The sequence below is a fragment of the Berghia stephanieae genome, chromosome 1, assembly GCF_034508935.2.
Source record: "Berghia stephanieae isolate SIO BIC M18660-M18661 chromosome 1, UCSD_Bste_1.3, whole genome shotgun sequence".
In the NCBI taxonomy this organism is placed as follows: domain Eukaryota; kingdom Metazoa; phylum Mollusca; class Gastropoda; order Nudibranchia; family Aeolidiidae; genus Berghia; species Berghia stephanieae.
This window is the reverse complement of record NC_088360.1, coordinates 101,198,750-101,321,009: the sequence shown is the minus strand read 5'-3', so window position 1 is coordinate 101,321,009 and position 122,260 is coordinate 101,198,750. Positions and strand designations below refer to the sequence as shown.

The 122,260-nt window shown below is 34.8% G+C and overlaps 5 protein-coding genes across 10 annotated transcripts; 3 read left to right on the top strand and 2 right to left on the bottom strand.

Annotated features, from left to right (window-relative positions):
• Nucleotides 1–927: 927 nt before the first annotated feature.
• Nucleotides 928–37,746, top strand: LOC144962554 (mitogen-activated protein kinase kinase kinase kinase 3-like). 3 transcript variants are annotated; one of them, XM_078895585.1, is made up of 33 exons: nucleotides 958–1,153; nucleotides 2,885–2,942; nucleotides 3,365–3,455; nucleotides 5,075–5,139; nucleotides 5,937–6,040; nucleotides 6,951–6,993; nucleotides 7,183–7,255; nucleotides 8,090–8,221; nucleotides 12,876–12,938; nucleotides 13,335–13,416; nucleotides 13,709–13,819; nucleotides 14,620–14,701; nucleotides 15,147–15,163; nucleotides 16,381–16,431; nucleotides 16,722–16,774; nucleotides 17,625–17,663; nucleotides 19,794–19,859; nucleotides 22,703–22,757; nucleotides 24,166–24,355; nucleotides 24,799–25,016; nucleotides 27,190–27,249; nucleotides 27,852–27,936; nucleotides 29,401–29,480; nucleotides 29,821–29,881; nucleotides 30,405–30,510; nucleotides 31,523–31,685; nucleotides 31,828–31,928; nucleotides 32,518–32,600; nucleotides 33,858–33,923; nucleotides 35,180–35,272; nucleotides 35,719–35,789; nucleotides 36,497–36,552; nucleotides 37,325–37,746. In XM_078895585.1, the coding sequence occupies exons 1-33, from the start codon at nucleotides 1,064–1,066 to the stop codon at nucleotides 37,410–37,412; spliced, it is 2,796 nt and encodes a 931-aa protein (XP_078751711.1). In that variant the 5' UTR covers nucleotides 958–1,063; the 3' UTR covers nucleotides 37,413–37,746. The 3 variants fall into 3 exon arrangements, with proteins under 3 accessions (XP_078751712.1, XP_078751714.1, XP_078751711.1); XM_078895586.1 differs by lacking the exon at nucleotides 19,794–19,859 and having other exon boundaries at nucleotides 928–1,153; XM_078895588.1 differs by lacking the exons at nucleotides 17,625–17,663; nucleotides 19,794–19,859 and having other exon boundaries at nucleotides 928–1,153.
• An 11,956-nt stretch (nucleotides 37,747–49,702) lies between these two features.
• LOC144962553 (non-structural maintenance of chromosomes element 1 homolog) lies at nucleotides 49,703–64,111 on the bottom strand. 2 transcript variants are annotated; one of them, XM_078895583.1, is made up of 7 exons: nucleotides 64,004–64,111; nucleotides 61,196–61,322; nucleotides 59,000–59,133; nucleotides 55,818–55,895; nucleotides 55,205–55,348; nucleotides 54,823–54,942; nucleotides 49,703–50,006 (listed from the first exon to the last, which is right to left on the bottom strand). In XM_078895583.1, exons 2-7 carry the CDS (start codon nucleotides 61,317–61,319, stop codon nucleotides 49,860–49,862), a joined length of 747 nt encoding a protein of 248 aa, XP_078751709.1. In that variant the 5' UTR covers nucleotides 61,320–61,322; nucleotides 64,004–64,111; the 3' UTR covers nucleotides 49,703–49,859. The 2 variants fall into 2 exon arrangements, with proteins under 2 accessions (XP_078751709.1, XP_078751710.1); XM_078895584.1 differs by having other exon boundaries at nucleotides 63,822–64,083.
• Nucleotides 64,112–65,886: 1,775 nt separating this feature from the next.
• Nucleotides 65,887–71,613, top strand: LOC144962551 (uncharacterized). Its single transcript, XM_078895582.1, has 2 exons — nucleotides 65,887–66,010; nucleotides 67,687–71,613. The coding sequence occupies exons 1-2, from the start codon at nucleotides 65,959–65,961 to the stop codon at nucleotides 70,773–70,775; spliced, it is 3,141 nt and encodes a 1,046-aa protein (XP_078751708.1). The 5' UTR covers nucleotides 65,887–65,958; the 3' UTR covers nucleotides 70,776–71,613.
• Nucleotides 71,614–84,394: 12,781 nt separating this feature from the next.
• LOC144962550 (palmitoyltransferase ZDHHC21-like) lies at nucleotides 84,395–102,808 on the bottom strand. The gene is made up of 8 exons (XM_078895581.1): nucleotides 102,723–102,808; nucleotides 99,186–99,465; nucleotides 97,859–97,948; nucleotides 95,991–96,099; nucleotides 95,041–95,179; nucleotides 93,235–93,351; nucleotides 92,056–92,099; nucleotides 84,395–89,930 (listed from the first exon to the last, which is right to left on the bottom strand). Exons 2-8 carry the CDS (start codon nucleotides 99,433–99,435, stop codon nucleotides 89,804–89,806), a joined length of 876 nt encoding a protein of 291 aa, XP_078751707.1. The 5' UTR covers nucleotides 99,436–99,465; nucleotides 102,723–102,808; the 3' UTR covers nucleotides 84,395–89,803.
• Nucleotides 102,809–106,696: 3,888 nt separating this feature from the next.
• LOC144962549 (uncharacterized) lies at nucleotides 106,697–118,497 on the top strand. Of its 3 annotated transcripts, none has more exons than XM_078895578.1 (2): nucleotides 106,697–107,167; nucleotides 117,393–118,497. In XM_078895578.1, the coding sequence occupies exons 1-2, from the start codon at nucleotides 107,108–107,110 to the stop codon at nucleotides 118,404–118,406; spliced, it is 1,074 nt and encodes a 357-aa protein (XP_078751704.1). In that variant the 5' UTR covers nucleotides 106,697–107,107; the 3' UTR covers nucleotides 118,407–118,497. The 3 variants fall into 3 exon arrangements, with proteins under 3 accessions (XP_078751704.1, XP_078751705.1, XP_078751706.1); XM_078895579.1 differs by lacking the exon at nucleotides 106,697–107,167 and adding an exon at nucleotides 116,532–116,583; XM_078895580.1 differs by lacking the exon at nucleotides 106,697–107,167 and adding an exon at nucleotides 116,598–116,789.
• Nucleotides 118,498–122,260: the final 3,763 nt, after the last annotated feature.

Here is a 122,260-nt window from a genome sequence, read left to right as displayed (position 1 = left end):
TCTATCTATCTATCTATCTATCTATCTATCTATCTATCTATCTATCTATCTATCTATCTATCTATCTATCTATCTATAATATATATATATATATATATATATATATATATTTTATATATATATATATATATATATATATATATATATATATATAGAATGCAAATTGTCACTCACATTTTTTGTGGCCGAGACGATTCGTTTCTGTGTCTTACACGTCTTCAGTCGGCGTAATCCTTAGTAATGTAGTATATATATATATATATATATATATATATATATATATATATATATATATATATATATATATATATATATATATATGTGTGTGTGTGTGTGTGTGTGTGTGTGTGTCTTAGTAAACATTTAAGAAATTAATATAAAAACATCGTTTTTTTACCATCAAATAACAAACACAAAAAGAAAAATCCCAACTGCAAAGATAATGATAATTTAAAAAAAACGACACAAATGGAAATAAAGACCCGCTTTAGTCTTAAGTCTATATGAGGCTTCATGGACTTGTGGTATGTCACCCATCTCCGGTTCGGTAGGTCCCTGGTTTAAGTCCTGTTCTTGGCGGTGTAAAGTTGAGTTATTGTTGCAAAAAGGCTCTTTACTCACATCTTACTCGGGTGCAAAACAGATTGTGTGTCGAAAAAAATACTACTACTGTAAACAGTAATAGCGCCTTATGAGTGTCATGGTTCCCCCTCCCTGTTAAGAGTTTGTTTTGATTGGGATTTAAAGTGCTTTGAGCACATTAAGTGGATATTGCGCAATATAAAAGTCTCAAGACAAGCCCAAGTTATATAAACAACTGTTTATATGTAGAAGGATGTCAAGTTAAATTGAATCTCAAGAGTTTAAAAAAAAAAATAAAAATTATAGAATAGTAAAAGTTGAAATAATATATTCACGAAGAAATTCAGGACTGAAGATTAAGTTGCTATTGCGCATGTACGGAACTAAAATATCTTAGGAAGAAACAGAAAATGTCAGACTCTGTGTATCTTATATTTTCTTAGTTTCGTCCTTTGAGGGCGATTCATGAAATTGGGTAACCATGTCTGCTGATATTCTCAGACGGAATCCACAGGATGATTTTGAACTTATTCAAAGAATTGGCAGTGGTACATATGGGGATGTTTACAAAGTGAGAATTCCACAGAATAAACTCATGATCTTTCGTCTTCATTCTCCATCGTTTGTCGACTTACCATTTGCCATAGCACTGACAAAAATTGGCTTAATTCTAATTCATTCTTTCACTATACAACACAAGTAGTTTTTATTACAAGTTCAGTATTTTGCATCTCATATTCGCTTTCTTTTTCTCTCCAATCGACCACTTGTTTTTAATTATAGTCTTAGACTTAGATTATAGAGTAGAGGTTGGGGCTGGGGGCTTGGCCTTGGGCGGGCCTGGTTGATGTTCGAGGTGGAACTCCTTTCCAATTCCAAGGATTCTTGAAATATAAACTAAATTTATTATTCGTAGAACAAAAGCAAAAATTAATTGAAAACTAAAAATTATAGACTGAAGTCTTGTACTTATACTTGTGTAGTGTAGTGACTGTCAATTTATTCTATACTCTTGAACTTGAACTTGAGACTGAGGCTGGATTTTATTAAAATGATAATTTCTCTCATTACAAAATTATACACTAAGTTATTTCACTTTCACTCGATAAAATGGATGCTTTAGTTAATATTCAATTTATGCCCTATTGGTAAGAGTCTTGTTTAAAAACAGTAAACAGTAAATGATTTCTAAACTATGAATATGAATAATAAAGAACACACTGGTAAAAGTCAAGGATACATTTACTATTACTATTACTGAAGTAAAACAAACCCAGTATTCTTAAAATTGTTAATGAAGTCCACGTTATGGAAGTGTTTTAGGAGATTCATTACTAAGGGCCATAGGTGTAGATGTGTTGATAATTTATTGTATCAGTATCACCCAAAAATTTCAGCTGACATTATATATAATCACATATTTTCACAATTTTTATTTAAATTTCATCATGTACACAAAGCTACTTCAAACAAAGAACACATGTGTATAATTTGATGCATATTGAAATTTTAAACAGATTTAGTTCACATATGTGCCAAAAAAGTGAGAATCCATTCTTATGGATAGTAAATGAAAAATATAGCACATAACCACTCATACCAATCATAATTCTTCAATTATTTATCTATAAAGATATGAAATCATATTTTCATTTCATATAGTACAAGTCGCATCGCATACAAGATTCCTTAACTTTTCTTACACTAACACACTTGCTACAACTCTAACTTGAAATTGCAATTTTTCACAATTTTATGATATTTTCTATTTTTTCTAACATTAACATCCTCACAATAATATTATATACACCTATGATAACATTACTGCTTTTTAAGTAGGTCAGATATGATGTTTGAATCGTAACACAAGGTTCCTGCTGCCTCCTTAAATTCAAGGACTCATTGAGAACTCCTTGATTTTGCTATTACTGAGAAAATCTTGAATTTCATTTTAGGGGAAAACTCTTTGAGAACTTGAATTTTGCTAAATCACTACTACAACCACAACACCATCATCACAACTACCAACATGAATACAATAACTATAACCATTACCCCATCATTGTCATTACCACCACTATACCACAACCACCACCATCACTACATCATCATCACTACAACCACTTCTAAAACAACCACTACCGCCACCACATCACCATTGTCACTACCATCACCACTACTAGCACATCATAATCACTACTACCACTTCCACAAGAAAATCTGTGTCAAGTTTAGACCCTTTATTTTTGACCATCCGATATACGGAAAGTGTTTTTTATGAAATGGGATTACTTTGTTTCAGGCCAAAGATCTTAATACCGGGGAACTTGCTGGTATCAAGGTTATTAAACTTGAACCAGGTAAGTAATATTTATTAATTGGTCAGCCTACGTAAAATGTTATATCAATCAGTTTTGTCTGTCATGTGCCTTAACCTAAGACCATGGTCATTAGTAGCTAAAGTTAACAGATATCTTGCCCAAGGAGGCTGATTAGAAAGTGGAGGCAAAGGAGGGACTTTTTTCGGATATATCCAGTTTGCACACAATAACTGCTTCTTAGATAATTTGGCTTGGAATTCAGGAAAAGACCACTACTCTTTGAAAAAAGATTTGAATAGTTAAGAAATTTCCATCCTATTTCCGTAGGCATTTTATGGTCCCTAACGAATATCAAGAGACATCTACAACTTGATTGAATATTTTTTTATTGATTGTTTTTTGTAGTGACTTTTGTTGAAATCAAATATTTTGTTCAAAGATACTTACTATTTTCTACACAGGTGATGATTTTGCTGTCATACAGCAGGAGATTATCATGATGAAAGACTGCAAGCACCCAAATATAGTGGCATACTATGGCAGTTACTTGAGGTAAATGATTCCATACTATTATTATTATATTCAGGACATATGATTGAACTTGATTTAAAGATCACTCATTCTGGGTGGGGTTCCTGACCTCCCATAGTGAGGCAGGGAGGTACTTACTGTGTCTTCTATCCCCCTATATCTGTTTTCCAACTTGCTTTCTGTCTTTGTCTTGGAATGAGTTACTTGGTTTTGTCCTGGCCCTGGCCGGATACCCTGACTGGGAGGGAAACAGTCAAATATATAGTTAGAATTTTGGGAGATATATTTTTCCCTGTAAATAATCTCTCTGTTATGTTTGTTATTTTGAATGTATAATGTAAGCATTTGAGTGTATTCCTCTAAGTGGGATCTTGTGCTGGAGTGTGGGTGAGACATTTAGGTGATCTCAAACTCAGTACTTTGATAGTGTGCCCAAGTAATCTACATCTGTTCCCTATTTGAACCAATTCCCCTTGTCTTACTTTTTTCCTCAAGTCCTAGAATCTTTTCACTATCCAATTTTCTTTCTTTTTTACTGGCGCTGATATAACCTAAATGTGTTGCAAGCGCCGTAAAACCCTTAAAAAAAAAGATCGCTCATTATAAAACAATAATTTATTTCCAATGTCCATTATTGCTTTGTAGTAGTATAAACTGGCACAAAGTGAATCTGTGACCCAGGCAAATTTATTTCTCTTCACGGAACCATGATAATCCTCTTTTCTATAACTTAGAAGCAAAAGGTTGGGAAAATAAATCCGACTGCCGATCCAGAGTAAGTTGATTAATTGCTTCTTGATTATCTTGAGAACTTATATTACTTTATTTATCCTGTTTAAAATGTCTAAAATTGATGAAATTTGTATCTGTATGTGTAATCTGTATGTGTAATAGGATATAATGATTATGAATTTGAAAAAAATTGCCATGACTGCATAACTTACAGTACAATGTACAAACATTTAAATGAAAAAGAACAAAAAATTACCGAGATAAACAACAAGTCTAAGTGCTAATGTTTTTGACACTTAATCTTATCAAACCAAGGCAAACAATGGTTGCCTTGTCTGTACCAACTCCTTGCCTCTGTTAGTATGTGACCTTTTTATATCAGTTATCCAAGGTAAATTTTAGAATTGAATTGGAGATGGATGATTCCAGACTAATCAGTATATATAATTGAACCTGACGTAAACTTTAAAGAGTACTTATTAAAGCCTCTGTTAATTTTTAACTGAATAATTTTGATATCTTTATTCAGGGGCTACTAATCAATAGCAGTCATTTTTTTTTCTCTGTGATCTTAAATGGTTGATGAGTAGTTAGCCTTTTGTTTCTTCTAGACCAAAAACAAACAAAAAATCCAGTTGATTGGTAGTTTGGGCAAAATCTGTGCTTGGAACACTCTTGTGTGGTTCATATATTACTTTACTTTAAGGATGATCTCAATGAGCATATAATGTATTATTCTGTCTAATTTTATGGTACCCAAGTAGTAGCCCAATCCTGTTTTATTGGCATTATGGGTAGGCAGCTCTGTCTGTGTACTGTATTATTTCTTTGATATAATGGGAGTAATGATGTTATTATATTACGTTTTTAAGGCACCTATTAATTCTTCAAATATATTTTATTTTCAGAAGGGAGAAACTATGGATTGCCATGGAGTATTGTGGAGGTGGATCAATGCAGGACATCTATCACGGTCAGTATGAGACATACAAATAATTTTGCCTCACATTTGACTCAAATTACTTATTCTTCTAGATCCCTAGTGGGAAATAAAGTTGCAACCGTGAGACCATGACAATCCTGTTTATATCATCTCTCTGACTGGTGATTATCTCCATGTCTCTTTACATCTACTCCTACTAACCTGTCTTCTGCACAAGTGGTTTCAATCTTGAGCCTGCCTTGTCATACTTAAAGACTAATATTGCTATTCCATCTCCCTCTCCTCTTTTACAACTCTTTTTATATGGAATTCTGGTTGGTTCACCTTCAACAGTCCATCCTTGAACTAAAGTCACATTGATGTATTGATATGGTAAACAGAAAAAGTCATGTTTTCAACATATAATGGTGGAATGATTTAAAAAAAACAACTGTTTGTGAATATCAAGTGATCACCTCTCTGTCTATTGATCATCTCCATGTCTCGTTATGTCTATCAGTCTATCTTCTGCACGAGTGGTTTCAATCTAGAGCCTGCCTTATCATACTTAAGTTTGCTACCCATCCCCATCTACTCTTTGAAACCTCTTTTTATTTGGAATTCTGGCTGGCCTTTTTAGACAGTCCCTCTCTAGAGACTTAAGTCACATTAGTGTGGATAGGTAAAACAAAAGTTCTGATTTTATCAAATTATGAATCATGTCGGAGCGATTTTTTTCTTTTAAAAACTTTTTTTGAATATATATCAAAGAAATTAAAAGAGCAGAAAAGTTAATTTGTGAATCTATAGCTGATTGTGTAAATGTATTTCATTTGATTCTATTTCAGTAACTGGACCTCTGCCAGAACTCACAATTGCTTTCATTTGTCGTGAAACGTTGAAAGGTTTGAATTATCTGCATCGAAGAGGGAAAATGCATAGAGACATCAAAGTAAGAAGCATTTTACTTAAAATCAAGACAGTGCTTAAATTTTCATACATAGATTTCAAAACATTCATAAGCTTTAGATTGACAGTATTATCACATGTTTAGGCTTTAAACTTATATATGAAATTAGTTGTATGGAGGCATTATATAATTTTGAATCAAATTTTTTAAAAGGTAATATCATTGTCAGAGAGGAGGAATAAATAGGCATGGATGTTTAGGGTTTAATTTGCTTAGCTCAACTCGATCTCTGTGATCCGCAAGATCTTTGCTAATGGAGAAAAACAGCCCAAGAACAAAGTTTCCTGAGCGTAGTTTTGCATTTTCGGCTCCAATATGGAATTCTTTACCACCTAAAACAGTGTGAAAGTCTACCCAGTCTTCAAACATCATTTAAAAACCAATCTTTTTCATTCTGCTTATCGTGATTCTATATGAATTTCGAACAAGACATGTGTGTGACTATTGTGGTGATTTTGTAGTAAAATGAATGAACTCGTGTGATACCAAAAAAACTATTGTAAAGCACCTCTGAGCACTATTTGTGGATACTGGCGCGATATCAAATAATAAGTATAATAATAAGAAAAAAGAAGACATAACTCTTTCTCTCTCCTCTCTCTCTCTCTCTCTCTCTCTCTCTCTCTCTCTCTCTCTCTCTCTCTCTCTCTCTCTCTCTCTCTCTCTCTCTCAGTCTCTCTCTATCTCTCTCTCTCTCTCAGTCTCTCTCTTTCTCTCTCTCTCTCTCTCTCTCTCTCTCTCTCTCTCTCTCTCTCTCTCTCTCTCTCTCTCTCTCTCTCTCTCTCTCTCTCTCTTTCTTTTAAATTTTAAATTTTTTTTTTTTTACCCTCTTTCTCTCTCTTTCTGATTTGTGAATTTATTTGACTATTCATTATCTTTCTCTTTTTTACAGGGTGCTAATATTTTGGTGACAGATGAGGGGGATATTAAACTAGGTAAGTGGAAGCTATATCTTATTACTATTTATTCTTATTTCCTCCTCCATTGGTTTAAGAACATTTTAACATTATTATAATCATTCATAACAGTTAGCATTCATTGTAAGTATCCAATATCTATATGTATTATAATTGTCTGACTTATGATTTTAAGCACTAATAATAATGTTTTATTTTTCTCTACAGCTGATTTTGGTGTGTCAGCACAAATAACGGCAACCATGTCAAAACGCAAGTCTTTCATTGGAACGCCTTACTGGTCAGTATTGACAATTGCTGTCACTGTTTTGTTTAGAATCTTTTTTATATTAAGTAGTGACTGAAAATTCTCCCTCAAAAGGACTACGGTAAGAAAAGGATTAATCGAGAAAATATTTGCTTAATATTCAGAATTTTTATTGATTGATTTTATTTAAATTTTTGATGAGAATTGGGATTGACCATGGAGGTCATTCTATCCTCTTTACCTGTTTCTCATTTCCATTTTGCTACCTGCCCTTATTCAAGAATGCGATTTGTTTTTGCCCTTACCCTGGCTGAGGTTCTTAGTAGAAAGGAAAACAGTCAAATGTATGATTCCTTTTTCGTGAGATGACATTTATTTTTAAAGTTATTTTCTTCTTCTTCTTCTTCTTCTTCTTCTTCTTCTTCTTCTTCTTCTTCTTCTTCTTCTTCTTCTTCTTCTTCTTCTTCTTCTTCTTCTTCTTCTTCTTCCTCTTCTTCTTCCTCTTTTTCTTCTTCTTGAACATTACTGTCAGTTACTCTTTTACTCTTTGATATGTATTTTGTTTGTATGAGATCCTTTGCCTGAGTCTGGGATTGATTTCTCTTGACGTTTACTTTTTTTTTCTCTTCGTCTCAGTTTTTCTTGATTGTTTTTTGATTATCTTAACAAGTCTATCCTGATTATCCCACCATATATATTTTTTGCCATAACTGATCAGACGTTAAAGAGTCTAACAGAATTTCTAAAAATAGATAGTAATCATAAAATTTAAATTTGACAACTTTTTGAGGTAAAAGTTATATTTAGCAGGATTTCACAATATATGTATTATTCTAGCTTTATCTTTTAATTGATAATTTAATACAGGATGGCCCCAGAGGTCGCCGCAGTGGAGAGGAAAGGAGGATACAACCAACAGTGTGACATCTGGGCTGTTGGCATCACTGCCATTGAATTTGCTGAGTTACAACCACCTATGTTTGATTTGCATCCCATGAGGTATTAAAAAAATAAATATGATTGTTAGGTGTGACCACAGAGTAGGTAGGTTACCACAGAGACTGCACTCCTTGATTTCCGTGTAATTGGGTCGCGCATCCGTTAAAACATGTCACGCCGTATCGTCGTATTTGTCATAGTCTGTTTCCGTACATTGTCTGTATTAATGCATTGGTTTTAACCACTTTACTCTGCTGCGTGCTTTTGTTATCGTTTTTGTATTCTCTTCACAACACGCATGAAAGATGGAGTTTGAAGATACTGCTCAAAGTTTTCAAGAAAACATTAAAAGATATAATTCAAAGTGGTGCAGTGCTATAAATTGTACAAATTCAAAGATTCGATGTCCTAATTTGTCTTTCTTTTCGTTCCCTCTGGATGCTGAAAGGTACGTTGAGATTTTACTTAGATGTCTACCTTATATCGGTTAGAATTAATTTGTGGCCATTGGTCTCAATATCAATTTATACTGCTGTTGGTGATGACTATGACAAATTATTGTCATTGTGATGGCGAAGGCAAAGAGGAGGGGACACGAACGATGATGATAACAATGATAATCCCGATAATATTGATGGAGATGATGATGATGATGATGATGATGATGATGATGATGATGATGATGATGATGATGATGATGATGATGATGATGATGATGATGATGATGATGATGATGATGATGATGATGATGATGATGATGACGACGACGATGATGATGATGATATTTATGAATTAATAGAATTGAATGGTGATGTTATGAACCTCTGAGGAAGAATTTTGAAAAGAAAGAATTGCTTTCTTATACACTGGGATGCATAGATTGAGTGGTTAAAGCAGTAGATCCCAGGCTTGGATGTACAGGGTTTGATTAACACAGTTTTATCCATGCGCTTCACGCGACTCAAGTGTTAATGGGTACCGGCCAAGCTAGTAAAGTAATCTGCAATTGACTAGTGGCCGGTCCAGAGGTTAACACATAATTTACCAGTCAGCTTCACGTTATAGAAACCGGGCTAAGCTCCGGCTAAGGACCTACTTAATTGCTTCTCAGACATTTGACATGTTTTTCTTTAACCTAGGTCCCGACGGTGGGTGATCAATTCACGTAGAGCTGATTTAGAGAAGAAATCTTATGAAAAACTGCACAGGGGCAATGTCATCTGCGAAATACATTTTGAACCAAGCTGTTTCAAAGAAACAAAAGGAAAGAGGAAATTATTGAAAAAAGATGCTGTCCCATCGGTATTTAGTGTTCCAAATCCTCCACCTAAACAAACACCCTCTCGGCCACCACCTAAAGATCGCACTGCGTTCACACTGTCACCAGCAACTACGTCTCGTGCAGAAATCGATACTCAAGTGAATGATGTCGAGAAAGAAATAAGTGAGCCAATGGATGGTCATGTTATTCAGCAAGAGAACAGCTTACTGAAACGAAAGTTATCTTCTGAGAGGACTAAAAGTTGCAGGCTTAAGAAAAAGCTTAAGACAGTGACATCCACCACAGTCTGCGCATCCACTGGACAGAGGAACTCCGTCGATGAGCCACGAATTGATATGAAATGCATTCAGTCAATGCTAAAAGATCACCTTCCTCCAGAAGTGCTTGAATTAGTAATGACGCAAATAAGAACAACACAGGCAAACAGGCATGGAAGAAGGTGGACACCTAGTGAAAAGGCTTTTGCTTTGGCACTCTACAACACAAGCCAAAAGGCATATTCCATGGTAAAAAGGAAACTCTGCCTTCCTTCATCAACTACTCTAACTAGGGCAATGAGGAATATTAATTTAAGGCCAGGTATGTGCGATCAGATGCTCCAAATCTTTAAGATAAAAGTTGCTGGGATGTCCGATTTAGAAAAGATTTGCGCTGTCGCAATAGATGAGATGTCACTGAGGAAATCCCTGAGCTATGATTCCCTGAATGATGAATTTGAAGGACTTGAGGATTTTGGTTCGATTGGAAGAACTCAACAATGCGCCACCGAAGCTCTGGTTGTGATGGTAAGAGGACTTGCATTCACATGGAAGCAACCACTCGCATACTATCTGTCTAATGGACCAACAAAAACTCATGTCCTTCAAACAATTTTGAAAGACATCATCATCAGGATTAGAGATTTAGGTTTGATTCCCAAAGTGTTGATCTGGGACCAAGGCACCAACAATCAAGCGGTTGTTACAAAATTAGGTGTAAATAGGGACAGGCCATATTTCCTCATCAATGATGAAAAGTTATTTGTTATGTTTGACCCCCCACATTTGATGAAAAGTATTAGAAATAATCTAAAAAAGAGTGGATTTGCAATGGACGGCAAAATTATTTCATGGAATCATATCCAGATGTTCTTCGAGAAAGATTTAAGATTCCCAATACGAATGGCCCCAAAGTTAACAAAAAGGCACATTACTATGCCACCATTTGCAAATCTAAGCGTTAAACTTGCAGTGCAAGTCCTCAGTCACTCTGTTGCTGCAGGGATAACCACCATGGTCCACTACGGCGATCTCCCACCAGAAGCGATGGCAACTGCACAGTTTGTAGAAGAATGCAACAAGCTTTTTGACTGCTTCAACAGTTCGTCTCGCAACGGCAAAACTCCCATGTCCCATGCAATCTCATCTTCAACCGAGCATGTGTCGTTTCTGAGAGACAAACTGATGTGGTTTGACAACATTAAACCTCTCAATAAGAGTGGAAGACTGCCATGCATAGAGGGATGGAAGTTGACAATTGCTTGCCTCCTGGATCTATGAGATGACCTTTCAAACAACTGCAACATGTCATTCCTGTTAACAAACCGACTGAATCAGGACTGCTTAGAGAACATGTTTTCGGTAGTTCGAGGCAAAGGCGGACATCGTGTCAATCCAGATTGTCGGGAGTTCCGGTCAGCACTGACCCAGATCATGGTGGATGCAATACTCCTTCCTGGAAAAGGCGGCCACTGTCAAGCAGATTTGGACACATTTCTGTTTAAGCTTGACACCATCACAACAAAGGGAGCCACCCACGCAGTCAGGACACGGCTTCATCAAGATATTCCAAGGCTCATCCGACCCTTTGTACAAAATTGCGCAAGTAATTCTGTACTAGGAGTTCCAGAAAAAGACATTGTCGCTTACATTTCGGGATATGTCGCCAAGAAACTCTTAGGAATAGTTTGTGGTTTGTGCAAGACAAATCTCATCCAGGAAAATCCCTTGTCAGACTCGTCTTATTTCATATCAATGAAACAATATCCCGACCTAAAGGAGGGTGGACTAACGATACCATCACCTACTCTGCAACATTGCCTCCAAATCGCCGAAGTCGTATTTCGCGATGGAATCAACTCCTTGCGTGTTGCTACTGGTGTAAGGTTCAGGCTGGTCAAAAAAATGGTCGAGGCCACAATGGACATTCCACTTGACTGCAGGAGTGAGAAGAACTGCTCAACGAAATTCCTTTCATTGAACCTCTACACTACTATTAGACTACATCATTTCCTGAGATGTCACAACCGTGAGATGGACATTGGTGGCTGCAATAGGGGTAGGAAAAGAAAAGCTCTAACGTTTGCACATATGTAGATACTAAGGTAAGACCAAGTAATTCTATTCTTTGCTATTATGCTATGTAAATAACTTATGTCATTTTAAAATCTCATTTTCAGGTCCCCTGTTTTCACAATAATTTCCTCTATTTCACTTTTTTTTCTTTCTCAATCTATGAAATCTTAACGAGCGCTTCATCACATTTTCCTTCTTACTCTCAACAAATTTAAAATGAATTTGATAACGGGAATAATTGTTTGGCAATTTTGCCAGGTGCTAACACTTTCGTGAGAATAATATGACTTATATAGGGAAAAAACCGCTTCACAAGAAACAGACTATAATTTATACGGCGTGACATACTTTTGAGACACGGCGAAGTCGATTTCACGAATTTAACATTGAGCGAAGGGGGATTGAGCGAGGAGTGCAGTCTCTGTGGTAACCTACCTACTCTGTGGTGTGACCTAAAGACAAAGAGAAATTATGTAAGGTTATGTCCAGTTATAACATTTGCTATCTGAAAATTTAGCTACTCTCAAAGAGTACTGGCCCATTGTTGGCAATATTGCTCCAACTGCCATATAATGAAGAATGGAAATCATAAATATATATTGAACAATATCAATCACAGGACATACTCTAATAAACTATAATCTTATTTGAAATTGTAAAGAATTATGAACATTTAAATATCATTTCCATGGAATTTATCATGCTTAATGGGTTTCACATATCAAATTATTTCCCGAGCTCGTCATGTGGATTCTTATTTCCATTTCATATTGTCAAGTTGCCTGTTAAGCACCCTAACACTCTTATAATATCTGTTACTGCCTATAGTTGGGTGCCCAAGGACAAGGGACTAGCATTTTCCATGATCTCTTTCACCCACTGACTACGCTTAACATTGTTTGACTTTTCTGACATAAACAGACGTCATAGTGCTGAGGAACTGAGCGACACTTATCATTGGTTCAGAATCAATTTTGGCTTTGAAAAACACAAGAATACCAAAACTCTTGTTCTTTAATTACTTCATTGAAAGGGAGTGGCAAAATATAGATATTCATTAATTGCATCATGATCAAATATTGGTGTTTTCACATTTCAGAGCTTTGTTCTTAATGTCCAAGAGTGGATTTAAACCTCCCCAGTTGAAAGACAAGAATAAATGGTAATCTGCTCTTTAGTCTTGGACTGAATTTGATTTTAAGAAACAATAAGAATGTTAGCATTTATCAACGAAATTGACGAGTACTTGATAGAAATTGGATTTTTATTTTCTGGTTTAGGGTAACTAAACGTTTTGATATTTTTGTCAATTTGTTGTATAGTGTGATATTTTATTAAAAATTGCATTCATATATATTTCAGGTATAAATTAAGAGAGCAACATTATCTTCAGTTATAAAATGGGTTTGATTTAATAAATTGAAGTGTTAAAATAACTGAATGATTGATTTAAGAATACAATTTATAGGTCTTCTTCCTTGCCACCCTTTATACTGGTCCTCTTTCTTCAAAAAATTGTTTAACATCAACTTTTGAATTTTATGTCATTTCTTGTCAGGTCACCTGTGATGCAGCATTTTGTAAAAGTTGCCTTAACCAAAAACCCAAAGAAGAGACCACCAGCTGACAAATTAATGGAGGTAAGGATGTTTATTAAGAGGATTAAGAAATTCTGTAGCCACTTGTAAATAAATGTTTATCAGAAATATACAACTTTTTATGCATAATTTCATATTAATCTATTTTGCCAATTATGTCATAAGGTAGACCTTTTGATTTTTAAATACTCTCATAACTTGGCTTGTTGTGTTGAGGCCATGTTTAAGTTCGATGGTGGTAAGTCAACATAAGTCAACATGTTGTAGTTGATATAAAAAAATTAAGATATTTTACTGCCTCCTTTCTTCATGTTGGTTTATTTATATGTCTCAGCATCCTTTTCTACAAAGTGATCTCAGCAGACGTCTCACCAAAGAATTGCTGGAAAAATCTAGAAACCCCACGCACACTTATGGAGGGGATTTAACGGAGGACGAAGATGGGGTAAGGACAAAATGTCATTTTTGGGCTGGAGTTTACATTAAACTCAATTTGAGAAAGTGCAAATATTAGCTGTGAACCTCTTTAAATCTAGAATTAGTGCTACTTATCTCTCATCATACTTTTATAAAAATTTCATCTTTTTTCTTTTTTTTTTTTTAAATATTTTATAATAGTGACTTTATGACGTTTCTTTTGTCTTGCCACTTCACGTTTTAGGGAGCCCTTAAAGCTCAACTGGTTTAGCACTGAAGTCATAGTCAAAAGGAGTACAATCTGTCCCAGATGCAGTCCAGTTAACCCTCAGTCCACATAGTAGTGATTGTGTAATTAGGTCTCTTAGATCTGGCAGAAAGTATTTTTGAAAGAAAAGTGTTTTATCAAGAGAACGGCGAGCAATTGTTACTGTCAATTTAGGGCAACAGAAATTACTATAAAAAATGACTCAATTTAATGGGCTTTTTCTTTTCATGCTCTAAGGGGTTAATGTTGTGATTGATTCAGGACAAGAAAGATTTGTGCAAATTTATCTTTAATTCATTATTGTTTTGCGTCTTATTCGTACTAAACTACTATTCATTTCCAAGAGTTCTCACTGGAAATATTTTAATCTGAAATAAAGGACAAAATGTTTTTTAAGATTCTATTCATTGCATATTGTATGGTTTATTCTTTTTTTTTTTTTGGTTCTTTTTTATTACCTATTTTAATATTCAGTACAGTAACATGATTTTTGCTTGACTTTTATTAAAAGTGATATTCGTAACAATTTATATAAAATTCATTTTCATTTTGATCTTTAGCTATTGCAAGATGCTCCCAGACGAATTCCCTCCAACAAGACATCTCGGCAGATGGCTAACACCAACAGTATTGAAATTAAAGGTAAATTAAAACTAAGACTGCATAATATGAAAGATGAATACATCCATATTGGCATTTATTTTTTTTTTGGTTTGAATCTGTAAATATTATGGAAGGTTTATATGAATGATTTCAAGTTGTACTTTGAGCAATCCAAGAAATGGTTTTGATTTATTTATATAGAGGAAAACTGAATATATAAAATTTTACATTTTGTAAGGCTTAGGATTATATAAAGAAAAAAGTCGAGGTTATAATTTTTGTCGCTCAAATTCATCTCTTTGGTTGTTTGGACCAGCCATATCAAATAAGAAGATCAAGCTTATATTTTGATTCCTTTTCATCAGTGCATCCTTGCTCAAGATTTAAAAATAGCAGCACCTATTCTCTAACAGCGGACAAGGTAGATTTTTATGACTATTTGAAAATATAGAATTAATGATTTTTCTTTGTATTTTTGTTTCAGTGAATGTGTCAGCAGAGGTAAGTCTGTTATCGTTTAAGAAAACCCAACAAATCATAAATAAGCATTATTATGTGTCAAATACAGATGGCTGCATTATAAACGGTATTAAAACTCCCTCCCCCTTTTTTTTTTCTCCAGGATTTTAGAATGAGAAAATTTTATTATTGACGGTTTTTGACCTTTATTGGATTTTCAGACAGAGGGATGAGTCCGATCTTGGACTATCTCCGAGGTTTTGAAATATTTAATATTGGTCAAAAACTGTATTATAACACCCCAGTTGTACAATTTCCTATAAATTCATGGTTTAGCTCAATAAATATGAAAATATCGGAGGAGCAAATATAATTTTCAAGTAAGTTGAGACTAGAAGTAAATTTTAGTTTAATTCAAAGTGTCAACAACAAAAAATATCACATTGTTTTTATTATTTAAGGAGGCTCGATACTTAAGATACAAAAATCCTTAATTGGGGCTATTTGACCAAACTAGTGATGTTCATGCTGGCTACTTAATTTTATAAATATTCACTCTCAAGGGCTTAAAATGTTTATTTTTTTTAATGTGAATAACATTTCCGCACTCTTTTTTTTTACATTTTCGAAAGAAAAATCTTTTTTTTACCCCCAAAACTATTCAATAAAAACAAAAGCAAAATAGCCAGCTATTTGTAGTAACATATCAGCTATTTTAGTTCCAAATTTCAAATCATTATAATTTTTTAAATGGTCAACCCTAAAACTGTTTATTGTGGATAACAGTTTTGAGAAAAACACAATATTTATCAGATTTTGAGCCCAATAACGTTGGGTAAGAGTTTTGAATTGCATTTTTTTACTTTTTCAAACTATAAATTCAGCAAGAAATATGGGTTGAAATGAAATAAGGAATGAATAAATTGTTAAAAAACAGTCACTTCCAAAAATTGATATTATTCACCCAAACTGACCCCATTTGCACTCGCGAGCCCCCTTAAGTGACGTAACAAGTCATGCTGACCCAACTCAATACAAGTTCAGTAGAGCACGGAAACCTTTTAAAAGATGAAGGTGAAGGTCAGAAGTAATTAATTTTTAGATAAATAACTGCTTCAATTTAAATTGATACAATTACGTCATGAGCAGTCTTTAATGTATTTTTAGCTTGACTGATTTATTGCGATAAGAGACTATTTAAGGGGTGTTACAATAAAAATTTACTGATGATATATATATTTATTTTTTTTTTATTTTAGAGAAAACCTGACAAATCTTCACAACAATGGCACTCAACAGATGATCTCAATGTGAGTTATGCACATGTATGGTAATGTTTTTATGCATCGTTACAACCCTGTCAGTTTACAGCGATGATTCATGTTTCGTGAACCCTTTAAAATTATGAAATTTTCCAAAGTCATCTTTATCTCAAGCAGAAAGATTAAAAATTCATCTACGAGTATTAAGGAAAATTGTCGACCAGACTTGACCATTTTTATTTAAAATTGATAACACAGGCAAATGAATCAGTACTGTGTACAATTTTTATATATTGCTCCTTAGCATATGTTGTGCATTTTTTTTCCCAACTTTTTAGGAGGAAAAGTTTGATACAGCAAGACCTTGGATTGAGGAGGATCCCAACAAAAAGTAAGAAATCATTCATTTTTAATAGAGTTTTATATGTCTGCACATTTATGTTTTGTTGTGAAAATGACTTGATATAAATGTCGATGTTGAGTAAAGATCTGGCAAATATTATTTTTTTTATTTAAAAGAAAATTATTTTGTATTATTGTATCACATGATGTGGAGTATGCACTTTTGGGTTGTGATGAAATGGATTTCAACTGTTTTCATTTTCAGATAACTTTGTACTTAGATTTTTTTGTGGGAATTTGGATATTATATGGTGAAGGCAATTTTTGTTTTGTTTCATACTTTTACATTAAGAATCAGTTCTCTTTTTTTTTTTCTTTGGTTGATAAGCATGTTGTGATATTAATCATGGATTTGTTAAATAAATTCAATAATTTTAGTAGAGGAGAAGACGGGCATCTTCAGAAATTGGCTTGTTTGGGTCATCGTAAGAAAACCTGTAGATTAGATTTGATAAATTGAAATGAGCTAGAGATATTTCAAAAAGTTCAAAAAAGTTTATGTGAATTTAGTGTTTAAGTTTTTGTTCACTCTTAGAAAATAACATCATTTGTTGAAAAAAAAATTATTTTGTTTAGTACACGTTTAAGGCAAGGAAAATTTATTCCAGCAGGAGACATGAAAGTTTGTTATTTAAAGACTGCACATTTAAAACGATCCAAGGATGATGAGAACTACCACTTTTAATGAGACTGTGATAAAAAAGAAAAAATCTTCGAAAGAGGCATACATAGCATTGTGGCATGGCACACAACATAATGTATACATACTCCAATAGCACGTTATTTGTCATCAAATCAGATGATAAAGGGGTAAAATTGATGCATTTTCTTTTTCTTAGGAGCTTACTTGAGTGTGTAGAAGAGGAGCTCACTCAAAGGTAAAAGCTTGTGAAATGAATTAAGTTCAATTTGTTTCCATGTTGTGGATAACGGTGTTGATCCCATCTTTTATGCATTTTCAGAAATGAAAAAAAAAGTTGTAGCTATTTATAAGAATTGGAATTAAAGACCATGTTGTCATTTTTGTCAAGGAAAAATTGATATTACTGTACTCTAAAAGTCGATAATTGGAAAGTTGTTTAATTGGACAGCAGAATAATTGGAACAATCTGTCTGCTAATATGAATGTACGTTGGTTAATGGAACAATTTCTGAGCATCATCAAAAATTTTTTTTGGTCCTTTTTTTTTTTTTTAAAAGAAAAAACTCTTAAAACAAAATGTATTATTTAAAGAGCAAGAATAATGATATCATTGTAGTTTCACAATCAACAACGCCATTGAGTCACTTAGAATCAACTCCCTTTTATCTTAAACGTTAAGACTTTACAAATTGAGCATCTTAGGGAGCTATGAATAATGCAATAAGAGCACAGGTTAAAAAGAAAATGATAGCTTGCTTTTGATGAGCATGCCACATTGGATGACATTGTGCAATCTATTGTATAAACTAAGATGGAACAAATTTTATGTGTCTTTAATTTAATTTGTAAAACTGAGGGTTATGAATGAGATGGCAATTCTGTGTAGCTGTGTAAACATCAAATAGTCACTTATTCTCTTTACCTCTGCTACTATGGCAACGCATGTCACTATTGAATATCATGATGAATGGAATGCAAAATTGTAAACAAGCAATGGAAAGGAAGTTCTGCATTACTTTTGTTATATTTACTTCATTTATTAAATGCTACAAATGTTATTATGGTTACGACATGGTTGTGGTCTTGATAGATTGTTCCAATTATGAAGCCATCCGAAGGAATCTGAGAACGTGTTTAATTGGAACAGTTTCTGGATAATGTTGCTATTCCAATTAAGCAGCTAAGACTGTATTATGATCCTTTATGCTCTTCATTATACATGCTAAAAGGTCAATGTTTTTCATATGATAATTTTGATTTATAAAGCAGTTACTCCTTAATAACTTAATGCTTTTTCTACCACAATGCTAATTGATAAAGAAATTAAACTAAAGTTTATGAGTCTAAACATCTTAAGAATAACATCAGGTTAACAAAAATAGAAGGGCTTGAACTCATACGACCTGTGCTAAAGCCAATATCTATCAAAATATATACGGATATGTAAAAATATCCTATCTTAACATTTGTGAGAGAAAAAAAAAGATTTTGCAAGATCCATAAAGTTAATGAACATCATCTCAGCTTGTTCATTATGATGTTTTTCAGTTTCACTTGCAACTCTTTGACATTTTTATTAAAGACAAATTGACAATGGGTTCTGTCTGAAGCTAAGATCACAAAGTTACAAGATAAGACTTTCAAAAGAGACATATGGGACAATCAGTCCTGACATATTTATAATCTAAATTCAACTATGCAATATGTTGAAAGTATATGCAAAGTAATAAAACTCTTAATACTGTAGAGTAACTAAAGGAGAAACAGGTAAAGGCCGAGTTATGGAAAATTAATAGATAATAAGTCATCACCAACAATAAAGTAGAATGGGGTTTTTTATTTTTTATTTTATAAAAAATGAACTTAAAGTTAAAAGTGAAATGGATGCAGTTTTTCATAAATTTTCAATATTCACTTTTGTAAAAATTGTCACAAATTATAGGGTTATTAAGTCTTAAAGCAATTGTATAGAAAATCTTAATGTTGGAATGTATCAAAGCTGGTGCAAAATTTGTGATTTGAATTTTCATAGAAAATGTTTAAATTTCATTATTTAAAGAATTGATTAAATGGTTGGAGTGAATTGGATTTCTTGCAACACCTTTGACATCTTGCATCAGAATGATATTGAAATTTTCATGCTTCACTATCTCATGATTAGATGGATCTTCAGACTGACTGATACTCCTATCTTAATTTTGTCTAAAATCCACCATTTATAATTAGAGTCTTTCTCTTGCTCGACACATTTCCCTGTTTAGTATTGCACAAAATACAAAGCTACCGTCAGTTTGTATATACTTGCACACAGCATATAGTAGCATTAAAGTATCTTGCATACATGGATGTGTGTTGCCTGTTTCAGAGGCCATCGGAGTAGTTTGTGCCTCGAAGAAGAAACAGATCACCCAGCAGTTAATGGCAGTGAGAAGTAAGACACTGGAGGATAGTAACCCTTGTTTGTTTGTTCATGTTTGTAGACGTATGGCATGAAGCCTGTTTTATTTATAAATGACCATACCTGACCACGACAACTTTCTTCCCAAGACTGATGATATGACATTGGCTTTTTATTCACCATGATACCATATTATTTATCTCATTCATGTAGACGGCACAAAAGTAACTTTATATATTTTTGAATTTTGCTTTTAATGCAAATAGATCGAGTAAAACGTCTTCATGACTGTAAACACTTTCTTTTCAGTAATTTACAGCTGGTCACCACATTAATACAACCATCTTTCACTTTGTAATCAAAGCTTGCACAAAATCATCTCTTTATGTTGCATTGATAGGAGATCATTTTATAAAGAATGAAAGTTCCTTTGATGCTTTTATTTTAAACATTGTTAAAAAACCATGTGTATTCATCGTAATGAGATGTAAAGAAAAGTAATTATTATAGAAATTAGAAATATTTAGTGATGTATTAGCAATCTCTCAAAAGTTATGTGATACGCCATAAAATAGTTTTCATTAATGGCAAGTAGCTTTATTACCTTTTTATTCCATTAAATTGCCCTAGATATTTTTACCTATATGTTTTGGTTTTGTGATTGTGCCTCCTTATTCGCTCTCAAAAGTTACAACCACCTCTTGATATATGTTTTTAAAAATATCGAATCCTGTGCAATATTCAGAGGTAGAAATTGAACAGTTTTCCAATAATGTTACTTTGTAAATTAAAAAAAAATTTGCTTCACAGTGCCTTTGGTGTGGGTCCATAATTGCCCAGAGTTATTCTTTTTCAGTGCACCTCACTCATCAAGCTGATCAATTACTAATTCATTAAAAAAAATTTCATTGATTTGTATTACCCACGAAAGATTCAACGGTGAATGATATCTTGATATAATCAATTGTTACTTATTCTATTTTTTATTTTAACAATCATTTTATTTTTTTAACAATAGATATGAAAATGTCATTGTTATGATTAAGAATATTTGAAGCCAGTTAATAAGAATTATTTATACAATTAACTCTATCGCGTTCAACATAATGAATATTAAACATATTTATTTGATTCTCATTCATGTTAAAAGCAATAGTGTTAAGACATCAATATTTCATTTTACGTTTGTAAAATTAATTTTATGTTTGTTAAATTTGATTTGGTGATTTCTTTTGTAATATCTTTCTTTTTTTTTATGTTTTAAACCATCTAAACCATTTAAACAAGACTTAATGAAAACAGAAAGCTTTCTCAAAATGTTTGCAATCAAAATCAAGACATTTGATTACATGGAAATTAGATTATATCTTTACATCCTTTTTGTTTCAATTATAAGAGTGTTTAAGAAAAGTTACTGATATTTTTCTGCAATGTTTATAGTTTTCCTTAATTTGTCATAAAATTATTAGCTTTGTTTAAAAAAAAAAAAGTAATTGAACCATTATACTCACCAATGGATTAGTTGCATGTCTTCAAACATATAATCTTCAAATGTTGTAAATGTATCTCTCTGTATGGTAACGTATACAGACAGTCTTTAAATTTTCTTGAGGCTCTTCTTTGTTTATGTGACATTTGGTACATCGCATATTGTAAAGATTAGCTTATGGTATTCAGTCCAATAGTAATTGAGGAATTCTGGATAATTATAAACATTTTTCTTTTCAGTCAAGATATTACTGAGAGACCTGAGGATAAGCATTATCATGAAAAATGTGTTATCTCGTAGTAATCAGAAATGTTGTTAGTTATAGAAAGAAAATTTTGTTTGACGAGAATGTAGATTTTGTGTATCAGAAGTTTCATATTCCTCTCTTGCATGAAAAGAATTTGTATTCCCACCTTTTTTTTTTTTGGTGATAATATCTGTTCGCTGTTCCTCATATTCACTCAGCAAACTGCCATATAGTTACATTACTAGTCCTATCTTACATAAAAGATCGGATGTTATAATAATGAAGTAAATCCAAATTAAATTGTATTGATTTTCCATTTTGTATGAACATCTTTTACAAACTTTTCCTTTAAAAGAAAGTTGACTATCTGAATATTTTGTTGTTGTTTGTAAGATTCTCACAGCTGTTTTTCCTTGTCCAATGATTATCACAAAGGAAGCAAACCTGCTTAATATATAGATAATAGATTCACTAATCTATCCAATTTATAAATGCCCTAATCGCTTATGTTATATATAAAACATGTAAAGTTGGATTAATACTATGTTGTTTGTGTGTATGTGTGAGTGTGTTTGTATACATGTCGATTGTGTATGTGGACAGAATAGTAATCCATCTAGGGTCAAAGCTCATGGACATCATGTTTCTCATGTGTCTTCAGCTTTGAACAGGCAGCAGCAGTTGTTTGCTACCGTTTGGATAGGACATTAGTCCATCCAAAAGTACTTTCCACCAGATCTAACAGACCCAATTCTTCTTTCATATCTGGATGAACAGAAAGATCTGAAGAAATCTTTGAATGAACTTGAGCTGGATACCATTTGAGCATTTGAGAGACATTTTGTGAGACAGACTGAAGGAAAATATACTCGTGATGTTGATTTTTGTGTCAGCTCAAAGCATTAAAATTGCTCTTTACATTTATTTTCATAATAGGATTAACTCCAAAGTATTTTTTTGTTATGATATGGTGTTAAAAATTGAATTTATTTTAATTTTAATCATTTTTATTTTGACAGGTTTGTTGTAGAGAAAGTTGGAGGATTATGTTTGAAATCATTTGACCATCTGCAGCATTCCAAATCTGCACAATTTCAGTAATTCATTATTTCTAACATATCCTTTTTTTTTCTTCTTCAGACCCACCTTACAGTTCAACATTATTTCACCACCACCACCTGTGCCCCCACCCAAGGTGAGAGGCTGAAAAATAGTTTTTATGATTGTACGACTGTCATTTTAGAAAAGGATCCTGGCAAGAAATGCCTCTAGTTATTCTAACATTGATTTTTAAAAATATGTCAACTGGGTCTACCAGTGTTCAAATGTTGTCACATTTTTTAAAACGCCTTTATCTCCCTCACATACTGATGTCTTCATTATCTCTATTAATTGCCACACTCAATTGTGCCACAATCCTTTTCCACTGTTTGGCTATGTGATCTAGTGGTATGACACTCGCTTTGGATTGGAAGGTCCTGGGTTCAGTCCCATTGTAAGTGGTGCATGGTAAAGTCCTTGGAAAAGGCTCTTTACTCACATTCTCATACCCGTACTCGGGTGTAGAATGAGTTAACACATAGCTGTCCTGATTAAATCGGACTCCCCCGATTTGGCAATCTAAAGAAAAAGAAGAAAAAAAATTTATTGTATATATGTAAGGAAATGACCCTGGCATGTACCAGGATTATGATTTTTTGACAAGCAAATTTAAACAAGGAACAAACAAATAGTGAGTATAGCTCAAAATCTAGATTATAGATTATAATAGTCCAAACATACTGACATTTTTTGGTCATGACAGTTGTGTGAATTAGTGTGTCCCATTTTAGCTCTTTGAAAAGTTGGCCGCTATGTTAACAGTTTTGTCTCCGAAAAATAAATTGTAATATCACCTAACAGGCATTATGTCTTGTCCTACATGTTAAATTTGCTGTTGGCCAGGGACCCTTTATATAGCGCGTTGAGCACGTTTAGTGGATATTGTGCGATATAAATGCAGTTTTTTAAAAAAATCAAAATAAACTTTATCCTGCAAGTAGTCCTTAGCTGATCCAGAATACTTTCATTTGCAATTCTGTCTGTCCATTTCAAAGTCAAATTCAAAGTATTGAAATTGATAGCTTAGTTCTGTTTTAATAGCCATGTGATTTGTCATTGTAAACTTACTGGTACATAGATATTTTAGACTTTTCATCCCCGCCCCTTTACCCAATATATAAATTTTAAAAATTGAGCTTTTATATAGGGCAATATCCACTAAACGTGCTCAAAGCGCTTTACAAGGGGCCCCTGGCCCACAGCAACATTTAACGTGTAGGATGGGACATGACGCCTGTTAGGCGATATTACAATTTTTTTTTCGAACAGAGACACCGCTGTTAAAGGCCAGGTACTCATTTTACACCTGAGTATGGTGAGAGAATGTGAGTGAAGAGCCTTCTCCCAACTATGCGCCGAACGAGGCTTGAACTCAGGACCTTCCGATCCGACAGCGAGTGTCACACCACAAGACCACATAGCCGCATTTATTTCCTTTTTATTTTTAAATTTTTAATTTATGCCTCCTTAATTTCTCTTAATATTTATTGTTATTATCTTAGCCTCCAAGAACAATTGACCGGATAAATTCTGATGAATTTCAAGATCTGATGTCCAATATAGAAGGCAAGGAAGATGGGAAAGCTTTTACAGACTCTGGGCCTGACATTGAGGCTCTGATTGACAGGATGTTAACTCTGACACCACAGGCATCACTACCATCATCACTTCCAGGAATGGAATTGAATGACTGTACGTTAACTTTATTTGATTGATTTAGATTAATTTAACACAAAGGGGGCATAGCTATTTTAGTTATCTATATAAATTCAACAAAAAACAAGCATGTAGATGGAGGATGAGAACAGAAAGCTTTGTTTAGTATGAAAATTGAAGCTTGATATGTATCATCTAGTCAGATATGGGTTTTATTTAATTCGCTTATGGTGAGTTTTCTTCTTCTCATAAATAAACTGTCATTTCTCAATTTCATCTCCAAAAGAATTAATTAAGTTCAAAACACTTAAATTTCCAGTCTTATATTATCTAATCCTGCCCTTAAATGGAGAAATACTCCAATGATGTGAACTGGTGGGATGGTATGCTCTCACTTTCTTGTAACTTCAACTATATTAGAGACAAGCTGATTTTAGTTATTCAGCTCGATTTTAATTTTGTTGTTGTTGTCTTCCCAGTGTCGAAAGATGATAATAAATTGAGTTCAAAGGATTCCCCTGATGATAATGGCCCTCCACCCACATTGCCCCCCAAGAGATCCCCACACATAAATGGAATAATGTCCTCATCCTCAACATCAGAAAATGGGGAATCCCCTGATTCAAGAGCTGGCAGGGGGGAAGAGCCACCTCCTGCCATTCCACCACGACGGAGAGTTAAGAAGGAAGAAAGTGTTGTAAGTGTGGAGTTTAGAATAGACTTAGTCATTAAGTGACTACACATCTCACTGAGAAGAGAATTTATCTCTTTTAAGTTATCATTTCTGATAAAGATGTATAAAGATTACACTCAAAATTTGCCTGCTTTGAAATTTATCATCCTTTTTGGTTTGATCAAATGATGATGATGATGATAAATGATATCTTGGACTGTCAATCATCTTTTTAAAAAAAATATGCTGTTTACTGTAGGGTAGGTCGCCTCAAATCCTTTTTCTGTACCTCAAATTCTAACAGCTCTAACTGCAGATTGGTTCAAATAAACTCTCCACTGTTTGAGAAACTCAATTATTTTACGTCTTTTGATTGGTTTGATGTAAATACATGTGAGCTAAAAAAACGAAAATAGCTTACCAAACCCCCCTGCCCCAAATACGTATGCTCATGCCCCAAATCCGTACCTGGCCTGCCCCAGACCCGTACAGCATTAAATGTATAGTCATACAGCCTAACATATTTTCAAAATAAAGTTTATATAACAATGATGTGTTAGAATTTTAGCTTCAGTTTATGTAAAAAGAAGAATGGTGTAGACGTTTCAGCTTTCCCCTTTATCATACGACAGATTAAATTAACACAAAAGTCAAAAGGCATGATAGTAATGGTTATCGACACATATTGAAACAGTGTTACTGTTGGTTTTGAACCCCTTGTTTTTAGACTCACGTTTATTGGATATGCGCTGTATAAATATTGACATTTTGAAACTAATGTGATCTTTTGGATACTTGGATTAGCAGTTCGGATTTGGGGCGAGGCATGTAGGCTTTGGGGTATAGGGTAAAGTGGCATGCCCCAAATCTGTACGAGAGAGAAAATTACGCGTTAAAAGCTTTACTGACAAAACACTTATGTAAATGATAAATTTAACATCTCTGCTTATCATTAAGATCAAAATTGTACACGAGTGATTGAAGGAAATATTTTTACAGAATCGGTTATTATAGTGGTGCAAATTAAAAGATTGTGTGACAACTCATGGTAGACAACTTGGTTTCAACTTGGAAAAGGAACCAAATTCTTGAACTATCGGCTAGCTTCATTTATGACAATATTTCGAATTACAGTTCATAATGACTGGTATGTGTGTTGATTTTTATGTGAAATTCAAGATAGCGGGTGGTTGGATGGGAGCATCACCCTTGAATCATATACCTATGATGTTCGCATGGGTATACGATCCGATAGTGATGTCGTTTCTTCTTCTCTTTACTAGCCTATCCTGCTTCTTTGGTTTGTGATTGTATTTTTGACAGGGGATATTTTTTTTTCTGTAAATCTTCTGCCTGTTTGTTCTTGGTTATTTATAATTTAGCTTATGATATCTTTAGGTTATGATTTTGATTTACATTTGTACTATTTTTGTTAGATTGCTTGTTTTTTGTTTCAGCGGTCTCTCATATAACCTCAATTGTGTTGGAAGAGACCTAAAGCAACAAACAAACAAAAAAAAAAAAAAAAAATTCAAGATATTCTGATTATTAAAAAATTCAATACACCTTAAAAAAGAGCATTATGTAAGTTAAACACACAAAAAGGTTCTATGTGACACATTCTGAAGCGTATGGAATTGAGGTGACCTACCCTAGTCAAGGAGGATTATAATATTTTAAAGTATCTGAATATTAAATTAGAACACTCTAAAATAGTTTCTCTCTCTTCTCTTACATTTTTTCGGGTACTACAGTTTATACTAACTCTTAGGTTTTTTTTTGAGAATCTAGTAGCACAAATTTTTTTTTTTTCTTTTTGTTTATACATTGCTTACTCCCCACCTTGTTATTTTCTCACTTACCAAATACTTCAGATTTGCTGATTGACTTTGACTTAAAGCCTTCCAATCTCAATTATTCGACTTCACAGCTTAGGCTGTATTTCTTATTCTTGTTCTGAAAATTCTCCAATTGTTTCTGTCTTATGCCTTTTTTATACCAGTGATGTTAATCTGGTTTTGTCATTGATTTGATTTGTTTCAAATCGTTATCAAGAGTTAGCAGTAATATTGTTGTTGTTCTTTCTCTAGCTCATAGTTCTTGGCGCCTATATTTGAATAGTAGTTTACCCCATTATTACATTCTTTTTTGTTAAAAGCCATGTTAAATATGTTTGTTTAATCGTTTACTTCATCAGAATGTTTCTAGTCATCAGAGACCTGTGAGCAACGGTTTGCCGCCCACACCCCAAGTTCATGTAAGTTTACTTAAATCAGATTAACTCTTGTAAAGTTGACATTAAGTAGATAGATAAAGAATTTGGAGGTAGGGTGGAAAAGGGATTATATGTCCAATTGGGAGAAGCATAGGCTTTCTCGTTTTTTACTTGAACAAGAAACTTTATCTATTTTGCTCACTTAGCAGTGCAGAACTGCAGCTAATAAATAAATAAATGTGAACATTTATATAGTAGCCCATTTCCAGGGATTAACCATGCTCAATGCACTTCTCAATGTTTCATTTATTCCCACTGCATGGAAAGACACAACTTTGGGGTCAGATTTATTTAACAATCACTGTCACTCATTCGGTCACTGACCATTGCTTAACACTTGACTTTTGGGACGAGACATGGTACTGCTGAGCCTCAGAGCCACATTGATGCCGAGGTTATCTCAGTGTTTTCTTGAGATAGACCCTAAAAAAAAAGTTTCTCTTGAGGATACATTAAGGGAATTTTTTCGTTAAAAATGAAAACTTGATGAATGGTTCATATTTAGTTTGTAGATTTTAGTTTTACCAGATAACTTTGTAAATTGTATGTAGAATCCCTTAATTATAAAATTGTACACATTTCAGATGGGTGCATGTTTTTCTAAAGTATTCAATGGCTGTCCATTACACATCAACTGTACAGCCAGCTGGGTGCATCCTGAAACCAGAGGTATACAGTTTGTGTTCACTGTTTGTCATATTTAGAAATGGTATTTTTTATCCCACAGTGTTACATTCTGGGATTATTAGTCGTCCTTCAGAGCCATTAGGCCCATGGAGCTGGAATTTATCCCGATCGTGAAATGGACAATAGCAATTGCTTGCTACCCTTTGGATAGGACACTGTCTTTCGCAAAGTACTTTCCACCAGATCTAACAGACCCAGCTACTCGATCACTGCTGGGTACAGGGGGGTCAGAAAAAAATCTTGACTGCACCTGGGATCGATCTCGGTCCCTTTAGGTGTGAATTGAGTGCTCTACCAACTGAGCTATCGGGACCCCTGTTACATAAGTTACATTCTGGGATTATGGAAAAGTATTTGAAGTGCAATTGAGGGGCAAAAATGTATACTAGAACAGTTCACTGAAAATAGTTGCAGAAGATGAATATATGGCAGCTGTTATAGATCTCTTAATTTTTTCTCTCCATTTTATCATTTTTATCAACTAACTCATTTGATCTTAGATGAATCTTTTTCATACTGGTATACAATATGACACAACCATCTCAAAATGATATTATATCAAGGTGGTTGAGAGGCTTGAAATTTAATTTATTGTCATAATTCTTAGCCTTGGATAAGTAAATACGCTTTATTCAGGAGCATAAATGAAATCTCTTTAAATCATGATAATCAAAGCAAAAAATAAAATAATATCTTTCAACAATCATGTTTTTCAACAAATCAACTTTGAATTCAAATTGAACATCTGGTTTAGCCTGACATAATACCAGTTTGAGAGGATAGGTCACAAATGAGAATGGACGGTGCAAGGAGTTTGATATAAAAGAGTAAAGGAGAGAAGGTATTACCAAGGTCTGATATTGATTCAGATTAAATAAATATGATTTTTGTTGTGAGCAAATGTGTTCTTCCATATTTGGATTTTTCAATCAAATTTTAAAGGAGGACTGGCAAAATTATTATTATTATTATTATTATTATTATTATTATTATTATTATTATTATTATTATTATTATTATTATTATTATTATTATTATTATTATATTATTATTATTATTGTGGTTGTTGTTGTTATTATTTTTTTTTGGTATTAAATAGAATGTGGTCAAAATTAAAACAACATCAATTCTAAAGCATTTTAAATTGACAAGTCACATAGACAAGGGTGTAAATTAAGCAATTTCAATTTCTTTTTGTTGATACAGTTGTTTTTTCTTGGACTTTGGATTCCTCCCCAAGAATATACAGTTTTTTTTTTTTTTTGTTACTCGTGGCTGGTCTGATCCTGATTGTGATTTTTTGTCCTTTGTAGGTGTAGGAAAATGATTTAATTTATTTTGCTGTTTACATTTTTAAGAATAAGGGATTTGGTTTTCTTTGTGATTTTCTTCATTTCTGAAGTGTTAGGTTTGATTTTATTCTCTATCACCCATTTCATTTTTCAGATCAATACATCTTCCTGGGTGCCAATGAAGGATTATACACTCTGAATTTAAATGAAATCCATGAAGCCTCTATAGAACTGGTAATTATTGAATTGTGTGAAGAAATTTTCTTATTTTATTTGTGCTTCAAACTTTTATCATAGCATTGATAGGGTAATCTTTAGTCAATGAAATTGTGTATTCAAAATTATTTATGCAAACTTCTGATTACTGTTTTTACAAACGACTTTCAACCACTTATAGGCCTCATGGTATTTTATTGATAGCTCAAGTTTAATTTAAATACTTTAAGTATTTAAATACTTATTTTCAATAATACGATTATGTCAACTAGAAATTGTGTTTTGATTTGTTTTGTATTTGCAACTGCCTAAAAATAAACTTTGAATTTTGAATCTCGGTTTTGTTTCATGTTTCCAGGTTCATGCCAGACGATGTATCTGGCTGTACACCATCAAAGATATTCTCATGTCATTGTCAGGTGAGGTTTTTAAAATTATTTTATTTTATTGTATGTTGTGTGTGAGTAGATCTGTCAGCTTATTACATTTATAAATATATATTTTAAAAAAATATTCTTTGGCAATCTTGCATATAGTTTTAGGCCTAAAAGAGTTAGGTTATAACCCAAGCTGTAACACACTAAATAGAAAGTTGTTATGGACACTTTTGGTAAAGAACCAAGATTTTGACAATTTTGTTTCACCGCAATATTGTAGATTTAGATTTAGATTTTGACTTTATTTTAAAGCGAAAACTTAGCTTTCAAAGGGTTTTGTTTGTTAGATTTTCAAGTTTAAGGGTGAATTGTAATTTAAAGTTTTTTCCAAATTTGGTGTGTGTTTTTCTTAAGGAAGTGATAGAATTTTTTACTTGCTGTTTGCATGACAGTGACACCATTGAGATGGCAATGCCACCCTCCGATTAAAACTCAACTTCCCTTTCAACCTCTCTGTCAAGTTTAGCTCAGTGAATGATTATTTGGTGTTGTCGGTTATTCTCAGGCAAAACCCCCACCCTTTATCGACATGACCTCCTTATGCTTCAGCAAAGACAAACAAGCAGGTTCTCCTTGCCCATGAATAAAATTCCCGAGAAACTTGTTCCCAGGTAAGCAGAATACCATATGTGATTAATCGTCTCAAAGTGTTATTATTTTGGGTGAATTTGAACTTTGAAATAGTATTTTAAGCTTAATTTATGCAATTTAATTTACAAAAATATATCTCCATTGAGGAAAGTGAGTTATGCCTCTTCAACTTCAAAAAACATAAAATTTTAGTTCTGATGATCATGGCTCTCAACTCTTGTTTCTTCATATAGTTCATTCCTACATAATACTAGATTGACATAATGGTCACATATTACCATAACAAATTGACATCCATTGAAAAAGGTTATTCAATGGAGAAACAATTTTGGAATTGACTTTGAATGCTTAGTATCTGTCTAGTTGTAGCTTTGGACCAAAAGAAATGAAATCTTCAAATTGTTAAAATTTAAATTTAAAAGGAAGAAAAGAAGAAGAAAAGCCCACAATGCACGTAGCTCAGTGTAAAGAAAGTAGATCTGGTGACCTCTGCCGCTATAAGAAAAGAGCTGCGAAGTTAGTTTTATACCAATCCTAGAAAATAGTATAAATTCACATTCTCAACAATCAGTCCAGAAACAAAATAAACTTGAAACGGAACATCCGGATATCTGTTGCAAACATCGGCATTATAGAGAGTGTGATGAATGTTCTTAGCAAAGTATATGGAATTCATTATCTGAAAGGGGAACCAATGAATATTCAGTTTGGCTGTAAAATTTGATCAGATTCATTCGATTTATTATGAAATGACTTCACTAAACTTAGATAGAAAAAAAAAAAGAATCAATTGAATTGATGACTTGTAACAAATAATTGTTTTGTGTACAGCTAAAATAGATCATTTGATAGTATGAAACGAAAACATGTACATCTTGTACGCTGTATAGGCTTTTTGTTATTTTTATGCTCGTTCGTCAATAAAAAAGGGGAACATAAACACTGTTTTACCAAGAGAGCCTTATATAAATGATAAGGCATGTAATTATCTTGTAACACAGCATAATGGATGATTATTTATTCCTTATTCAGACGTCTCCAGCCCACTGTCAAGGTCCCTGATACACGTGGCTGTGTCCGATGCTGTGTGGGTCGCAACCCTTATAATGGTTACCGTTATTTGTGTGGTGCCACTACCAATGCGGTCATTCTGATGCAGTGGTATGAACCACTGAACAAGTTCATGTTGCTGAAGGTGAGAATAATCTCGTTTTTTAAATGTTATTTTAGAATTAACTGTGCTGAGATGAAAGAGAGAGAGAGACAGAGACAGAGAGAGATTTTGGTTTAAGTTTTTAAATTGAGCTTAGATTTTTACAAATTTACATTTCCTTCAGACATTTGAAACGGAGCAGATGCCGCAGCAATTGGATGTGTTTGAGATGTTCATCAGCCCCGAGTTGGAATACCCGTTGATCTGCTATGGTGTCCGGAAAGGGTAAGATTTGATGCATCTTTTCAATCAAAACTTTTTTCTTTCATGAATTTGGTATATTTTCTTTTCTGATTTCTTAATCAGGTGGTTTTTGCTTCTTTATTTTTTATTTTAGAATATTTTTGCCTTACTTACCGATATGCCTTGGATTGGTTCTGATATGTATTGAGTTTTGAGTGAATCTTCTGTTTTTGCAAAGAAAGAAAATGAAAACAAAGGAAAAAGAATTGAATTGTGTAAAAATGGATAAAGATTTTTTTGTGAATATCATGGAATTGTGAAGAATATGATCATGAAATTATATCAACTATATAAAGGGGGGAATGAACTGCTTCAGTATTCATCTGATATTAAATGCAGTCTTGCCTGTTCTTGTTGAGAGAGCATTAACAACAATGCAACTCAAGCCTAAATGAAGCCAGAATCCCAATTCTATACCTTGCTATTCTTTTTGTTAAAAGGGGAGGGATCTGGAGTAAGGTTACAATAAAAAACCGTGAAGGGTTAAGCAGACATAATTATTTGTGTTGTTTTGAAATTGTTGAAAAGAAATCTTTTTTTTTTATCTCTTTATCTCCAATTGACTCCATAGGCAAGACAGAAATCATGTAAAGTTTGACATCATCAATCTCAACAGCGCCACCAGTTGGTTCACAGATATTGAGTCATGTTGTGGTAAGCATTGGCTCCAGTCCTTCATCATAAAAACCCAATTTTCTTATCATAATGTAATTTATAGGTGAATCACCCAATCTTATTATTATTAGTATTTTTAAGTTCTTTTCTGTAGACTCCTAAAAATATTTCTAAGCAAAAGCATGTGGAGTTGTGGATGGTGTACATAAGCCTTAAGTTATAAGTAGATTAATATTTTTAAAAATTTGAAAATGGAAATTTGTGTTGCTTAATTTTTAATTATAACGATGTTCTGAGGCACGTTTTAAAAACGACCCCTAGCAGTAGAAAGAAATAACCACTGTCACAAAGAACATAAAACGTCATTGAAAATGGCTATTGTTTTCTACTGCTAGAAGTGTTTTTTAAAATGTTACCTGAAAAAGTAGTCCTTCAGAGCCATGGGCCCATGAAGCCGGAGTTTATCCGGTTTCTATAGCGTGAAACGGACAATACCAATTGCTTGCTACCTTTGGATAGGACGCTAGTCTATTGCAAAGTACTTTCCACCAGATTTATCAGACCCAGCTACCCACACTGCTGAGTGGACAGGGGTTCAGAAAAAATCTCTACTGCACCCGAGATCGATCTCGGTCCCTTTGTTTATGAAGCGAGTGCTCTACCAACTGAGCCATAGGGACCCCCTGTTACCCCACTACATCGATATAATTCAAAATTAAGCAGCATAAGCTTACCATATTGTTGTTTTATTTCATGCCAATTGGCAGTCAGTAATGCAAAGCTCCTGCAGTCCCAATGCAGGCTGCATCAACAGGAGCATCATTTATTTCATGACATCTCTTTACTCGTAGAGATGTATTAACTCACTCAACCCTAACACCGAGTATATCCGTCGCTAACCCAGGTTACTTTTTCCCATGCCTATTTATAACATTTTTCTGAGACAAATTATAGACGTAGTATCAAAGTTAATGTTTTTAGGTTTTACATGTTAATGATAGTTGAATAAAACTATCTATGTACATGCTCATTTTAAATACATTTTTCCCAATTTTGAAAAGTAGAAAAAATCTCTAGGATTGAATGAGTTAAACTAGTGGTTTAAAATAATTACTGTGAATTTATTAGGTTATTTGGAACTTTGAGTTTTGGTCTTTAGTTTATCAAAAAAGTGTTTTTATCCTAGTGCAAGGAGGGAATCAGTTTTCAGTGATAACACAGATCAATAATCCCATTGTTTTGTATGATGACTTTTTCTTGTCCGTTAGAATGAATGTAATTCACTCTTATCATCAGGTGATTTGTTGCCGGTTGTCAACGTTACACATCTGGAGAAGGATACCGTCTTGATATGTTATGAAAGTGAGTTGCTTCTTTCTCAAATATATAATACAGCTATTTTATTTTTAATTTAGTCCAAATCACTCGAACTGTCACTACACTATACTAAACGGATAAAATCTCTATAAACAATATGAAGCATGAAACAAAAAACGTTGCTTCTGTAGACAGAATGCTTGTTGAAGAAATAATCAATTCCCAATATAATTATGATTAAGTTTAAATACCTGGGATGTTCAAAGGTTAGTTGGCTTAAATAACCCTTCGCATGGTGTGAGATAAACAAATTTTTATTAGCCAAATTTTGCCAAATCAGACTTTTCCCCCATCTAGATTTGGATATTTTAACCAAATTGTATTTTCATATTTGTAAGAAAGGAACATATGTAAATGTTGCTGCTCGAAGCTTGAAGAAATAAATAATAATGTAAAAATGAATGTAAGCTTCAATTTAAGTACAAAAACAGATCAAATGAATGATTCATCTTAACTACGCCACTACCACATTATCTCATTCATTTGTGGTGTTTCATTCATCCTGTTTTGTTGATAAAGGGGAAACCTGAAACGTTCATTTGATCTGTTTTTGTAATTAAATTGAAGCTTACATTCATTTTCACATTATTATTTATAAGAAATGAACATGAGACTAATATATCCATCAACCACATACAAAAACAGTTTTTTTCCTTGAACAATAGGCTTGTGTAACAAACTACCACTTGACATAATAGACATCGAAGACTTCACGTCATTTCAACATGTTTTCCACATACACAAGAACACAGGGAGGACTGAATGATTGGAGTTACAATGATTAGTCTAGTGTGACAGATTTAAGTAATTTGTATAAAATTTGTGGTGATCGGCACGTTGTGCCTTTTGCATTTTATGAACTTGAACTTGAAGACTATTCTGATGCATTTTAAGATGATAATTTAACAAACAAGCTAGAAATCATTATTCTTGGGTTCTTATTTATTTTTTCTAAAGAATATACTGCTTTTTAAATTTGTTACTCATAGCAAGTCTGGTCTTCATACAATATTTTTTTCATTGCAAACACCATGTTGACAAATGGAATGAATACATTTCTCAGATGAATTGTGAATATAGACATCTCTCTTTTTCAATCAAATGTTTAATTTCTGTATATTTAATAGTGCAGTTATTTTTTGTATATATGTCATTAATATTTATGCATAAAACTTGACAGCTACCACTAACAACTGTTAATAAAAGTAATTAAATTATGTTTTGATTTTACATTTCTGCAGAATACGTAAAAGTTGTGAGTATGTCCGGAAGATTGAAGTCCAGCAGGCGCCAACAGGCAGAGCTTCATTTTGACTGTATGGTGGACTCATTAGGTAACAATCATGTCTTCATCTCAGCAATGCGCTATGCTTATAGCCCCTAGCCTCTTCTTTCAGTTTTGAGATTCATAAAAGTAAAAAAACCCAACTATTTTACCTTTTGTCAGTTCAGATCAAAATGTATATTCAATAGATTTATCTCAGTGTTTATTTCCTTTTGGTGCGTTGTGAAGATTATATGCTATTATCCACAAAAGTTTTTAATTATTGTATTTTGGACTGGTTAAGGAAAAGGTGGGGTTGGGGATGGGTGGGTAGGAGGGGCATTAAGTTACATTTTTGTGAAACGTTAAACTTATGTGCATTCAATCATCAATTTCTATCTTTTCATAATTGAACCCTTAAAGACTATGAAAGCTCTGAAAGAATAACCTGTAAAACAAAGGTCTTTATCATTACCATGCATTTTAAAAATGTATTATTAAAATCTGTCTTTATAGTGGTGTTACAAGACAGTGTCCTGGCCTTTCACAAACATGGGATGCAAGGAAGGAACTTTTTAGCTAACGAGGTGAGATCTTCACTTATGTTTATCTTGGTAAACCTCCATAACATCTCTGTAAGGATTTATTATACATGTCCAATTGGTTATGAGTGTAATGACTTTACCTTAACCTAAAATCTCTTAGTGCCAGGAGGTGCACAAGGCTTGACATTTTCCTTCCACTTCATTTCATTCGTTCCTTGGCCGCAGTCTGGCCTTCTGCCAGGAGTGCCATCTAATTTTGTTCCACTTCTTATCCACCGTCCTACGCCATGTTGTTTTTGGCCTTTCTTTCCCTCTCTTTCCCTTTGGAGCCTATCTCATTTTCCCTTCTCCTCAAGGCATGCCCAATCCTGTTCCATCTTTTCCTTCTCAACATAACACTTAACTTTCTCTGCCTCTGCCAATTCCAAAATTCACTCATTCGTTACATGCTGTAACCATTGTATTCTCAACATTCTTCTCAAGCATTTAATTTGGAAGGCATCCGGTTTCTTTTCTTCTTCATTTGTTAGTTTCCATGTCCAGAACCATATAATAGTACAGACAGGACTAATGTTTTAAACTGTTCCATTTAAATGGTGGTCAATAGATATCTATTATCATGGGTACACATACAGGAAATTATTAATAAAAGAATAAAAAAACAAGAGGACACAATTTTAGGAATGTAATTTACTGTAAACTCCTTTTGTGGTGCTTAAATTGTTTTTTTGTTTTTTTTTTCATTGAAGGTTACTCAAGAAATCTGTGATAAAACACGAGTTTTTCGTCTCCTGGGATCAGACAGGTATGAAACAAATAAATTAAAGATCACTTTTTAGAAATGCTCTTTTTCTCTCTCCATTTTTTAATAATTGTTGTTATATTTCTTTTAAAGTCTTTATTTTGGCAATGACCCTCTGCTGGTTTCTTTATTATACTTAGTATGTCATAAAATCACCAATAGATGGATCTCTCTCTGTTTTCTATGTGATTCCCCCCCCCCCCCCCCCCTACCTTAAATTTTACTATTTTCTTAATTACTTTTAAACACACATTAACTCTATATTAATACTCTTTAACTTTTTAATCATTTTTTTTTTTCATGGCACTGAAGATTAGCTAAAACTGTGATGTGCATAAAACTCATAAAAACAAATATGTAAAGCATTATTCTGTTTCCTGATATACTTTTTAAAAAATTATCTTCGTTTTGATTAATTATCTATCTATTATGGTGAATTCTTTGATCTTTTGACTCCTATAAGTAGTGCCATTATGCCCATGAATTTTCCCAGTTTCTATAGCGTGATACAGACAATAACAATTGTTTATTGCTACCCTTTGGATAGGATGCTGGTCTATTTCAAAGTACTTACTGCTAGATCTAATAGACTTAGCTACCCAATCACTCCCGCACCTGAGATTGATCTTGGTCCTTTTGCCTTTGAAGCGAGTGCTCTACCAACTAAGCTATCGGGATCCCCTTTTGACACCTATGCTCCCAGATTTCTTTTCTTCATAGATCTTTTTCTTTTTGTAATCCAATGTATAAAAAACATGCCACATTCTTTCCACAGGGTGATTTGTTTGGAGAGTCGTCCCACCGACGATACCAGTGCCAACTCCAATCTGTATGTCTTGGCAGGCCATGAGAATACTTATTGATGGGATGTTTTCTATTCTGATGGTTTTTGTATTGGCAAGAATACATGTGTATTACTCTGTTGGTCTGATCTTCTGTATGTAACATTCTCATGTTGGCAAATTGTTTTAACGATGTTTTCGCTCACACAAGTTCATGTTTCTGTGTGCCAATGGAATGGTGAAACTTTTCATTACTTTTTTTTGTTTTTTACTGGATTAGTGTAAAATACCATGGTTTTTTTTCAGTTGATGAATTTGAAAGTATCTACAAGATTACTGATATTTCAAATGTTGGAAATTTATTCTTTGTAGGTGCACTCTGCCACATGTGGACTGCCTTTAAGTTTTATAGAAATTGAAGGAAAAAATAGATATTTATATCAATATTTTATTTACATGAAAATGGTTCTTTTGAGCCCCCGGAGCTAAAGGTGTTCTTTGGTTTTTACAAATGAAAAAAAAAAAAAAAAATAACAGAATTGCTTACTACTCTATTGCAAAGCACTTTCTTCACAGGCCTATCACTAGAGGTGTGCCATTGTCTTAAATGGTGAACACTCACTCAACACTGGACATCCATGTGGATCCCTGGCCTTTTTGATCTGGTGGATTTTTTTAAGAACCAAGACTTCAGCAGATAATATTTTGAAAGTAGTTGTTTTTTTTGTTTTTTTTCACTCATTTTATTGTGGAGGTTGAGCTACAAGTTAGCCATTCTAAAGCATTTCAACTTAGTTATTTCATGCCAAAATGTCTCTAAATGTTTTGTTATATGTTATTTTTGTGTCTCTTTTGAAATCTGGATTCTTTTTTGATAGATTTTGTTTGATAGCAGTGACAGGTTTAGTATTGAAACAGATGCTGTGGAAAATGTTTAACAATTTGTATGCCTGATTCTAAAGGAAAGGATCATGGGTCAGGAAAGTATTCAGAATCTGTTGGGTCTTTTTTAAACAAAAAGAATTTAATCTGAGAAATGCTAAAAATAATTCTTTTTCCCCCTTTTTTTTTCTTTTCTTTTCTTTTTCACCTTGCTCTAAAAATGTGATCTGCAGACTTTTTGATCCATTTCTACAGATACCTCCTATAAAGTTTAATTCGTTTTGTTATTAATTGATAGGTGATATATGAAATTGTCTCCATTGTATTGTTGCTTCAAATATGTACGTCCAGTGATTTATCGTTATTGTTTAAATGTTTTATAAAATTTAGTGGTAATTTTGAGAACAAATTATGTATTACATAACATTGAACGCATGATTTTGTTACCTAAGCATGGACATATTATAAATCTCATTGTAGGTACATGGCTAATGAAATGAAAATGTTGCATTTTCGACGTTAAGAAAATCAATTTTTGTTGTATCATTTAAAGGAAGTAGTGTACCACTCTCATGTGGTTTGTAGTGAAGCAGGAAATTATAAATCCCTTCTTTACCAATTTAATGACTTAAAGTATTTGTTGGTTATGATATAGAAGTAGAAGTTGGGCGCTCCTGATAATGTACCTTACGTTGTTTTTAAGTTGAAATGAAATATGAGTTATGGTCAGTTGTCATTGACAGCAAGTTTTATTTAATTTCACACTCCGACTCGTATAAAAGTAGCTACCATAGAATTATACTTCAAAACAAAAGGAAAGAAAACACATTCATTTGAATGACCATTCCATTGGGGTAAGCTTAAGCACTGATTGATCAAAAGTTGAGTTCATTGAATTGGTCTACTGAGCTATCTGTTCTGGCATTTATGTCTTTTTATGTTTGAGAGATCTTTCTTTGCCGGTAAAAGTTGTTATTCTATGATATATTAACAAATATTATGAATATTTACGAGCAAATCACGATTGAGTGATATCATGTGAATGGCTATAAGTATGCTTGATTTGGTGCAAAATTTTGATTATGAATGACCGTTATTATTATTATTATTATTATTATTATTATTATTATTATTATTATTATTATTGTTATTAATTTTTGTCACCTTTGAAAAAAAACAAAAAACAAACAACAAAAAACGAAAACATGATGTAAATAATTTTATTTGCTTTGCTTCCCTCATGTATATAAATAGAACATAATGAATTCATCATAAATTATTTGGGGTGCGTGCAAGTTGTTTTTATTTTCTTCATCAAGTCATTCATGAATTGCTATACAATTGTACAGTTGTTTTATTGTTTTGAAATTTGATTTTATCATGTCTCAAATCCCTTTCATTCATAAAACTCTCACACTGATCAACCCATCAGTCCATAGAGTTCAACATTTTTCAACTTTGGGTGAAAGCAATGTGCACTTATTTACAGGTCTGATAACCCAAATTGTTGTTATTGTTGTAATGGAAATACTCTGAAACCAACACAAAATATTGTCCATTACAACCATGTTAAATCAAGCCCATAACTGCATTCCGTTATCAGACCTGCAAATATGTGCACATCGATTGAAAGCAATTAACCCGATGGTGATTATTAGCTTTGATTTCAATTTTTTGTCAAAAAGATAAAAAATCATTTTGAGCTTTTCCTTGGAAAAAGAAAAGATAATTTGGACGCTGTTTTGAAAGCAGGGAATACAAATATTGTGAAAGCATTGAGTGATTGAAGAAAAAGAAGAAGGTTATGTGCAAAATTATTGTCATTCACAGTCGTATTATATTATTTAGCTAATATTTTCAATCAATTCCCCTTCTCCCATACGCTTATCATTTGTTATAATTATATTACTCTGGAGAAAAATGAGCATCATATGAAAAGTCAAACTAATTCTCATTACCTTCCATCATCATTATCCATGTAGCATTGATATAATATGTATCATTTTAGTTTTACTCCACAAAACTTTCATATTCAAAATCGATATTGTTATTAATTATACTTTTTTTCTTAGGGGGGGGGGGGGGGGGGGGGTTGCTTTTATGCATTCCTCCAGTCATGATATAGATTAGACTGTTTTAGTTCAGATTCTACCAAACACAAGTTTATTTTCATTCTGGAAAATTTCTTAAAATTGAAAAAAGAATTATTTTGTCTATACACTCCAGCATGGTTTCATAGAAATCCTTGGGACATGCAAACAAGTTTGAAGAAACCGTACATTGCCATAACGACTTGATGGGAGGGGGTGAGGCTCAGCAGTTTAGACTTTGCTACCCACCCAAAAGATACCTATTTCGATATCCATAGCATTATGTGGCCTTCAGCAAGCCATTTTTCCTTAGCTCAAATTGCGGTGCTGTGCTTTAACTGACACCTGGGTTATTCCAGTCTTCCCTTGGTATAGACCCTAAGTCAAATTTAGGCTTGAAGATGAAAAAAAAAAAGGATCTGTATTATTTATTTATTTCATTGATATGTTGAGGGAGATAAATTTATATATGACATATTATAAATTGTTTGTATGAGGGGGGTTGCTCTGTTACAACATTCATTTACTGTCGTAGCCAATTGTGGTGTGTGGCATTGAAAATAGAATTAATGGCGACATGCTAAGAATAAGCAGAGAGGTGATGGGGATGTGTAATTGCTAAATGGCTGTGTGTGTCTACATGTGTATCATATTGTATACATACACATGCAGTGCAGATAGATACATAGATAAACACATACGCAACGGTTGGCTAGGTGAAATATGTTCGAGGAAATGGTATTCGAGGCAAAAATTAGTTCGAGGAAGGAATGGAATTATAACAAAGAATAATTAGAAAAAATTTGGGATATTTAGATGAGTTTGAAGAAACTGTGCTGGAGTGTAGTTTTTTCTCACTATATGGCTCTTTTCCTTGTCTTTGTCTCACCTCCACTTCCACAAAAATACAACAAACAAGACAGAGCAAATAATCACAAAGTTTTTAAAGAATTGAAAGCAATGGATGGAGCAGTGACGGCAGGTTTCCCTTTTTTTTGTTAGAAAAAAAAACAAAACGGGGTGGGGGAAATAATCACTTGACTCGGTTATTTCACATAAGTTGATTTTAGGGTTATGTTCTATTAGATCGATTTAAGTGGCTTTCATTGTATAGAGTGATGGACAATTATACCAATGGCTTACAGGACCTAAATGTGTTCCAAGCTCCTTTCATCCCCAAAAACAAAGAAACACCCTTAATCGGTTGACCCTGCATTTTCCAGCATGATGTTAAGATCACTTAATGATTACTTACAGGAAAAAAAAATCATCACTTGATTGCATTGAATAATGGCCTAACTGTATAGAATAGTCCTGACATACCGTAATCCTTACGTTTCATAAAATTGTATGCGCCTTAACAATAATTTCTTGTATTTATTGATATATCAATGATGGCATTAAATGTTCTGTAAATTGTAGATGATATTTATGCAATTTAAACATTTTTAAAATTATAATTGTTGCTATTATTAATATTTTAAAATGATTATAATTACATGGGTTGCAAAGGTGTCTTGTAAAAACAAATTTGGTCTGGTACATCTTTCATAATCGATTTATAGAATTTAGTAAGTTTCAGACATAGAGTCTATGCTGTCATAGAAAATGAAGCCAATAAAATAGAAATATTTTTTAAGAGAAAGCAAGATGATGTGGGTTTATATATAGGTCATATGATTTAGATGAGTACACAGGTTAGAGACGTTGTTTCTACCCATCGTTTTGAGACTGATCAAAGTGATGGGAACGCGTTTAAATTCTAATACTAGAGGATTCAAACATCACTTTGACTCTATCATCTCCAGAAAAGCAAGTAAAAAAGTGTTTGAATGTTTGAGTTGCAACACAACACCCATAAAGGATAGGTACTGGTGAAAAAATATGCCTCGAGGAATGAGTTTCATTTTAGTCAACAGACTAAATAATTTAGTAAATTAGTTTCATTTGCAGGAGTTAACTCACTCAACCCTAACACCAACTATCTCGCTATTTGGCTGCGACTACTTTCAGCCCATCAATATTTACATTATTTCTGAGACAAATTATATGATATTAGTAAAACTACTGTTCTTAATTTGTATACGATAATGATAAATGATTAAAATTAGGTACATAACAATTTACTTTAGGTTGAGTAAATGAGTATCTTTTTGTTTTTCTTTTCTTTTTTTCATTTTTTGAAAAGTAGCAAAAATCTTTATGGAGAGTGGACAGCACAGAGGTAGAGGGGTAGGGTAGAGTGAGTTAGAAGCACCCATTGTATCATTTATATTATTATTTCAATTTATTCACTTTTATGAACACATTTTCATTGTTCAAATGATTATTTTAGATCTTATAGGTTGTGTACGTGATTGAAAGCTAGTAATGATGAATTGGTTCTAATTCTAATTTGTTATCTGTTCAGCAACATAATTTCCTAGAGGGTCAACAACAGAAGCAGCATCACTGGTATGGTTGAAAATTTGTCCCAACCAATTGCAATGTCGTGAGACATAATTAGATTGCTGAGTTAAAAAGAAATCTATAAATGCAAAGTCGGCAGTAAAAATTCAGGATAATCTTCGCAAAATGATCTACAAAATTTATGTTGAAGTTATTATTATTATTATTATTATTATTATTATTATTATTATTATTATTATTAAAGTAGTATTTGAAGGGTGGTTTTCCAAAACTCGTTAAGTCGATTTTTCTACTTTTTGAGATTTTTCCTCCATGAGATTAATTGAAACGTAAACTTTATTTTAAGCATCATTTGGTATATAAATGTCCTAAGATTTGTGTGAATTTGAAGTTTAAAATTGATAAAATAATAGACTGAATGAGAAATTTTAGGGGAAATAATCCTCAATATCTCAAATGGGAAAAACAGAGAGGGAGTTTTGGAAAACCACTCTTCAATTGTAATTAGCATGTTATTGGCTTGTGATAATGTTTATAAGACTTACAGTGTTTGATATATTTTGTCTACATCTTAGCACTCACTGCTGGTACTTCAGCGTGTTCTTTGAGAAGTTACCTGAAAATGTCATAAAAACAAGCAGAGTTCATCGAGTGACCATACTAAAAACAATGTGATGTTCAGATTTATTTAAAGAATTCTTTTTTTCTTTATTAAGTCATAAAAACTGACTCTCATTACTTTGTTTATAATTATTTGTATCTATCATTCAGTTCTGTTCATTGTTAATACCCGGTATAGGATGCAGGTTCAAGTCAACAAAAGCCGTGTTCATAACCAGAGTATTAGAAAAATATCATCTTCATTTTTTAAAAGTATATCCACATGTTTCTCATCATATAGGGTTGCAAATTTTCCATATATATACTGAATTCATTACGTCAAAAAAAGCTCAGTATATTTTTCACTCACTGGGCGAATGCAAGAAAAAGAAGCTTTGATAGACTAGTTTTGCAGGGGATTTTGCCCCAAGAGACTGAAACTATTTTTACATAATTCCATCACCTCCATCCAGTAAGCAAAAGGAAACAAGTATTAAGGTTAGATCACTCTCAACCTTATGCTATCGTTAACTTCACTCTATAATGTCACCTATTTAAAAGTAAGTGCACAGTGTCTTTTTACTAGAGTCCAGTATTCCGATAATGGTTTATCCTTGTGTTCCATGTCAAGATTCAGTAACTCGGTGGGGTTCCTAACCTCTCATAGCTGGGTGGGGATCCTGACCTCCCATAGTGGGCAGGGGGGTACATACTGTGTCTTCTATCCCCTTATATCTGTTTTCCAACTTGCTTTCTGTCTTTGTCTTGGCATGAGATTACTTGGTTTTGTCCTGGCCCTGGCTGGAGTCCTAGATGGGAGGGAAACAGTCAAATGCATAGTTATTGTTTTGGGAGATGATATTTTTCTCCTTGTAAATCATCTCTCTGTAATGTATTATTGTTATTTTAATGTATAATGTAGGCATTTGAGTGTATTCCTCTTTGTTGGATTTTGTGCTTGTGTCTGGATGATATTTATAGGTGATCTCAAACTAGGTGCATTGGTGGTATGCTCTTGGAATCTACATCTGATCCCTATTTGTTCCCCTATGTCTTACTTTTTCTTGGGTGCTTTAATGTAATTCTAGAACTTTTTACTGTCCCATTTTCTTCCTTTTTACTGGCGCTGATATAACCTAAATGTGTTGCAAGCGCCGTAAAACCCTTAAAAACAAAAACAATAACCTCTCATAGTGGGCAGGGAAGCATTTACTGTGTCTTCTGTTCCCCCTATATCTGTTTTCCAACATGCTTTCCGTCTTTGTCTTAGGATGGGATTACTTGGTTTTGTCCTGGCCCTGGCCGGATACCCTAGCTGGGAGGGAAACAGTCAAATGTAGAGGTAGAATTTTGGGAGATTATATTTTTTGTCTTGTAAATCAACTCTCTGTTATGTACTGTATTATGTTTTGTTTACATAATATGTATGATTTGTAAACATTTGAGTGCCTTCCTCTTAGTGGGGATATGTGCTTGTGTCTGGATGAGACTTTCAGGTGATCTCAAACTAAGTACATTGATAGTGTGCTCTTGGAATCTACATCTGTTTCTGATTTTAACCAATTCCCCTTTATCTTACCTTTTCTTGGGTGTATTTTAATTGTAATTCTAGAACTTTTTACAATCCCATATTCTTCCTTTGTATTGGTGCTGATATGACCTAAATGTGTTGTAAGCGCCGTAAAATCCTTAAAAACAAAACAAAACAAAACAAAGATTTAGTAAACTGTGGCAACCCTGATCATAGTATTTAAGCTGCTTTTTTATATTTTCTAAATCATGCACTCCTTTGTATCTACGAATTACCAGAATTTTAGATTTTGGAAATGAATGGATGATGCAATAAAAGGCATCTTGAAATGTTAGTATAAGGTTTTTATCTGCTTAATTTACTTGTATATGCTTCATTTTTACTAAGCACAAACAGGACATCTGGCACAAGAGTTACTGGTGATTAGGTGGATGAGAGAGGAAGGTTGATGGGAAAGTTAGAATAAAAATAATAATAATAATAACCGTTATCTAAACTAGGTACAATGATATATATTTTCAAATAATTTTTTTTTAAATTAAAGGGGTTTGCTATAGATATGATTTATCATTATCCGAGTTACTTCTGTTCTCAACATCTTTTCTGTATGTTAAGCTTAAAAAAGTGGCCATAAATTTATGTAATAAATATACCCCCCCATTGTGTTTACTCTCCTGGAAATGAATTGCTCAAGTGTTTGGATTTGTTTCGTCATACATACTTAGTGAAAATATGACTTTTATTGCTGTACAGTATATAGTTTTGAGAAGACAATTTGTGATATAAACACCATGTAGATACATCTGAAAATCATGTCTCATCAATTATTTTTACTTGTTATTTTCTTTAGTTTTTATGTTTCATTTTGTTGCAGATTTCTAATAACATAGAAGGTTTTACTGAATAATCATACAGGATAAGGATAGGACCTGTTGGCGTCAGCATATCTAATAGCCAATCACTATCATAATTATCTAAATGAAGTTGTATATTTCGACACAAAAAGACAAAATTAATTAAAAGAATTATGGAAATGATGCGGTTTTTACCTGTTGCTCTGCAGTTTTCAAAGCATAAAAAATGAGTGAACAAAGTTGGTGCTAGGTGCTATCTCTACAGTTTTTCATCACTATGTGGAAGTATTCCTGTTGTCATTTTGATGCCAGTCACTCCTTTTGTTGATCATTTTTTTCTTCCTCAACTCGGAAAGACTGATGATAAGATCCTCCCACAAATTGTCAAAATAATTTGATATTAATGTCTTTTTGTGTTGAAAATTATACAGAAAACTTTTTTTTTTAAAGCCACATCGATGAGGATAAGGTATAAGGTTATATAATGGCAAGTTGTTTTAGCTCCCAAAATCACTTGGAAACATTAGGAACTGTCTCTAAATTTTATTTTCCAATGATCTGTCAGGATGTTGTTGAGTAGATCTCTCAACATGTCTCAGTGAAGAGTTTTGCATTCATTAATGTTTTTTGGGAGAAAAAAAGTTTTCCAAGTTTTTAGAAAATCTATGACAAAGGAACTCCTGTCCCACCCACTACCTTTGCACATCACCTTGTAGAGAGCCACACATTGAGATGAAGGAAAAGTGGATAACTAAAGGTAGAAGGTGAACTTGAAAGATTGAAAACAAAGTCCATAAATCAAACTTTTCTGAACAGGTCACCTTAAGCATTCTCTCATGTTGATGCTTGCTGTATCTTATACTTATATCTTCTGAAATTTGTTCTCTGTATGAAGCTTTCTGTGGTCGTAGTGGGACTTAATTTTTTTTTTCTTAGCTTGGATCCAGTGTTATTGAGAAGAAAGAGATATTTATTCTTCAGGGAGGTTGACTAGTTTTCTTTTCCCCTTGTTCTTTGATATTGATATATTCTTGTTAGTCTGGATGTATCTCACTTTTTGGCGTCAGATCAGGCACAGATTGCTTTCAGTTTCATGGTCTATTTATGTAATCTTTCTGAACAAGTTCCTTTGACTGCCTAGTTCAAATTATTCTGGCGCAGCAAAGATCTAAAATCATCAGAAATAATTAAAAACAAATCATTTCTGCCTCTGTAAATGGGGTTACTTTGCCTCTGTGAATTTGGAGCTCTTTGAGTCATGTCATCTTTATTGCAGTTTTTTTCTTGGTTAAAAGATCCTACTTTTTAACCAAAAGAAATAATTGCACAAAACTAAATAGACTCTAATTGGTTCAAAAATGATAGATAGAGGTAAAGTTTTCTATTGAAGCAAAGTTACGCCAGAAAACGGTACTACTCGTCATTAGAATCGAGAAAAATAAGCAGATCTTAATAGGTAAATCAGATGTTGCAATTTACTGCAAGGGAAATACAAGGTGATCTGTTAATAGAAATAAATAGAGCCTAAGATTTCGGTTGTTATTACTTTGTTTCCATTTGAATACTTCCAATTTCACCTGTCATCCTAGGATTCACTGTTGGTTACCGACATTTTGTGGTATTGGTGTGGCTGTAAGAGCCAGTATAATGTTTGATGATTTCTTGTGTAATTATAATAGCTTAACTTATCAATATAATATAATGTATTATAATCAAGCTTTATTCACCATAGACACTATATTTTGTTGAAAGAAATTTCAGTTTTTATTTGGTTCATTTATGGATTTTCAATGCTTATCTCTGTGAAAATGAAAGACGTCTTTTGGTTTCATAATACTTGTTTATAAAGTTTTAAGGATACTTTTCACACTCAGGTGTTCATTTCCCTTGTTGTAATATTCATTTGTTCTAAGTATGCACTATGCATTTCTTTACAGCTGATTTTTAGACTTATGAATTTGTTAATTCATCTTAAGAATTTCAAGTTTCATCATCATTGCAACATCCTGTGTCATCACAAAAAATATCATGCACATTAACTACGCACAGCGAGCCAGTTTTGTGAAAGTGTATTTGCTTGAGAGAGAGAAATATTGTGTGTTTGTGAGATATATATATAATATATATATATATATATATATATATATATATATATATATATATATATATATATATATATAGAGAGAGAGAGAGAGAGAAGAGAGAGAGAGAGAGAGAGAGAGAGAGAGAGAGAGAGAACAACTGTATATGCATGTGGCTAACACACATAACTGCTAAGTAATTATCATAATGTTGATTTATTAAATATTCATAGTTTCAGGTTATATTTGGCTTTTCCATGACCGGGTTTGTTCATGTGTGGGATGTTTTCTACTTTGCCTTGCCTAACTCGCCTGCTGGCATTTATTCAGTTTTTTTTTCTCATGTCAAAATGCCCGCAGAGGGCAGAGCAAAGATGGCCAAATCTTCCTGCATTTGAATGTTGCCCTGATAACTATTACTAATGATGATTAAATAAATGATTGCTCTCACCCAAAACACATTTGTTTTTTAAAAAATTATTTTGAAAATACAGGTTGGACCTAGTGCCATATGGACTTGTGAGTCTTTATATTTTGTTTGTCGTTTTGAGTGTTTAATGGCGCTTGCCTGGGTGGGGATCCTGACCTCCCATAGTGGGCAGGGAGGTACATGATGTGTCTTCTATCCCACCATAACCAGTTTCCAATTGTTTCCTGTCGTTGTCTTGGAATGAGATTACTTAGTTTTGTCCTGATCCTTGCCGGAGTTCCTTGGCTGGGAGGGAAACAGTCGAATGTATAGTTATAGTTTTGGGAGATGATATTTTTTTCCATTGTAAATCATCTCTGTTATGCATTGTATTATGTTTAGTTTACATATTATATTATATGATTTGTAAACATTTGAGTGTATTCCTCTTAGTTGGGACATGTGCTTGTGTCTGAATGAGACTTATAGGTGTTCTCAAACTAAGTATTTGACGGTGTGCTCTTGGAATCTACATCTGTTCCCTATTTGAACCAATTCCCCTTTGTCTCACCTTTTCTTTTGTGCTTTAATTGTAATTCTAGAACTTTTTACTATCCCGTTTTCTTCCTTTTTACTGGCGCTGATATAACTTAAATGTGTTGCTAGCGCTGTAAAACCCTTAAAAACAAAAACAAAACAATGGCGCTTGCAGCACAAATAAGATATAAGCGCCAAGGATTAAGTAAGATGAGAGAACTATGTTTTTGTTTATAATAATAAAAATAATACTTTTATTCATCCCCCCCCCCCCCAAAAAAAAAAAAAACAAAGAAAGGAAAACTGACGTGAATTAGGGTTTTTGTGGGTGCTAACTACACTATTAGGTCATTTCAGTCCAGTAAAAAAGATGGTAGAGGAAAAGCTGTACATCTGAAGTTAAAAGCTTTAATTGTAATTCTAGAACTTTTTACTATCCCATTTTCTTCCCTTTTACTGGCGCTGATATGACCTTAATGTGTTGCAAGCGCAAAAAAAAAATTCTTATAAACAAAAAGTTAGACAAAAGGGGAATGGTACAAACAGGGAATATGTGTAGATTCCAAGAGCATACCATCAATGTAGTAGTAGTACCTACCTAAAACTAAGTCTCATCCAGACACGAGTACAGGATCCCACTAAGACTATGAGAAACGAACTCAAATGCTTACATTATAAATTCAAAACAGAAAATATTATTATAATACTACATAACAGAGAGATGATTTACAAGGAAAAAACAATAACTATACATTTGAATGTTTCCTTTCCAGTCAAGGACTCCAGCCAGGGCCAGGACAAAACCAAGTAATCCCATTCCAGGACAAAGACAGAAAGTGTGTTGGAAAACAGATATAAAGAGATAAAAGTCACAGTAAGTGCCTCCCTGCCCACTATGGGAGGTCAAGAACCCCACCCTTGGAAAATCATTGACCCAGTTTCACATTTGTGATGGCAATAAACAAAGCCAAATAGTGATTGGTTCTCATGCTCATGATATAGTTTATTACAAAAAGATTCTGTACATTCATCTCCAGTATAACTCGGGCACACCAAAATGTTTTTTTCAATATTTTCTGTACTATACACATTCACCCTTTCCCTTTCAATTACAATACAAACACATCCACACAATTCATGACATTGATGACGTCGATGGACCAGGAGAAGGTTGATTCCAAGCCAGTCTACAATTGGGGCATTTCTTGTTTGTCTGTTTGGAGAAAAACGTCTTTCCACATTTGAAGTGCAGCTTTATGCCGCAGCTGAGACAAGCTTCACCCTATGAGAGTTGAAAAAGAGATGTCAAATTCCCTCCAGAAAATAGATCCTAAAAAAATCTTTGAAATTTTATTGCTTTAAAATCTACTTCGCGATGCATGAAAATTAAAAAAAAAATACAAAGAATTCAAAATTATGCAGCAAGATTGATTTTTGGGAAAACTAAACTCGACAGTAAATCCAAGGATTTGCTGATTCCCCTTCACTGTGGCTTCCAGGGAGGGCAAGGATTGGATACTAAATATGTCTGCTTTGTTACAGATCCTTGGATTCTACTACTCCGTCTCCATCCAGGATCTTTTTGTCCCATATGAATGGTCCCGCATTCTCAGTTCGCAAATTTCAAAAGTGTCAACCATCCCAAAAACTTTCAACTATTAAAAAAAAAAACAACAAAAAACTGGGGATATTTTTTTTTTGTATGTATGTGTGTGTGTGTGTGTGTGTATATATATATATATATAGACTCTATATATATATATATATATATATATATATATATATATATATATATATATATATATAGATACTGTGCTCCAAAAGTTCTGTCCAACATTTGATGTGTTGTATTTTTTTCAATAATGCTTTTTTACACAGTTTTCTACTGTTCCCATGAGTTTCTCAATTCAACCACTGTGTTGTCTTGAAGACAAAAAAATCTCAGATTGTCATCGTATTTTGACTTCTAAAATGAAAACGTCCTCATCCAGTGTGTTGTTTTTAACACAAAACACAATGAGTGAGAACATGATCCAAATGCAGTATTGCTTTTGAAATTTTAACAAAACTTTTATTGTGGCTTTATTATTCATCATGGTAAAGTTGGAATTTTGCGTGATCATACAATTGGAATTATTAATTGTAAGTTGAAGTTTCTGTTGTCTCGAGGCATTTTGGTGTGTGTAAAAAGCTGATTCAACGTTTAGCCATCGTTTTAATGACACTGGTTTAGTAAAAGACCGTCCAAGAAGTGACAGGCTAAGGGTAACAACTGAGAGAATGAACAGGTGGATTTTACACCAACATAGACACAACCCGTTTTTGACAAGTGCAGACACTGCTAGGAATGTAGGTGTGTCGAAGAACACCGTTTTAAGACGTTTGAGAGATCGAGGTATTCATGCCTATTGTTCATTACGAAGAAACGCTTTAACTGCTGCCCACAAACATAATAGTCTTCAATGGGCTCGTGAATATGTTGGATGGACACAGATGCTGGGACAACATACTCTTTACTGATGAGTCGCAGTATTTAATGCATCGCATTGACGGAAGAGAGCGTGTCTTTCGCCCAAGAGGCCAACGCTGCGCTCAGCAGTACATCAGGTCAGCTGATCATTTTGGCTGTGGAAGTGTACTCTGGTTTGGGGAGGAATCTCTGCTCACCATCAAATGGCTATACTTCCAATTCAAGGAAACCTGACTGCAAGGACAAATTGTGATGAAATTCTTGTTTCCCAGATTTTTCCATACATCGCCGAGCATGGAGCAATTTTCCAGCATGACAATGCCAGGCCCCACGTGGCGAGAATTTCACCGGAACTCTTCAAGATCACAATATTGAGGTTTTGAACTGGCTATCAATCAAGAGCCAAAGACCTTAACCCAATCGAATATCTTTGGAATGACCATGAAAGAAAGAAAGGACCCGTAAACAACCTGCGCCCAATAACATTACTGAATACCATAAGAAGCTGAAATGCGGTACCCTCTCCCTGGATCTGAGCATTGCAAACATAATGAACAAAACATTCTCAACACACAAAGACTGGGACATAAACAGCGGTGTCCTAATTACAATACAAAAACCAGGAAAAACGAAAGGACCCGTAAACAACCTGCGCCCAATAACATTACTGAATACCATAAGAAAAACACTGTCAACTATTGTCCTCAACAGAATTAGACTGAAAATAGAAAAATATCTATCACATAGCCAAAGCGGGTTTCGCCAAGACCGAAGCACATCGGACGTTGTATGGACACATAAATGGTTGGCAGCAAAGGCACTCAAAGAAAACATATCCATAACAATAACCGGAATCGATATGTCCGCAGCCTTTGATACGATCGACAGAGGAAAACTTTTGGAGATATTAACAGACATAGTTGACGAAGACGAGCTCCGAATAATCTGATTTCTCCTCAGCAACACAAAGATACAACCAAGGATATACGGGGCCACAAAACAGACGCAGTTCGAAAGTAACATCGGGACCCCCCAAGGAGATAGTCTGAGCCCGATTCTGTTCACAATATACTTAGAACACGCTCTGAAAGAAGTTCGAAAAGTCATTCCAAAACCAACGACTCATATTGAGAATGCAATCCCTAGAGAAATCGCCTATGCAGATGATGTCGATTTTATTGGATCAACACCAGCAAATATAGACATCATACAAAATACCCTCATGAAATATAACCTCCAAGTCAATGCCAATAAAACCGAATTTACAACAATATCGAGGAACAAAGAGGAATGGAAAAGAACAAAGAAAGTCGGCTCACTAATTGGAGACACCAAGGATGTACAAAGAAGAAAACAGCTATCAAACGCCGCACTCAGTAAACTCACCAATGTATGGATTAGAGGTGACAAAATAAAGAGAAAAACCAAACTGAAACTGTACCGTGCTCTTGTAAAACCGGTACTTCTGTATAACTGCGGCACTTGGGCGTTGACAAAATCCGAAGAAGAACATCTGGATGCCTTCCATCGCACACAGCTAAGAAGGGTACTGGACATCAAATACCCAAAAAAGATCTCAAATGAATCACTCTATAAGATCACAAAAGAAAGACCAATCTCCCTTGACATTTTACAACAACGATGGCAACTTTTCGGTCACATACTACGCAGGGACAAAAACATACCAGCTAACCAAGCCATGTCGGGATACTTCCAAAAACACGGGAACCTTTTCAGAGGAAGACCGATCACAACACTCCCTGTGATCCTAAACAAAAACGTCACAACACTTGGACAAAGCATTAGTCTCATAACGGCAGGGGACCTTGAAAATCTGAGAACCCTAGCAGAGGACCGGCAATATTGGAGACACCTCACACAGGAAATACTGGAAACAGCCAAGGCGACCCGATCTTTCGGTCGAGACGCGAAAGGCATCTAAGAAGAAGAAGAGAGATGAAAGAAAGATAAGGAAGAGGAGACAACCACCACAAAATACCACTTGAACACTGAATTCTTCCAAGTGAGTGTATTAACTCACTCAACCCTAACACCGACTATATCCGTAGTTTACCCGGGTTACTTTCACCAAATGCCTGTTTATTACATTTTTCTGAGACAAATTATTGGCGTAGTATCAAAGCTAATGTTTCGAATTTTTACATGTTAATGTTAGTTGAGTAAAACTGTATCTATATAGGGTACATGCTCATTTTTAATACATTTTTTCCAATTTTGAAAAGTAGCAAAAATCTCTAGGGTTGAGTGAGTTAAAAGTTATCTTACTTCAAAAGTTTTCATTTTTTTAATTGATTCCTTCATGTTACGCCCAACATGTGGAATAATAAGTGTAGAAAGGTGTAGAAAGTTTCAATTGATTTGAGAAAAGATTTTAAAAGTTATACATCAAAGTTGAAGTAGACAGAATTTCTAGAACTCAGTATGATTTAAAAGCTCCTTGAGACTTAGGTCAATGGGATCTCAATAGCTCAGGTGGTAGAGCACTCGCTTCACAATCAAAGGGACCGAGATCTATTTCGGGTGTAATTGAGCTTAATTTTATGCCCGCTCCCCCCCCCCCCCCCCCCATTATCCAGCAGTGATTGGGTAGCTAGGTCTGTTAGATCTGCCAGAAAGTACTTTGTGATAGACCAGCATCCTATTCAAAGGATAGCAAGCAATTACTATTGTCCATTTTACACTATAGAAACCGGGACAAACTGCAGCTCCCTGAGCTTAATGGCTCTGAAGGACTTCTACTTGAGACTTAGGCCAAAGGTGTTCTATAAAAGTCTACTACCATTTCTTTCTGAAGGCATGGAATTATTACTTGACTGTCTGCTAAACAATACAAGAATACAAGAATAAGCTCCAGATCCGTGACCTTAGGGTCATGAAAGACTAATATTAAATTAAGTGAAATAATTCTCTGACCTAATGCATCAATCTGATACTGATAACCCATATTTTAATACAATAAAGAAAATCTAACATTAATTTCACAGAAAACAAGGTTTGGAATAGCAGTTGTGTTCAGAAGAAATGTAAAATATTCAAACTCGATAAATTAAGTCAAGAAAATATGACTTATAAAATATATTCATAAAAGTAAAAGTAACTTTTTTCAATGCTTTAAAATTTTTTTTTATTTTTTAGGTTTATGCGTGCGGGCCATAGAATTATATTTATCTAGCAGAGCATCAAATACACAGGAGGTTTAATGTGTTCAACAAATGACTCGCAAACAATCGGACCTGGTTGAATCAAATTCAAGTGGGTTCTTTTTTTTTTCTTTCCTCTCTGTCCACCCAACAGAGATTGGGTCACTGAGTCTATATTAAAATCTGTAGATCAACACCCTTTCCCTGCTTTGTCGTCTTGTGGTATAACACTTGCCCTCAGGCTGGAAGATCAAGATCCAGAGTTCAGTCCTGCTTGGAACTGCGCATTGTTGAGTCCTTGGAAAAGGTTCTTTACTCACATTCTCTCACTGTTCTCTCAACTACCTGGTTGTAAACAGCATTGTCCTAGTCAGAAACACCCCCCCCCCCCCCTGTAATATCGCCTAACAGGAGGTGCCGTACTGTACTTTTAAGTACCGGGAAAAAACAAAACAACCACAACCTACCTGCATGCATAGCTTTTTACAAATATTACAATCTTTGATAAGTTCTGGATACATTTCATGGAGATATTGGTCTAGCTCTAGAAGGGTCCTCACAGACAGTGCTATCTTGCCATCATTGTCCTAGAAAAACAAATATAAAACAAAAAATTCATACAATTCTGAAAATATGAAAGTTTTTTTTTTTACTTTCTGCTTTGCTTTGTCTGGCACTTTTTAATACATACCTTTTCATATCTCATACAACTGCCTATTCTCAAATTTATCAAAGAAGAAATACGTGAAATGGACAGTATTATGGACCAGTAGGATATCCCATAATTAAAAAAAAAAACCCCACAAAAATAAAAAAACAACTGCATTCTAAGTTTATTTCATTGAGTACCTTAACAATCCATTTTTCATTTTCCAAACTGTTGAAAAAGTTTTGTGCTTCTTCTTTGCCCATCCTTTTCTCTAGCTTTTCTGTGAGATTCAAGGCAATTCTGGATCCAATCTTTCCATCATCGGACTCCACAATGTACTCCACCTAGTTTCAACAAGGGAAATGAGTAAATTTGTATTTTAAGTACAATCTAGACTATAACAATACTTCAAATAGATTATAAGAAACGAAAAAATTTGTAGCTTGGACGGGTTGAGGTGACAAATTGCATTCTGAAGGAAAAATATAAATTTAAGAGTAAAAAGTTCCTATACAGTTTTTTAAAAAAAAATCATACCCTTCTGCATGGCATCGTTAGATATTGTCATTGGGCATGCCAAGAATAAATTTAAAGTCATCCATCAAACATATGACTGGTCACCGTACAATTGCCTTACCAGCCAGCCACCTGAAACCCCCCCCCCACCCCCTCCCACTCCCCTCCTCAATATGCAATATGGTAAAGGAAACAATAAAACTGATAATTTCAAAATCAAATTAACAAAGGGTGATAACTCATGGGCTATAAGGTCTATAAAAAAAATAATAAATTTATAAAACACAGATGCCTCACCAACTTTTTGAACAGTTCCAATTCATTCTGAGAGTATGTTGACGATAACCTGGATATTACACTTTCCACTGTGTTCACCTTTAAAATAAATAGTCATCAGTTTAATATATATATATATATATAAAATATAAATTGTCACTCACATTATATGGCCGAGACGTTCGTTTCTGTGGCTTTCTTCCACGTCCTCAGTCGGCATAATGTCCGAAGAAAAAATTTGTATTCCATTTGGGGTGCTTGTCCTTGCTTCCGTTGTGACACAACAGAAGGTCACAATGGAAGCAAGGACAAGCACCCAAAATGGAATACAAATTTTTTCTTCGGACATTATGCCGACTGAGGACGTGGAAGAAAGCCACAGACACGAACGTCTCAGCCATATAATGTGAGTGGCAATTTATATTTTATATTAGCTCTAACCATCATTATCGAGCACTTTCGTACCTACGAGTACCCACCAACACTCATAAATATACGAGGGCTCTTTCAGAAATAACCAAAAAATGCCCATTGCTCAGCAACCAGTGGAGATTTTTTAATTCTGTAAACGACATGATATTCCTTATTTCCTTACGGATATTCCCAGAAATTATGAAGTGCATCATTTTGCACAATGAATTTCTAGACGATTTTAAAGATGGCGCCCACCTTGAAACTTGGTCAAAGGAGGAAATCAGAGCTGTCATACGTTTTTTGAACGCCAAAAGTGTGAATCCTACCGAAATTCATAAAGAACTTCAGAGTGTATATGGTGAGCATGTTATAAGCCGTACACAAGTCTATCACTGGTGTAATTTGTTTGAAGCCGGCCATTCCGACTTGACAGACAGGGACGGGAGAGGGTGTTCGATAACTGCGACGTCAGAAGACAATGTGAAGCGAGTTGATGAGCTTAATCGTCAAGACAGGAGGTTGAAACTTCATGAAATCGCAAGCAGTCTTGAAATTTCGGAAACTTCGCCCATAGAATTGTATTTGATGAACTTGGCTACAGAAAAGTCAGGCAAGATGGGTTCCTAAGCAATTGACAGACAATCATAAAGAACAAAGATTGGACATCTGCAGGGAACTTTTGAGAAGCAAGAGCTCACGCAGGTTCACGGGCATACTGCCAATGCCGGCGGAGACTTTCTAGGGTACGATGTGACTTTTCTTGACAGCATAGTCACCGGTGATGAGACTTGGTTGCACCATTGCACCCCAGAAACAAAGCAAGATTCGATGACATGGAAACATCCATCCTCACCTGTCGCGAAGAAATTCAAAGTCATGCGGTCAGCAAAGAAAATAATGGGAACTGTTTTCTGGGACAGTCGTGGTGTTATTCTGTTCGAAACTTTACAACTTGGAGAAACAATCAATGCTGCAAGGTACTGCCAAACTCTTGACAAGCTTAGGGAGGCCATTCGCAGAAAGCGCCCAGGGCAGTTGACCAACGGGGTCATTTTGCAACACGACAATGCTACACCCCACACAGCACGAGTGATGCAAGGTTGGCTAGAGAAATATGGATGGGAGATTTTGCCACACCCACCACACAGTCCAGACCTCGCACCATCTGATTATCACCTCTTTGGCCACTGAAACTTGAGCTGGCAGGAAAGCACTTTGATGTCGATGAAGAGCTTGTTGACCATGTGCGGAAATGGTTACAAAACCTCGACGGAAATTTCTTCCGAGAGGGTATCTATTCCATGGTGCGGCGTTGGCAGAAGTGTGTCGACAGACTTGGCTGTTACGTAGAGAAATGGATGAGTCAAGGTATGAACACGTGCAAGAATTTTGTTGATAGCATAAAAAACGCGGATTTTACAGGCATTTTTCGGTTAATTATGAAAGAGCCCTCGTGTGTGTGAATATATTATATATATATATATATATATATATAATATATATATATATATATATATATATATATATATATATATTATATATGGGTTTTTAAAAAAATATAACCTTGATTTGATTTTGAGGAAATTAGGATTGGGGAATGCAGTGTGGCACAGAGGAATTTTGCTACATATTCTGGAGGTATCTGATTCACATCCCAGCAATCGTGCATTCAAGCCACCCTCAGCCTATATTTCTTGCACTTGCAACACTTCATTGCTGCTGATGCCTGGAAAATTTGCATTTTCCTTTGCATTTTCCCTTGAAATTGCCATGGAGGCAAATTTGCAGAGATAAAAAATAAAAAACAAAGGTAAAAAAAAAAAAAATTACAGTGAAAAATTATCATACCACTTTCCGTCATATCACTAATCATGATTCATATTAAATTCGTGATAAGTTATGCCGCCAACTCACTAGATTGCCGACTTTGCACAGGATGTATAACAAAGTTTTCTTGAACTTTAATCTTTATGAGATTTTAATTTACAACAGCTAAAGGTTTGATTAATGACCCAATTTCAAACTAAATAAAAATTGAATAAAAATGCTAAAATACAAATTACAAAAATAGAGGATTGAAAAAGAAATTTGTCAAAGCCAATATTTCATACTTTAAAAAATTGAAACAAATTATGGCTGACTGAGAAGTGTGACCGACTGTCTCAAAACAGAATTACACGGGTTGAACAAAACACTTGAAATTGAATTCTATGCTTAACTCATAACATTTGACTTAGAGCACAAATGCTTACATTGAAAATGGTGACTTTTGTTCCTGAAACATCAATTCCCTAATTTTGATCTGACTTACACCTTAATCAAACGTCCCTATTCTGGATTTTAAAAATTGGCAATGACTCCTAATTGTTTTTAGTAATCTGGGGAAAAAATTAGTAATCAGTCATACAATCCACAACAAAGTAAGAATAAGACATTAGTTAAGTTATGAAGTGATGAATCTCCCACCCTTGCCCACACCTGGTATTGGCAAAGCTTTTTCCATTTTGAAGGCATGGGTAAGGGTGGGTACAGGTGATTTCGAATATGATATTTTAGCAGGTATCTGGTGATAGGTCACCACTTGTCTTTTTTTTCTTTCATCTTTTTTCTTGTTTCATAATTTTGTAATATATGGATTAAATTCATAAACCCGTAATAAGATTTGATTTTTATTAAAGATTATGGAAAATTAGTAATACTATGATTAATTTTCTTTATCTGGTTCATTCCGACATAATACCAGAGAGGCGCGATGGGAAACAAATCATATTTATAAATCTTTTCCATACCAGGCAATAGACACTGGACCCATCATGCTCCTGAATTCCTTTTCTGATTTCCAGATTAAATGCAGAAATAGCATAATTTATTGTCCGCACAAAATCAGGTATTTGGGAAGTCATGTTTTCCTCATCAACTGGATCTATAAATAAATAAAACTTGAATTATCGTTTTGTAAATAACAGAATTAATATTTCAAAAATAGCAATCAAAATGATTTGAAAATAGGCTGTGATATCATTAATAAGAGTAAGTCTGGAGAATAGAATTATACAGCAAAGATATTTTCAACAAGCATCTTTTTGAGTGCTAAACTGAAGATCATAAATTCTTCTTTAAATCAAGATAGTTGTGGTGCTTACGATGTGTCAGTGTGATAAAATTGCTTCTTTCTTTTCTTATGATGACTGGGCTCTTACATTCATGATATATCATTACACTAAAATACAGAGTTCAGTTGAAAATATAATGCCCAATGTGCATCTTGTATTTTACATCTATTGTGTGGAGGCACTTATTTTACAAGTGTTTTTATAAAATGGGTAATCTTATTTATCACCCCTTTCTTGGGGCACTGAACATTGAAAGATATTATTTTAGGAAGACTCCCCCAAATGCCAACATGGTACCGATAAAAAAAGAAGAAAGACCTGGAAATGGTGTCAGAAAACTACGGACCAGTAAGCGGTCTAGGAAGACTAATGGAGAGAATATTCAATATACTCCTCATATGGTAACAGCTCATATTATCATCATGAACAAGCAAGCCGGATTCAGACAATGTCGCCGTACAGAGGACAAGACATACACGTTTTATAACAAATTGAAGACAGATTTGAAGAAAAAGAAAGCAATTGTGGTATGGGTGGAGATTGTTTGGGCATTTGACAAAGCATGGACCAAGGGACTACTCTTCAAAATTAAAAGAGCAAAAATCTCTCACAGAATGTTAGCATGAATCAAAAACTATTTGACAAATGGAAAGCCTCCAAGTACAAATCCGAGGAAGAAAGATGAGGATACAAATAACAAAGGGAGTCCCCAATGGAGGAGTATTCTGTCCAACACTTTTTCTACTTTTTATGAAATTCTTTGCAACAGAGTCAAGAGAATTCTATGCTCAGAAGAAAATGTTGTAACGGTGATAATTTGCATTCAAATGGTGCTGGAAAACTTAAAGGACCGGCTATACAAATACATGCTATGAGAGCACTGGATCAAGGAGACTCAGGCTCAGGACTGTTGACTGAAACACCATAAATCCATAAACATTCAAATTTGGCTGTGAAAATACCAGCATATGCTTTTGCCAAAATGACAATGAAACCATGCCTCGTGTATTCCAGGCATGCCTGATTTATGCTGTGGATAGAAAATAGATGCTGGCCTTAAGATTCAGATATAATCACTACGAAAATATGTCAATGTCGATGACATTCGAAAGACCATTAAAATCATTATCAACATCGGAATCAAGCTTTGATTTATCTTGGGGGAAGGCAAGAAGAAGAGGAAGAAAAAGAAAAAGAAGAAGACGAAGAAGAAGAAGAAGAAGAAGAAGAAGAAGAAGAAGAAGAAGAAGAAGAAGAAGAAGAAGAAGAAGAAGAAGAAGAAGAAGAAGAAATGTAGTATTAAAAAGACAATGATAATTGTTTGATACCTTTTGCTGGTCTATCACAAAGTTCTTTCCTCCAGATCTAATTTAGTGAATGAGTCGAGTTCAACACCAATTGAATTACAAGGATCCCTTATGCAACAAGATAGGACAATTTCAAGACTGACTAGGTTTGGGGGTCAATTAATGCTTTAAATACCAGCATTATTATACTACAGTTATTGTTCCATGTCTGAAAAATCTGTAGGATCACTACATACATGGTTGGGTTGGAGGAAGGTTGTGTGTGTGTGTGTGGGGGGGGGGGGGGGGGGGGGGACTTGTGCTCACTTGTTAGAGCTCATGACTGTTATGCAAATGACCCAAGTTGGACTCAGGCCATCTTGGGTAGCTGGGTCTAATCTAGATCTGGTACAAAATATTTCGCAATTGACAGCAACCTCTGAAGAGCTAGCAATTGTCTCAAGTCCAACTCCATAGGCCTCATGGCTAGAAAAAGAGAGACAGCCAGTGATATTCAAAATATATTTTCAAATTGTAGATTGCAAGTAACATTTTAAATCCTTTCCACTCCAACACTTTGTTTTACCTGAAAATTTGTTTTTGCATTGGACATAACAGGCTTTCACTTCGCTGGTGTTCATAACTCCTTTTGACATAAAACTTTGAAGGAACATCCGGTGGGCATCTGTCATAGCCATGTTTGGTCTCATTTCCTGTTAATAAAAACCCAAATGTCTAATGATTTTCAAAATATGGACCAAGCAAAATCTGAAAAGATTGAAGAGTTCTATAATTTTAGATGCTTGATTATCATACAAAGTCACTGTAGGTTTCAATGATATCAAACCAATTTGAATTTTTAAATTGAATTGTCAGGAACAGAGTAGTAACAGTAGTCAGTAATACAGTAGAACTCGGAAATAGCGAGTTCGACAGGTCCACTCCTGATTACTCGCTATTTCCGAGTTCTCGCTATTCCCGAGTTGCCAGGAAAGGTCACTCCGCTGTACAAAAAGATGGAAAGACAATGTGTGTGTGTGTGTGTGTATTTGTGCATGTGTGCAATGATTGTGTGGATAAAGTGGGGGTGGGGGCTGGGGCGGGGTTGAACACGGCCTTCGTTAACTACGTAATGATGGCCACGGGTTGAAGTTGATCCACCCCTTCCATTTCCATCAAGATTTCGTGTATGTGTGTGTGTGTGCGAGTGTTTGTATGCACTAGGCATTTTTGATGAGGTAAGCAAGCGCATCACTCAATCACTGACCCACTGAAATGATGGTTCCACAATCCCCTCTCTTGCTGATCGTGTCGTTCGTTAACGAATGCTACTCACTGACCGATGCTGCTAAGTGAGGCATGTTGACATGTTGGCTGACAGTGCTTACCTCGCGCGTCGCATGGCACCACATTGGGCGAATAATTAACCCCCACCCCCAATACACACACACGCACACAAACAAACACACCAAACCCCCACCCAAATTTGTTCGCCTACTATGTGCTACTACGGACTAGGCTTCTATGTAATATTACTCGTAATGAAAAATAAGAAAAGAAAAGAAGCTAGGCTAAAAATATTTATATCGCCCTTGTCTGTTGTTTTGCTTTACTTCGTTCAAAGTCCTAGGCTGGGGCAGAAAATGCTTGTTATTTCCGAGTTGACCTCTTTTTCATACTCGCTATTTTCATGCTAATTTTATTGACTCAAATAAGAGAAAAAAACGGGGATTTAGATTTTACTCGCTATTTCCGAGTACGTTACTTTCATGTTCTACTGTAATAGTAATAATAATAAAGTACTTGTGCATTAGTCTATAACAGAGTGTTATTTGACACTCGAAACTCGGGTGTATCATGTCATCAGATTATTCAACACTCATGTCGCGCATGTGTATATCGAGATTTTGCTACCCACACCAACTTCCGTCAAGTGAATTTAGATTAGCATGGATGTAGGGCTAAATGGTTGTCTGATGTTGAGGACTAATGAAAATGTGAAAATTAAAAGGCTTTGGAATGAAACAGTATAAACAATGGACTATTCGGGTATAAGCCCTTCGATAGCAAAGAATAAAAAAACAAAGAAATGGTGGAAGACAGAATGCAGTGAGAATTGTATAAAGTGTGTGTTCTCCATGTTAGATAAAGTCTGAATGAAACGACAGCCTGTTGTGAACTGTAATACAACATCTACACTTGTTCACAGGTCTGATAGCTCGAATTGTTAAGGGCTCAATATTGTAATGGAAATACTCTAAGACCAAAGCAAAATATTGTCCATTACAACAATGATAAAACACAAGCCCATAACTGTGTTAGGTTATCAGACCTGCAAAAATGCATGTTTGAGTGATAGGAATGTTTTATCTAATTATTATTTTCTTAAAGGGTTTTACTGTGCTTGTGGCACATTTAGGTAATTTCAATATACTTAGTTTGAGATAACCTAAAAGTCTCATCCAGACACCAACATAGGATTCAACCAAGAGGTAAACACTCAAATGTTTACACAAAATATATCCAAAACAGAATACAAAACTAACAATGCATAATAGTAATAGAAAGATGATTTACAAGTATTACAAGGAAACATAAAATATCATCTCTGAATCTAATACTAAACATTTGACTGTTTCCCTCTCAGCCTAGGGCCCCAGCAAGGGCCAGGGCAAAACCAAGTAATCTCATTCCAGGACAAGTACAGAAAGCAACTCGGAAAACAGAAATATAGGGGATAGAAGACGCAGCATGACCTCCTGTCCACAATGGGAGGTCAAAGACCCCACCCAGTAGGAATGTTTGGGGTGGATCAGTGTGTAGAAAGATAAAAACTGTCTCAATCATTTATTGATTTGTGTTTGCACGTATGCATGTGGGCTAATGTACGAGCGTGATGTGATGGATTTGTATTAGAGAGAGAGAGGGAAAGGAGGGGGAAGAGACAAAAAAAAGAGAGAAAGAAGAGAGAAAGAGAGAGAGAGAGAGAGAGAGAGAGAGAGAGAGAGAGAGAGAGAGAGAGAGAGAGAGAGAGAGAGAGAGAGAGGGGGGGGGGGGGGGTTGTATTGTAAAGTTGTAGATAGCTCTGTAATCGCACGGTCCACGGTTGAGGCTTTGTGTGAACGTGAGACAGGTGCAAAGGCGAAGGAAAGTGCGAGTTTGAGCAAATGGATTAGAAAAGAATAAAAACGAAAATGACAAATATAACGAACTTTTTGGTGTCGAATTCCTTGTTGCCAACCAATTTACGGGTGTCTGAATCTTGAGTCTGAATCGATTTATCTGAGTCTTGGTCTTGAGTTGAGGCTAGAGTGTCGAATCCATATGTTCCTTGTTATCTAAAAGTGTCAAGATTTATCGGTCTACAATACGTACGAATAATTTTTAAGCGTACCGTTACTTTCAAAGTATTTCAGTCTCCCTTTTCACGTTATTGGTGTTGTTTCTATCTTGATTTGTTTACTTTCGCTTTCTAATCCAACAGGACTTCTCACTTCCTATATCCCGCAAAAAGAATCAATTCCACAGACCTTAAAGATAGCTGAAATGATTTTTTTTAACCGTCCTGTATCAATGCTTGGCCTTGTTTTAATTTCATAAATTGATTATAACAATCTGTAACCAATGAAACGTATCTAATACGTATACCATGATTGAAGATTTTGGAATTCTAATACGACGTTTTGTTTGTTTTAAAGGGTTTTACTGCGCGTGCGACACATCTTGGTTGTTGATATCAACACCACTAATAAACAACAACAACAACAACAACAACAACAACAACAACAACAACAACAAAAAAGGGAGAAATGGGATAATAAAAAATTCCAGATTTACAATTAAAATCGCACAAGGTAAAGTGCGACAAAGGAGACTGGCTCAAGTAGATTCCACGACTTCCACGAGCATATTATATTATCAGTGGCGGCTCGTAAAAAGAGGGTGTTGATACTTATCAATGTAGCTACTTTGAGATCATCTAAAGTCTCGTCTAGACAAAACGCAGGATCTCACGAAGAGGAATGCACTCAAACTCAAATCTTTACAAAACATTACAAAATTTATTCAAAACAACAAACTATAATACATAGTACACTAAAGAGATAATTTACAAGAAAAATAAACATCTCTCAAAACTAATACTATACACTATACATTATACATTAATTTTGACCCCCCCCCCCCCCCCCCCGCTACTTTCAGCTAAGGTCTCGGGCCAGGAAAAACAAAACAAAAAAAAAAAAAAAACAAAAAAAAAACAGAAACAAACCCCAAGTACTATAATCTGACTCCAAGTAAAAAACAAACGAACAGAAAATACATGGGGAGATAATGGAATGCTGGGGTTAGAAATAACAACAAAAGTGACGTCCTCGCTCTACGCGTGAGGTATAAAAAAAACCCCCAAAAGCAACAACAACAACAACAACAACAAAACAACTCACAAAACGGCAGGTGCTTGAGTCCTGTGTAGCTAAATCTTGAATGACGTTAATGGCTAATGTTTATAACACATTGGTCTCCCCCAAGTTATATTTTCACACCATGCAATACGTTTCAGTAAATACAAATGTGACCTTTCTCCCCAATACGGTACAAGACATTACTAAAAAAATTGACTCTGGAGTCTAATAAATTATAAAATATTACTTGATGAGATGAACCCATTGAGAAGGATGAATGGAGCCTATCAAAGTGTTTTAAAGTCTAAAATAGTGTAATTCCAAACATTCTCACTTAAATCTAATTTATTAGCATCTATGCGCGGCTTTGTGGTCTTGTGGTATGACACTCACCTTCGGACCGGAAGATCCTGGGTTCGAGCGGCGCATAGTTGAGTCCTTGGAAAAGGCTTCTTACTCACATTCTTTCACCTGGCCGTTAACAGCTTTGTCTGTCGGAAAAATGTAATATCGCTGGCGGCCGTCATATCCTATCCTACATGTTAAGTATTGCTGATGGCTGGGGACACTTTGCAAAGCGCTTTGAGCACGTTTAGTGGATATTGCCCTATTTAAAAGCTCAATTATTTAATTTTGCCATTCCGACATAATACCGATTCGCGGCGAAGGGTCACAAAATGAAGAGCTAATTCCTACTTTCAGACAATTAATAATTTAGGCTCTATTTTATTGCTATCTATTTACAGAAACTGCGTTGGTAGCAAAATTGAGAAATTATATTACTACACGATTCTCCTTTATTTACGTCAGCAGTTACCATGGTTACCAAAGTTCAGAGGATTCATCCTTTGAATTCTTCCTTATAAGCTGCGAATGTTCAACCTTTCTTCAGACTCACGACACATTTTATTTTTCGCTGCTTTCCTTCCAGCAGCGATTTTTCATCATGAATTTAGTTTCGCCCATTTTTCAACTCGTATTTAGCACCCTCCTTATAGGTGAGTGAATTCTTCTCCTTCTTCTTCTTATTATTATCATTATTATTATCATCATCATCTTCTACTATTATTATTATTATTATTATTATTATTATTATTATTATTTATTATATAAATATATCACAATATACTTCATGCATATAAACTCGGGGCTGACCAGTGCCATATTTAAACCTTATAAGGTCCTTTTGAAATAAAGTGTGTTTGAAATAGCGCAAGACTAGGTAAAGAGAAAAAACAAGGGAAAAAAACAAACAAACTATCCCATAAATTCAGCCAGCCAGTCTGATTTGATGGATAACTTTTGCTCTTGTATTTTTCTATCTGATTTTGTCTGGCGCTGTTTCAAACACAATTTTTCAAATCTTTTAAAAAGCAACACCATCAATATATTTTATTATTTAGAACTCGTAATTATTATTCTTCGCGTTCGTTCAGATAGTAAGTCTACTCTACTTTCCACGGATATGCTGCTGCCCTCTGGAGATCCCCCCAGGCTCCCGTGGAGCTTAGTCTTCGGGTTAGTTGGGGCAGTCGGTGGCCAGTATTTTCTCCTAAGGGCAGAGAGGGTTGGGCAATTCTGTAGGATGCGTTCACCTGTCAAACTTCCTATTCCAGAGGGGGGCTGACTTGTAGCTCTCACCTTGAATTTGGTGTGGAGAGGTAGTGGTTTAATCTATTATTACTAGTTCGCATCCTAAAGATTATCACCTGCTCTTGTCTGGTCAACTGATAAAACGTATCATTTCTATTGTAGTTCGGATGCCGCTCACTGGAACAAGTTAAGAACATAGTTCTTATGATGCTCTATTTTTTGTAGCAATCTGGTTCCTTCCTTAGCAAGTGCATCTATCTGCAACTGCACTACCTCTAGTGCTGCTGTGAGATGGTATCCATTGAAAGACGACATGATGAAACCTACATAATAGATCTAGGGATGCGACAAGATCTTCGATTTCTCTCTATTTGAACTCAGAGGTCTGTAGCTTCTTAAGAACCGAGAGGGCGTCAGTCAGGATTACTATTTTATATGTTGTGTTTGTATTATTTGCAAGATACGTTGAAGCTTCTCTTAATTCCGCCCCAACTTCATGTCACAGGGGCAGAGTGTAGTCCTGTTTGACGAATAATCTCAAAAAGATTTCACGTCAGGGTGAATATGTGCTTAAAATTGACTTAATCTTGTTTCTTGCAAATCTTAACTCACTCATCCCTAGCCCTCTACATACATGCTGACCACTTTCACAAGAATTTTTTGTTACTTTTCAAAATTGAAACAAATAATTACATACTTAGTTACTCAATCTGAAGAAAAAATGACATGCACATAGATTTATTCAGATACGATTGTCATGTAAAAAAACAAAACAACAAAACAAAAAAAGAAAAAACAAAAACAAAACAACAACAAACAAACAAACAATGGTTTTAATGGCATGCATATATTTTGTCTCAAGAAAATGTAAACAAAGATGGGGTAAGAGTAAGAGTAACCAGGGCCATAATATACAGAGATAGTCGGTGTTAAGATTGAGTGAGTGAAATTTCCATATTCTTATAATTTTGACTTTTTTTTTACCCAATTTCCTCTATCTAGTTCATCCCCACATAATATCACAGTGACGCAGTGGCTCACATATTGACATCATTCTCTTTATCTTATTTATTGTCATTAGATTTGGCATTGCAAGACCGTGTTTCAAGAGATGTTGAACACGCAGACGCTCGAATCGGGATCAACGATCCGGCATTGACGACTAACTCTGACCCTCAACCCAGCACACCAGGTACCCAAAAAACTGTGTCCGATGACCAGCATTGGGAGGACCTACATGGCCAAGATCAATTCAACTGGCTCCAGTCGCAAGAATACAAGGATGTGAATGATATGTTTGCCAACAGTGACAACTATTTCGACGTCAACTACGTGTTGAACAATGTCGGTAAGAACAACATTCTACTTCAAAGAATTATTTCAAATCACCAACACAAAAGCAGGAAAAAGAGAAGCTTGTCAAAAACAAATGAGCATAAAATCCACAAACGTAAAAAGTTACACAAAAGGAGAAGATCTAAACATCATTCTAAAACACACACGGAATTGCCAAAACAGAAAAGACATTCACAAAATGCGTCACTTCATCATTCCCCAAATCACAAGCATCAAGACAAGGTAAACCTTAAAGCAATGGATAAGATGATCATGGCTCTGACGTATGATAAGCTGACCAGTGGTGGCGGTGATGAGAGCAGTCGTAAAAACATCAACAATATCAACACCAGCAAAAGTAAGAACATCATCAACAACAAGAAAAACAGCAACAGCATCAACAACAACATCAACAAAAACGGCGAAGGACACGAGGTTGGCATCAAAGAAAACACGAATAATGTTCTCAAAGATAATCATGACATACACCAGAAACACGGTGTTGAGAAACGTAATAGATTGCACGACAAAGCAAAGGGCATCTTTTCAAATTCCTTAGAGCTAGATACGGCCGAATACATCAATGCAATTATGGACATGTTCGAGACCTCAATAAATTTATTACTTTTAAAATCTGGTGACTTCGTTATTGATTCTTTTCCTGATGGGTCAGACACTAATGGTATGTGGATAGACACTCCGCCAATTCATCATGAAAGGATCATCCATCAATCAAACAAGCACACGAGAAAAAGAAGATCTGCAGCGGTATATGAAAGCGGTAAAAACCATTTTGAAAACATGGGGAATTCTGAGGATGAGCAAGAAGTAACGAAATCCAAAAACGAAAGTTTACGCTTTTTGAAAAATACATTAAAGAGATTAGAGCGCATTTGGTCAAAAGAGCCACAAGAAAGTGACAGAATGCAGATGAAACCAAATAAAACACGAGGAAAGTCTAGCAATGCAATCGGCGGAATTTCAAAAAGAACAGAGTACAATATTGTAGGCCATGGCGCTGAAACTGAAAAGGGAAAATTTGAACTAAATTTCGTTCCTATTAAAGACAAACTTATAGGTAACACTCTTCGTGAAAACGTCACCAAAATCTTTGTGAAGGAAAGAGAAACAACAAATTTAACTACAGGCATTGACACAAGTGTTACAAGTCCGGTAGAGAGACATACAAAGTTTGAAATGCATGAAAAATCTATCAAAAAGCACTTGTCATTGTCAGAACAACACAATGGCACCAGAAAGGATAGTGACAATACACGACAGGGGATGAACAACTCAACACTTAAATTTAAATATAAAGTTTCAAACGAATCAATCACAGAAAGGCCAAAATCTATCAATCCCATACTTTTAAACGGTTCAGTCAATTCGGGCTCTCGGATTGAATACATGGGAAGCAAGAAATGTGGGCGATTACAACAATTTTTAACCACGTTGAAGGATTTCTGGAAGTTAGCCACAAACTCTGAGAGCGGTGGTGATATAGACAGCTTGAATTATGACGCACTTAAAGCCGTGATGGCATACATCTCTAAAGGAATGAATGCAAACGTTCTGGAAAATTTGGAAAACGAACTGAGAGGATGCATAGGATTACAAAGTAAATCTGCATTACAAACGGTAGCAAGAATAAACGCAGTCTTCATGGGAAAAGAAAATTCTCGGCCTGTGCCGATTCAGAACGACTTAAAGAATAAAATTCCGTATCCGGAAGAATTCAAATCAAAGCAAGTAAAATTAAGGAATCGGAAACCATTTTCAAATCAGAGAGAATTGTCAAGATTTTCTACACTTCAAAACATCGTCAATTATAATTTCATGGGGCAAAAAACACAGGAAATATTTCGAAATAAGTTTGAATCGGTTTCTCCATTTTCTCAACAGCAAAACTATATGGAGATGTACTACCCAGCAGGACGATATTGCTCACAGATATTTAACTATCATTTAACCTCGGCAGACCTTCACAAACCACAAGAGATGCCCAATCAAAATCAAAGAGGAAATGACTATGATCAATGTCTTAATATGTGCCAGTTTGCGGCCCAGATGATCGCCAGCCGTCCTTCCCTTGGTATAGTTGAAAACAATTGTATCAAAAGACTCGTCTCAAATTTAGGAAACTGTCATTGCAATGAACGACAGATCAAAGATAACCGGCCTCATACAAATACACAAACTGGAGGGCAGGCAGCGGAAGCTGTTCAGTACAATGATGACCCGGGCGCACAAATTAACATGCACATTGCAAAATCCAGGGAAGAACTCTTTGGCAGAGGAAAGCCAATATTTTCGCAGCCTCTAAAGGGTTTAACTGGCCATTTTAGTTCAAAAATGTCCACGAATAACAAACCGGTATTGGCTCCACAAGAAAAGGAAACCCCAACGTCATTATATCCCAGTGGGATGAATTCAAAAGACAGAACGCCATACACATTGAAGACACCAAACGGCGTAAGTAAAACGCGTGGTTATTTTTCGGGCAACCTACAGACTGAAAAGAACAATCAAAACGCGATGCAACTTCAACCCAGTTTTGCAGGTAATGTTGGACATAATTTGCAAAATTCGAAACTCCCTTTGTATATTCCCACAAACGCAAGCCCAATCAAATCAGCAGCTCCTCCAAAGACCGCGCTAGGAAAACAACGAACCTCTTATCCTCCGTCGAGGCTACCATTTCCGGCTGTAAGAGATAATATACAGACGCCGCGGATTGACTCCAGTGCTTCTATTACCGGAAAAGGAAAAATATTGGAACCTTTGTATCAATTCTACAACCCTCTTGTTATTTTACTGACACCCCCTAGGAAATAACGGTGAAGCTTCCGTGTCAATCTATCAGCTACATTTTTTGCTTCTTTATCGTCTGTTTACTTGAGACAGCTTAGTGTAGCATGCGGCTTTCTCTGGTTATAATATAATGTCAATGGGGAAAATAAGATGATCGATTAGATAGATAGATTGTTAAAAAAGGGTAACAGAAGCCAGTTAAGATATAAATAGGAAGCATTTACTCACTCATTGTGCATTAAAAAAAATTGAGCTTTATATTGTGCATTAAAACAATGCAAAACAAACGATGCCTTCTTCATGGAACCACACTAAGACATACATACATACACACACACACACACAAACTCAGAAATAAAATGAAAAAAAAAAAGAAGAAGAGAGAAACGAAAGAAATTCAATGCTGATAATAATAACAAAAACAGGAACATTTCTTCGATGTGAACAATACGATTTTGACTAAAAATTACTTCTGTAAATTAAAAGTCAGCTTAAACTAACCTTTCCAGATTGTACGGCTATGTGGTCTAGTGGTATGACACTCGCTTTCGGATCGGAAGGGTTCCAGCCTCGCATAGTTGAGTCCTCGGAGAAGGCTCTTTACTCACATTCTCTCATCGTGTAAAATGAGAACCTACCTGGCGTTGTCTCTGTCCGAAAAAAAAATGTAATATCGCCTGACAGGTGTTATGTTCCGTCTAAATGGTAAATGTTGCTGTTTGCCAGGGACCCCTTGTAAAGCACATTGAGCACATTTAGTGGATATTGCGCTATATAAAAGCTCATTTTTTAAATATGACTCATAACATAAGAAATAAGAATAAATAAAGAAGAATAATAATAATTAAAAAACAAAACAAAATCGCGGAAACCCGTGAATCCGCCGACAAAAATGCTACAAAACTTTAGTCAGACCAATAGTAGAATATAGTAGTTGTGTATGGGACAGCTAAACTAAAACATCCATCAACAAAATTGAACAAGCTTAGCACAGAGCGTGCCGATTTCTAAGCGGCAATTACAACAGAAACACCAGCCTCCCAAAGATGATGGCAGAAAAAAAAAAACAAACTGGGCCTTTTCAGTGGACAGTATGACAAAATAAAAATAAAGTTAAAACGTTATTTAATGGTCAGAGTAGGTAAATTATAACCCCGACAAAAAATAATTCCGAAAGAATTGTCGAAAGGAGGAAAATCTCATCATCCCCCATTCAAAAGTAAATGACTTGGTTGGACGAAAACAGGAATATAGATCGTTTCCATTGTTTTGTTTTTAAGGGTTTTACGGCGCTTGCAACACATGAAGGTCATATCAGCGCCAGTAAAAAGGAAGAAAATTGCTTAGTAAAAAGTTCTAGAATTACAATTAACGCACCCAAGAAAAGGTAAGACAAAGGGGAATTGGTTCAAATAGGAAACAGATGTAGATTCCAAGAGCACACTATGAAAGTACTTAGTTTGAGATCACCTAAAAGTCTCATCCAGACACAAGCATAAGTCCCCACTAAGAGGAATATACTCAAATGTTTACAAATCATATGTTAAAAATGAAAAGAATAACATTAGATAACAGAGAGATGATTTACAAGGAAAAAAAAAATAATCTCCAAAACTATAACTATACATTCGACTGTTTCCCTCCCATCCAAACACTCCGGTCAAGGTCAGGACAAAACCAAACAATCTCATTCCAAGACAAAGACAGAAAGCAATTGGAAAACAGATAAAGGAGGATAGAAGACACATTAAGTCCCTCCCTGCCCACTATGGGAGGTAGGAACCCCACCCAGAGATCGCTCCCATTGAATTTACAAGTTAAATATCTTTTTAATTCAGAAAAGTGAGTGGAGCAGGCACTTATGTCGATAATAACAAGAAATGAAGTGAGTAGGAAAGTGCCAGAAAGGAACAGAGAATAAAAACTTCGCGGCGGCGATGGGGGCGACCTTACTGCATGGTACGACACTCCGCCTGGCCGGGGAGATCGTGACTATACCGTATGAGCTATCCACGAGCCGTGAACATCGCCTGGCCGGGGAGATCGTGACTATACCGTATGAGCTATCCACGAGCCGTGAACATCGCCTGGCCGGGGAGATCGTGACTATACCGTTCGAGCTATCTAAGACCCCACATCTCCCCGGCCAGGCGGAGTTGTCGCACTAGTAAGGTCGGGGGTTCGAGCCCCATCGCGCCGCGAAGTTTTTATTCTCTTTTGTCTTCTGACACTTTCCTACACACTTCATTTCCAGTTGAATATCGTACTCTGGAAAAACATGTAACTTAAAAATTTGGCCAGAAAACTCGTCCTTCAAATATCGATCGATTCAAATGACCTTCATCTTGGCGAAAACTTTCAAACATGGGACTTCCGAGAAGTTGCAATCCTGCAGAACAAACTAGACTTTTCCATAACTTCTCGAGATCGCCATTGAAAAGAGATATCGTGAGAGTAAACCCGGGAAATTGTTTAATCTGGGTCGTGTTTGAGTTTCGGAATAAATTATGTGAACTTTATTCCTAATTTTAACAGTTGTGAAAAGTACGGAGAATCAATTTTATCTATTTTCGTTCTGAGAGTAATAATAAGCAACATCAAGTAATCAAGTATAGATAAATTTTAAAACAATAAAAACACGTGTACAGAGAGATCATACATTTTTCACCCCCCCCCCCCCCCGTTCAAACAATTATATATTTTTCTTTAAATAATATGATCCCATCGTGAAAATTTTAATCTTCTTTTATGCTAAATTTAGTGCATATAAATATCTGTAAAATTAGCTGGTGGCGTGTTTTAGTTCGAACAATGTCTGGAATTTCTCACCACACTGAAAATAAAGACCATCATCAGTTTATGAAAATCTCATTTTGTTGCTTTATCCTGAGTTTTTTTTTTCTTCTTCTTGTTTTCATGTATTACTATTATTGCAACAGCATGTATCAGTGATATGGGTAAAAAATAAGGTAAGACAAAGGGCGGGATTAAAACAGAATAAAAACTAAGGGCGCTACTGATTCACCATCTCAACGTGCTTCGCAAGATTTCATTTAATCCTTTACCATTTCACATAATCGCAAGATAAGCACGATGTTTGTACCAGCATTAATAACATCCGTCAATGCCCATATCAGGTACTCATTCATACTCGAGTCGAATGGTGTCGGGTGTAGACAGTGCCTTACCCAAGGATACAGCGCGGGGGTAGGGGTTTTGCAATCATTGTCACCCATCCTGGTACTTACTGACCGCTACTGGCTATTACATCGCTTGGATTTAGTTACAAGATGATGTTTTTTTGTTTTGTTTTTAAGGGTTTGTAACAAATTTAGGTTATATCAGCGCCAGTAAAAAGGGAGAGTATGGGATAGTAAAAAGTTCTATAATTACAATTAAAGTACGCAAGAAAAGGTAAGACAATGGGGAATGGTACAAATAAGGAATTGGTGTAGATTTCAAGAGGATACCATCAATGTACTTAGCTTGAGATCACCTAAGAGTCTCATCCAGACACGAGCACAGGTCCCCACAAAGAGGAATACACTCAAATGCTTACATTATAAATTCAAAACAACAAATATAATAATACATAACAGAGAGATGATTTACAAGGAAAAAAAATATCATCTCACAAAACTATAACTACACATTTATTGAATGTTTCCCTCTCAGCCAGGGTATCCGGCCAGGCCAGGACAAAACCAAGTAATCTCATTCCAAGACAAAGACAGAAAGCAAGTTGGAAAACAAATATAGGGGGACAGAAGACGTGGTAAGTGCCTCCCTGCCCACTATGGATGGGAGGTAAGGAACCCCACCCAGTGTAACAAGATGAGATTCTTCGCTTGTTTTTGTTGGGGTTTTACAACGTTTGCGACACAATTAGGTCATTTCAGTGCCAGAAGAAAGGGAGGAGACAGAGGACCAATTGTGAATCTGAAGTTACTTTGCTTTTGCTTTTACGGATTTTACGGCGCTTGCAACATATTTAGAACATCTAGGTCATATCAGCGCCAGTAAAAATGAAGAAAATTGGATAGTAAAAACATTCTAGATTTACAATTAAAAGGACTGGAGGAAAAAGTAAGACATGGGGGAATGGTTCAAATAAGGAACAGATATAGATTCCATGAGCACACTACCAATGTATTTAGTTTGTTCTTAAGTTCTTAAGGGTTTTACGGCGCTTGCAACACATTTAGGTTATATCAGCGCCAGTAAAAAGGAAGAAAATGGGATAGTAAAAAGTTCTAGAATTACAATTAAACCACCCAAGAAAAAGTAAGACAAAGGGGAACTGGGAATAAATAGGGATCAGATGTAGATACCACCAATGTACTTAGTTTGAAATCACCTACAAGTCTCATCCAGACACAAGCACAAAATCCAACAAAGAGGAACACACTCAAATGCTTACATTATACATTCAAAATAAAAATAATAATACATAACAGATAGATGATTTACAAGGAAAAAAATATCATCTCCCAAAACAATAACTATGCATTTGACTGTTTCCCTCCCAGCCAGGACTCCGACCAGGGCCAGGGAAAAAACCAAGTAATCTCATTCCAAGACAAAGGCAGAAAGCATGTTGGAAAACAGATATAAGGGTATAGAAGACACAGTATGTACCTCCCTGCCCACTATGGGAGGTCAGGATCCCCACCCAGTGTATGTATTTAGTTTGAGATCACATAAATGTCTCACCCAGACACCAGCACAAGATCCCACTAAGAGTACACTCAAATATTCACAAATCATATTATTTAAAAATAACATTACATAACAGAGATGATTTACAAGGAAAAAATATCATCTCCAAAAACTATAACTATACATTCGACTGTTTCCCTCCCAGTCAAAGACTCCGGCCAGGGTCAGGACAAAACTAAGTAATCTCATTCCAAAACAAAGACAGAAAGCAAATGGAAAACATATATAGGGGTATATAATACAGAGTAAATACCTCCCTGCCCACTATAGGAGGTCGGGAACCCCACCCAGGAATCTGAAAAAGCACGACAATGGGGACTTGTTCAAATAGAGAACAGAAGATTCCACTAGCAATCCACCAAAAAGCCTATTTTTACAGTACCAAAATGCCCCATTCAGGTACAAGCAAAGTATACCGCTATGATTCACTCAAATGTTTTCAAAATGCAATTGATGACAGAGAAAACAACAGAGAGACAATTTCCAAACAAAAATAAGATCATCACTTCCAAAAAAAAAAAAAAATTAAAAAAAAAAAAAAAGCTTCTTTACATTTGACTGTGTCCCTCCAGCTAAGGATCCTCCCCAGAATCAGGAAAATAATCGAGAAATCTCAATCCAGAAGAAAGTCAGACAGCACCATGGAACGGGAAAACACAATATTAATATAGGGGAAAGAAAACCCAGTACGCGACTTCTCTGGCCACCATGGGAGGTCAGAAGACCCCACCAAGAAGATGAGATTACTTACTGCTGATTCAAACTCACACCTCATGCGATATCCCCATATTTTCGGGCTGTTTGTGTATCACCCCGTTTACGAAACCCAACAGTATGCAGATCTGCCTACTTGAAAATCTAAATAATTCGTAATTTTTGGGGTATAAAAATTGTAGTCGCTATAGTTAACTTTTAAAAAAGATCACCACTTTACCCTCGCTATGATTAAATAACACTTCAAAATCTTTAAAACTATGCAGTCTGACATCAACTTTCATTTTTAATAAGTTTTTATGACATTGAGATGCTCATAAAGTTAGGAAATTCCATGATAAAATTTCGTAATTCTACGCATTTTTCGTACTAGAATGCAGGTCTAAGTATGTAAACGCAGATGGGAATTTTCTTTAAATGGTTTCATGACTTTTTTACTTTCGATCGATTCAAGATTTAGCGAAAGGAAAAAAAACCCAACAAAACAGTTGCTAGGTTACGTAGTCAACAAGCACACGTCGAATTCAACAGAGATTGTTATTTTTGTTTTTTTAAGGGCTTTATGGCGCTTGCGACACTAAAGGGAAAAAAGGGTGTAGGAAATAAAATATAATCTAAGATTAAAGCACTCGAGAAAAAGTTAAGACAAAGGGGACTGGTTCAAAGAGAAAACAGATATAGGTTAGATAGATGGTTAACAAGGAGAAATGTATCTCCCCAAACCATTTGACTGTTTCCCTCCCAGCCAAGGACTTCAGCCAGGGCCGGGACAAAACTAAGTAATCTCATTCCAAGACAAAGTCAGAAGCAAGATGGAAAACAGAAATATGGGGAAAAAATACACAGCAAGTGACCTCCATGTCCACTATCCATTGTATATTTTTTAACAAATAACAATTAAAAAAAAAACACAATAGAAAGATGATTTACAAAAATCTCATCTCTCACAAAATAAAAAGATAAATCCACCTATTTTGTTTGTTTAAGGGTTTTACGGCGCTTACAACACATTTAGGTCATATCAGCGCCAGTAAAAAGGAAGAAACTTGGATTGTAAAAACATTCTAGAAGTACAATTAAAAGTACTTGAGGAAAAGTTAAGACAAAGGGGACTGGTTCAAATAGGGAACAGATGTAGATTCCAAGAGCACACTATCAGTGCAATTAATTTGAGATCACCTAAAAGTCTCACCCAGACACCAGCACAAGATCCCACAAAGCAGAGGAATGCACTCAAATGTTTACAAATCATATGTTAAAGATAAAATATATATATATATATAACAGAGAAATTGATTTATAATGAAAAAAAATTTCATCTCCCAAAACTATAACTATACATACAACTCTGTCCCTCCCAGCCAAGAACTCCGGTCTGGGTCGGGACAAAACTAAATAATATCATTCAAAGACAAAGACAGAAAGCAATTGGAAAACAGATATAAGGGGATAGAAGACACAGCAAATACCTCCCTGTCCACTATGGGAGGTCGGGAACCCCACACAGTAAATCCACCTGACAGCTTCTGCCGCTCTCTGCAAGAAACTGCAGGCAGGACTCAGGTGAAACCGAAAACAAATGATCTTATTCGAGACCAAGTACCTACACAAAATTAGAGGGAAAGAACAATAATAGAAGGGGATTTAAAAGAGATAGCAAGGATGTGGACCCATGTAGAATACGCTGACCCAAAAAGGCTAACCTTCCCCTTCATTACAGGGAATTTCGATCACCAAGCACCAAAGATTGTTTTGTTTTAATGGGTTTTACGGCGCTTGCAACGCATTGATGTCATATCAGCGCCGATAAAAAAAAAGGTAGAAAATTGGTTGGTAAAAACATCTTGACTTACAATTAAATCACCCAAGAAAAGGTAAGACAAAGACAAAGGGGAATTGGTTCAAATAGGAAATATGTAGATTCCAAGAGCACAATATCAAAGTACTTAGTTTGAGGTCACCTAAAAGTCTCATCCAGACACAAACACAGGTCCCCACTAAGAGGAATACACTCAAATGTCATATATAATATGTAAATAAAACCCCAATACTAATAGTGTATAACAGAGAGATGATTTACAAGACCTAAAAAAAAATGTCCCAAAACTAACGTTTGGTACATCAAGCCCATAGTTGTGTTCGGTTATCAGACCTACAAATATGTGCACCAAGCTTTTTCCAAGACATTCCAGCAGCAGCACCCACGGTGGCTTATCATAGTAAGTTTAATATTAAATATCTGAATCTAAATAATTTCAAACAACACTCTGTCATGAAGTAAAATAAATATAAAAGCATACATATTTTAATCACTCATGAAAGGACCATTTAACATAAAATTTTGCTTTCTAATGACTGAATAAAGATAATAAATGCTGTCAACCTGTAGCGAGAGAATAAAATTGATCATTGCAAAAATTAAAAACATAATTTTTTTCTTTCTCCCCCTCTCTCTAGAAGTCGTTGTAACTGGCAATTATTATACTTTATATAATAGAAAATATAATTTTTTTTTTAATGAAGAAAAGAGGAAATAACTTTATAACTTAAGAAATAAATGAGGAAGTAAAAAAAAAAAAAAAAAAAAAAAAAAAAAAAAAAGAGAGAGAGAGAGAGAGAGAGAGAGAGAGAGAGAGAGAGAGAGAGAGAGAGAGAGAGAGAGAGAGAGAGAGAGAGAGAGAGAGAATCTTCATTTTTGTCCAACCAGACAGATTTTATATTATAAATCCAAGACAAGAAGAGATTGTTTTGTTTTAATGCTTTTACGGCTTGCGACACATTTAGGTCATGTCAGTGCCAGTAAAAAGAAGAAAATGAAATAGTCAAAACATTCTAGATTTACAATCAAAGCAGTCAAGAAAAAGTAAGACAAAGGGGAATTGGTTCAAATAGGGAACAGATGTAGATTCCAAGAGCATACCATCAATGTACTTAGATTGAGATCACCGTAAAGTCTCATCCAGAAACCAGCACAGGATCCCACTAAGAGGAACACACTCAAATGTTTACAGAATACATAACTATTAATACATAACAGATGATTTACAATAAAAAAACCTATAATATCCCAAAACTATACCTTTTTTGTTTGTTTGTTGCTTTAGGTCTCTTCCAACACAATTGAGGTTATATGAGAGACCGCTGAAACAAAAAAACAAGCAATCTAACAAAAATAGTACAAATGTAAATCAAAATCATAACCTAAAGATATCATAAGCTAAATTATAAATAACCAAGAACAAACAGACAGAAGATTTACAGGAAAAAAAATATCCCCTGTCAAAAATACAATCACAAACCAAAGAAGCAGGATAGGCTAGTAAAGAGAAGAAGAAACGACATCACTATCGGATCGTACACCCATGCGAACATCATAGGTATATGATTCAAGGGTGATGCTCCCATCCAACCACCCGCAAAAACTATACCTATACATTTGACTGTTTCCATCCCAGTCAAAGATACCAGCCAGGGCTGGGACAAAACTAAGTAATCCCATTCCAAGACAAAGACAGAAAGCAACTCGGAAAACAGATATAAGGGGATAGAAGACACAGCGTAACCTCCTGCCTACCATGGGAGGTCAAAAGACCCCCGCCAGGACAAGGAGAGATAACATTTAAAGATCAATATCTTCCTTTACTAAAACAATTTGAGCAGAACTGACACATTGAAAAAGGGAATTCAATTCAATACAAGATACAAAAATTGAAATGTGCGATGCAGTCTTGTTAATGTTTCGACTGCGTCATTTCGTCACTTCTAACAGCACAGGACATCAATAATTTAGAACATATTATTTGTCTGCCATTGGATTATATAACATTATATCTATCTAACAAGATGACTATTGGCGTTTTAAACACATTAACACTATACAACTACCATGGAAAAAAAAAACCAAAACAAAAACAAACACAAAAAACAATTTAAAAAAAAAAAACCCCAACAAAATCTTTTTTTTTTTTTTAAAGGGTTTTACGGGCCTTGCAACACATTTAGGTTATATCAGCGCCAATAAAAAGGAAGAAAATGGGATAGTAAAAAGTTCTAGAATTACAATTGAAGCATCCAAGAGAAAGTAAGACATATGGGAACTGGGAACAAATAGGGATCAGATGTAGATTCCAAGAGCATATCACCAATGTACTTAGTTTGAGATCACCTATAAGTCTCATCCGAACACAAGAACAAAATCCAACAAAGAGGAACACACTCAAATGCTTACATTATACATTGAAAAATAACAAATATACTAATACATAACAGAGATGATTTACAAGGAAAAAAATATCATCTCCCAAAACAATAACTATGCATTTGACTGTTTCCCTCCTAGCCAGGACTCCGACCAGGGCCAGGAAAAAAACTAAGTAAACTCATTCCAAGACAAAGACAGAAAGCATGTTGGAAAACAGATATAAGGGGATAGAAGACACAGTGTGTACCTCCCTGCCCGCTATGGGAGGTCAGGATCCCCACCCAGCCAACAAAATCAACAGCTCATCTAAAATTAAAGTGATGAGGAAAAAGTAAGGAAGAGGGAAATAATATAAGGATAGATTGAAAGTCTGGATGCCACTCTTGTATTTTCAAAACTGTAAAAGATACGAAATTGACAAAGGTATCAATTCAAAGCTTAGTCTATGCCCTTTCCGTTTATCATTTCAAATTTCACCATCCAAAATTTGCCCCCTTGAGGTGTCTCTTAGTCTTAAGAAAAGGAAAAAGTCACTTGGAGCTAAATCGGAACTGTAACAATAACAAGGGTTTTCTACAAATTCAATATAACTTCCTCTTTCAATGTGATCATGCATTTGAGTGAGCATTCTTGATATACAATGGGGACATATCTTTCTGAAACCCAGGATTCCTAAAACGGAATATACAACTCTTCCCATTGAATTTCCATGCCTTTGCAAAATGTCTGATTGTTCTATCTCAGACCATTGGCTCAGTATCAGCCTAATTCTATCAACCGTTGACTTAAATTGAAAAAATCTGCTAGGTCTTAATACTCAGTCCTAAATTGACCGTTGGTTTTCATTGCGCATGCAAGTATAATTGATTCTACACAATTCTAGCACATCCACAGCAAAAAAAACTGATGTCATTTAAAATCTCTCATGATACTATCAAGTAATAATAATCTCATCCGCAACAAAAAATTATGATGTAATTTTAAACATCTCTTGAAACACTCAAGTAATAAAAATCTATCTATTCCCATTAAAAAATAGGTTTGGGGGTCAAAATTGTTCTGTAAAGCCAATGTTAACGAAATCCAAAATTGCTAAACTATTTTTTTCCAGATTGATATACGAGTAACTTGCCAATTTTTCTTTAATTCTGGGTAATTCTATTACAAGTTGACTCAAAAACGATTCGTCTCGATCTATGTTTATTTTCACAATATAATAGATGACTGCCTGTATGTAATAGCCTCTCCACTAGTGCACATATATATATATATATATATATATATATATATATATATATATATATATATATTATATATATATATATATATATATATATATATATATATATATATATATAAATACATAAAGGACAAAGAGGACATGGAAACGAATGAGAGTATAGTACTGACATTTATCTTGTATTATACCAGGATATTTCATGTTATGGATAAAAATATCCATAAAAAGAGAGAAATGGACATAATATTTCAATAGATTTGAAAAATACAATTTAGGTATAAATGAGGTAATCAAGACAACGTCAGCTGCACTAAATAATAAGTCAGCAGACCCTTGTGTCGAACATCACACAATCATATGAAACATACGGGGCTTCCTGAAATGTTTGGGCTATGAGTGGTTGAAAAATTTCTGTATACTATTTAATTATTAAAAATGAAAAAAAAAAAAAAAATCAAAATGAAAGATGGAAAATTGCTCCGATTGCTTTGAGTTATAGCATTCTTTAGAGCAAATTTGAATTTATGATTGTTCAGTTTGTTTTTGGATTTGAAGGTTTGAATGATTGCACTCTATTTGTTAATCATAATGTCTAAAAAGCAAAGCCCAACAAGACCACAGATATGCCATCAAGTTGTTTGTTTTTGCTTCTTAATTTTTACTTGGATCAATTACAGGCAGGGCTGCCAGATTGCCAAGGTACCTTGTAGCCAATTTCAACTTCAAAAGTGTCCAAACACTACTAACACTCTGACCCCCTTGAAAAACTCGTCAGTTTTGTTAAACAAAAAATGGATAAGACTAGGAAAAAGGGTTTTTTTGGAAAAGAAAAATTATGTAATAGTAAAAACACAATTGAATAACAGACTTTGTCAATGAGAAAATAAAGGACATAAAGGACAAGAATGGAACAACCACTCTTAAAAAACATTTAAAATACATAAATGAATAAACTTAATATAAGTAAAATTCTTAATCGGATAAAAATACATTCAAAATATGAAAAGAATTTCTATAGATACAAATATGAAAATAAATTTACACAAATGACTTATGGTGACTGATGAAATAAGAGTTAAAAATTGAAACGGATAGTGACGTATTTTCGACCCTGATAGAAAGGCACTCTTGTAAAAGAACGAGGCTTGCCATGTTTTTTAAATGGAGACTTCACCAAAGCTGTGTGCGAAACTGCTTAAAAAAGTTACTGATGATTTGGAGGGGACTTTATCAGTGCAGTCAGAATGCCATTGATAAAGATCTTACCAACATTATATTTGATTTTGATGAATAATGTAGTAACAAGACATTGGATATTATTACCTTTTGTAAAACAATTATTTGAAACTCTCGAATGTACAAGTCGGACATGCCAAATGAATGTAAAGAGAGTAAATCATACTACGAATATTGAATATGACACTTATCTATGTATTAGAAATTTAATTCTCAATATTATCAATTAATTGACATTGTATACTAATTATATAATTGATAAATTGTATCTATGCATAAACTTACACTTACACAGAGCATTTTAAGGTTTTTAGAACCTATAAGCTCTAAAAAGATACAATAGGAATAAGATTGACAACGCCATATTCAAAGTCGGTGGATTGTGTCGTAAATCATACATTGTAGTGTTATACTCCCCTATATCTAGAAAAAATTAATTATCATAATAAGAAAAAAAAAAAATCCCAAGAAACACCAAATCATAGGTGAAGACTTTGAATAGCCAAATGTCTTGCATTAGAAATTAAAACTTTTTATTTTGGTCAAAGTTCACTTTATGATCAACACTATATACAATCCACTATCTTTTAACATCATTACAAAACCAGAATTCAATTATCAAATATTGATCACAAAATGTGCATAAACTCAAGAATGAAGAATTAGTCGATGCCTATATTAATTCAATAAAGTCGTGCTTTTTGTAAAAAGGGAGAAATTTGACACAAATTTCTCCCTTTTTACAAAAAGCATGACTGTATTATAATGGCTTATACTTATAGCATCTTCCTAAAATTTTCATCACAAAAAACTTGAATACTGATGGAAAACTATGCAAAAAACTAGATGTTTTAATAATTTCTAGCTTTTAGGATATTTCCACTATTTATCGTGTAGTAATAAAAAAACACAACCTGTATATTATTAAACATGGGTCAAAATTAAATATATTTAATTTTAATTAAATGCATAGACAAAATATGAAGCACATCACGGCCATGCATCTCTATAATTTTTTCAATGCATTTCCAGTGCATTTGTGGCTTGAACTCAACATCATGATTTTGCATAGACATAATTGAAAATCTTAAAAACAGTAAAACAGATATCACCTGAGGAAAGAATCAACACATTTCAAATAATAAAAGACAAACTTTGTTGATCCCTGGTTCTAACAAAAAGCAGTTCATAATACAGAAAAAAAAAAAAACAAGGTAAACTGAAAATGGCTAGACCATAAAAATCAACAAACAATAAACATTATTTTTTGCATTTTGATTTCGTTAATAAACTCTCAAATATCTGAAATTGATAAATTTTACAGTACTCTAATACTAAAAAGAATTATGTTAATGTTTGCCACCATGATGGTATGCCTTTTAGGTAGGTAACACGAAGCATTATTTAAGTGTAAGTATGTGTTTGTGCATATGTGTGCCAAGTTTCGCATTTTTGTTTCATGCATGTCTGTTTGAGTATATTATTATTTAGCAATGACTATGAAAAATGTTTTTTTTCTCTTTTTGAGGAAAATTTTTGTTTAAAATCAAAGCCCTATCTCCACTAGGTAAAAATGTTTTTGAATTTTGAAAATCCATTCATAAATAAACAAGTTATGCAGTTTCAAAGGTGTCCTTTATTTGGATGACCCGCAAAGAGGAAAAAAACGCGAAAATATGGGACGCTTTTTCTGCATTTTTTTATTCGACCTTTGGTTGTATCTTGCGTAATAAGTGTATTAAAAGAAGAGCAAATTAGGATGGTGTTTTGTACAATACGGGAAAAGTACTCGTCATATTCATATGAAATTTTACAACCAAAAAGAAGAAATGTTCATGTATTACCTTGTCAGCGACAAAACCTCCACGCCCGGTAGTTTTAGAAATATTTTACTCCAAAGAGTAAAAATCTATTTTTAACGGTCTTCTGGTAATCGCACGAGTTTTGTCGCTTGACATAATCTAAAATGACCTTTTTTCTAACTGTGTGCCAACTTCCAGTCATATTCATCGATAAACAGCGTCATAATTAATTTTAAAAAATAGCATATACGAAACGGCTTCGTCCCATATTTTGACGCGAATTCGGGCACTTCGTGAGCGAAAACGAGGCCCAAAGATTTGTGCGGCATAGTCATTGCTATATTATTATTGTTATTATTAACAGAGCCCTGAGTTGCAGACACTCAGCTTTGACTAAACCAATAAAAAAAACCCTCACACAATAAAGAAGTCCTTAAGAGCCATAAGACCCATTCAGTTGGGAGTTAATGCAGATTTCTTAGTCTTAAAAGGGCAATATCAACTGCTTGCTACCCTTTGGATAGGATGCTAGTCTATCACAAAGTAATTGTTCCTCTTCTTTCATCCACTCTTAAAGGTGATAAGGTACTTTTTTTTTCCTACCTTGCTGGGCTGACAACATCAGATCTTTATCAACCTGACCTTTGAAGAGGACTCCAACAAAATTGATGTGATCCTTTTCTCACTTATGTCATTTTTTCCTCTAAAAATAAATTTCCTGTTTTTTCTTCGTTTTGGACAAATCAAACATGTTTTTCACGTTTTCAAGGCCTTGAAAAACAAAATCTAATTTCCCGGTTTTCAAGGTTGCGTGGGAACCTTGCAAACAGCCAGTTCCCAGTCACTGCTTTGTGGATGGGATCCCCACCCATAATTAACCCTTGCAACAAAGATGTAACACTGTACCACATTCAATCTTCCACATTTCACTTTCACACATGAAATTAAGTACAGTTTTAGGTTTGAAATAAACTTGAGCATTTACATAGCGCAATATCCACTAAACATTCTCAAAGCGTTTTATAAATGGTCCTAGCCAACAGCATAAGATGAGATATGATGCATGTTAGGCGATCTTTACTTAGAGACGACACTGCAAACGGCTGGGTACTAATTTTACACCTAAGTAAGGTGAGATAATGTTGGTAAAGAGCCTTTTCCAAGGACTAAACTATAATCCGCTCAAAGAAGGACTCGAACTCTGGACCTTCTAGTCATAACACAAGACCACATAGTCGCAAATATGATGCTCTGACATTTTTTCTTCTTTTGGTGTGTTTAGAAATTTTAATGCCAAGTTTCGTGTTTCCACCACAAAATGAAAAATTTTATCATTTATGAAGCCTACTTTACGCAGCTATGTGGTCTAGTGGTATGCACTCGATTTAGGATTGGAAGGTCCTGGGTTCAAGCCTCGCTCAGTGCATAGTTGAATCCTTGGAAAAGGCTCTTTACTTACATTCTCTCACCACACTCACATGTAAAATGAGTACCTGGCTGTTAACAGCACTGTCTCTGTCAGAAAAAAATGGTAATATCGCCTAACAGGCATCATGTCATTCTACATGTTACATGTTGCTGTTGGTCAGGGACTCCTTGTAAAGCGCTTGAGCATGATTAATGGATATTGCCCTATATAAAAGCTTGTTTGTTTTTTACTATAACTTGAGATTTTGAACTATTACAAAATATGAGAAGTTCAAAATAATATTTCATTAGCAGCTTTGGGAAAAGAAAGAGAGCTTTTATAACGAGCATCTTAATGAGTCATTTTATACATATTATTAAAAGATGACAGATGGTTTTCTATAATAATCCTGGATTTTTGAAGAACAAATAACAAACTACAATACACATATATGATATGAAAGCACTGAAACAATTTAAAAAAAAACAACATAGGATCATGGCATCTTAATTGATGGTGATGAATACTTATATATATATATCAATGAAAAAGACTGAAACATCGGCTATATTACGACAAAGTTCACACCAAGAATAACAATGAAATACACAACCTCACAGAATATAGTTTGGAGAAAAGATCCAGAATACAGGATTTATATGGGAAAGACATATCATCTCACAAAACTGCAACTATACATTTGAATGTTTCCCTCCTGGCCAAAGACTCCAGCCAGGGCCAGTACAAAACTAAGTAATGTCATTCAGGGACAAAGACAGAAAGCAAGTTGGCAAGTTGGGAAAAAGATAAAGAGGGACAGAAGACAGAGAAACCTGTCCACTATGGGAGGTCAACCCACCCAGTTGAATTATATCAGTGAAATCTTTGAATTTAAAAATTGCACCAAGAGAATCAAAACAGCAACATCTGCTAAAACATTATCCGAAGTAAAATAGTATATTTTTATATTGTAAAACTTAATAATGCCAAGTTTATTTGTATTATATCCAAACAACAACAAAAACCAAAAAAACCCCCAAAAAACAAAAACAAACCCAAATGGTTAAATTGCATTATTTATCAGGGTTGGTCACAAAAAAAAAGAAGGAAATTTTTCAGCGCATAGATCAAGACCCATCCATGCAACGATAACCTACGAGTTTGAATGTCATTAAAATTTACTGACTGAGATGCAATCCAAAACTAATGTGCCTCTCAGCAATTTCTGACACCACTGGGAGGAATTTCAAAAGTTGAAAGTGTAATTACAACCTATTGTGGTTGTAGTAATGGTGGTGGAAGGGATGATGATGTGGTGGTTGTAGTAGCAGTGGTAGGGATGATGATGTGGTGGAAGTTGTAGTAAAGGTGGTGTGATATGATGTGATGATCGTTGTAGTAGCAGTGCGGTAGGGATGATGATGTGGTGGTGGTTGTAGTAGTAGTGGTCTTGGGGATGGTGGTGTGTTGGTGGTTGTGGAAGTGGTGGTAGGGGTGATGATGTGGTGCTGGTTGTAGTAGTAGTGGTGGTATGGATGACGATGTGGTGGTGGTTGTAGTAGTTGTGGTCTTAGGGATGATGGTATAGTGATGGTTGAAGATAGTTGTGGTAGGGATGATGATGTGGCAGTAGTTGTAGTAGTAGTGGTGGTAGGTTAGATGATGTAGTTGTGGTAGTGGTGGTAGGGATGATGATGTGATTGTAGTAGTTGTAGTAGGGATGAAGTGGTGGTGGTTGCAATAGTAGGACTGGTAGGGATGTTGATGTAGTGGTTGTGGTGAGTCTTTTTTATTTATTTTTTTAAAAATTGAAAAAGGAGGAATTGTGATGGCGATGGCCGGAGATAAACATCCATTTCGGAGGAATATTCTCAGCCCTGATCTCAGTTTAAATGAATCTATGAGCTAATCCACTGGACCTCTCATTACATGGATAAAAATATGCAATAAATTGTATCATAAGCAGAGTTCTGAGGGTAACAAAAAATATCCCCCCAAAACAAACGTGTCATTCACTATTTTATCTATTTAAAAAATGACAAACCCCAAAACACTTAAAAGAATGGTAAAACATTACCTGCAACTAGTATTTATGGTCACATGTTAATAAATGTATAAGTTGTTTTCCCTGAGTATGTTTTTTTTAAAAAATTGGTTTCACGATCTTATACTTATACTCATTTTTGTCATGATCATTTGTCATTCACATTCTCACTTATGTTGGGAGCTAAAATTAAATTTCCCTTACTATATCTGAACCATTCATCAAATATCTTTGTAACTATCACATATATGCATGCCTGCCTACTTGAAGATTTCAAAACAGTAACCAACATAAAATTCATCAGTAATAAATGGTAAAATTTCAGTAATACTAAGCCCTACAAAAAATGTTATATGCAACTCTTCATGTGAAGAATAAACTTTTCTGTTGACTGCTACCATTTTGAGTCAGTGATCGGATCGACCTGGCTCTCATGGGTATAGAACTGAGAGGTAGCCTTCATAACTTTAAGGGGAAATCTTTTTCTCACTTAAAACTGCGACAACTTGAAAAAAAAATGTTTTCATCTCTAATACTGCAACCAAATTGCTAAGAAATCAAAATCCGTGATATTTCTTCCATTTTCCTAAGTCCGTAATTCACCAAATTTCCATTACAATTGCGGACAATCCTTAAAAGTAGGCAGGTATGTATATGTGACAAATAATCTAAAAACAATATTATATAGAGTTGTACCCGATGCTTGAAATATAACTTTATGCTTGACTTTTAAAAATTTAGTTAAAAGAGATGCCTTGTTAAGAATAGAGGAAATTTCTTCTACTGTAAAATAATTAAATATTCTTATTCTAATCATTTGAGACTCACCTCACCATCTCAAAACTTTATTATGTCAAGATGAATCAGAATCAGAATCAGAAAAGATAATTAATTTGGAATTAAAATTAGAAGAATTACGAACTTAGATATTTTTGCAATGTTAAAAATTGTGTTTGTTCTCCACAATAACCAAGAGAAAATTAATCCAACGTTTAATGTTTGAGACTTTAAATTCAATTTCCAGGAACGAGTTTGTCCTGACATAATACCATTTTGAGACAGCAGGTCACATTTTGACTTTAAACTAAAATTTCTTAACCCAATTCATTTTGGATATAAGACCAGATTGACAAGGTGGGCTGTATTTTATATTCTATTCAATTAACCAGTTAACTGTTGCTCTCATTTAAATGACCCTCATTTCGGCAAAAGCTCTCTAACCTGGGACCTTACGAAATCCCAGGTTTGAGAGTTTTTGCCAAGATAATAATAATATTAAGTAATATATGGCATTTGTATAGTGCATTACCCCAATTTCATCAGGCTCTAGACGCTTTACATTCTTAAAATAAGTAAAGAAATACAATGAAAAGTTAAAAAAAAAAAAAAAATAGCAATTCAATTATTTACATAGTAATGGACATTAAATTTTGCACAAATGGTAGGTAAAACTTCATTTATAAGATGGAAATCATGAGACAAAAAGGTGAGTTTGCAATTTAGATTTGAAAGATGATAATAAGTCAGCACTTATAATATTCACAGGGAGAGCGTCCCAAAAATTCAAATGCTTGTTCATGAGAATCATTTTAATGAATTGACGAGATTTTTGGGCAAATTTTAAAATACGTGTTCTTCCAAAGTACGACAGTTAACAGGTTAAACCATTCATTCTAAAGAAGATATCATCACACATTGTCTTGGATCTGATAAGGTAGATTTGCCAGTCTTCGTCGCAAAGGCCAAAACCATAGAAGTGGAGTCCCCTGACCACAAAGATCTTTGTAAGCAAAGTAACATTTACGGGTGTCACCCCTGATGGAATGAAAGAATAAAGAAATGAAAGTCTTAGTTCTTTTGAGTATTGATATGTAAAGGAGACCACCAACAATCAGAGTGACATTGTTCATACATCTTAATTCAGATATTGAATTCATTCTCTTGTCAATACAAAACTTATACACTGCTCATTCAGATCTGTAAACCCTCCCGATTTGATCATGAAATTACTGATCTAGTTGCCTTGTTCCCGTATTCCTGATTATAGATAGATTTCCCCCAATAAGAGCTTCAGAATTCATCATTTTTTAAAAAGGAACGTTAATAAACATGATAAATGATGACAATTGAGAAATATGATAGTTTGACCATGTTGGTTATGTTTGATATCATAATATGGTATATCTAATGGCGTCTCATTTTCAAGTATTCATTTGACTTGGATCTGGTAATAGCAACAAGATGACGCCATCTTATAAGAATAGCATATTTAAGTGAGAAAAAAAAAAACCCAACAACACATACTCTACAAAATATTCTGTAAGTTATCTTTTTCTTTTATTTGAATTTGTTATTAATAGTAAATGTAGGGAGATTAAGTTTGACCAATCTCAAATTTCCTATTTGACAGTTTGAAAAGTGAACAGGTTTATGATTGGAGCTCTGAATGATCAAGCCTATAAAATTTTTTTTTAAAAATAAACAATTGAGCTTTTATATAGCGCAGTATCCACTAAACATGCTCAAAGTGCTTTACAAAGGAGTCTCTGACCAACAGCAACATGTAACATGTAGAACGAGACACGATGCCTGTTCGGCCGGCGATATTACAATTTTTTCGGACAGAGACAAAGCTGTTAATGGCCAGGTACTCATTTTACACCTGAGTAGAGTGAGAGAATGTGAGTAAAGAGCCTTTTCCAAGGACTCAACTATGCGCTGAGTGAGGCTCGAACCCAGGACCTTCCAATCCAAAAGAGTCATACCACTAGACCACATAGCCGCACAAGCCTCTAGAACTGTACAATTCAAACTATCAACATATACACAATGTCCCCTAAACCTTCATTACTGAAGCTGTGACAGTAGTCCTTGCTATCCTTTGAAGAGGATGCTAGTCTATCACAAAGTACTTTCCACCAGATCTAACAGACCCATCTACCCAATCATTGGACATGGGGGTCAGAAAAAAAATAATCTTGACTGAATCGAGGATCGATCTCAGTCCCTTTGATTGTGAAGCAAGAGTAAATGGATTGGATTGGATTACATCACCTCATGACATTGGCAAAAACAATGGAATCACTTTTTAACCCATAGAGGCCCGGTGTTTACTAAAAAAAATTCCCCTGAGGCCCAGTGTAAGGGGCATAACTCTTAACAAAAAAATACCAACACAAAGTTAAAAAATTATTAAACGAGAACCAAATGACATAAAATTATAATTTTAATTCCTTTTTATAGCCAGATAAATTGGCTTTCGAATGATATATAACATGACATGTTTTGATTTTATTAAATTGGAAAAAAAAATATTAAAAAAAAAAACTCATTCCCCGCACCCCCATTCCCGTCATTTTCGTCAATCTCGGACTCCGATTCAGTGTCCGAATCACCTTGATCGGGTGCTAACGCCTCGTCTTGTCCATCCCCACCATCGTTTACATCTTCTCTTTCTAGTTCGATATCGCTTTCATTTCCAAAATCCTCTTCATCGTCTACACCACTCTCCAAAACATCATTTCTAGCGCCACGCAACAAACTCGTGAGGTACGGGAATGCCATTTTTCTGAATTCGATTACTCACTTGCTATCAACGATATAAACGTGCGGTAAAAAGGAAACGAAAATAGAACGATCGCATTACGTTTACGATGTTTCCGGTTTAGAATAAAACGAAGTGATTCGTTGCAATAACAAAGTAAACATGATCCGTTTTTTCTCGGGGGCCGCGGGCGATGACAGGCGATGCGGGCCTCAACAGTCGCGGGCGACTCCAGGGGAAGCGGGCATCTATGGGTTAAATCCATTTTCTAATCTGAAAAATTTGTACATGAAATAGAGGCAGACAAAACAAAAACATAAAAAAAAACAACAAAAAAAAAAACAAACAAAAAAACCTGACAGTTTGAACCACTAAATTACTTTTAGTTAAACTTACCTCTTGGGTGATCCGTTTATCACGTTTTCTAAAATTGTGCGATTCTGGTCAAATTAGAAAAAAAAAATCAAAGAGGTCATCTTTTCATATATCATGGGTGCAGACATTAGAATATATTAAATTACATACTTGTTAAAAAACATCTTCTCACATCTAGTCAAATCTACCATTACCAAACCCTCTATAAGATGAAACATGGTCTAAGACGGAAAGCCTCTGATCCACTACTTCTCTTGTCGTCTGTCTGAATTCTAAGTGATGTATTAATGTTTATATTGTTTTTGTTACTGGCTGAAGAAGGGTTTCAGGCCTGTAATATTCTGTGTTTGTTATTTTTTTTTTTTTTCGAAGCTGTTATATTCATTTTTGTTCATCTTTTTTTCTCTTCTTTTTCAAAGAGAAACAGGAGTAAAATACAGATCCCAAATCCTTCTATTGCCCATTATTTGTGACATCAACAGCACAGCAGTATGTATGCTTTCTTCTCTTGTCAAGCAATGCTGAGCATTGTTAATGACTGGATGGGTGACAATGATAGCAAAAGCTTTGGTCCCCACATTGTATTCTTGGGTACAGTACTTAATACATTTTATCCCACTCAGATGTAAATGTGTATTGGGGTATAGTTGAGACTAAAATTGTGACAGAGCACGTTAAAAAAAAAAAAGGTTGCGTGTAACTCTGTGATTGAAAATTTGGTTCAAGTTACAAAAATATTAAAAATCTGTAATACAAAGAATTGACTATTGAGATTATGACCTTAGAGGCATGATTCCATAAAAGTATCTTTATAATAATAATAAGCTGACACTTTGTTAAAATCAAGAGCTACATCTCAGATCAGAGATGTCACTTCAGTTATATGAAATTCCCTGAACTTTTTCACAACCACTAAATACGGAGAAAAAAAAAGTAATCACATGCTACTGAAAAGTGGTGAAATTAAATAAGATTTCAATTCATGTCAACAGAGGATCATCCAGGCATACTGGAGAGTTGATATGGAATTAGATTGTATATTTACTACTTTTGCTATTGAGGTGCAGGGGCACCTTGAAGGCTGCTTGCTGTCTCTCAGATCCAGAATTCAATCTGGTGTTTCTTAATTTGTGGAAATCCAGAATTTTCAAAAAAAAAAAAGTGGCATCTCTGTCAGATATCACCCCGGTTAATACTTACATGTAAAATATTATCGTGCTGCTGCCATGTCAGTCCTACCATGACCGACACCATGTTGATGGCCAAGAGAAATAAAAGGTACATGAACCATATACTGTGTTTTATGTGGAAAGCATTCTGGAATGGTATCAAAATATAATTCAGGTGTAGTCTGTGTAGAACATTCTTAAAATAATAACATATTGGCTTTTTTATTGTGTGCGTTTAAAAAAACAAACAATCAGTCAGTTACAAACAGCACTGGGGATTAAAATTTGTGAGTAACCGAATATAATTTTTCTTTTTTAAACTGTAATTCAACATCTGGGTCAATCTGGATTTGACCTGATGTGGACACCTATGAATTCCAAAAGAGAAAACTCCACACAAAGTACAGAGGAAAAAAAAAAAAGTAATAATCAATATTTTGAGCTCATATCTATCTTTATATAACAACTTAAATAATGTAAGCTCTCTATAATATCCCAGTTATTAGAGTTAGATAATTCACTTCACAAGCAATGGGACTAAGATCAATCCTGGGTGAAGATTTTTATCCTGACTCCCCCCCCCCCTGTCCACCCAGAAGTGATTAGGTAACTGGGTCTCTTATGTCTGATGGAAAGTACTGTGCGATAGACAAGTGTACTATTAAAAGGGTAGCAAGCAATTACTGTTAACTGTTTCACACTATAAAAACTGGGATAAACACCGGCTCCATAGGCCTAATGGCTCTGAAGGACTCTTAAATAATGTTAACTGTTAATACGATGCCTACCTTATAGAAAGATGTGAGTGCAGAGGTCTAAATGAGTCTAATATATGAATGGAACAATAACGTGTAAACTACCACCATAAAACAGTAATATATCAGAGTGATATTGGTGCTTAAAATCTAATTTATAGTCAAAAATATGCAACTTGAGTTAAGTTTATATATTTTATTGAGAAGATTAAATACAGTTTTATAAAGTGCATAAACCAAACTATCATATTTCTGATCATGTTTTAGCATAGCTTCACTCCGATAAAAAAAACCCAGTAACACAGTAGTAGTTTGCATGTAGGTATGAAAGTTCAATTTGAAAATGTATTAACTTGAGCTTGAGCTTTTATATAGCGCAATATCCACTAAACGTGCTCAAAGCGCTTACAAGGGGTCCCTGGCCAACAGCAACACTTAACATGTAGGACATTACAATTTTTTCGGACAGAGACAACACTGTTAACGGCCAGGTACTCATTTTACACCTGAGTAAGGTGAGAGAATGTGAGTAAAAAGTTAAGTATTAGAGATAAAAGTCAATTTAATAGGACCTGGATTTACACTTTCATGCATTTCAATATTTTAACAACAACTACATATTATTTGGGCATCTTTGACAACAAAAAAAAACAAAACAAAAAAAAAGTTTTAATTTCTCCTAAATTTTGTTTCAGCCAGTTTTTATTGTATTGGATGTTGTTATAGAATGAAAGAGCCACATGTTCCATTCCAGTATGAAAAAAAGATAAATAAATAAATGAAAGAACAAAGTACTCAATACACTATCACCAAAATCATTTCCGTGAAATTTATTGTGCTAAAAATGTTTTTTTTCTTCTGACAAATGAAACTTATAATGTATCACTTTGTGTGTGTATATAAATAATAATATATATATATATATATATATATATATATATATATATATATATATATATATATATATATATATATATATAATATATATATATATGTATATTATAGTGTATATATGATCGTTTTAAAAGGAAAATCCTTGACCCTGAAATATAAATAAAATGAAAGAAAAAATAACCACTTACTTTGTCACAGTTAATACATTTGGGAAAAACCCAGAAATGGCACAGGTTGAGAATAAGTGCATATAAACTCAGCAGGAAAGCGTAAATATTGAGGAGTATGAATGCAAAATGGTTTCCTTCTCCCACACAATTGTTGATCCTGAAATGGTGAATGAGTATTCAACAAATGTCTGACTCACAACATTCATAACAAGAATTAATCTATCTGGAGACATATGTAACCATTGAAATTATAGAGAATTATAAAATTGGATGATATAAATGTTATCTACTACTATTATCAATTCATAAAATATAAATATGTTGTTTCTTTAATTTATTGTTGGTCATTTCAAAATTAAGCATAAAAAAGAAAGCAGCAAAAGATGAATGACGAAAATATAACTTTCATACAATGTCAAAGGTTCCAGATTTGACCTAATTAAAACAACAGTAGAGGATGAATGGCTCAAATGGTTGAGATTTTCTTTTTCCCAGTGAATATAAAGGCGGGTCTAATTTAGACATTGCATAAAGTACTTTGAAAGAGACCAGTAGGGTAATAAAATAATTGGTTCTCCTCTGTGTCAAAAGCCAAATTACTCAAGACTCAATGGGCTGAATGGCTCTAAAGAAAAGACCTAATACTACTTCTTGTTCCCAAGCTACACACAGGTTTAACAATAATTGCTCCACATATGTTCACAATTATTCATCCAATTTCATCTTATTAGCTCATTAAAACGTTCAACCTTATGCTCTCCTAGTAAACTTTATGACAACTTATTCGAGGATTGAATTGCAGTAAAAATAAAAAAATGATTGAAAATTGTGCGTTAAGGTCACCCCCCCCCCCCCCAAAAAAAAAAAAAAAAAAAAAAAAAAAACAACAACAAACAAACAAAAACAAAACAAACAAAAAACAAAAACAAAACAAAACAAACAAATGGATTATCAAGCAAAATCCATACCAAGGACAATGATGATCCATTCTCATCACACACTGGCCACATCTTCTACAATGATGTGCTCGGGCAGGGCGCATCCTGTTACAAGTTTTACACAGGTTCCATGTTGAGTCTATGCACAAGAAGAATAAGAAAGTTTAAATACAGTGCATTCTAGATAATGACACCCTGAATGGCAACATCCCCTGAATATCGACATGACTCCAGAGTCCTGACTTTTTGCTATATACTGTTAGTAACAAAAACCTCAATATTGCAAAATTCAATTGAATAAAAATCTTGTCTGTTTAGCGACCCAATGTAGCAATAATCAGCAATTGAAATTGACAGTTAATACAATATTTTTTTCTTTCCAACCAATGGAATGCCTTACATGCTTTAAAAAAAATTCTGTTCAAAATGAGATTAATAGGAATTAAGGAAGGGATTATGAGTTGAAAAAAATATATTACCTATAAAGGGCTGATAAACACACACACACACACACACAAAATCAAAAATGAGACACAAGTCGTGGCAATGCTCTCTGGGAATGAGTTTATCCATAGTTCATGTATTCCCTCATCAGGGCAAACTGAGCCAAATTTCCATGTCATACCGTACATGAGGTTTCCTTTTTATTACTAGGACTCAGCCAGGCACTCATATACATCTGAGTCGAGTAAGGTATTGCACGTAAAGCGCCTTATCAGCCAGGGCCACAGTTTTGATGTCAATGTAACTTTTTCCGTCACAAACCACGCTAACATTGAATTTGTAAAAGACAATCCACCTTACCACTGATGACACTGGAATATATTATGCGCAGCTGGCACAATGGATAGGAGATATGTAACAGTTGCACAATATTTGTTGACAAACAAATGTCAAGACAGCTGTCCAGATTGAAATTGTAGGATGACTCATCCAAACAACGAATTGAATTGGTCTTACCTAAGAATTATGAAGCTATGATTAAAACCTAATTTATCTTTTTAATATAAAAAATGGTTTGCCTGACCATAGGCTTGAGCTTATATGACAGTGCGACGCCATAGTTTATGTTATAGCGCTGTAAGTGATGATGATGTGGTGGTAGCAGGGGTTGTAATGGTGGAGATAGGAATGATGACGGTTGTGGTAGTATTGGTGGTTGGAATGATTATGAGGTCATTGCTGTAGTCTTGGTGGTTGGGATAATAATGATGTGATGGTTGTGGTAGTCTGACACAGCGGTTTTTTACCTCAAAAAATCCCAAATTTTGCAAGCTAAAAACTGCAAAATTTGCAAAAAATTGTGATTAATTTTCCTAATTACCCATAATTAGTTTATGAAAGAGAAAGGTATTTGTTTGTTTTTAAGGGTTTCATGGCAATTGCAACAAATGTAAGGTCATATCAGCGCCAGTAAAAGGAAGAAAATGAGACAGTACAAAAGAAACTACCCTTGATTAATTATCTTTCACGTTCTACACAAGCTTTTTTTTTGTTTTATTATTATTATTATTAAAAATTTATTTTTTTTTTTCTTTGCAAAATCTCGAAAATGTTCAAAAATGTGCGGATTTTGCGGCTGCAATGCAAATCAGTGATATTTTGCGATCTTTTGTGGCGCAATGCGGCTGCAATTGATGCAAAATACTGCCATGTCAGGGCAGTATAGATGATAATGACGATTGTCACATTAGTGGATTAAGATTGCATAAACATTTAATTCCAGAGATGGTAATATAACGGTTTAATTACCGGAACACATAATAAACTTCTGTATTTTCTGGGACAGCCTTTTATTATATATTTTTTTTTTTAAATATCAGGAACAAATCCGGATACCTGGATAATAGGCATGTCTGCACTTTCTATTTTCATATATCCTTTTTAAAAAAATTTACCTGCATAAGAACTTGAGGGAATTTGCCCTGGGTTTGTGAGGCTGGCTCGACATAGAGCCATTAAACAGAGAGCTGAGACTGACAAAAAACCTGAAAACATCAATACAATTTGCTGATTATAGTTAATTTAAAAGAATTTTACAACCACAATCACTTGGGCTCTAGACATTCATATTGTGCCATACTTTAATAATAATGATAATGATGATAATAATAATAACAACAGTAAAGATAATAATAATAATAATAATAATAATAATAATAATAATAATAATAATAATAATAATAATAATAATAATAATAATAATAATAATAATAATAATAATAATAATAATAATAATAATAATAATAATATAATAATAATAATAATAATAATAATAATAATAACAATAATAATAATAATAATAATAATAATAATAATAATAATAATAATAATAATAATAATAATAATAATAGTAATGTTTTTGTTTGTTTTTAAGGTTTTTACGGCACTTGCAACACATTAAGGTCACATCAGTGCCAGTACATAGGAAGAAAATGGGATAGTAAAAAGTTCCAGAATTACAATTAAAGCACCCAAGAAAAGGTGAAACAAAGGGGAATTAGTTCAAATAGGAAACAGATGTAGATTTCAAGAGCACACTATCAAAGTAATTAGTTTGAGTTCACCTAAAAGTCTCATCAAGATACAATCAGGTCCCCACTCAAATGTTCACAAATCATATATATGAAAACAAAACAGTGCATAACAGAGAGATGATTTACAAGACAAAAAAATAATTTCCCAAAACTCTAACTATACATTTGACTGTTTCCCTCCCAGTTAGGGTATCTGGCCAGGGCCAGGAAGTAATATCATCCCAAGACAAAGCCAGAAAGCATGTTGGAAAACAGAGACAGGGGGGATAGAAGACACAGTAAGTGCTTCCCTGCCCAGTATGGGAAGTCAGGAACCCCACTGAAGGCTATCATCCAAGGGAGTCCAAAGTTTCCAACCCTAAGAGGAATTTCACCAACTGCTGCTCTTTCATAGGAACGAGGTGCAAGTTATGTATGTTATTACATACCTTGTTTATATTTTATTTTACCTGAAGTTTATCAGTAAAATATATTTGGATAAAATCATATTCGGGCATTAACATTAAAACGAGAAATAAATGAATATTCCACATGGTGTTAATTAAAATCTAGTTACAGAATGTGTTCAAAAAATAAATCCTGAAGGTAAGCAATAAATCAGTGGTAATGAGCAATAACAACTCACATCATCCAATCTATAAAGTGAGATTGTGACATTTCGAAACAAATGGAATCAATACATTCTTACTGTATAGGACAAGATTTGGATAAGGTATCAAGTCGTCTGCTATGGCAGGAATGAGAACAATGTAATATGTGACCAATGTTCCATACAGCCAGTAGGCAAAAACGCCAGACACTAACATCCTCCCTTGGAAATCTTTAAGAAACTGGATCCGTCCAATAAGGGGAAGGTTGATTGAATTTGAATTTGGAATCAATGGAGTATTTAAAGGTGGTGGGGTCACCACCTTTAGCAAGTTATCTGTATTGATCATGGCTGCTTGGTCTGTCAGCCCTTCATCAATCTGTATGTAAAAAAAAATAATTAAAGTGTGATAAATTGTAGGAACAGTTCAACCAAAGAAAAATAAAATAGATATGACAGGTTTATAGTTTTAAAAGTATTATAATTATAATGATGTTATTGATGATGATGACGACGACGAAGATGATGGTGGTGATGATGAAGATATTAAAATTTTGGAAAGTGAAAATGGGGGGAAAAAAGTTTTAGACGTGGATTCTGAATTCCATTTTAATGGTTTACAGCTATGAATCTATGAAGCAGGTTATTCTCACATTAGTGCTTGTTTTTGTTTTTTATATTTTAAGGATGTTATGGCACTTGTGACACTTTTACTTTTAGGTCATTTCAATGCCAGTAAAAAGGAAGAAAATAGGATTATAGATTTACATTTGAAAGCACACAAGAAAAAGAAAGACAAAGGGGAATAGTACAAATATGGAACAGCTGTAGATTCCAAAAGCATACTATCATTGTGCATGAGATCATCTAAAAGTCTCTTCCAAACACAAGCACAGGATCCCACTGAGAGGAACAAACTCAAATGCTTATATAATAAATTCAAAACAACAAATATAGTAATATATAAACAGAGAGATGATTTACGAGGGAAAAATATCATCTCTGAAAACTTAAACTATACGTTTGACTCAGCCATGGGAACAAAGGGAAAGACAAAATCAATCATTTCAAGACAAAGAGATAAAACAAGTTGTAAAACAAGCATAGGGGTATAGAGACACAGTAAGTGACCTCCCTGCCCACAATTGGAGGTCAGGAACCAGTTCAGCAAGTTTTGGTTATTTTTCCTCCACAGATATTCCGCCAAATGACCAAATCTTAGAACAAGGACAGGAATCCATATCTAGGCTCTTTTTCATTAACCTTTGCACTACATTAATTCTATCTTATACTTTTTAGATATCATTTGAAACATTTAGTAATAGGTATAAGTCTTTCAAAGCATCTCTTGTGGTTATCATCTATATTTATGGCTATTCTATACCTCCTTATGAAAGATGTCTTAACTGCCATAAATTTTGCACATTAAAATGGTGGAGTATATATATACCACTACTAGATATATCATCACCACCACCACTACAATCACGCCAACAAATGTCAGAAAAGAGATGCCCACACAAATTTTTTTTTTTTAAACAATATTTTTAGATTTTTGCTAAGTCAACGGTGTATTCATTTATAGAACTGCTCCTTCATGTTGTGGATTGTTTTTTTTGTTTGTTTGTTTTGTCTTGCTTTGTTTAAAATCTTATTTATTTCTTTTTTATTAATTGGTTTGTTTGTTTTTAGGCCTTGTAGCTAACATTAGTACCATACCCCAACCCCCCCCCCCCCCGCCCCATACAAAATTTATTTTGTACTCTTCTTTTTTCAATTCAATTTGGGCAAGATAGACCATGATTTTGGCCTCCCGGTAAGGAGTAAATCCGTGTTTTCAATTATAGAATTGTTGGCGGCTTTTTATTTCTTTTTGATCTCGTATCATGGTCTCCCTTGCACCCAACATCTCGGTTATTTGTGGATCCCCCCCCCCCCCCTCCACCCGCCTTCCTCCACCACCAGTTTATAATTTTCTCTCCGTGTCTAAAGAGGGCTCAGCATGCATTGTTATATAGTATTAAATAACAAGACTGATGTTCGTAATATCGTGATTTTCATATAATTTGGTATAACCGGCGCAGTTTCTTTAAGCAATAGAGCATAAAAAAAACAACAAAAAAAAAAAATAAAAAAAATAAAAAAACGTCCCTGTTTTCTACTGAGACATTCAGTTGAACAAAGATCTGCTGTCGGCGTCAGCTCACAAGAAACTGAGACGACGATAGAGTGGAGACTACCTCAGGCCCATACTACCATGCGTTAGGGGTGGGGCAGGGTCAGTGTCATTTAATATTAGATAATAGTGAATGCGGAGCTCTGTTATAGGTACGGAGAGAAAATTATAAACTGATGACGAGGGAAGGTGGGGGAACCCACAAACGACCAAGGTGTTTGGCCGTTAACATCTCTATAGATGACAATGTGTTTGGCGCAGGGGAGACCATGATATGATATCAAAGAAAAAAGCTGCCGCACTATCCTTTCTTCCTTTTTACCGACACTGATGTGACCTGTGTTGCAAGCACCGTAAACCCTTTACAAACAAACGATTTGTGATAGTCGTTGTACTGCATTGTACCCCCCCCCCCCCCACTCCCCAGAAAAGTAACAGGATGTTTTTGAACTACATAAGATAAAATTGAAGAACAAAAAAGAAAATGAAAATTCAAATAATTTTTGTGTTGGGCGGCTCTCTCTCTCTCTCTATCTAAAAATACAAAACCAACAAAAACAAAACAAAAGAAAAAAAAAAACACAAAAAAAACAAAAACAAAAAACAACAAAAACTGCACTCTTCAACATAATTATAGTACAAGTACAAGAAACAATTCCATAGGTTTTGAGTCGGAAGACCAAAATCGTATCTTCCTAGCAAAAATCTAAAAATATTGTTAAAAAATTAAAGTTAAATTTTGTGTGGGCGACCGGCCGATAACTTGCAATCTCTTCTCTTACACTTTTTTTTCATGTGGGTGGGGAGGGGGAGGGGTGAATATTACCTAAAAAAATAACCAACCCCCCCCCCCCCTCCCAAAAAAAAAAAAAACAAAGAAAAAAAACAAAAAAAAACAACAAAAACATACAGGCAAGCAATGAATAAATAGAAGAAAAAACTCGCCCCTTTAACATAAAGAAACAGTTCCATAAAACGAAAATCTTTGTCTCCCTAGCCAAAACGGGCCATTTTGGCAAGGGAGACCAAGATTTTGGTCTCCCTAGCCTCTTGCCATTACTTAGATATTACCATATAACGAAAACGACCGCTATCACTATCTACTATTCGCAGTACTAGCGAATAGTAATAGAGGAAATCACTATTCGCAGTACTACTATCAAATTTTACTTCTTGACAAAATATCAGAATAAGGAGAGAATGTCACTCAAAATTCTAACTAGATCTAAGTATAGAAGATTGAAATTGTCAGTCACTACACTGCGACGACTCAAGTCAAGTTCAAGTCTAAAGTTGTGAGTGGGAATTTGAACATGCAATTTCATTTGATGAGATGGATTCATTTTCGAAAACTTTTACCACAAAGGTTTTTTTAAATATCAAACTTAGTGCATTTTGTTCTATCACATTTTTTAAACAATCATTGAGGCCGACTAGAGGCGTAAGCTCCTTGGGCCTACCTGTTGTTCAATTCTAGTGGTGACGAACACTTTCGATTTTTTTCCGGATATCTTGGCATTTCCACTTTTACACTTATCCAGCTTCTTGCACTGATCAAAACATGCGTATAAACATTCGCAATATACTGTGGAGAGAATAATATATTATCATTCAATTAAACTATTTGTTTAAAATATTTACAATCAAAAGAGCTTTAGAGTTTATGGTTAGAAATGAATGAAAAAGTAAGCTTGTAAATTATCATTATAAGTTAAACCAAATCTTTGAAGAAATAAAAAGTAGACAGTTATCAAACATTATGAATTAAGCTTTCTACGAATCAAGGAATTTCCGATTTTTCTGTCATCTTTTTTATAGAGCAGTATAATTAGGTGCCCCAAACGTAAACAAAGGTCTAGAAGCACATGGCAAACCACATGTTCCTGTCTTGACAGCTCACGTTCCAATGTAAATTATAGAAAAAAAAATAACCTTTAAAATTTGGCTGCTAGGTGGCAAAAGAAACACATATTCATAAATACTCGATCATGCATCAAATAATGTCTAGATATGGATATTTTATGGAATAAAAGGCAAAATTTATCAAAAGTTACGTCTATCTATTTTTAGACCAGAGCAAATTATTGCGCTGGTGTGAACAAGACGAGAATTATTCGGAGCCTGATTTTCAGAATAATTAAGTCTTATATTATTATTTCTGCAACTGTTAGATTTTATGTAAACATATTTTCAATACTGAAAGTGTATTGCCTACAACTCAAACTACAAAATTGGGAGACCTATATTGTGCGTAAATTTTTCCGGTCCCTAACGAAAATCACTAGCAACTTGTTATTGTTTACGTTTGGGGCACCTAATTATACTGCTCTATAGGCTGGGCAGTAATTTATATTATAGAATAATGATACTTCACTTTCAAGAAAATTTTGTGTGGTATTCGAATTATGAGAAATAGTCTTTAGTTCTTGATATGAGTCAGTATACGCAGAAAAATGAACTAACGAGAGAGAGAGAGAGAGAGAGAGAGAGAGAGAGAGAGAGAGAGAGAGAGAGAGAGAGAGAGAGACCAATGATACACAGCTATAGTAAATTTCGGAACGTATACAACGAAAGTAATCAGTAACAAGAGTAAAAAATGATGATGATGATGATGATGATGATGATGATGATGATGATGTTGATGATGATGATGATGATGATGATGATGATGATGATGATGATGATGATGATGATGATGATGATCTGAATCTTCCTTTAATGTCTAGGCATGAAGATTTTGATATGAACAATAAGGTGAAAATTCAGCAGTGATCTAAAAGCTCTGTAAATAAATATGTAGATGCAGATGTAACTTCCAGCGGTAAATTGTTCTACTTTGTAATGGTTCTGGGGTAAAATGTGAAATTTCTGAGGTCTTTGGTGGCCATCAAGGGATGAAACTGTTCACGTGGGAAGTCCTGGATGTTCGTTGGTTTTTGGAGATCAGGATTTGAAATCACCACCAGGTTGTTCTTTATCTTATACATCATGATCAGGCGTGCTATTTTCGTCCTGATTTTGGAGTGACTTCCGTTCAAGTTGATCAATCATGCTGCTCACACTTGATGTTTTCTCATAGTTTCCTGTAACAAAACGAGCGGCTCGTCTCTGTATTGCCTCTAGTTTATCAACAAGTTGTTTTGAGTGTGGGCCCCAAACAGTGCATGCGTATTCAATTTGTTGTCTAACTAATGACTTGTAATCTAATGATTTTAGGATTGTTTCATTTCTCTGGATGAAATTCCATGCGGTGCCTCTGTTCCCAAGCCGCCAGTTTCTCAGGGCCGTTCTGCACAATCTTCTTGTTATTTTATTATCAATTATGCAATAGTGTCATCTGCAAAAATGCGATTCAAGAGCATCTGCCAGGTCGTTAACATAAAAAAGGAAGAGAGTGCGACCAAATACTGAGCTTTGAGGAACACCAAATTCAACTGGGACAGACTTGGATGATTTACCGTCAATAATCACTGATTGGGTACGGCCTTTCAGGAAGTTGTCAATCCATCTGTTGATTTTTCCGTTTATCCCATAATATTGTCGAAGCTTGTGGCATGCGTTGTGGTCAACTTTGTCGAAGGCATTAGAGAAGTCCATTATAAGTACACCAATTTGTTGGCCCTTCTCGAGAGACTTTGAAACTTCATCAATAAAGCTGATTAATTGTGTTTCACATGAGCGCCTGGACCTAAAACCAGGTTGGAGTTCACATAGGATATCATACCTTTATGTGTATTTCATTATCTGGCTGACAATGATGTCCCCAATAAGCTTGCTTGAGATACAAGTGAGATACATTGGGCGATAATTTGAAGGAATCGTTCTCTGTCCTTTTATATAAATGGGAGCTACACTAGCTGTTCTCCAATCCCCTGGCACTTTACCAGTGTCGAGTGATATCTGAAAAATTAAACGGAGGCAGGGTACCGCGCAGTCTGCAAGCTATTTCAAAACTCTTGCTTGGATGTTGCCTGGTCCACTAGCCTTTTAGGATCCAAGTTTTGAAGAAGTTTTGCAATGCCCTCTTCCGTAACCTTTATTTTTCTATCACAGGCTGTTTTTCATTGACGTAACTGCTTCTGTCTGCTATACTGTTTTCTGCAATTTGTTAGGGGTTAGAGGTTGCTTTTTAGAAAAAAACAGACTGAAATTGGGCATTTAGGGCTGTTGCTTTGTCAAAGCTGTGGTGAGGATTGATTGTGATTGAGGCTGTCTAACTTCTGACAATTTTTCTGTGTTTAATGTATAACCAGAATTTTTTCATACCAGTAAATTGGTTTCCGTTCTCTTCAGGGCTAAGTATGTCCTCCACGTAGTCCCAATATTTTTGACGTAACTCCCTTTGTATAAGTTGTTTCAGAACAGTGTATTTCTTTGTAACTGCGACCATTCGTCTTTTTTATACCTTTTATAATACCGGTCACACTGCTTTATCATCTTTCTTATTGACTTAGTGATCCACGGAAGGCCGTTTTTGATTCTACACGTTTTATGTGGTATATTATTACTGATTTACTTTTCTAGAATATGTTTGAATTTTTGCCAATGTTCTTCAGAGCTAAGTGTTGGCGTGTTTAAAAGCTCTTTCATTAGCTGTTTCAGTAGTTTCATTTCACAGACCTTCCCAGTTTATTTTTCTGTAATAATAATAATAATTATAATAATATAATATAATAATAATATAATAATAATAATAAATAATAATAATAATAGTAATAATAAAATATAATAATAATAATAATAATAATAATAATAATAATAATAATATAATAATAATAATAATAATAATAATAATAATAATAATAATAATAATATCAATATTTCGCTACGATATGACCAACACTATACCCAGCACCGAGGCGACCAAAAGATACTATTTTTAGAAGGCTCTGTGTATTGAGTGTGGATACCGCCAAATCATTACCCGGTATACGGGTATGGTCGGATTCGGGTACGCGGTACGTGGCGGAGTGACTTTTGCCAAAAATGTTTTGTGAAGGGGGGGGGGGGGGGGGGGGGGGGGGGGGGGGTTTATTTTCTTTAAAATTTTTGTTTTATCTTTAATTTTTTTTTAGTCATTTATATTTATTATTTATCACAAAAATGAAACGAGTAAGTAACAGATAATTAATTACAATGAAACAAAATAAATAAATTTTAAAATAACTGAGATTCTTTAAAAGATAAGAATAGTATAGTCTTAATTGTTGATTCAATAATTGAATCAATGTGTGTTAAATAAACAAAAAATCAATGTAATTGAAAATAAAGAGGAAAATTTTGAAAAAAGGTCATGTGAAGTAAATAATTAAGATCAAAATGATTACATAATTATCACTCAGTTCGGTTTCATTTGTGAAGCGGGTACGTACGTCCCTTTTACTCGAGTACCGGTTGACTTTACCGCGAGTCCCGGGGTAGGTACGCAGCTCTGTGTATTGTGTATCCAGTGTCAAACCCTTCTTGATTCAATTCAATGATGACAATGTCCAATCCTAGAAGTTCAGTCAAAAGTGATTGCAAAACAACGACCCCAGTGTTTCCATGTGATAGAAAATGAACATGGAAAGTAACAGTTTTGTACAACTTCTAGGCTAAAGATATATTAAATTCTAGATTTGAGATGCAAGGAAAACGGAAATGGTTGAGGTTGAAGTTGAAGTGGAAGACCAAGTTTCAGTTTCATCGTCTTGTTGACATTGTTGAGGCATTGTTGAGGAATAAATGCAGCTGCCGCAGAGCCAATTCAATATAGACCTAGCAAGTATAGATAGAGAATAGATTGCCCTGTCTAGTTTATATAGATAGAAATTACCCCCGATTTGTCCCTACAATCAGAACCAGAATGTCAACAATGTCCACATTTACATCCCCCCTTTCACAGAGCCAAGGGATCAAGACCAAGGTAAAGCATGTTATTATTATTATTATTATTATTATTATTATTATTATTATTATTATTATTATTATTACTATTATTGTAAGTGGCAATTTGGACTCAAGTCTGTATGAGTTCATACTAATACTAGTGCGGGGCGGTCCTTGGCAAGCTTAAGGACCACGGTCCTACGGTCCCTGGGAAATGTAAACCGCAAGGACCGGTCCTTTTCGACACTGAACATTCCTGAGAGACTGACGGAAGTTCGAACCGTTTTGACCTTTGGGACCGTGGGATCGTTCATTCTTGAACCGTTAAAGACCGCTACACGATGAAAACCGTGGTCTACAGGAGTAAAACACACGTAGTAGTCACACTCATTTCAAATTGTAACCTAATTAGAGAAGAGGGGTGATGCCTTCTTTATTTGCTCACCGTACTTCATTGTTACTTTGATAATTTAATAAAATTTGAAATTTATCCCCATTAACGGAGATAATGGCATCGCCCAAGGCATTGATCGAGTTGTTCGTGGCGTTGATACACACATGCAACTCCTACCCCTCCCCCCCCCCCTCCCCCCCCACACACACACATTAGAGGGCAGTGAGCATTGAAGAGTAAGAGAGAGACGTGAAGTTATAATAAGAGGGGGTGGATGCGGTAATAAGTTAATAAGTAATAAGTGGTGTCCATGGTGACTTTTCGCCAGATCTAACAAACCCAGCTACTAGTGCGGGGCGGTCCTTGGCAAGCTTAAGGACCACGGTCCTACGGTCCTTGGGAAATGAAGACCGCAAGGACCGGTCCTAGGACCGGTCCTTTTCGACATTGAACATACCTGAGAGACTGTTGGAAATTCGAACCGGTTTGACCTTTGAGACCGTGGGATCGTTCATTCTTGAACAGTTAAAGACCGCTACACGATGAAAACCGTGGTCTACAGGAGTAAAACACACAGAGTAGTCACACTCATTTCAAATTGTAACCTAATTAGAGAAGAGGGGTGATGCCTTCTTTATTTGCTCACCGTACTTCATTGTTACTTCGATAATTTAATAAAATTTGAAATTTATCCCCATTAACGGAGATAATGGCATCACCCAAGGCGTTGATCGAGTTGTTCGTGGCGTTGATACACACACGCAACTCCTACCCCCCTCCCCCCCCCCCCCCCCCCAAACACACACATTAGAGGGCAGCAAGCATTGAAGAGTAAGAGAGAGACGTGAAGTTATAATAAGAGGGGGTGGATGAGGTAATAAGAGGGGTCGATGGTGACTTTTCGCCAGATCTAACAAACTCAGCTACCCATTCATTGCTGAGTAGACAGGGATTCAGAAAAAACTCGACTGCACCCGGGATCGATCTCTGGCCCTTTGCGTATAAAGAGAGTGCTCTATCAACTGAGCTATCGGGATCCCCAAATATTCTATTGGACTTTTTTAAAATTCAGACGTTATAACTGGGTTTTTTGGAAGGAAGAAACTAATGAAACTCATATTATTTGATTAGTAAAAACACCAAACGAAATTTTAATATTATTGTATTATTTTAAATGACAACACTGCGATAGAAAGGAGTGGTGACAAGAGATGGACAAAAGAAAACAAAAAATCGGATTTGCTACTTGCTAGGTTCGACACACACACACACACACACACACACACACACACACACACAACACACACATCTTTAGTAGTCACATACATTTCAAACAATAACCCATTAGAGAAGAGGGGTCATGCCTTCACCATAGATCATTGTCATTGCGATCATTATGGTGTAGTAAATTTTGAAATTTACCCCGTATAATGGAATCGTCCAAGGCGTGCGCCTCCTGTTCCCCCCATCTCACACTCTCACACACGAAAGGGCGGTTTGCGGAGTGGAGGTTGGTGGTCGTCTGCCTGTATGGTCGTTTGTGTCGTTTAGTGTATGGCAAAGGGGGGTGGGTGCGATTAATTAAGTGGGATGGGTGGTGATTGGTGGAAGATAGGCAACCGAGGCAACGAATCGCTGGGGAAGTAGCCTAGTATGGCGCGAGACTGTGGAAAGGTGATAAGAAGTGAGGACCGCCGCCGGTCTTCCCTATCGGACCGATCCTCGGTTCACAGCTAAAAGACCGTGGGACCGATCCTTGGACCGGTCCTCAGCGCGGCACTACCAGCTACCCATTCACTGCTGAGTAGACAGGGACTCAGAAAAAACTCGACTGCACCCGGGATCGATCTCTGGCCCTTTGCGTACAAAGAGAGTGCTCTATCAACTGAGCTATCGGGGTCCCCAAATATTCTATTGGACTTTTTTAAATACAGACGTTATAACTGGGGTTTTTGGAAGGAAGAAACTAATGAAACTCATATTATTTGATTAGTTAAAACACCAAACGAAATTTTAATATTATTGTATTATTTTAAATGACAACAATGCGATAGAAAGGAGTGGTGACAAGAGATGGACAAAAGAAAACAAAAAAAAAATCGGACTTGCTACTTGCTAGGTTCGACACACACACACACACACACACACAAAACACACACATCTTTAGTAGTCACATGCATTTCAAACAATAACCCATTAGAGAAGAGGGGTCATGCCTTCATCATAGATCATTGTCATTGCGATCATTATGGTGTAGTAAATTTTGAAATTTACCCCGTATAATGGAATCGTCCAAGGCGTGTGCCTCCTGTTCCCCCCATCTCACACACGAAAGGGCGGTTTGCGGAGTGGAGGGAGGTGGTCGTCTGCCTCTATGGTCGTCTGTGTCGTTTAGTGTATGGCAAAGGGGGGGTGGGTGCGATTAATTAAGTGGGATGGGTGGTGATTGGTGGAAGATAGGCAACCGAGCCAACGAATCGCTGGGGAGGTAGTATGGCGCGAGACCGTTGAAAGGTGATAAGAAGTGAGGACCGCCGCCGGTCTTCCACTATGGGACCGATCCCCGGTTCACAGCTAAAAGACCGTGGGACCGGCCCAAGGACCGGTCCTCAGCGCGGCACTAGTTCATACCCGTTGATGGTCTTTGGATCGGCTGCGGTTATTCGGACTCGGGTCTGAATAGATAGTCTCTCGTGGCTATTCGGACTCAAATTCCAATGCGCATGTGCAATCAACAGATTATTTGGACTCGGTCTGAATAGTCTCCCATGGGACTATAGCTTTTGGTTTGTTTTTGTTTGTTTGTTTGTTTTTTGTTTAGATATATTTTAATAATTGACAATTTCATAAAATTAATGTAAATCAAAATTACCCGATTGTGGTAACTATCAACGGGTAGTCTAAACCCGCTTTATTTGACGAGAAAGACAAAATCATGGATTCATTGGAAGTCCAGATAGAAATTAAAAAGAAAAGAAGTAAAACTCTTCAAAAGTAACAAAAGTCAGTCAAAGTAACTGTGGTATAAAATGAAAGCAGCAGCTTTTCTAAACACGATGTCCGAATAAAATCAGGACAAAAATAAATAATTTAAAAATTACACATTCTGATAGCGTGAGACGGGTTACAATCCATCTACGGTCCAAAGTTGCGGTATGAGCTGAGTCAGTGTGATATAGGCAAAACAAAATTTCTTCTGATCTTTTTTTCTACTTCTTTATCAGTTGCACACAAGCACATTGGAGTTTGACTCCGAATAGCCACTATTCAGACTCGTGTCCGAATTGCCACTTCACTTTAGATCGGTCTCCACCAAGTTGTGGAGGTGGAAAGGCTGGCTTTAACTTCAATGGGAAATCGGTGCTAATTTTAGATCCTGCTGGAATCTGTCAATTTGGCTTTTATAGCTGTTTATGCTTGCGCTATAACTGTTTTCTCAGGCAGACTATTCCATGTCTCAACAATTCACTGACTCACAGTAACGATAATATCGCCTGAGTGGTAACTTAGTCAAAGTGATGACCCGAGTTTGACCTGGGTCACGCCTGCCAAATTACGGGGAATCCCCTAGTGAGTTCAGTTACGGTGATATCGGGTGATACCAGTCGATTTATGCTCACTTTCATCTCTTTTTTATGGCTTCGCACTGAGTCCTAATCCAAATTTCTTTACTTGGTGATATTCACCAATTTTTCTTGCTTCTATTCATATGGATTTTATGCCAGTGCTTTTTATAGTGATCGTGATATTTCAATATTAAATAGACTGATTTTCTGTACTTTACAGTGAAGTAATTGTTCCATTAAAATATTGAATTTCTTCAATCCAAGATGAAGAATAACTTTAATTATTCAGCAAATAGAATCTATTATAATTGGACTATACGTTGCTAAAATTCCATCTGTGCTTCAACAAAATTGAATTTATTATGATTTTTTAAAGTTCATCTAGTCATGGAGCACACCCGAGAAATTCATGGTAAACATTTAAATGACCTGTGTAGGCTTTGTGGAAAATGGTCAAGAAAACTAAAAGAAAAGAAACAGAATCGCAAAATATTATTGTGTCATCATTTAAAACTAGATATTAATCTCATCTTTAATGTGGACATTGATAATTTACGATGCTGATAAGCACTCAAAAACAATGTGTTACAAGTGTCACAACAGACTGCGTAATGTTAAAAACAGAGATGGGGGAAAAGCATTGACATCAGCAAGAGAACTAGTCACACATAGTCACCATATTTGGTCGGGATACAATCAAAATAAATCAGTAAGTGATTGCAACGTTTGCTCAACTTTTTTGGAAACCACAAACATAATAAAGAACAGCAACAGGTCAACAAAATCAACCCCGTTATGTAACAGTGTGGAAACAACACAAAACACATCACACATAAATGATAGTATGGAGACAGCAGAAAAGACACAACACATTCATGAGAGTATGGAGACAACACAAGACATAGAGGACATGGATGAGAATATGGAGACAGCACAGGACTCACAATATATAGATACATCATCTGGTATTGATTTTGACACAAGAATGATCTTAGCTACATCAACGCCACTAAAGCAAAAACCAGAATGTAAAGGCATCGGCATGTCACCAATCAATTGTAGAGATAACAAAGCATCTTTACCACCAATACATCAAGAATTGTCGGCCCAAGAGGAATTAATACTCACAAACCTCGTGAGAAGAAAACTAGCTGCATCATCAAATAATGTTATCAGTTGCAAAACAAAAGGGTAACCATTATACTTGATGAGGATTACAAAACACAGAAAAACAACAATAGACGTAGCATCTCCAACAAAGCGCAAACGATCCCGGACACTTATTTCACTGAGACAACACATTGCACACAAGCACAACAAAAACAAGAAACACATGAACTAAAACAAGTTCCCAACCCAATACGGCGTAAAATTTGCGACAATGCAGGCATTAAAACCAACCCGTCAATGTCTGTGACAGAAGCGTTATCGATGAAAGAGGATGTAGGCTTGACTTGGTCACAGGAAAGGAATTAAGAAGGCATTTAAAGAAAAGTGGAATAAAAATACCCAATGAACATTTTCAAAGAAAGATCATCAAAACCATATCAGAAACCAACATCCTCATTACAAACAAACTTTTTGAAGAGAGTGGTTTACTTACAGATATCCCTATGGTGAAAATCAAAGACATACGAGCATATATTATTCAAACACTGGATGAAAGTACCGATCTTACTTGGCATTATGATACCATCCCTCAAAATGAAGTATGGTTAAAATTAGGTGGTGATCACGGGAAGGGAAGTTTTAAATGTTCAATGTCTATTGTCAATAAAGAAAACCCAAACTCCAAGTTCAACACTTAGCGATAGCAAAAACAACAGACACAAAAGGGAACTTACAGATATTTTTTCATGAAATAAAGAATGAGCTTTATCAATTAGATCAGCAAAAATGAAAGGATAAGCAAGTTAGATTATTCTTTTTTGGGGATTACGAATTTATCACAAAAATGTACGGACTTTCTGGTGCCTGTGGATCATATCCGTGTTTGTGGTGTTATGCTAATAAGGCCTCTCTTCAAGAATTACGAGGACAATCTGTCCCTTTGAGAACATGGACAAATCTTCACAGAGATTTTGAACACTTTGCCGGTCGTGGGAAAGGACAAAAGAAAAATGCACAATCTTTTAACAACAGCATAAATCCATCTCTATTAGACATCCCTCTGCACAGAATAGCTCCACCATATCTACATTGCCTTCTTGGAATCGCACTAAAACACCACAAGCTATTGGAAGAGGCTACAGATGACATAGATCTCATGCTACACACATTCACTGACAATGACAACAAAACTATCAGATTATTTCAGCGTTACGGGAGTAATTGGAAGCGTCAATTGAGACTACAAGAGTCCCTTGATTTGTACAGTAGTTGTGAAACATTGGCTAGAACAAATGAAGAAAGGAAAGCATCAGTGCAAAAACGAGAGTCTATTGAACACCAACTGTCAGATTTAAAATATGAAAAACCAAATGCTAGGAGTGGACCGGTTTGTAGTAGTTTGGACGGCATATTAAAGGCATACAATATTACACCTCAAAGTTACCATAGTCGTAGTTTCATTGGAAATCACTGCCACAAATACTTTACAGACGATGTATACGAAAAGCTAACAGAAGAAATATTGACACGAACAACTTCTTATAGAAGAGGCAAAGACTTTAAAATTAAAGTTTGACAGTATCAATAAATCATTCAAGCAAGTCCACAAATTGATATCTCACTCAAAACCTATCCCAAAGGACCAGCTAGCTCACATTCGCCAAACAATAGGCAATTACATGGCGCTCTACAGACTTCATTATCCACATAAGGTTATACCAAAACAACACATTGTTGAGTATCATTGTACACCTTTCATTGAGAGGTTCGGCTTTGGAATGGGACTTTTAGGAGAGCAGGGAGGGGAACTATTGCACAATACAATTTCAAAACTTGAGAGGAGATCAGCAGCTATAAAAAACAAAGCATCGAGATTACAAACAGTAATGAGTTAGTCTACTTCAAGTGTCACCACATCTACAACTGCTTCAAAAAAGGAAAAGACAATCAAATTGCTAGCTTGACGGTCACAGCACTTGTCCATTGAAACAACGAAAAGATGTTAGAACTAAAGCGGAATCCCTAAATTGTGAGAATAAGCAGAGATTGATTTATACAATTAAAAACTAATGTCTTTCTAACTTCATTAACGGAACTTCTCTCTCTCTCTCTCTCTCTCTCTCTCTCTCTCTCTCTCTCTCTCTCTCTCTCTCTCTCTCTCTCTCTCTTCTCTCTCTCTCTCTTCTCTCTCTCCTCCCCTCTCTCTCCTCTCTCCTCTCTCTCTCTCTCTCTCTCTCTCTTCTCTCTCTTCTCTCTCTCTCTCTCTCTCTCTCTCTCTCTCTCTCTCTCTCTCCTCTCTCCTTCTCTCCTCTCTCTCTCTCTCTCTCTCTCTCTCTCCTCTCTCTCTCTCTCCTCTCTCTCTCTCTCTCTCTCTCTCCTCTCCCTCTCTCTCCTCTCTCTCTCTCTCTCTCTCTCTCTCTCTCCTCTCTCTCCTCTTCTCTCCTCTCTCTCTCTCTCTTCTCTCTCTCTCTCTCTCTCTCTCTCTCTCTCTCTCTCTCTCTCTCTCTCTCTCTCTCTCTCTCTCTCTGGTTACAATGATCACCCTTGATTAATTTATATTGACCATTGCATCGTACTAATTACAAAATACACAATGTTTCTTTTTTACCCCCAAAGTTCTGAAACAAAATTTTAAACTGATATCAAACCTATACAACTGAACTGTGAAACGACTCGGACGTTATTCTTGTGTTCTTTATTGACCATATTTGAAACATTACTAAAACTTAAAGCTTATGTAAATGTGTTCATATAATATTGTGTTAACCTCTTGTGACCACCTGTTGGATATAACTTGTGAGATAAAAGAAACCTGGACTGACTGTTCATGACCCTCTACACCAGCAATGATCAAAGCGTAACAATCGGACAGCTGCACCAAGATGTTATCAGATACCATGAAAGAACGGTGTGCGAAGCACAAAATGTGAGTGGATGAATGAAAAGTTACTTTATTCCTTCGTCGGTAGAGCAAGTTTTGAGAGTTTCTGTCGGCTCGTTTGCTTATAATAATGAAATTAAAAAATTAAGTTTAACAAACTAAATGTAAAAGATCTGAAAGACATTGAATTTATTGATAGAGTGTTTGGTACCAACATAAAGTTCAAAGTTTTCTCAAAGCGTTGGTAATTTGTTTAGATTGATAAAATCTACTGTGGTTGTGCAAAAGCGATTGGAATTTAACTATATATCAGTAACAAATCTGTTAAGTATCATGGGAGATAATCCATTGCACTGGTCAGGAATTTGATGGAGTGAAGGACCTCTTGACCGCGGCGCAGGTAGAGAACTAAAAGCTCGCCTATTCAACACTGTGGACTAAAGAAATTTTTTCGGATGTTTAAACGGCAATTTTGTTTGGCGAGTTTATAATATAACAGTGGCCTCTTGTTCTTTTGTCCTTGTTAAATGTGAGGTAATCTTCTACGTTTAGTCTGAATGGTCTCCTGTGGCTATTCGGACTTCAACTCCAAGGAGCTTGCGCAAACACAAGGTGGACAAAGTGCGGACAGTGGGCTAGGGTAGGGCACTGTCCAGGAGTTAATGTTCCTGACGAGAGGACGGCCATTTTTGTATATTTACATTTGAGATTGGCCAGATTTGTTTGGTTGTGTGAGGCAATTTAGCTTATACTACTTTCGAATTTTTTTTCGCATTTATTATTTGTTTGTTTATTATTATCATCTTTTTGTTTTGTCTTTGTTTTAACACTAAGAAGACTTGAATTCATGTTTCTTGCTTTTTTTTTTCAATTCAAATTGAAATAATCGGATCCTGGTGTCCTCAATTGTCTTTTGGCGTTTGGTGGAGGAAGGGAGTAGTTTTGGTATTTTTTTTTTTTTTTTTGTTGTTTTTAATTATAATATTTAAAAAATCTTATTTTTTTAAAATGGACCTGTGCCATGTGATTGACTTGTATCAATGCATGGCACTTGAAATTGTCAATTTTGTGAGATAGTAAGGTTTTAACAGCAATGTTTAGTTTTGGATGTAGTAAAAGTTATATAGTTGAGCACTTAAGACCCTATAATTAATTAATTCTTTTTTATTTTTTTGCGAGTCTTGTCCTAAAATTTTGACACTTAAGTGTCCAGTTTGAGATCAGTCGTAAAATTGTCAATCATGATCGAAAGTTCTACTATCACTATCATTGTTAAATTAATTACTCTACATAATGGTGCAAATTATTTCATATTTGAAAATAATCGTATCTATTTCATTCTTTGTGCCTCTTATTATCATTTTTATTTTTATTTTTAATTTGGCTATATAAGAGTCAACCCGATAGAGCTGATGTGGCAACCCGGAACGAACCAGTTCCGAGTTAAAAAATAAAGATGGCTGCCCTCCTGTCAGTGACATCATTCCCCGAACAGTGCCAAGGTTCAACTGATAGAAGCAGAAGGAAAGTTCTGAAGAACTTCTGTATTCCCCATATCAGACTGACTGATACTTTATATTTTAGGCATTAAAAAATATTTTTGTGCCGCACAGTGAATAATTTGCAATCTCTATTATATATTATGTCATGATAATATTATTCCAATGCCTAAGAAATGGAACTCGTATTATCAAATAAATAAATTAAGGTATCATAATCTCCATGATTGAAAATACAATTTAGGGTTGAAAGGCCAAAGTCTCCCTAGTCAAAACTGGCCAAATTGGCTGTTTCCTCATGCTAGCCTCTACCTTTGGATAAATTAATTCAAAATACATATGTGCATGATGAAATAAACACATCACTTTTCAAACCAAAAGAAAAATTGAGAAATTAAAAAAAAAGACAAATAGTTTATTTATATGCATGGGTCAAAGTTTGCCAGTGTACTCCGAGATTGATCTCTGTCCCTTGTCATGAGAAGCAAGCACTTTACCGAGCTATCGGGACCCTCTCTATGCACAATGTCACCCACTCAATACTGTTATAAATGTATTTATTTGAAAAGAAAATCATCATGGATATCACAATTTTGCAAAAGAGAAAGAAGCAGTTTATAGTCGTCAAATATCGATAATCTACATTTTTCTCTTATGCACTTATTTTAATTAGTATCCTAATTTTATTCTTTTCTGATAACTTATTTATATTCACACAGATATAATTAAATCCTATTTTTTTCCCCTGAATATTTTAACATTTTTCCTATTGATTTAACAAATGACATCCTATTGTTATTCTTTTCGGACAGATGAGCTCTTGTTCATTCTCATTCTCCTTACATGGAAGAATTGCACGTGACAAATTACAAGCTATCATGAAATTAGGATTCAAAGTCGGATACGATACCATTGGCTATGCAACCTTTGAAAGCACAAAACCATCGAGATCTTCCATAATATCACTGTTTGATTTGATTGAATTTCATGATGATTGGGAGTTTGATCCTTGTAAATATTCAAAGCCAGATTATGCATTCGATCAGGATCAAGTAATGCCTTCTTTGGAACCTTTTACTTTTGTCGGTAATTATAATTCAAGTGCAGCTGATTCATATACAGTAATAGTTCCATTCACTAAAATGAGAGAGCCAGTGGAGGGAACTGTGAATGAACCTATTTTACATGAAATGAATGTGGAGTTTGAAGAAACTGATATTAAGGAAGTTGGTGAACATTTGAAGTTGAAGGATGTAGAAGTAAAACCTGACAAAGTATCTGAACTGAAAAAGAGTAAAGCATTCTGTAAAGTCACTGAAACAAATGCCGGCAGGGAGAGACGAAAAGCAGAAGAAAAAAGTGAAAATCATACTGTACCTAAAGAAATGATTGGAGGAAATATAGGAAAGACAGAGTGTGGCACTAAATGCAATGACGATGATGATGATGATGATGATGAGGCAGAGGATTCTAGGTTCATGATGAAGAAGTCAGAATTCGCATTGTTTCGTAAGAGATTTAATAATTCAGAAATGCTTGACTGTGTCAGGATAATTCAAGAGATGCCAAAGTTTTTCTATTTATCTGTAAGTAATCCTGGTGTATGTCGGAAAATAAATGAGTTTCGGCAATCTGTTGAAATGAAAAAAATTCACAGTGCTATTCCAGATCAATCAAAGCTTGTTGATTCTCTAACCACCAAATTCAATCAACGACTTGTACTTGATTTAGATCAGGAGAAGAAATCTTTATTTGTAACGGCTGAAGAGGACACCTTAAAAGAAATCAAACTTTTATATCCAAATTATTGCACAGATTGGAATTGAGATATGGTTAATGTTAATCAATATTGCGTTTTTGAAAGATATTTCTTCTTCTTCTTCTTCTTCTTCTTCTTCTTCTTCTTCTTCTTCTTCTTCTTCTCTTCTTTTCTTCTTCTTCTTCTTCTTCTTTCTTCTTCTTCTTCTTCTTCTTCTTCTTCTTCTTCTTCTTCTTCTTCTTCTTCTTCTTCTTCTTCTTCTTCTTCTTCTTCTTCTTCTTCTTATCATTATGTTAATTTTGAAATTATGTTTAACATGCCTGATTGTCCATTCTTGTGCTCTGTCTTTTCTGTGCAGTATTTTCAATCTGTGATTTTCAAGGAATTATAAAAGCACGTTTTTAGAGTGTGTTCTTAAATTTTATAACCATAGAAATTTTGGTATGATTTTAAAAGAACTAATTTTTGTGAAAATTTTCTAAAACTTTATATTTGTTTTTATTGAGACATCTAAGAATATTTTGATCATATTATTCGAACACGTTCAAAACAATTACTGAAAATAATAAAAAAGTATGTCTGTACCCATATAGTTTAAAGTATAGTTATATTATTATATAATATATACATATTATAGTTATATGTAAACATTTGAGTATATTATTCGAACACGTTCAAAACAATTACTGAAAATAATTAAAAAGTATGTCTGTACCCATATATTTTAAAGTATAGTTATATTATTATATAATGTATACATATTATATATATATATATATATATATATATATATATATATATTATATATATATATATATATATATATATATATAATATATAATATAATATATATATATATATATATATATATATTTGAGCAATCACACATTATAGAATTTGGCATGTATGTGTAGATGGTTTGTATGAGTATGATTAAGAATGTATGTTAAGCAAATGTTGATGAAGATGAGGAACGATGGTATTGATAACGATGACGACAATGGTTATGTTGAAGGGGACAATAATTAATGTCTGTACCCATATATTTAAAGTATAGTTATATTATTATATAATATATACATATTATAGTTATATGTAAACATTTGAGTATACCCTTTGCTTGTTCCTGAATCGTTCTATTAGCTAATTTCAAAATGGGACATCTGTGGATTGCTTGTACCACAACTTTTGGAATCTTCTGTTGTCTATTTGAACCAGTCACCTTTGTCTTGCTTATCTTTGTTACTTTTCACTTCAGATCTACAACTCTTCCAGTATCATGTTCATTTCTACTTGCACTGAAAAAAAAACGATATAAAACTTTTAAAAGCAAAACATCATCATTATCATTATCGTCCCCTTCCACATAACCATTGTTGTCATCATTATCAATATCATCGTCCATCATCATCAACATTTGCTTAACATACATTCTTAATCATACAAACCGTCTACACAGACATGCCAAATTCTATAATGTGTGATTGCTCATACTCGTTTCCCCCCAACCATGCCCTCAAGTCTTTCATTATTATACCCCGGTGAAATTCTCCAGTTAGGAAAAAGCCGTTGATTATTTTGTTTCTATGTACCGTACTTAATTCTAACTTTATTTTATGTCGTATTCCAAGACCATATTCACATTCACAATTAATGTTTCTCACTCACTGCTTAGGGTCTTCTGACCTCCCATAGAAGCAGAGGTAACTTGCTGTGTCTTCTATCCCCCTATATCTGTTTTCTGAGCTGCTTTTTATGTCTTGGAATGAGATAACTCGGTTTGTCCTGGCCCTTGCCGGAGTCCTTGGCTGAATGGGAAGCAATAATATGTATTGTTTTTGGGAGATGACTTTTTTTTTGTTTCATTGTAAATTATCTCTCTGTTACTGTCTTGTACTGTTATATTAAATTATATTATTTTGGTTATAACCACAGTATGTATCATGTTTTGTAATCATTTGAGTGTATTCCTCTTGGTGGGATCAAGCTAAACACACTGATAGTGCTCTTGGAATTTACACCCATTCCCTATTTTAGCCATTTCCCCATTTCCCTTTGTCTTACTTATTCTCGTGTTCTTTTAATAAATCTAGAATCTTTTGACTGTTCCATCTTCTTTCTTTTTACTGATACACTGACTCGAGTTAAAGTGCCACAGGCGCAGGAAAGACCTTAAAACATAAAACATATTTCTCACTTCATTCCAAACTGAAAAAAGTGCTTCAATTCCCACATAATTGATATGTTAATGTTAATATTTCTTCATATATTTTATCATAGTGCCTTGCACTTATTTATTATTCATTGAATTTATATGCATACTATTGGACTTCTTTTCCGTTTTTTAAAAAAAAGATAGACTCAAAAGTATTTTTTTCTTCTGCCAGTGACTGTATTATCTTGATCTGTTTCAATGGATATTATATTTTTTCAGTTTTGATTTTTAACACTTTCGTTATTTTTTGTTGTTGTTTTTACTTTAATTATTTAGATTTTGTACTTTTGACAATTGAATTAAAAAAAAAAAAAAAAAATTATAGTTTCATGTATGTCGTTATCACTTCATGAATTTAAATACTGTGGTACGGTACTCATTTATCAGCTTGTGACGATCCTGACATGATGTTGCTTAACTCACTCAATCCTAGAGATTTTTTCTTCTTTTCAAAATTGGAAAAAAATATATTTAAAAATAGATAGTTTTATTAAACTACCATTAATCTGAGAAAACTAAAAACATTAACTTTGATAGCATGCCTATAATTTGTCTCAGAAAAGTGTAATAAAAAGGCATGGGGTAAAAGTAACCTGGGTAAACTACGGATATAGACGGTGTTAGGGTTGAGTGAGTTAATAGGCAAAAGAGGATATTTAATTAATTTATTTTTCTCTTTACATTTATTTCTTGATCTAGTCGATGATTAGATATCGCTTAAAAATAAGTATATAGTAATTATGTAACCAAAATGTAATGTGGAGAGTGAAGTCTTTACTTTTACTTTAAGTATGATATTATCCCTGTTAAGCACACAGGGTGAGATCCTGTGCTGGTGTTTGGATGAGAATTGTAGGTGACCTTAAACTAAGTACACTGATAATGTGCTCTTGGAATCTACATCTGTTTCCTATTTGAAACATTTCTCCTTTTGTTGTACTTTTTAACAATATATAAAATTCCCTTTATTCATCCCATAGGGGAAATTTGTCTCTAGAGTGTATTCCAAGGGAAGACTGGAATAACCCAGGTGTCAGCCGCAGCATCGCAAATTGAGCTAAGGAGAGGTGACTTGCTCAAGGCTACACAGCGCAGCGTCGGGTGATCGAACTCGATACCTTTCGGGTAGGATGCAAAGACCTTACGCTGAGCCACGCTGCCCCCAGGATTGAGCTTTTATATAGCGCATATCCGCTAAACGTGCTCAAAGAGCTGTACAAGAGGTCCCTGGCCAGCAACAACACTTAACATGTAGGACGGGACATGACATTGTTAGGCAATATTATAGGTTTTTCGAACAGAGGCAACGCTGTAAACAGCCTGGTACTCATTTTACACCTGAGTATGGTGCGAGAATGTGAGTAAAGAGCCTTTTCCAAGGGCTCAACTATGCGCAGAGTTAGGTTCGAACCCAGGACCTTCCGATCCAAAAGCGAGTATCATACCACAAGACCACATACTCTTTCTTGGGTGCTTTTACTTTAATTGTAATTCTATTATTTTTTTTCCCACTACACTAATCCATTTTCTTTTTACTGGCGCTGAAATGACTTAAATATGTCGCAGTGCCAAAAAACCTTTCAAACCAAAAAACAAAATCCTGTAATGTTGATCATAACTTATTCTCTTTGTGCCACAGATTTTCCCAAGTTTTGGGAATGCACAACGTGACAACCGTGACCGTGTGATATATGTAATGCTGAACT

Coding starts and splice junctions, on each gene's coding strand:
- LOC144962550 (XM_078895581.1), bottom strand. CDS start 99,435: ATGATCAATACAGATAACTTGCTAAAGGTGGTGACCCCACCACCTTTA. Junction 97,949..99,185: donor TCCAAATCTTGTCCTATACA/GTAAGAATGTAT, acceptor TGATGTTTTCAG/GTTTTTTGTCAGTCTCAGCT. Junction 96,100..97,858: donor TCCCTCAAGTTCTTATGCAG/GTAAATTTTTTT, acceptor TCTTGTGCATAG/ACTCAACATGGAACCTGTGT.
- LOC144962553 (XM_078895583.1), bottom strand. CDS start 61,319: ATGAGACCAAACATGGCTATGACAGATGCCCACCGGATGTTCCTTCAA. Junction 55,349..55,817: donor TGGAACTGTTCAAAAAGTTG/GTGAGGCATCTG, acceptor TGTTGAAACTAG/GTGGAGTACATTGTGGAGTC. Junction 54,943..55,204: donor ATGAAAAATGGATTGTTAAG/GTACTCAATGAA, acceptor TTGTTTTTCTAG/GACAATGATGGCAAGATAGC.
- LOC144962551 (XM_078895582.1), top strand. CDS start 65,959: ATGAATTTAGTTTCGCCCATTTTTCAACTCGTATTTAGCACCCTCCTT. Junction 66,011..67,686: donor ATTTAGCACCCTCCTTATAG/GTGAGTGAATTC, acceptor TATTGTCATTAG/ATTTGGCATTGCAAGACCGT.
- LOC144962554 (XM_078895585.1), top strand. CDS start 1,064: ATGTCTGCTGATATTCTCAGACGGAATCCACAGGATGATTTTGAACTT. Junction 17,664..19,793: donor GAAGAGGAGCTCACTCAAAG/GTAAAAGCTTGT, acceptor TGCCTGTTTCAG/AGGCCATCGGAGTAGTTTGT. Junction 33,924..35,179: donor CGTCTTGATATGTTATGAAA/GTGAGTTGCTTC, acceptor ACATTTCTGCAG/AATACGTAAAAGTTGTGAGT.
- LOC144962549 (XM_078895578.1), top strand. CDS start 107,108: ATGTCAACAATGTCCACATTTACATCCCCCCTTTCACAGAGCCAAGGG. Junction 107,168..117,392: donor GCCAAGGGATCAAGACCAAG/GTAAAGCATGTT, acceptor CTTTTCGGACAG/ATGAGCTCTTGTTCATTCTC.